Source organism: Phyllopteryx taeniolatus, chromosome 3, assembly GCF_024500385.1.
Source record: "Phyllopteryx taeniolatus isolate TA_2022b chromosome 3, UOR_Ptae_1.2, whole genome shotgun sequence".
NCBI classification, from domain to species: Eukaryota; Metazoa; Chordata; class Actinopteri; order Syngnathiformes; family Syngnathidae; genus Phyllopteryx; species Phyllopteryx taeniolatus.
Genome location: NC_084504.1, coordinates 13,779,063 through 13,923,241, shown reverse-complemented (window position 1 = coordinate 13,923,241; position 144,179 = coordinate 13,779,063). Strand labels below are relative to the sequence as shown.

The following is a 144,179-nucleotide window of genomic DNA, read 5'->3' as shown; positions in this document are numbered from 1 at the left end:
AGTGCTGAGCTGTAGAAATGATGAGAAAAAGGCTTACTCGCTGTCTTTTCAATTTGCATGACGACGCTGCAGCTGCTCGCAAAGGCTTTTGATTTTTCCTTACTAGTAGCCTTGACTTCTATTATTGTGCTTTGGTTTTGATTCCTTCTGTTCATCCTTTGGCCCTTTTAAATCTAAAGTGCTAAATGTATTTTTCCGGGAAATTGTAAATATGGTAATCATAAGTTAATACCACCCAACAATGTCATGATGCACAGTGAAAAGCCAACAACAGAAAACTGAAAATGGGGGCTACCAACAAGGAAAAGTTGAACATTCCTTCTCACAAACTGAAAGCAATGCGTTTATATGTTCCACCGGTAACACCTGATTTATTATTAGGTCATCTCTAAGTTCCACTTTGAAGGACCCTTGGAAATAGCCAAATTGTTTGTAAAATGGCCACTTCAAACTAAAATGGGAGACTTGTTGAATCTTTTCAGGCATGGGTTTTTGGGACTTCTTCGTGGGTGTCTTCATGACAGACGTGCCTACTAAATCTCATGTTTCTAAGTGAAACTGGCTTTAGGATCTTCCTTCTTTTCAACACTCGGGAAGATGCTATCGGGCCAAAACGGAAGCTTCTAACCAAAATGGCTGACTTGCTGTGTTTTCTCGGGCACAGGTTCTTGAGACTTTTTTTTGATACTGAGCAGATATTTAGGATATTTCTTATTTTCCAATTGTTTTAGTCAATAAATGAAACAGAAAGCGAGCTCAAAACTTTATTGCGAATGAGTTGAGGACCACATGTGCACGGACGCAACACACACGAGACAAAAATGAGCTGAACAAAGGTAACCATTCAGTACTCTTTATAAACACACCGTGAAAAAGTCCAATTGAGTGCGAAGCGGGAGGCAACTTTTGGCCGGCAGATGTGAAATCCATACGCACACTTTCACACACATTTGATCGCAACGATGCCCCCGTAAGTGCATATGAGCGGGGCGAGGCATTGTGGGTAGCACTCAGACCAGCAAAGAGAAGCGTTTTGAATGTGTTTGCCAGTGAAATGTAGACCAGCTCCAGACACAAGATTCCACGATAATCAGGTTTTTATGCTCTGGAACCTACAGTAACATCATGAATGACATCTAATGTAATGGACTTATTTTACACTGCATTTAATGTTCCATACAAGCTTCCAGACCTGCCTCGTGTCTCTTGTTACAACTCAGATAGTTGTTAATGTTTATCGTATTTTGTGATTTCACTTGGTTTTCTTCACATTATCATCAAAGAGTAGTTAACAATTAGCGTAAATGGTGCTTTCGCCTGTTTTTGTATTCTCATTGAAAATCAAGTATCGTGTGCTGTAATTTCATCAGTTTTTTTTCCAATATTTTTGTAATCATAAAGTTGTTAACAATTACCGATACCGTTTATTGTTATGTCCCCAATTTTTTGTTTAGTCATCGTACTCAAAATGACGCTCACAATAATAGTTTGTGATTTCAACAGTTTTTCGTATTCTCATGGTGACGTAAATAGCAGTTAACAATTATCGTATATTGTGATTTTGTTAGTATTCAAAAAATCATGAATGATGATCATATATTGTGTTTCCAGCTGGGTTTTTTTCAGTAGCATGTATCATTGTTTTGTCATCGTAACTGAAAAAGTCAGCAATGACCATATCCTGTCATTTTTGCCAGATTTTTGTATTATAATCGGAACTCAATAAGGTGCTAATGATTAACTTATACAGTGTATTGTAATTTTGCATGTTTTTTATTACCAGTACAAATCGTCACGGGGACAATCATAGACAATCAAAGATGTAACAATAGATCATGTAATGAGTAGCCCTTCACAAATTAACAGGACACACAGTGTGTCCAGAGATCACTAAAAGACAGCTAAAAATACAGTACAGTAATTCAATACAACACACACAGACACACGCGCACACACACACTTGTACGTACAAACTTCACAAAGGTAGTCTCTGGGCCTTCACCCACGTTTACAACACAGACGACTTTTCAGTTGATCACATCACAGGCACAAAAATGCACTACATTCAAAAACTGGACTGTCTTGGTTTTTTCTAATGGAATTTAGTGTCAAAAAACGTTTTTTTTTTTCCATCGAATGACTTCATTTTGTTTTGGAGAAAAAAATACGGACTGGGCAGTAAAAGCTTAAAAATACTTTTAGTGTGTTGGATACACTTGCACAATTCAGTACTGAAAAAAGGTGATCACCGGGGCTGTTCCTAATGTTTTGACCCTGTCATGTTGCTAAAAAAATGTCATTTATTGAATGAATGTTTAAAAATTCAAGAAATTCACTGCTCCACGTTTATCTATAAAACACTCGTTGACAATATCTTCACTCTCTGTTCACCACGTATACCACCGCCCGCACTCTCCATTCCAGCAGTTTTATTAACCTCTTTGTTCCCAAAGTCGGATTTTCTTTTCAATTGTGTGCCCCAAACGACGAGAACACTCTGCAAGTCACCTCATTATCATTTAAAAAGTGTGTTTTGTTTTTTGCTCTTCTACCGGCCCCTAAAATGGACCTCCCCTTTGTCATTAGTTTTATTCACAATGTAATATAGCTAAAAAAACATTAATAATAATAATAATAATAACTGTCATTTATTTAAAAGAAAGTCTAAATGAATGAATTTTAATCAATAAATCCATTTATAAAGGCAGGTTTTTTTTCTCTCCATGGAAATTGCAGGTGTACCGAATGACATTAGGTAAAAGCATCACGGAACGTAAAACTGTATCGAGTAAAACTAACACGGATGAAAAATTCTTATTTGAGGTATTGTATTGAACGGTGTATACACAAAGATATGAAGCCGGCGGCGGAGGATCACTCAGGCAGAAAATGGAGAATCCCCCACCCGCCCCACCCCCACTGAAAACAATTATGAAATATTTCACAGTGGCAGCCTCAAGGGAGACATTTTGTACTGCAGCTACTTACAGGTCCCCCTGCACAATTATGCATGTACTCTTACTTGGTGGTATTTATCAATGACGTGTGTTTGTACGTTTTGAAGCTTGACAATGCAGCCAGGTAGAGTAGCGGCGACTTCTTGAGGTGCTTTTCATAATCGTTTCCTGGATCATCAAAGCTTACGCTAGATGAAAGACCTGCTTATACTCATGATGCTCATTACATTACATCAACACGCCCGCATGCTTCATCGAATTGGTTTTGTATCCAGAAGACTTTTAGTTGTATATTTTTTTCAATAATATGCTTCAAATATATACAGAACTGCTTTTTTTATATATATTTCATTGTTAGGTATAGAGAATACAAATATTTTATTACATTTTTATTTTCTGTTAAATATGTATATAGTTGTAATTATTAGTAGTCTTTTTAGAAATGTATTGTTGTTATTTCATTATATGCAATTCTTTTGATATTTTGTTGACTCGTGTGTCCCTGTTAACATGCAGTGCATACACTCACAACTTTCTTTTTCAAAAAGGCAACTAGTAAGTTTACTTCCTGCTAAGAAACAGAAAACATGAGAGGAATCTTTTTCACATTATTTTGCGTATGGCAATAAAAGACATATGTTGCAAAAGCATTCATTTCAGGGTTCGACACCACCTTTGGCTCTGGTAGCACTGGTGCGACCCACTTTTTCAGTTGCACCAGGACATGATTTGGTCACACCCTTTTACCGTGTAACCTGAGATATCTACAGTGGGTATGGAAAGTATTCAGACCCCTTAAAATTTTCAGTCTTTGTTTTACTGCAGCCATTTGCTAAAATTCATCCATCCATTTTCCTCATGGCAACAGTTTGACCAAATCTCAGACTCCTTTCTAATTCATTTATTTCCAATGCAGTTAATGGTGCATCTTCACAAGCTAATGCAAGTGTTGTGAAAGTGTTGGGAACCATCAAAATAGCCTGTACAAAGGATATAAAAGAAAGGGGGAGTAAAAATAAACTGTTATAATAATGTGGTTGCGCACACCTTCCACCATTTAAAGTACCTCCTATTAACACTAAATAAATTTCAACTGTTCAAGTAGGCTTTCCTGACTTTTTTTTTGCATTGTAGCGGAATCCTTAAAGTTTTGTGTGCTAAAACTGATTGCTATTTGGAACTGTTCATAATTCCCTCCAGTTTTTAAGATTGTTTATCTTGGTCTCATTTATTCATATTACAAAAACCCGGCATTTCAACGGGGGTGTGTAGACCTTTTATTTCCACTTCTTATCCATGCATACAGTGAACTTTCTCTGGAGCCTCCTTTGCAGGCCTCTTCTTGTCTTTTTATTTGTATTTTTTAAACCGCTTATCTTATTAATATATATATATATATATATATATATATATATGGTGTTTATGGAAATTTATGGAAGAGGACGAGCCATTCATGAATAAATAACATGTAATCCAGCAGCATCCACGTGTAGGCGGCAATGCGGATTTCAGTATAAAAGAATCCATTGCTATTACCTTGAAATAATTGTTAATGTTTTAATTGGATGCTAAAAATGTTTGTACAAGCATCGCATCCAATAATGTTAGTGCCCAAGCTAACGCTAACACAACATAAGAAGAGATGTCCTGGCTGGTGCGCCAATATTACAGAGCGTTAAAAGCAAGCGTTCCAGTGTTGTCATAGCAACACAAGATTCGTCTGATTACAAGCCAACGTAGCGTCAACAAGATGTCAGATTATTTCATGTTGTCGCTTTGACAAAATTGTTTCTTGAAGTTAAAGTGAGCTAAAAAATGTGTATTGAAAAAACTTATATAAAAATAGATAGAAATGGATTCCTTGTACATCATTTTCTGTTTAAAATAATACCATACTAGTATTATTTAAAATGTCTTTCAGTCTGAAACTAAAACTGAAGCTTTTCAGGAATTATTTATTGTATTTAATAAAAAAAATGTTTGCTTGAATTCAATAAATAAACGTGAAGGATTTTTTTTAAATATTAAAGAAAAAAACAAGCCCTATCTTGTTTGTTAGAACAAAAACAAAACATTGTTTCATGAATTCAAGCATTTAATTTAAATGTTTTAATTAAATGACTAAATTATTAAAACCTGATTCTACAGTCTAACCGGTAGACGACTGGTTAGAGCGTCTGCCTCACAGTTCTGATGACCGGGGTTCAATCCCCGTCCCCGCCTGTGTGGAGTTTGCATGTTCTCCTCGTGCCTGTGTGGGTTTTTTCCGGGCACTCCGGTTTCCTCCCACATCCCAAAAACATGAAGTGGTAGGTTGATTGAAGACTCTAAATTGCCCGTAGGTGTGAATGTGAGTGCGAATGGTCGTTTGTCTATATGTGCCCTGCGATTGGCTGGCGACCGGTTCAGGGTGTACCCCGCCTCCTGCCCGAAGATAGCTGGGATAGGCTCCAGCACGCCTGTGACCCTAGTGAGGAGAAGCGGTGACGAAGATGGATGGACGTCCCAACTTCATTGGAATTGGGATTGTATTTGACGTGATAAAACAGTCGCAAGTATCTATTTTAACAATGCTATATTTAACTTTCAGCTGAAACATGAAGTATTTATTTGGGTTAGTTCCACACACATTGCCTTTTTGTTCATAGGTTTGATATCGATACTGGTTATAAAAAACCTCGAGTCAAATGTTCGTTGTAGTTTATGCTGGGGGCTGCTAAGAAAATGGATGTTCATAGTTTGGACACCCTTTATTTAAACCATGTGAACTTTTTTGACCCAGCCCCCTAAAAGAATCAAAATCGAGAATCATTTGGAACTGGAATCGAAATGAGGAACCAGAATCGGGACCGGAATCGCTCAAATTCAAACGATGCCCATCCCTAGTCACAAGTGGTTAGCTTAGCAGGATACTTTCTTGTTCATGGAGTAAGATGTTTCAAAGCAGGTACTATTTTGCCTCTTGGTTGGAGTTTTCCATTCAAAAAGCAGATTTCTGGATGAACATTATATCCCATTGATCAGCTTGCATGGTTCACGGAGTAAGATGTTTCGAAGGAAAGGATAGGTGCCATTTTGATTCTAGGTCAGACTTTTCCATTCACCCCAAAGTCATAGTAACTGAAACAGAAAACTATTCTGAATTCACAGCAATAAGTGATGATTAGTTAAATTAGCAGGCTACTTCTTGGTTCACGGAGGAAAGGAGCGCAAAGTAGCGTTTCGATTCTTGGGTGGACTTTTGCATTCACGTCAGTCACAGCAAATATCTGTAGCCACACCAATATGTAAATATTGCATGCTACTTCCTGGTTTGTGGAGCTTGACGTTATGACGTTACTAATAAGCGGAAGCTACCATTTTTATTCTGGGTCATATTTTTTCATTAACGCCAGAGTCATCTTAACTCAAACTCCAAAGCTGCTAAAACGTTTTTGGGAAGGTCCACAACCCGGATTGTTTGTGCTGTAAGGGCTGCAAAAGTGCCTTCACGAGTTCATAGGACACAATGAAGCTCGGCAACTAGTCTTCATTTCATTGGAGGTAGCTTCCTGAAGAAATTGGCAGTCAGACAGAAGATCGGAACCACCCAAAAAAAATATCACAAGGAACGTACTGGTTCAAATGGACACAGCCGTCACCGCGCCGCTACTGCAGGACCCCTTCTCCAGGTCCTCCAAGACCAAGTCTTGTTCCGCGATATGGTGCATCCGCCTGCAGCTGCTTTTATCCAGGCTATTTAGCGAGATGGGCTCCAGGGAGGTCTGCACGTTATTAGCCGGTAGCACTGAGTTAGGCTGCAGCCGGTGCGAGTATGTTTTCCTCCGCTGTCCGTCGGCTGCGCAAAGGCTAAACTTGAACACCACTTGAAATCCCCGGCGGAAGTTCTCATTGAAGAATCCGTAGATGATCGGGTTGACGCTGCTGTTGAAGAAGGCCAGCCAGTGGGCAAAGGGGTACACGTAGATGTTGACGATGCGATACTGCTGCTCCGTTAGCCGGGCGTAGTCACTCAGCATCATGAGGGTCCACAGGGGCAGCCAGGACAGGATGAAGAGCAAGGCGACGATCAGGAGCATCTTAATCACCCGTTGCTTCTTCTTGGAGACGCTGTGGCGGTTGTCGTGACCTGGCTTGCCGCCCGTGGGCATGGCGGTTTTAAAGAGCGTGATGCCAATGCGTGCATACATGACGACGATGAGGGACAGCGGAGCCAGGTAGATGTTGGCGAACAACACGGTGGTGTAAATCTTGCGCATGTCTTGGTTGGGCCAGTTCTCCCGGCACCAGTAAAAAGGAGTAGTTTTGTTGTTGTAGCCCAGCAGCACTTGGATGCTTTGCTCCTGTGTCACCTGTAGCATCACACCCGACGGACACATAATGGATATGGCCAGGACCCAGATGATTACGATGATCAGGGTGGCAGTGGAGATGGTCAGCTTTTGCTTGAATGGGTAAACGATGCATCGGAATCTGTCAACAGATGAAAAGAGAGTGAATGAGGGAGGTAGGCAAATCATTAAAAGGATAAGCTTTAGTTTTCTTCCATAATTGAAGGTATGATGTGTGTCTGAGGGACAAGTATTGCATTGTAATAGATATTCCCATACCAGGAGCTGAACACAGACATTCTGAGTGAAAACCAATAATCCCAGCCACCAGACCATACAGGACTCTGGAGATTAGGGTCATGGCATTGAAATTGAAAAGACAGTGTTTGCGTTAGGTGGCTCGTAAAAGGGAACTCGAAATTGAATGTTGGGCATCAAACGTAGGGAACCATCAACCAAAGGTAGCCTTCAGACACGGCAGAAAAGCGCTTCACATCACGGGAAGAAAATTGAAACCCTGATCGTTACATGATATGGGACTTGTTGCGTTTGGGATTAGGACACATCATCCCAAAATTCAAATGTGGCAATTAAAAGTCAGGGTCTTCCATCAATGGCAGCTTTCAAAGATGCAAAAAAAGAACGTTCCTTACCAGGAGACAAACCCTACTGCTAGACCATATGGGAAAGTGACGTGTCACTTTCGGGATTAAATTAAGGATGGTGATCAAAAAGAGAGTCTTCCTTCAAAGGCAGCCTTCAGACATGATGGAACTGCTCGTACCAAGCGGGACAGACGATTCATATTCCAGAGAACCTGGAACAGTTGTTGAGGGCGACGCCAACATGTTAGTCTCAATTGTGTTTTATCCATCCATCCATCCATCCATTTTCTGAGCCGCTTCTCCTCACTAGGGTCGCGGGCGTGCTGGAGCCTATCCCTGCTATCATCGGGCAGGAGGCGGGGTACACCCTGAACTGGTCGCCAGCCAACCGCAGGGAACATATAGACAAACAACCATTCGCACGCACATTCACACTTAGGGGCAATTTAGAGTCTCCAATTAATACATGTTTTTGGGATGTGGGAGGAAACCGGAGTGCCCGGAGAAAATCCATGCAGGCACGGGGAGAACATGCAAACTCCACACAGGCAGGGCCGGGGATTGAACCCGGGTCCTCAGAACTGTGAGGCTGACGCTCTAACCAGTCGCCCAGTGCCGCCAATTGTGTTTTATATGAATTTAATTATTTACACAAAGTATGAAATTGCTTTATAGTATTTACATTGCTTCAATAATATGCTACTTGTGTAGGTATGATATACCTAAATACTAAATAACACCAAATCTAAAATCGCTAAATTGGCACCACTGAAGACAAGTCGTACTTACTGCCAACACACGGGCACCACAAAATAAATAACAGTACCACTCTCAAAATAAAAGCTCTGCCTATTTTATTTTTATTTTTATTTATAAAGACTGCAAGGGCTGGCCAGAGACTGCAGCCAGTCTGGATCTGGCCCGCGGACCATTCTTTGGCCAGGCCTACACCAGACCATATGGAACAACCATATGTCAAGTTTGGAATTAGGGAATCCCAGCCTTAAATTAGGCTGACAGCTGACTGCACGCTCCAGTACACGCGATAAAATGATGACTGCACACAAAGGCAGACAGCATTTTGTAGGCAGGTGAATAATTCAAGTTTGGCTTTTTATTTCATAAATATAAAGAGGCCTCAAATAGACATTGAGTATTTTATTTGAAAGGAACCAAACCAGCATCTTTTTTTTTTTTTTTACACAAATATATTCTCTCTCTGTAACAGTGCATCAATTTCATAAATGGAACACACCATGTTTTACAATACATAGCATACATTAAAAAAAATATATATATAAAAATAAAATGTATAAAATCATGGCATTTCAATTAAAATCAGGGTTCGGGGTTAGATGGCCTGCTTGAGGTAAACGGAGGTCCAAGTTAAACTGTTGGAAATCAAATAAACGTTTGGGATGGTGGCATCCCATCCTTAAATCCAAATGAGTTGATGAACCCATTGTCTTCATTCAAAGGTTGCCCTTAGACACTGCATAAAAGTATTCACAACACGAGTCACACCAGACTCATGGAGGTGAAAACGAGGAATCCTAACCACTAGACCATATGTGCTGCATTTACTAAATATTTGACATTTTTACACCTCACTCCAACTAGCGTTCGTCCCAACCTGACTCAAGACTGCTTGCATCATCCCCATTCCGATAGTCACAAATTGCTTTGAAGAGCTGATCATGGCACAGATCAAAAACTCCATCGACGTAACTCTGGACCCTCACCGGTACGCCTATAGGAAGAACCACTCCACTGAAGTTACCGTTTTATCAGTGGTCCACACAGCCCTCACTCACCTGGAGAGCAAGAACTCCTAACTCCACCTGCTCTTCCTGGATTTCACCTCCACCTTCTACACCATCCTCCCACAGACCAGAAATAAGTACATATATATACATATATAAAATATTCCTTTTTAATGAAAAAAAATATCTCTGAATATATAAATCCGGTCGGTGCTCAAAAGAGTCTTGCGATGCCTCCTCTGTATCTTGAGACAAAACTGGCACAGTCGTTATCAGAATCAGAATCATCTTTACTTGCCAAGTATGTCCAAAACACACGAGGAATTTGTCTCCGGTAGTTGGAGCCGCTCTAGTACGACAACAGACAGTCAATTGACAGAGAATACTTTGGAGACAGAAAGACATTGACAAAAAAAACTGTCACTGAGCAGTAAAGGGTTGCTGGTTATCTGGTAATCCCGGTACAATTATTCATTTTTTTTTTTTGACAATTGTGCAAAAAGATGCACAGTCCTCAGTTCGAATGACTAATATTGCAATAGTCCGGTGCAATGACCATTGTGCAAAGGGCGCTGAGACTTCAAGGAGTGTATGCGGTTTAAAGTGACGAGTAGTGCGATAATCTGGGACAATGTTGATTGTGCAAATGTTGCAGATACTCCTCAATCAGTGTGCAAATGGAGCAGATGCTACTCTGGCATGAGTGGCCAGTATATGCAAATAGTGCAGCATGGCGAGACAACTACAGTGAGTGCACGAGTAATACACAATTGGCCCCACAGAAATGTGACAACGAACTCAAGTCAAAAAATTGCCAGCATGTTGTAATGGAATTGTAGGTTAAGTGTTTAAGAAGTTGATCGCAAGAGGGAAGAAGCTGTTGGAATGTCTACTAGTTCTAGTTTGGATTGATCGGTAGCGATGTTGGCTGGCTTCTACAACCTTTTTTTTCCCTTTATAATTTCAAAATAAATTAATGCAGAACAATGAATTGAACCACTCACTTAACCGCTCAGCTATCCAATTATTACTTTTATTTTTGCATTTTTGTACGTTTAAGATATTGATCAGGGTTAGGTATAAGTTTTGTTCTTATACAGTCGCGTAATATTTGTTTTTTGTTTTTTGAGTTTGACATTGTAGTCAAGAGCAAAGGAGCTTTACGCTCCATCTCACTGTCTTGAATCCAGTGCCGATCAAAGCGCTTGACAGATATGGAAGACGACGGTGACTTCTCTCAAAGCATTACAAACTCTCGTGTGTCCTTTCCAGTGGCACCAGACACCCTCTGGCTGGGTAAAGTGTGGACAGAATGACAAGAGACGCTACTGACCGGCTGTTGTTAATATGTTGGCAGCTCTGTCGGTTCGACATCTTCGAGAGGCCAGTCTGCAACTGACTGCTTCTCCTCCACCGAATGTTTTCACAAAGCAGAATTAACGTCAAACTGTCATCTGGAGTGATGAAGCAATTGGGCTGAAAAGTAGGACAAGTCAAAAACAAGGAAAAATCCCAAAGATGCTGGTTACATTGTAGTGATGCCTTCATTGGCTTAAATATTGATCCTGATGGAATCCAAACTGCTAGACACGGGGTTCCCAAATCTTTCTAAGGACCTTTCTAAGCTGGAGCCTATCCCAGCTATCTCCGGGCGAGAGGCGGGGTACACCCTGGACTGGTTGCCAGCCAATCGCAGGGCACATATAGACAAACAACCATTCGCACTCACATTCACACCTACGGGCAATTTAGAGTCTCCAATTAATGCATGTTTTTGGGATGCGGGAGGAAACCGGACTGCCCGGAGAAAACCCACTCTGGCACAGGGAGAACATGCAAACTCCACACAGGCGGGGCTGGGGTTTGAACCCAGGTCCTCAGAACTGTGAGGCAGATGTGCTAACCAGTCGTCCACTGTGCCACCTATACATATATATATATACATATACATGCATATATTCTCAAAGAAATACAACTTGTTCTGAAAAGAATATGACTTTGATTGTGCCAAGAACACTAGTTAGCGCCTGCGCGAGACTTATAACAATCGTTTGTTATTACGAGTACAAAGTTGGGAGTATTTTAAATTGATGTATGACTTTTAAACCCATTTTTAAGGGCCAAATTGTAAACTAGATTCAAGCCGATGGGCTTCCCCCGTCGCTTAGACACGCCCTCTGAGTATTTAATCCTGTGGCGTCCACCTTCTTCCTCTCTTGCTCTTGGTTTTTGGCTCTCTGCCCTTCCTGGCTAACATCCCCTTAGCTACGGGGCGGCTTTGGCCCACCCCTCCCCCTTCCCCTTTTCTTTGTCGTTTGTTACCACCGTGTGCGCGTGCGCCCACGGACCACGACGGCGGCGTTGTTCGATCAAAGAAGCCGGCCGTGCGGCTTCGATCGTTTTTTCCCAGCCCTGATCTGTTGGCGGAGACCCCAGGAACCAACTCCCGGCATTCGTACCAGTCACACCCGCAGTTGAGAGCAAGAGCGGGGCCCGCAACAAGTTCAAACGGCAGGAAACATTACGAGCGCACCCCGACGGGACAACAACTTTCTTTTTGCATCTCTTTTGTTTTCACTTTTTGCTCATCTTCTCCTTCAACTAAAGCTGTTTCTTTTCCCTCCTGAGATGCTTGGAGACAGCCCATCCCCAGGGCCAACTGATCTACAGTCGCGAGTAGAGCATGACAATCGTTGTCAGAATGTACAAAATTAGTGCCTAATCATTTTGGGGTGAAATACCAGCTTCACACAAGTTGCAACTTTGTAGTAGCTCAACACGCTGTAACCTATTCACGCACATTTTTAGTCCAGTCACACACAATGTCCTATTTTTCTTTACATATGCCTATTTTTTGTAAAATCCCTCTCCATTGTTTCCCTGTAGTTTTCCCTTTTAGATTTAATTAAATTGTCTATAAAATTCCACTTCCTGTTGTGTTTTGTGTGTGTTTGAGTATAACCGGAAAACTGCCGTAGTTGAGAACTCTCATTTCATAAATGTAGCAGCCTTCTCGATAACCAAGATTAATAGAGGTTTTTTGTCACTTTTCCTAAAGTTTACACATATAAAAAGAGACGTGGTGCTAAAACAACAACAACATTGGAATGCTCCTACCCCCTCCTGAAATTATTAAAAGTCAAACTAAGGAAGTTCAAACCGAAAACAGAAGTCTGAAGGAATAAAAGCACCGCGTGTTTCTACAATACCAAATTTGATCTTAAATGCCAAAACTTGATGGATGTGTTCTGGCACCATAAACTCAGCCCTGAGTTGAAGTGTGAATGTGAAACATTTGTTCCTGCAAAGTTACTGCAAATACGGGTGAGTGTTAATGCAGTGGGGAGAATGCGAAAACCACGCTGCATTGACCGCATCGGTCAAAAACGAGACATGCGAACAGCAAGGTAGAACCATGAGGCTCATATGTATTTACTTTTGACTGTTGTCCTTGGTAAGGAGACATTTTTCATCCGAGAGGAGACTGAAGACCATAGCAGCGAAGTAAAGACTGTGGAATAGAACAATGTCGCATCCTAAGCTAAAGCTAAGGGTAAGCCAAGGTTAGCATGTATCGTCAAGTGTTAACAATGACCAATCTGCTCAACAAATGAGCAACCGGTCGGGGTTCATGTCAGCCGTAGCGACTCTATTTTTGCCAGTAGAAAATCATCAATGAAGCAGGTTACGTACGCGGGCTGTCGGGTGACCGTACCTGTCCACGGCGATTGCCACCAGGGTGAAGACGGAGGCCGACACGGAGATGCCTTGCACCGTGCCGCTCATTTTGCACACCAGGCTTCCAAACGGCCACCCTGTGGACAGGAGGGATGACACTGCTCATTCCCCGCCAGCGAGATAAGGTCTCAACAGTTGTACTAAGTTTCAACTAAGTTGAATTGAAAGATTTTAACCCTGACATACGGTTCATTTTCCATGCATGTTTTGGCTTCATTTTGACCCGGGCCAAGAATATCCCCATAATAATGGTCTACGGTGTGTGTCAGAAAAGTTCTAGGATGCTGCGGCGTCAGTAGCAAAGAGGTGAGATTTGTGGCAGGACAACGCATGCATGCTTCAACATGACGAGGCGCCTGTTCGCAACGGTCTGAGCATCTGACACTTCCTGGCCGAGAACGACGTTGCCGATTTTCTCCACTTTCCCAAGCTCAAGGGGGTCGTCAAGGGGACTTGTTTGGAAGATGTGGTCAAGGTGGCTGTGACGGCGGAGCTACGAAGAATCCTTCCAAGAGTGCACAAAGACGTGGCAGAGAAGGCTCGGAAGTGCGTTAAACTCCAGGGGGATTATTTCCAAGGGGAAAACTTGCGGTTTGTAGTTCAGGTTTCAAATACACTATATCTTTTGTGACCCCAGTCCTTAAACAATTCTGACACACCTTGGATATCAAATTATGAACTACAGAACTTTCCCAAATGTATTCATACCCTGCAGAATCCTTATTCAATGTTCCAGAGTGTGTAAATGTTGTGGAAACACAAACAGTTCTCTAGACTGTTTCAAACTCCCCCATAAAAACCATCCCCACTGTCCCATAAAAAAATACACAAAAACATGACTCGGACCCTTTTACTGTTTTGAGGTTACTCTATGACTCCTCCTATACCAACAGGTTCATGTTTCTGTTACACATTTTTTTCTTACCGTTTACTTGTTTTGAAGTTAACATTACGTTCATGCTGAATTTGCTTCCTCATCACTTGGCTGTCTCGCACACACCCGCTCACTCTACTTGCAAAATTGCCTTAAGGGCTATACAAATAAATCTGACTTGATTTGTGTCATGTGTGTGTCGTTGTGGTTGTTGTCTTTCCCCTGTCTCGTACACACCTGCTCCTGAGAGCATCTTCCCCACCTGAGCCTCGTTTACCCTAATTACCCCATGCATTTAACCTCGTGTCTCATTCTTTCTGGTCGCCAGTTCATAGTACCTTGTTGTCACGTTCCAGCATTCCTTGTTTCCATGTCACCGACTCATAATAAGACGAGACCCTGTTCTGATGTTTGACCTTGCCTCTTTGCCTCACGTTTTTGGGATACTGTTGCCTTTTTCGGATTGCCTGCCTGTGTACCGACCTCTACCCGTATATTAAACCGCTCTTTTTGAAACTGTCCATTTGTATTGGAGTCGTGCGTTTTGGATCCTGTCCTTTATTCCGTTCATGACAGACCGAACTGACCATAACATGGACCCAGCAGACTCAGACCCGGTGCGCAAAGCCCTTCAAGCGCAGGGTCAACGCATCTCGAAACAGGATGAGCAGCTTGCTGCCCTCCACCTTCATCTGAAGGGAATGTCAGAGCATCAGGACATTATGATGAGACAGGTGGCCTCACAGTTTGAAGTGTTAATGAATATGCTTCAGAAGAAGGGACCAGCTGGCACAGCACCCGATGCCGCAACTGTACCACCGTTTCCACGTGAACCATTCACCATGGAGCCACCTGGGACCTCTGCTGCTGTCTGCCCACAGCTCTCTCGACCGGAGAGGTTGTCTGGAGATTCTGGGAACATTAAGCCGTTCATCACTCAGTGCGAACTCCACTTTGAGCTGCAGGCAGCTGCCTTCCCCACCGAGCGGGCAAAGATGGCTTTTGTCACTTCCCACTTGACTGGTCGTGCGGAGGCGTGGGCTACTGCTCAATGGAGCCGCAATTCCGCGGCGTGTCATTCTTGGGCTTCTTTCGTAGAGACTATGGAGCAAGTTTTCCAGTATTCCACACCAGATCGTGAGGCAGCTCGCTCCCTTGTCACCTTACAACAAGGCAAGCGCAGGGTTTCAGATTACGCGATTGAGTTTCGCATTCTAGCAGCTGAGAGTCAGTGGAACAACAGGGCACTACTCAATGCATTTTCTCAAGGACTATCTCCCACCGTGAAGGATCATTTGGTCCCACTAGACCTGCTGACCGACTTGGACACTCTCATCCGTCTCGCCGTAAAGATCGACAAAAGGCTTTTGGATCGCGAGCTGGACAGAGATCGGCGGAAGGATGCGTCACCGCGCACTTGGAGGACGAGTCTCGGTGACCAGCCAAACCAAGGTAGATCCCGTGTTGCCAGTCCCACTCCACTGGCTAGTGTCACCACGGATGAACCCATGCAACTGGGCAGGTTCCATCTCTCCCCTGAGGAACGTCAACGCCGGCTGAGGGAAGGGCGGTGCTTGTACTGCGAGCAGTTGGGTCATTCCGTGAGCAACTGTCACGTCAAAGTTGCCGGTGCTGGTAAAAAGGGTACAGGAGCGGTGAGTCTAAATACCATTAAGGAAGACCCAACCCAGGTTGTTCCTAAAGTAACACTATGCTCTCCAGATCAAGAGATTGATACATCTGTATTTATTGACTCTGATCCTGACTTGTCTCAAGTGCCAACCTGTTACCATGACATTAAGTAAGTTTTTTCCAAATCCAAAGCTAAATCCCTTCCACCCCATAGACCTTGTGACTGTGCAGTTGACTTGCTGCCTGGAACCACACCTCCACGGCGGAGGTTGTTCTCTCTTTCAGGGCCAGAACACAAGGCTATGAAGAAGTATGTGGAAGAATCACTGGCAGCCGGGATCATTCGCCCATCTTCATCCCCTGCGGGTTTCAATATCTGATGGACTGGGAGGGCTACGGGCCTGAGGAACGTTTATGGGTGGCATCTGGGTTTATCATGGATGACTCCCTCATTCGGGACTTCCACGTTGCGCATCCTGGGGATCCGGGCCCGGCCGTTAAGGGGGGGGGGGGGGGGGGGTACTGTCGTGGGTGTGTGTTCTGGTTGTTGTCTTCCCCCTATCTCGTACACACCTGCTCCTGAGAGCATCTTCCCCACCTGTGCCTCGTTTACCCTAATTACCCCATGCATTTAACCTCGTGTCTCATTCTTTCTCGTCGCCAGTTCGTTGTACCTTGTTGTCACGTTCCAGCATTCCTTGTTTCCACGTCATCGATTCATAGTAAGACTAGACCCTGTTCTGATTTTTGACCTTGCCCCACGTCTTTTGGATACTGTTGCCTTTTTCGGATTGCCTGCCTGTGTACTGACCTCTGCTCTTCTACTAAACCTCTCATTTTGAAGCTGTCCATTTGTATTGGAGTCGTGCATTTTGGGTTTTGTCCTTTGTTGCGTTCATGACATTTGACTCCAAATTTGATTTTCAGAAGTGATTTCACTCATTTTTCCTTTGCTGTTTTCTCATTACAAAGCTAACCTTCTGTTTATCCTGAATTTGCTTCTCGACTGCTTGCTTGCCTCAAACCCGCCTCAGCACTTGCAATTCAACCAGATAATGTTGTGTTTTAAAAGAAGAAAACAGCAAAGAAAAAGGGGTTAACGCTATCTTCTTGCGAGACACATTGTGCGTCACAACAATAGCCAATGGGTTCAGTCCGCCTTTCCTTTCATCTAGTCCTTTCACAAACCAGAAACCTCTCATTATCAGCCAATTAAAGCATTGTGAGTCGCAATCATCCAAATGAAGCGCGGGACATAAAAGCTGTTATCAGAGAGCCGACTGCTTGTTGTCCGGTCTCGACAACGTCAGATGACAAGGCTCTCATGGTCGTCACCTATCTTCTTTGGAGTTCATGAATGGCATTAATTAGATACGAGTGAGGCGGTGGAAATAATTCCAATTAAAGCTGCAAGGAGAAGAGAACATTTTAATGGAGATTCATCAATATGATTGTTAATAGAAGTCTCGTAACAGAAGTATTGTGGTATTAGGTAGATAGATACTGTAGATAGATAGATGGACAGACATGGAAGACTCATTGCAAACAAAGGCCTTTGTACAAAGTATTAAATAAATACCACTTGGCGTGTTCAATACTTTTTCCCTGTGTCATTTCACATTGTTACACACAACTGAATTTCTGAGCTTATTTGTTCTACTTTCTTTGCATGTATGGATTACTTGGGTTGTTCCCAACATCTGGTGACATTTTCATGTCAATAGCACCTTTGGAAATATATGTAGTGAGAAAAATTGTGATGTGTTGAATACTTATTTCAACCACTGTAACCATGACTTCACTACTTTGTTCTTATAATGTTATGACTATTCTTGCAAGTCGAAAAAAATGTCCCTTCTAATTGATTGTTCTATGAAAATTCTAACTATTTTCCTTGTAACATTACTACTTTATTCTTATAATACGATGAGGTCATTCTCATAATGTTCAGACTTTTTATTTTATGTACTGTACTTTTTTCTCATTACGATTTTATTTAACTAAAATGAAGTCATGACAAAATTAACATGACAATTTCTATTGGTAAAATTATGTATTTTTTGAAATATTACTACTTTGGGTTTGTGAAATTCAAACTTTTTACATGCCATTACATGGCTGACCTTGTAAAACTATGACTTTAGTCATGTAAAATTCTGCGTTTTACCTTTGTTATATCGGTACTTTATTCACTTAAAATGATAAATTTACTCTTGTAAAATTCTGACTGTTTTCCTTATAATGCTGACTTTTTTCCACATAATGTTAGTATTTTGTCGTAAAATTACAACTTTACTCACATTAAATTCTGACCTTTTTTGGAGTTGTGCAAAGTGTTCCAATAGAAGTCGTTTTGGCCCAATATTGTGAATGTTGTCTCATGCAAAATGTGACTTTTTTGTTCTAAAAAAATTTTTTTTTTCTTGAGCAGACAGCCAAGTAGCGCACTCCCATGTTGTCGCCATTGCCTCAACACATGATGAACAACAACAGTCAACAACAAAACAAAGTGAGCAAAGTGAATATTTACCTGTTATTATGTTATCGAGAAGTGTTGTTGGCATGCAGAAAATCCCCACCAGGAGGTCGCTCACAGCGAGATTAAGAATGAACAAGTTGGTGACGGTCCGCATGTTCCGGCTGCGCAGCACTATAAAACACACCACACCGTTGCCCGCCATGCACACCAAGAAGATGAGCAGGTAGGACACGATGAAGATGGCCGCCGTGGATGGCTGGTGTAGGTAAAAGCCCACGTAGGTGACATTATTTCTGGGAGAAAGGACGTCCTCTTCCGAGGTGTTGTAAAGCGTCCTGTTGTCCAGTTGTTGATTCATTTTAAACCTAAAGATCAAAAGCCGGGGGCAGATTAATGACTTGGTTTGTCTGTCTTTTTTGTTATGGAGCCCCAAATTGACAAATTGGCCTCGAGGAAAAACGCAGTAGAAGTATAGTCATCTGTTAAATTGGTAATAAGAATGAAAGAAAATATTAAAGCTGGAAGTCCCTGCCTCTTACATGGCGAATCCTTCTCCGGCCACGTTATTCGTTGTAGGCAAAATAGCTTCACCATTTACCGTCAGCCATGTATCTAGGATACTTGCTTTCAATTGGGGCTCATTTGGAGAAATTCCCTCGTAGCTGTTTGTCAAAGTACAAGACCTGCAATTTGTCCAAAATGGCAGCTTAAAACCAAAATTGCTGACATCCTGTTCAATTTCAGGCATGAGTCCTGGTGACTTTTTTTGTGCATCCTGTTATGATAGACATGTCAACCCAAATTCATATCAATTGGTGCAACTAGTGTCATTGACTGATTTTTTTCCTAACTTTCTAGTGAGTTATAGGCATTCATGTTCAGAGCTTAGTCATCAAACTTTGATGTTATGTTTTGCCTATACGAGATAGTGCAGGCAAAAAAAAGCTTGATAATTTGGCGTCATCCTGTCCAGGAAATTTGTTTCTGAATGGAACTCATTTTGTCAAAATCCCTAGTAAGAATTCACCCACGTACAAAACGGTGGATATCGCCCAAAATAACTGTTTCAAACCAAAAGTAACTTCCTGCTCAATTTTGACCCACCCAATTTCGTGTTTATCGGTGAAACTGGTGTTGGGGGCAAATTTTTCAAACTTTCCAGTGAAGACTGCTTTGGCCAGGGGTGTCAAACCCATTATATCACAAACAATGTCAGGTGCCCTAGCAACCCACTAGAGCACTTCCCTCCCAAAACTCCCAAAGAAATCTTTGTGGTCCACAGAATATCCCAGAAAAAAAGTGGTCGAGCTTCCCGTTATCAGGCACCTGTCTTGTAGAACCATCTCCCTGCTTTCTTCCCTGAGCAAATATAAATCACGCCTCTTCAATAAAGCATGTGGTCAGTGGTGATCCATAGCCTTAATGCTGCTTCTGTATCTTCCTGTCCCCAGAGTCCAATGTGAATTGATTTGGGAGCTTGCATTAATCGGAGTACCATATCTGAGTGTCATATGTTGACGGATTGCTATGTCGTCACTTCTGCGACCTAATGTTTCATGTTGGACGTTGATTGATGTGACCTTCATCTACTATTACCCACTGTAGTTGTTTCCGATTGATCTGCATTTTCCCTCGTTGATTTGTTGGTCGATCTCGGCCACATCGAGGTTCCTAGTTGAACTGTTCCACAGTTATAGTACTGCATGTTCTGATCTTTCTGACACTAACCTCATCCCTCTCCCAGTAATAGGAGGTGTAGCTAAAGACGGCACCTCTCTTTTACTCTCAAAACCAACCGGTCAAGGCGGATGACCACATCACATTGAGTCTAGTGTCTCCTTGAGGCTTCTCCAAAGAGGGAGTTTTTTTGGGAGGTTCAGTTGATCTTTTAATAAGTGGGGAGTGTGGTTTTAGACCTGCTCCATGGATAAATTGCCCTGAGATTACAATTGAGTTGGGTTGAATTGAATACATGGATGGATGGGTGGGTGGGTGGGTGGGTGGGTGGGTGAATGGATAGACTCAGGACAGTAGACTAGACACTCAAGATTGATCAGATATTTTTTTTCAATAGCATTGTTGACTTCTCAGCCGCTGTGGCAGCCGTAGCTCGATGGTCTCTGAATGCTAGCGCTAACATGCGAGGTTGCCTGGCTGGCCACCAACAGTTTGGATTTGGATCAATTTAAAGATTCACTCAGAAATAACCACACTTTTTTTTTCTTTTTTTTTTCCCTCAAGCTAACATGGGATGTTTCCTGGCTGGTCCACCAAAAGTTGAATGATTGTCAAGCTAAAGCAACACTCAGTAATAATCTTCTTTTTCTGCACTAGTGTAATGGCTTTCAAGCCACTGTGATACAAGTAGATTATTTATCTGTGAGCACTAGGGCTTACATAGCTTTCTTGGCTGGTCCGCCAATATTACAAGGGGTGGATGCTAGAGTATCTCTTAATTAAAAGTCAGCGTTCGAGGCTTATTTCATTTTATTTAATTAATGCCCTGGCGTTCAAAAGAAAAAAAAATGAAATCATGTTTTTCTGGCTGCTATACCAATGAGACATTTGTACCTATTGTTTTGTTAAATTGGAACTAACGGGGGGCAGCATGGCCAAGAGGTAGTAATCCTGTCAAAGAGACGCTTTATAGAGGATTTCCATTATACTTTCTTCTGTTCGCTTTTCATTATGTCAGCCTGCATTTGCATCTCTATCAAGACGTATGCACAATTTACCAGTTGAACACCTCCTGGCAGGTTTATTCACCATAACATTCCAGGAAGGTTGATTAAGATGAAAGGCATCATGGAGTGACTTCTTATTGAACACAGTCGTTGTGCTTTTGTGTGTGTGTGTTTCTCTGGAGAGGGGGGGGTCAGTCAAGGACGAATTAAGAAAACGTAGAATGAGTCTTAAACAGCAGCATGTGTTAATCCTCTCTCTCTGACTAGATTTTTGTTATTTTAAAAAAGTTTTTAGATATTTTTTCTTACCAATTCCTTTGAAGTAAACATTTTGTTTTTTATTAGAGATTTTTTTTTAGATTTATTTTAATTGATTCCCCCCCCCCCCTCCCAGATTTTTCTTTGATTCACTTCAATTAAAAAAAAAGAATTGGGTGTTTGTTTAAATTATTTTATGTATAATAATATTTTTGGGAATAACGAAAAATATGTTCTGTAGGTGTGAATGGTTGTTTGTTTATATGTGCTCTGCGATTGGCTGGCGACCAATTTAGGGTGGAGCTAGCCTCATGCTCGAAATCAGATGAGATAGGCGCCAGCATACCCGTGACCCTGGTGAGGATAAGCAGTTAAAAGAATAGATAGATGGATGGATCAATCAAAAAAAAATATTACTTTCATTTTCTTCATTAATTCTGATTGGAGAAATTGTAAAAAAAAAAAAATAAAAAAAAAAAAATAGATTTTTACTATTTGTATTTAAGACTTTTTAGATTTGTGAAGATTTTTTTCCATCCAAATTTTTTGACTTTATTTCTTTTCCTGAAATAATTTTAAAAATAGAATTATTTGAAAATATTTAAAGATTTTATTTAACTATTATGTATTCTGTATAATGATATTATTGCAATAAAATGCAACAAATGGTTGTTTGTTTGTATGTGCCCTGCGATTGGCTGGCAACCAGTTCAGGGTGTACCCCGCCTCCTGCCCGATGACAGCTGGGATAGGCTCCAGCACACCCGCGACCCTAGTGAGGAGAAGCGGCTCACAAAATGGATGGATGGATATATATTTCTTATTTTTTTTACATTTAGATTAGGGATGTCCTTATCCGATCACGTGATCAAAATAATCCAAAGGTACAAAGATCTTTCCAAATCGAACAGTAATAGCTTTGTTTGATATGAAACAATGAATTAAATGAATGAATGAATGAATAAAGATATTAAACTTTTCTGGATTTTTTTTAGTACCGGTAAAATATAAGAGACTGAAAGAGACATGCAGTCATCTGTTGCGGGTTCAAACTGTTGCCATTCTCAACTGTCATATACAAGGATCAAAACAAGAATCACTATTAATATAACTTTACAATATTAGGTCACTGCTAACTATGCATGACTAGCTTAGAAACACAACAATATACGGTCGGCACAGGCCATTTTCTGTGAGACGAATGAATTAATCATGATCCAAGGTTTCGATTGACTAATTCAACGTAGCGAATAAGTTCGAATTTACGCTCTTTTATGTGCTTCCAAGTTAGCATTCTCAATGATTTATTTATAGAAGAGCAGATGTTCTACAGTATTGCGTATGAGATATAACATAAGAGACTGAGTGTTTTCCTCAATTACCTCATTAAAAAAACAAAATACAAAAGATGAATCCTTTGCCCCTCTTGTTCTGTTGCGGGTGACACTGGCCCAGTCTAAAATAAGAAGATATTTTTAAAAATACAATTAAGAATAGTCCTATTTTGTAATGTTCCCCTTTTGATTTTTCTTTATATTTTAAATATTCTTACATATTTAGAATGGGGGTGTTGTGTGGGTGTGAGAGTCACTTTGTGCTAGGGGTTGAACTTAATCGTCGACTGTAGACTGATCGACTTTACTACTCCGCATCGACATTTAAAAGTTTCATCATGATCTCTTAAAAAATATGCAAATTCATCCTTCTATACAATAAAATCACAAGTAGAAACAGAGAAAGGCTTAATTTTTTTAACTTGGCGACACAAGATGAGAGAAAAACATGCGCAGGCTTCCCACTAATTACCACAGCTACATCCACCGTAATAGTTCATTGTACTTTTAGTCATTTGTTTTTATTTGTTGCTGTGCCGGTCCGTCTACTGTGTACTGTTTCTCACAAGGGTGCCTGAAATAAAAAAAAAAATTAAATAATAAAGAAATAATAACTGTGTGTCACATACTGCACATAATAATCAAACATTTGTGTAAAACTATTGAATTTATTTTCATAGTTAATTAAATCGAATGCAATTTTTTTTTCCTGAATTAATTGAATTTATTCAAATATTTCATTTGTTGACCTGTTTTCTTTCATGTCGACAAAAGGTCCAAAAGAAAAAGAAAGCGGACAAGCATCCTCGCGCCTAATCATTTCAGCTGGTCGATTACGTTTGTCCGAAGCATTTTTCAAGGTTTCAATCACGCTGGCCGTATCCCACGGACACATATTCATCTCTTTGTTTATTTTGGGTCGTTTTTACCACCGGCCTCATAGTGCAGTCCCCTTAATCATCAAGATGAGATTGGCAGAATGAAAGGTAAAACTGTTACTGGGCTTCTAGTTTTTCAACAAGATTATAGCAAATTTGTAAAGAAGAAAAAGATGTGTCTGGTTTTGATGTGCAAAGAGGCCCTGAGAGATTGAAAGAAGCTTTATGCACAAACTAACCAATTCAAGACTTCTTTTCGTTCGTAGAACAAAGTTTCGTGACTGCAACCAACCTAATGTACACGGAACTCAGTCTTCACCAAACCTAACATACGTGTATTCGGAAACGTCGAAGACAATTTAGTCAGACCGATCATTTTGTAGCCGTTGAACAGTCTTGGGGGAATGTCTCACCCTGTATTTGTTTTTGTAAACGCTAACACAATTCAGCAACATGTTAAAAACAGAAGCAAGCTAAAGAAATGTTAAATACAATGTCGTCTTTGAACTTTTCATAAACACTGAAGACAACTTCGAGTGGTTAATGAACCTTGCTTACGTGTTTTTGTAAACAATTTAGAATGTTTTATCAAACATGATTGTGCGTGTGTGATGGTGTCCGACTGCAATTTTTCAAGAAATATCCATGATAATACAAATAACCACAGAGGCGGTCTATAAGACTTCGAGCTGTGAGTGAACCCCTGCTCACCATTACTGACTGCGCTTCCCAAGTGTTTGGAGCGATTTCAGACCTTGTCAATAAGACATCGTACAGCTCTTGAGAATCCATTTCGGTCATGTGTAATGTCACTCAAGACAGGCGACACGGTGCGCTTCTGTCCAGAGAATGATGTTGAATTGCTTTTCTGTAGTCTTCCAGCACCATTGTGCGTCAAAGACTTCCCAGTTGTCCATTATACACATTTCACGGCCACTTGTCAATCACCGCTGATAAAAGGCCCTGCAGCATCTTTTCCGCCCAACCGCTCAATTCCCCCCCGACACTCTCCCACCCTCGAGGGGTGCGTCACAACGTGGAGGTTGACGCGTCCCCACTGTAATTACTGCCAGGGTTGTGTGCCAGATCTAATTTGTCCCTCGTTGTGAGCATTTAGACTCCAGCAGCCCCGCAAATGTCCATCAAAGGGATTTGATGAAATCAATGAAAATGTATTTGAACGTCTTGAAATGGTCAAAATAAAAATTTCAAATAATGCCTCAAAAATGGCTGCTTCACAGTGTGTTTGGGCATTTTGGGTTTTCGTTTTATGTGTTTTGTTACCCATTTGAAGGGGAAATGGTGTGATTGACAACATAGAAATACACACTAATAAGAAGGTGTTCAAGTGTTTAGTATATATGATCTCTTTCGACTTGAGTAACATAACAATAAGATACAACTTTCGATAACCACTTCCAGATTTATATATTTTTACAAAAACATAATTTCAACATAGGTCGCTATTGTTTTTTTCTTTTTGTTGTCGCAGTGCATTCTGGGTAGTGACGTCAAATGGGGATGTGCCCCACGCCCGGAGTTTTCAGCAGGAGCAACGATGAACGCTGTTCCGCCATTTCCGTTCCAGCCAGAGTGTGATCAGGAATATGAGGAGACGCAAGGGATGAGGATGAAGATGACAGGTGTGAAGGAACTGGAGTTGGCCATTTTCCGTCGTGTATTGGTAGCTCCTGCTTGCCAATGCCGACTGAGAAAGAGCGTGTCGGTTGTAAAAAGCTCCGTTTCATTTCTGCCGCTGCCCATTTTTCGTTTTGCCCGATGTTCTAAATGTATTCAGTAATAACTGAGAGTAAAGTTATACGTATAGCTATTTGACTATTTTTCACTGGTGCCGATGGTGTGTTTACAACAGCTGCTGCGGCTAAAGTGAGCTAATCAAGGTACGCGGTCAGCGCCTCCCGTCTTTCGCGCCTTTTTTGCTCGGCTTTGAATTGTCACATGCGACGGTTTAGGCTCCTTGTGAGGAAAGATAGTCGGCACCGCATTGGATTTAAGCCGGCGTTTCTACCCGGACGCACCGCTGAGCTCTCCCGTGTGCCGGGGGCGATCAAAGGCTCCGAACAACCGCGGCTCTTTCGGCAGCTCAACTCTTCCGGCCGCATCCTCCCACCGTTTTCTCAACTTGATCTTTTTGGGAAAGCTATGAATGCTTACGTCCTTTTTTGCATTCCGTCCTGATTGGAAATTGCATCCCAAAGCGGTGCAATATGGCATTTTTAACTCTTTTCGCTGACGAAAAGCTGTTCGCAATTGGCTAGCGTAGCGCCGCAGAGAGCAGCAACGTGACAATTGTACAACAGCCATGCTCATCATTCCCAGAATTCTTTGCGCACGCTAAACATGGCGGCGACAGTGTATCAAATTATGGTCGAAACAAAATCGTTTTTTAAAATTTATAGGAATAATTTATGAATATAAACTGCTGTATTTCAGTAGTAGAGGTCAGTAGTTGTAAATTTAAATGTATTTGTCATTTCAACCAAAGTTTTGTTTTCATGCATATGTTCTTGAGACTTTTTTGTGGGTCTTTTCATAATGGAAATTTCGACCAAATTTCACACTTCTATGTAGAATCTGCTTTGAGTGAAAAAACCTCAAAGGAATTGTTATAAAAGCACAGGCGCACTAAACTTACAGATGCTCATAATGCATGAAAATAAACAACTCACTCGGCGCCTGATAGGTAATCCTGTTCCCCGTGCTTTCTTTTCTATAGTATATGACAGTTGTGTACCCACACAGGGACTCAAATCGATCATAACTTCACTGAATACAGTACAGCCACCTTGTCTTTTTTTTATTGCATAACAGTCTAACCCCGAGTGCGCGTTTATTCCGAGCCAAGCCAAAAAAAAAAACATCTTCTCTTCTAGCTGTAGCTTCTCATTACATCCCATTCGATTACATTCCTCATTCTTTTAAAGCAAGTTTGACGCGTCACTCCCTTTCCGTCGCCTCGCTGTGTTATTACTACTCCTAATTGTTTAGCGGGGCAACCTCAAAACGACAATGACAGATAATTGCATGTCACGTAAAACAATATCTCCTACAGTTCTGGACACTTCGGAAAAAACAAAAGGGTGACAAAGGGTGTTGGGGTACGTTCATGAGTGGACCTTCAGGGCTGGACCAGGCACAATGAGCCCACTGTGTGCACAAATGAAGCTGATGAGAGGGACGCACGCACCCAATGGTGGGCAGTTTCCACAAATCAAAAATGGAAAAACATACACATTAATAATTGTTTAAAAAAAACAAACAAAAAAAAAAAAACTTGAACATTTGCATTTTAAAAGATAAGATTACAGTACGGTGACATAAATTGAATGCGGGGTGACTTCCACAATGCAAAAATGGTCAAATTAAATAACTAATGCAATAAAAATGCTTTAAATTACAAGTAATTAAATTGAACCCATAGGAAAACATTAAAAAAATAAACGATATACTATACAATACTACACTATACAATACTGTACTATACTATACTATACTATACTATAGTATAAGAGATGCACAATTAATGGTTGGTGACGTCCAAAATTTAAAACATTGTAAATATAAATAATAATAAAATATAATATAACAACGCAAATACAAAATAAAACATGAATTCAAATTTAAAAAAAATTAAAAAATGGAATAAATATAAGTCTAAATATCAGAGATGTTCAGTTAATGTTGGTTGACTTCCACTATGTATATGTATGTGTATATATAAATATATACATATATGTATATATATATATATATATATATATATATATATATACACACACAAGTATATATACATATATAAAAGTATGTAAAATACAAAAAAAAAAAAATTTTTAAAAAATCAATCAATAAAAATTGTGAAAAAAATGAGACAAACATGATGCTGAGTGACATCCACGATGAAAAATTGTAAAAATAGATAAATAATCATCATCATTATCATAATGTAGATACAAATACAATAAAAATAAATGAATAACACACACACACACACCTAAAATCGCAAATAAACACATTCAAATTTTAATGAAAGATGTAAATATATAGGAGACATACTGACTCCCAGAATGCAGAAAAAGTTAAATTATCCATCCATCCATTTTCTGAACCGCTTCTCCTCACTAGGGTCGCGGGCGTGCTGGAGCCTATCCCAGCTGTCATCGGGCAGGAGGCGGGGTACACCCTGAACTGGTTGCCAGCCAATCGCAGGGCACATACAAACAAACAACCATTCGCACTCACAGTCACACCTACGGGCAATTGAGAGTCTCCAATTAATGCATGTTGTTGGGTTGTGGGAGGAAACCGGAGTGCCCGGAGAAAATCCACGCAGGCACGGGGAGAACATGCAAACTCCACACAGGCGGGGCCGGGGATCGAACCCGGGTCCTCAGAACTGTGAGGCTGACGTGCTAACCAGTCACCCACCGTGCCGCCTAAAGTTAAATTAACTAAAATAAAAATAAATACATTTCAAAATATATGTATAGGTAATAAAATAAAAGCATTTTGTATATGCTCGCACAGGCATGAGAATGGATGTGAATCATAGAGATGTCAATAGGAGCACATTGCTGGGTTAGTAATGGTAAATAAACTAAAAATATATCAGGTCACGAGCATGACAAGTTGCCTCCTCAGTTACTACAAAGTGCAAAAATGACCCATCTCACCTTTTATTTTTGGAGCTTTAAAACTGCACGTGTCCAACACACCTCTGTCTGTTTCTCTTTACCTGAAGAAAAGAAAAAAGGCCAACTGTATGATTCCGGCTCGATGTGCGGGTGTCATGGAGGCCGCAGATGCGCTCAGCCCGCCTCTCTGAGCGCGAGTGGCGGGCTGGCAGTGGCGCGTGGACCCTTTCTGAGGCCGTGACGTAGGCAGCCTATCAGGGAGAGGATGGGGGTGGGCTAAGCAGACTAACAGGGAGAAGAGTGATAGCCTCTTCCAACTGAGAGAATGTGCACACCCATAGTGATCATGCAGGTCACAGCTGGTGTGAGCATGTTTCATGTATGCACTATAAGCATGCATGACACATATGAGAAAATCCGGTGTGTTCTAGAAAAAAAGAAGAAAAGGGAAATTCGCTGAGAGATGGAGGACTTCCAAGCTGGGTGAATTTTACGCACGGAACTCCTTAAGCTGTATGGTTGCACGACAGTGTGTCACTTTTGTTTTAATGCACTCGGTTGCTCCCAGAAATGCAAATGATAGGATCCATTACTGTCACGTGGCTGGTAATGGATGAGGGTTTCCTTCAAGAAGCACAGTAGAAGCAAAAAGTATGTGAACCCTTTGGAATTTCTTCAATTCCGGCATAAATTAGTCATCAAATGTGGTCTGATCTTCATCAAGATCAAAGGGTAAACAGTCTGCTTGAACTGTTATCACGTAAACAATTATATGTTTTCATATTTTAGTGAAAAGAAGATGTAAACATTCACAGGACAGGGAGGAACAAGTGAGTGAGCCCTTGGATTTAGTAACTGGTTGACCCTCCTTTGGCAGCAATAACCTCAGCCAAACGTTTCCTGTAGTTGCATGTTAGACGTGCAGGATGAATTTTGGATCATTCCTCTTCACAAATGTGTTGCAGTTCAGCAAGATTCCTGGGATGTCTGATGTGAATAGCTCTCTTCAGGTCATGCCACAGCAGGACTTTGTATCCACCTTATTCCTGGGTGGGCTCATTAACTGTAGAAACGATTATAGGCGCGACTTCCTGTGAGACACCGGAAGTGGCAGTGAGTCATTTGTTACTCGCTGTTTTGGTTCCCAGCAGCTGTTTATTTTGACGTAAATGTTTTCCTTTTCGTAACGATTATCGGCCCCCGTAGCATTTAAAAATGTCCTCGCGCAGCTCAGGAGCTGAACGTGGCTGAAAACCCTCCATTCTCAACACCACTTGTCCTCGTTAGGGTCGCGGGGCTCTGGAGCCTCTCTCAGCTTACTTCGGGCGAAAGGCAGACTACACCCTGAACTGGTCGCCAGTCAGTCGCAGGGCACGTATAGACACAGACAAACATTTGCTCACATTCACACCGTCACTGAGTGGGAACTGAACCCACGCTGCCCGCACCAAAATCAGGCGAGTGTACCACGGCACCATCGGTGACTGGCTGAAAAAAAAAAAAAGCCCATGGAGGAACACCCATGTTCTACTTTGCCGTTGGGTTACGAGTGCAATGGAGGAGAGACGCCAGACGCTCAATAGGATTGAGATCAATGTCACTGAATCAGGTATGAGTTCATGTTTAGGGAGGACACAACATTACAGCATTCAGTCAGGCAACAACATGGAGTTTTACCTTTTTCTGACCAGTTCGTATGGACTGCTGGTGAGTATTAATATAAAAAAATGCCATAATTTCAGCATAGCTATAAGTTGTTCAATGATTCAGTATTTTAATCGTAATCTGCATTTAATATACATCACGATATATGTAGAACCAACGTTGTTTTTGGTTTTTTACTCTTCTCCCTACTCCCTTTGCGCATGTCACCTGCTGAATGTCGATATCTTGATGTTCTTTTCCTTTCTTCATCTATCCATTTTCCGTACCACTTTTCCCTCACTGGGGTCACGGGTGTGCTCGCGCCTATCTTATCTGACTCTACGCGAGAGGCGGGGTACACCCTGAACTGGTTGCCAGCCAATCGCAAACTGGAAAACCGGACTTCAGAACTGTAAGGCAGATGTGTTAACCAGCCAACCACCATGCCGATATTTCCCTTTCTTTTAATCACATTTTTATTATTGTAAATGGCTGTTATGTGTTCTTATGTTGAAAAAAAATCAATCAATAATATTGTAGCTTTGATGTACCAGCTTTTCCCTTGCTTTCTGGAGCACAAACTAGGTGATGTGGTTACCACCAGTGGGAAGTCGTGGGTTGATGGACGAATAATGGGGCGGGGTGGGTGTAAGAAAAGTGTTAGAATGGTAAGGAATTCTTGAATGCATCACGGCGATGTGATGATGATGTAGTTTATTGCTCCCCTCAGATGAGCAAGATGAGATGGATCAGGCCGGGTGAAGGACGATCCAAAGCAGCGACGTCATCCTGTGACAGTGGTCAGAGAGTGATTTAGACTCCTGTCTGTCTACGGGGATTCCATCCACAGAATTGAAAACACTTGTAGCCTGCCTACAACCATTTGCCCCAGCTCCACAATCAGTACCAGTTGTGGACCAAATTGTTCTGACTCTGATAAAGTCAAGACAAAATCTTCTTCTTTTCCTTTCGGCTTGTCCCTTTAGGGGTCGCCACAGCACGGCGTAAGCCTATCTCCTGCATCCTCCTCTCGAACACCAACTGCCCTCATGTCTTCCCTCACGACATCCATCAACCTTCTCTTTGGTCTTCCTCTATCTCTCTTGCCTGGCAGCTCCATCATCATCATCCTTTTACCAATATACTCACTATTTCTCCTCTGGACGTGTCCAAACCATCGAAGTCTGCTCGCTCTAACTTTGTCTCCAAAACATCGAACCTTGGCTGTCCCTCTGATGAGCTCATTTCAAATTTTATCCAACCTGGTCACTCCCAGAGCGAACCTCAACATCTTCATTTCCGCCACCTCCAGCTCTGCTTCCTGTTGTCTCTTCAGCGCCACTGTCTCTAATCCGAACATCATGGCTGGCCTCACCACTGTTTTATAAACTTTGACCTTCAGCCAAGCAGAGACTCTTCTGTCACATAACACACCTGACACCTTCCTCCACCCGTTCCAACCTGCCTGGACCCGTTTCTTCACTTCCTGACCACACTCACCATTGCTCTGGACGGTTGACCCCAAGTATTTAAAGTCCGCCACCCTTGCTATCTCTTCTAATGTAGTCTTACTCTGCCCACCACCCCTCTCATTCATGCACATATATTCTGTCTTGCTTCTTGTTAATCTTCAGTCCTCTCCTTTCCAGTGCATGCCTCCACCTTTCTAACTGTTCCTCCACCTGCTCCCTGCTTTCACTGCAGATCACAAGTCATCTGCGAACATCATGGTCCATGGAGATTCCAGTCTAACCTCATCTGTCAGCCCATCCATCACCACTGCGAACAGGAAGGGGCTCAGGGCTGATCCCTGATGCAGTCCCACCACCACCTTAAACTCCTCTGTCACACCTACAGCACACCTCACTGCTGTTCTGCTGCCCTCGTACATGTCCTGTATTATTCTAACATACTTCTCTGCCACTCCAGACTTCCGCATGCAGTACCACAGTTCCTCTCTGGGTACTCTTTCTCCAGAAGAAGAAAATATGTGTACTGGAGTGCCCTAGTCAAAGTCTTGACCTCAACCTGATTGACATGCTGTGGCATGACCTCAAAAGAGCTTTCCACACCAAACATTCATTAAATCTTGCTGAACTGCAACAGTTTTGTAAAATTTTGTCTGACCTGCAATTACAGGAAACGTTTGTTTTTTTCTGCCAAAGGAGGGTCAACGAGGTATTAGATCCAAGGGTTCACCCACGTTTTCCTCCCTGTCCTGTGAATGTCCAGCCATCCATCCATCCATTTTCTGTACCGCTTTGTCCTCACAAGGGTCGCATGGGTGCTGGAGCCTATCCCAGCTAACTGAGGGCAGGAGGCGGGGTACACCTTGAACTGGTTGCCAGCCAATCGCAGGGCACATATAAACAAACAACCATGCACACTCACATTCACACCTATGGGCAAGTTAGAGTCTTCAATCAAACTACGTCCTGTGAATGTTTCCATGTTATTTTCAATAAAAATACGAAAACACAAAATTGTTTGCATGGTATTTAAGTAGACTTTGTTTATCCTTTGATTTAGATGAAGATCAGACCACATTTTATTATATATTATTATAAATTATTCAGGAATTTAAGAAATTCCGAAGGGTTCACCTACAGTACTTTTTGCTTCACCGTATAGTCATTCATTGCATTTGCAATAAGTCAATGGTGGAAATTGTACAAATGAGTTTAAGGGCCACAACAAATTGTAAAAATTAAGCCTTAATATTTAGAGTTTTTGTGAGAAAACTAATATTTCTATTCTCCTCTCATCATTTAATGAAAACATTGCTCTAACATTTCAAAAGCACAAACAGGCAATTGAGACATTCATTCATCCATCCATTCATTTGTCATTTTTGGGCTAAAAAAAACCACCCAGTGTGTATGCAGTGTGTCCCAACTACATGAACTGAAGTTATTCTTGGCTGAGTTTAGATGTCGTGGACATTTTGTGGCAGTGTCTTTCTAAAAAAAAATATGGAAAAAAATCATTTTCAAATCCACAATATAAGGATGAAAGGCAATATAGCGGTGGTTCACTGTACCTTCCCCAAGGGATCATGTGTTGCCTATAAATGGGAGAAGGCTTCTGAAAAGCTCCTGTTGGGCTGGATTAATGTCAATGTTTCTTAAATTGACTGCAAATTAAATTAGATGGTGTGCATTCTTTGTTGTGGAGATGAAGTTCGTGAACAGCGTGAAAAGGGGCGCACAAGACAAATGACTCCTGCTCTGACTTCACGCTGGCTTTTGGCTTCATTAGTGAACTCGATTAATGGTTGTCTCGCCCTCCACGTCTTTTAATCTGTGTTCTTGTTCGCCCGTGTTCGCTTTTTCCTCTAGAAAGCTGATCACTGCTTTGTCTTACCCCAGATTCTGCTTTGTGGCCTTCATTTTGCCCTTAAAAATTTTGAATCATGAATTGTTAATCTATTTCTTTAAAAAAAAAATTTGAGCTCTTCTCCGATAGCCAATCATCTTCTAGCCACTACCTGGCTTCTTCTTTGCAAACCTTTTAGGTCCTTTGGTGTCAACCAATCTGCTCCAGGCCTGCAGTCCTTTTCTATAACAGCCAATCGCATACTTGCCTGCCATCTTTCTTTTTCTGTGACAGCCAATCACTTTTTTCCTGCCCTTCTCCTTCTGTCAGCCAATGAGCTACTTTGCCAACCTTTCAGATCCTTTTGCTGTGAACAAGCAGTTCCTTCCCTCCTACTGTGACACCCAATTAGCGCCTTTGCTGACCAATCACCTCTTTGCCTGCCGTCCGATTTCAGCGACAGTCAATACCCTTCTTTCCTGTAATCGTCCTTTGATCAGCCAATCGGCTTCATGACTGCACAGCTCCTTGCCACCTTATAAATGGCATAGCTAATCAGCTCTTAACCTGCTCTTCCCCTGCTAACCAATCAGCTCCTCTCCAATCCTGGTCTTTCTGCAAAAGCCAGTCACCTTCTTCACCAACCTTTTGTGTTGACCAATCAGCTCCTTGCTTTCCTACTTTGTTGTAGAAGGACAGGTAAGGATGTGGCTGACACAGAAGGAGAATGACAGCAATTAAGGTGATTGGCTTTCACAGAAGTTGGAGCTGGGCCAGTATGAAGGTGATTGGCTGAGAGAGGAGGAGAAAGGCAGGAGAGGAACTGATTGGTTGACACAAAAAACTTGGGTAACTGGCTAACGGAGAAGAAGGAGGGCAAGAAGGCAGTTAAGGAGTCGATTGGCTGTCACACAAAGATGAAGGCAGGCAAGGTTCTGATTGGTTGTCCAGCTCGAGAACAGGTGTGACTACTTTCAACTAGGCTTCACAAATGTACACACCCTCTCATAAGTGGGATGTGGCTATATTCAGAATTAACCAATCATATTCAAACTCATGTTAAATGAGAGTCATGTGTTGGAAATTCCTCTTTTCGTAGAATAATTAAGGAAGCAATCTTGTCTTTATTGTTTTTTTGTTTTGTTTTTTAATGCAAAGACCTATTTACATGATATAAACAAAAAAGAGACAGAGGGCGAAAGAAGTGGAAGGGGTGAGAGAGAGGGTGGGAGACAGCCGGCTGTCCTCATGCTCTTCGCAAGTCCCCACGCTCTCTTTGAAGCTGAAACCCAAAAATTCCGATTATAAAGAAGGTCCTTCAGTCAGATTCAGTTAATTTCCATGATGAGAAGATTCACACACATCCCAGCCAACTGCGTCCTTATCAGGAGATGACAGACAAAACAATAGCTGGCTGTTCCTGGATAAGTGTAACCCACTTATGGCACCATCAAAGAACACATTAGAAAAGAATGCATTCAACCTTATAAATGTAAATATAAGTAATCTTTTCAACTCAGAATACAACCTCTACCATTTAAAGTGGCTCTGATTAACCCTTTTAAAACCACAGAGACCACCGGTGACACTGCGGCGCATGTGTATTTCAAATTACTGTAACTCCTCGCTAAAAGGTGCTAAAAGGGTAGCACCATAATAATAGATATAGTTATTAAAACGCCAGTGTTTTTTTTTTTTGTCTATTGAATGTTTAAAATTGCGAGGAGTTAGGGTAATTTGACATACGCCGCAGTGTCACCGGTGATCCGCGGTTTTAAAAGGGTTAACCCCAAATAAAGTTCAGCTGGTCTAGTAAGGGCGGCACGGTGGGCGACTGGTTAGAGCGTCAGCCTCACAGTTCTGAGGACCCAGGTTCCATCCCCGGCCCCGCCTGTGTGGAGTTTGCATGTGCCTGCGTGGGTTGTCTCTGGGCACTCCGGTTTCCTCCCACATCCCAAAAACATGCATTAATTGGAGACTCTAAATTGCCCGTAGGTGTGACTGTGAGTGCGAATGGTTGTTTGTTTTTATGTGCCCTGCGATTGGCTGACGCTCTAACCAGTCGCCTACCGTGCCACCGTCCCAAGTCATAGTGGGGGGAAAAAAATGAAGTCAAGTCGCCACTCAATTTCAAGCAAGTCGAGTCAAAGTCATTACTTGGTTTAAGCAAGTCGTAAATCAAGTCATATAATCTTGCTCCAGTCGCAACATATATTGGAGTGGTAATAAAATGTCTTCACAATTTTATTTCCCCATAAATCCATCCATCCATTTTCTTTCTTTCTTTTACAATGTTTTTTTAAAAAATTATTAAAATGCAGATTTCCAACTCTATACAAGATGACTTGTCAAGTCATGTATTTCAAATCAAATCAAGTTAAATCTCTTGGCTACCAAATCTAAAGTCAAGTCTTTCTTAAGTATTTGGCAAGCAAGGCGCAAGTCATAAAACTGGCAACTCGAGTCAAGTCATTTGACTCAATTCACCGCCCCCACACCCTATCTTTGCTATATCCACACTACTATATCCACGAAATACAATAATTGCACTGAAATATTATTTTATTATTTTAAGGAAACACGTCACAGCCCAAATTACAGCATCGGATTTAGTTTCAAGCATAGACTGCAAGCCCTGTTCGGGACCCTTTTTCAGTCAAGCTGTGAAAAGTCATTTTCAAGACTGAAAAAGAAATAAAAATATATCACAAGTTGTCAGTGTCTCACAGGAGTGACGGGCTTTAATAAGCATTGAAAAAGATTTTTCTTCCAGCTGGGGAGAAAAGTGTACAAAGTAGTTTAAAGGGTTTTGTGACAAGAGGAGCTATCATTTCAGGAAAAGAAATATCAGCGAATAGGCAAGTTCTCAAATGCCAAACAACCAATATGCAGGTGTTAACTGTCCTCAGCCTTATAGTTGCGTCTTTGCGTCATTGGCCCTGGGCAACGCCAGACCTCTGCGCGCCACTGTGTGTCCGTAAATAAAAGCAGCCCAAAAAGTCGAGTGCACAGCTCATTAGGACGCTTTGGTGCAGTCTAAACCCTCGCTCACTTTAATCAGCGGCACATACTTGTGGGCTCATCGTCATGGGGATGTAACCTTCTTGTTTCTGGTGTTGTCGACAAAATCTCATTAAAAGATCCACCATAGCGGGTTTAAGGCGGCTAAACTTCTCACATTGTTGTAAAAGGGCCAATTTGGAGGCGTCACTTTAGCAAAAAGCTAGTTGCCTTGTATTCTTCTTTTGTTATTATTTTTGTTGTTGACTGAGCCATATTGTACAAACCATATGGCAAATTGGCATAAGAGCCCAAGCCCAGTCACAAACAGCCAAAAACAGCCATCTAAATTTTAGATTTTTAAAAAAACTGAAAAAGTAGAACTCATTTGGAAAATTGAATTAGTTCAATCAATCAAACTTTATTTGTGTAACACTTTTCATACATAAAATGCAACTCAAAGAATGAATTAAAATCAACCCCTCCCATCACTTGTCCACAAGGACGCAGACACAAACATACATGCAGGTTAAGAATTATCTTGGGAATATGAATCACCTAAAACACACTCATACAAGCAGCGTTTGACATAGTTAATGTTCATGTTTTTTTCTCACGAGCCACTGTGGGTTACTAGCCACTCCGCCCTAGCCACAACTTCTATACTTTGCATAATTACGTTTTTTTTTTTTTTAAAGCGGTCCAGAAAATGGATGGATGTTTAATATGATTAAAGCTAGATTTAAAAACTAGTCATATTTTATAGCTATTGAAAAGTTGCATATGCAGCCACTGGGCATTTGCAAACAGCTCAAAAGTAAATGCTGAAGCAAAGTTTAAAAAGTGGAAAAAATACACTTAATCCAGACATGCATCAGGTTATTTGACTTCATAGACGGGACTAAACTAGATTTTAGGTAACAATGTAGCTGCTTTCAAAATATGCAATGAAACAAATTACAACTAGATACTAGCCCTTTTCCAGAGTATGTAGTAGAACAAGAGCGCTGCAACAAGAACCCATGTGTCAAAGATGACCAACAGGGAATCTTAACTAAGGCTGACACGAGACCCCATGGGACTCTTGCGAGGAAGCGAGACTGTTTTACAAGATGGAAGTCTCACAACTCGTCCGTATGACATTTAATTGGCCTGGCTCAGCTTACTGGGGACTCTCCACATGAGCTATTAGCCAGACGTGAGGTGCAGGCTGATTGGGTTCCTTATTGTACGAGGAGAAAGTGTTTAGCTTTTCTGTTGCTGGACTCGGACTTGTTTTTACAGTTGCAAAATAACATCTGCCGCAGCTCTTAAGTGTCCATCTTTGTCATTGACTCAGGTTAATTATTGAAATGATAATTTTGTGCCAACGAGCCAGGTTTCAATGCTAAATTTCAATGACTTGCAGAGAGAATGCATTTTCCAATGAGAATTTTAATATTCCTGTGCCAGTGGTTAAATGGAAGGGGGATAAAAAAAAACGCTGCGAGTTTTTATTTGACTTACATGCAGTTTCGACGAACAGCATGCACTGATTTGACTGGCTTTTGGCTGGTGGACTTCTTCAGGAACACATCCACATCATTTAACAGTTGGGCTTCCTCTGGATACTTCGGCAAATGCACCATTTTTTTAAAGTGGGACTGACTTTCATATCAAAATGATTAAACTCAAAAGCTCAGAAAGCGACTGAGAGAGTAGTGAGGCAGTCAGTCAATAAGTTAGTGAGTTAGTTAGTTCGCCAACCACAGCTCATATGCGACCGAGATCTTGTTTTTAACTACTTGTAACTTGCTTTTATCAAATGGTTGTTATAACAAAAGTGTTCTAACAATCCCAGCTATTGTGCTTAATGACTGACCTCCATCTTGATAAATGACGTGACCTTTACGTTGATGTGCACATGTCACACGGCTGTTCTGATTAAATGTAGTGTACATGTATACACCTGATCGGAATAGATCACGTCACATCATGTAAACAGTTGACCAGCGATCTTCAATCAGAATGAATTCAAGTGGAATGACAATAAAGTCAGTCAGTTTTAACTTGCATGACAAATAACTATACTAAAATGTTACCTAAAACATAACCTGTACACTTTAGTTAAGTACTATAGTATACCAACATTCAAAGATAAAAAGATAAAAGCCTCCTGGATTGGATTCGGTTTAAATTCTGAAAGGTCCACTAATAGAAAATATGTCCACCTTGTTATTGATAACATCATTTTGAACAGTACTTGAACTGAAGTGACATATCTATGGGGTTTTGCTCCACTCTTGTGCAAGTCCACATGTGCTCCCTGCAGGCAGCCGTCAGCGACTTTGTGGCACGGTGCAATAAAGACATTGGACCTGCAACGCGGAACCCCGCTGGGGACAGACCACAAGAGGATGAGTGTCACCCTCACAGAGGAAGAAAAAGCATGTGCCCGTCTCTATGGAAACATCACATCTTTGTTGCCTCACTATCTGTGTCCGTGAGCATGTGTGTGTGTGTGTGTGTGTGCCGTTGTGTGTGTTGCCTTTTCGGGGGGAAATCCTAAGGCTTCTGTGACAATAATTCAGAAGCTGAGTTAAGAGGTATCAGCCTTCAGGTCTGTGCACTCTATTTAGGGAGGCGATGAATCACCCAGTTGTTTATATGCGCCCTGCCATTGGCTGGCGACCAGTTCAGGGTGTACCCCGCCTCTCGCTAGAAGATAGCTGGGATTGGCTCCAGCACGCCCACGACCCTAGTGAGGACAAGCGGTACAGAAAATGGATGGATGGATGAATCACCCATAAAAATTCCATGGTGACACATGCGGTTGTTATTTAAGTGCAATATAAAGAAAGTTGAGTTGAGTTCTGTGACCACGCTTGGATCTCAAAACACTCCTATCTCAAATCATCTTTTCCCATTGAAATGAATGGAAATGCAACTAATGCGTTCCAGCCCCCCAAAAAAAGACCCCAAATTATTTTTTTTCCTAGATTTTTTCAATGAGAATATGACTATTGCACAACCAACTTCCTTACATCTCAAAGAGCCTCTGCCAGGCAAGTCAACACCATGTCCTCGTAGTGAGAGATAGGGGATCCACCAAGGATCTGCTAAAGGGGCTCTGGCTATAGACAGGTTTCAGTGCCCTAAAAATGATTCTAAAAATTCTACTGCTTTGTGGGGCACAGGATTTTAAACCAAAGGGTAAGGGTAGAATAACCCCTGACAAAAAAGAAATAATAATAACTGTGCAATGTGAGCAGGCACTTCAGATGAGCCCAAACAGACCTGGTACTCAGCAGCTCACTGCACTCACCTGTAGTCTTCACTCGCCTTGGAGCCACTTCCCTGCCATTGAAAGTAGCTTTGGGTTGGCGACGTGTGTGTGGCTGGAATCTGTGCACACCCAGCACCACCCTAAACAAATCTGCATAGGCTTTATCCAGTCTTCTTTGCTTTGCTTGCTTTGCTTTGCTGCAATTGCACAGTTTCAGAGGTCTTCAGTCTCCTGCTCACACGGTCCTTCGACTGTGGATGGATCAACCAAGATTTCAGTGGCCTGCTAGATGTTTTTTTGGGACTCCGTTTGTTTACTAGGGTCGCAGAGGCTGGCAAAGTTAAATTGAGGCAGGAGTCAGGACTTTTCTAGGCCCGTCCTTAGATTGAGGCTGGTGGCACAGACCCTGAATAGGCCCGCCTGGTCATGTATGCAAGAACGAAGGAGTGTGTAGTCCAGAGTTCACACGCCAATGACCATAACATCTGCATTGCTTATTCTTGCTCTGTGGGGTCTTGGCAGTTGGCAAACCATCTTAATGGCGCAATTCTGCCACCAACTGATATTGTCCTTCCACTGGAAAGAAACCAATGTGATTTGATGGTGGCTGCATGTTGTACAGCAAAGTGTGTTCTCATAATAGTAAAGCACAAAGACGGTGATCCACTCAAATCAATGCTCAATGACACTAAGCATAACATTTATTAGTACTCTTAAAAATAGAGTTTTACAAGCTATGCTATAAATTAAAACATTTTAGGGGGCGGGGGGAATGACTGGAGACACTGCATAGCCGGCGTGTCAAATCAAGTCAAAGTTATTTTTATAGCCCTTAATCACAAACCTCACTCCTAATGAGCTTTTTTTCGTATAAAGTTGCATGAAATCAACAACTGAAAAGGAGGAGCTGTTGGAAGTAGGCTGCTTTTGGGTTAGCATTGCTACTGTATAAATATTTACGGTTATTTTTATTAAGACAAATTATTTTGCAAAAATAATTAGTTTTACCTGAAACAAGAACATGTTTGTATTTCAGTAAAATATTCCCCCCATCCTCTCATCCACTCATACCTGACGGAAGACCTCAAGTTTAGTCACACGCCATTTGTGCTCAAGCTTCCGACATGCTTGTTTTAGTTCTCTGGTTTCATCTGTGAAGCACGGAGTACATTTCTTAGGACGTGTTTTAAGTCTTAATGATGCTACTTTTGTCAAGAGCGTTACACAGCGCTACAATAAAATCCTTTGTGAGATTATCAGTAGGAGCCACATAAGAAGGAAGTGAGGCAATTGCTGAGGGTAATAGATCAGCGAGTGCAATAGTAGCTGAAATAATATTACGGCTGCTGTAGCTTTGGTTGTGGTCAGAATGACAACGGGCCAAGCCTTACAATTTTATGAAGTAATGGTTGGACATAGCAGTGGTATAGTGTACTACTATTACATTTGAGGTCGCAATGCCCTGGGTTGAAACCAAATCTAAGGTATTACCATTATTATGGGTAGGTTCATGTATTAGTTGCACAAAACCAAAAGTATCCATTATTGTCTCAAACACTGCACTAAGAGGTTCCGACGGGGAATTCTTATGAATATTGAAGTCACCCATGATTAATATATTGTCTGCGTGGGTCACCAAGTCAGTAATAAATTCTGAGAATTCATCTAAAAAGTCAGAGTGAGGGGGGTTAAAGTAACTGCAAGATAGAATGGCAATGGTGATGTAGATCGCATAACAAGAGCCTCGAATGCTTTAAACTCGATGTTTGGGCTAGTGCTAACGTTGAAAACAGATTAAGAGGACACGGAAGGTTTGGGGGAGACGCATCATTAAATGGTAAAAAACGTATTTGGTTTTAACCAAGTCTTGCAAAGACCCAACATATTAAAATGATGGTCTCTGATAAGATCATTGACTAGCAAAGCTTTTGAGGAAAGTGGGCATGACTTTCCTCGCTGCGCACACATACACAACGTACACACACATACACCTTAATTCATTCATTTTCCATACCACTTAACCTCACTCGGGTCGCGGGCAGGCTGGAGCGTATCCTAACTATCTTCGGGTGAGAGGAGGGGTACACCCTGAACTGGTCGCCAGCCAATTGCAGGGCACATATAAACAAACAACCATTCGCACTCACATGCACACCGACAGGCAATTTAGAGTTCAATGAACCTACCATGCATGTTTTTTGCGATGTGGGAGAAACCGGAGTACCCAGAAAAAAATGACACAGTCACAGGGAGAACATGCAAACTCCACACAGGCCGGGCCAGATTTGAACCCGGGTCCTCAGAACTGTGAGGTAGATGTGCTAAGCAGTCATCCTACGTGCCGCCCACATATACACAACACGGACAATTATTTTTCTGTAAAAAGATGGATATTTTGTCTCGACTTGTCGTCAGTAGAATGAATGGGAGAAGATTGCAAAAACTCTTCACAAAGTACTACCTCGGTAGAAAGCATAACAGGCTGCAATGCATTACTGGGTAGTGGATCAGAATGTGTAGTATGTCACTCTAATCTACACGTAGGACTATGTGTGTTGTTCGAGTCCAGCATAGCATTAGTTTGCCTTAACCTTACAAACTCCACACCCCTTCTAAGAGGCTCGCTGTCATGGGAAGCTGAAACAGTAATCCAATGTTTCTAGAAAGAGTGATGGCGCCCAGTGCTGTACCTGAACAAAAATGAACAAAGGTTCCTGGACTAGTTCATATTACGTTATTTCAATTCCATTCAAGAGTGCCAGGTTTTGTTAGGACGTTACAAGACAAAACTCAGCTGAAAACGCTATATATGTGTATGTGCCGTCATATGTCGGGGATAAACGCTGTATTTGGCTACAGCCGCTATTCATGGCAGGCACCTTGCAGCTGTGTGATAACGCGAGGTGCCTTCAGGGACACTGCATAAATCGGAGCGAATATGTACTTTGGTGGGGGTTTTTTTGTAATACAGTAAATAATTGTCAAAATTGATTACTAGGAAAATTATTATTTGTATCAAAATGCTTTAGTTAAAACTCTGTACGATCACACCGTCATAATATGAAATGTATATTATTTTGTAAAATAAGAATAGATCTTATAGAAATATTTTGTTAATACAGTCAGCCAGAGCTGCAAGGAGTGCAAAGTTATCAATGTCCTTTCACCATTGTCCCTGTCATACTGTATTGGGTGTTTTTGTTTGCACCTTAAGGACAAAAGTCCTGTTTTTGTTTTAATTCATCCATCCATCCATTTTCCTCCGCTTATCCGAGGTCCGGTCGCGGGGGCAGTAGCTTTAGCAGGGAGGCCCAGCCTTCCCTTTCTCCAGACACTTCATCTAAAACTTCCGAGGGGATCCTGAGGCGTTCCCAGGCCAGCCGAGAGACGTAGTCTCTCCAGCGTGTCCTGGGTCATTCCCGGGGACTCCTCCCGGTGGGACGTGCCCGGAACACCTCACCGGGGAGGCGTCCAGGACTCATCCTAATCAGATAGCCCGAGCCACCTCATCTGGCTCCTCTCAATGCGGAGGAACAGCGGCTCTACTCTGAGATCCTCCCGGATGACCGAGCTTCTCACCCTATATCTAAGGGAGAGCCCTGGACACCCTGCGGAGGAAACTCATTTCGGCCGCTTGTATCCTGGATCTTGTTCTTTCGGTCACGACCCACAGCTCGTGACCATAGGTGAGGGTAGGAACATAGATCGACCGCTAAATTGAGAACTTTGCCTTTCGGCTTGGCTCCTTCTTCACCACAAAGGACCGATACAAAGTCCGCATCACTGCACACGCTGCACCAATCCGCCTGTCGATCTCCTGCTCCATTCTTCCCTCACGGGTGAAACAAGACCCCAAGATACTTGAAACTCCTGCACTTAGGGCAGGATCTCATCCCCGACCTGGAGAGGGCACGCCACCCTTTTCCGACTGAGGACCATGGTTTCAGATTTGGAGGTGCTGATTCTCATCCCAGCCGCTTCACACTCGGCTGCGAACTGCTCCAATGAGAGTTGGAGGTCACGGCTTGATGAAGCCAACAGACCCACATCATCTCCAAAAAGCAGAGATGCAATACCGAGGCCACCAAACCGAACCCCCTCTACGCCTCGGCTGCGCCTAGAAATTCTGTCCATAAAAGTTATGAACAGAATCTGTGACAAAGGGCAGCCTTGGCGGAGTCCAACCCTCACCAATCTCTGACTCCGGTCGTACAGGGACCAAACAGCCCATATCAGGGTGTTCGGCACTCCATACTCCCGAAGCACCTCCCACAAGACTCCCGGTGGAATTGAGGAGGTCTTCGAAGTATTCTCCCCACCGGCTCACAATGTCCCGAGTCAAGGTCAGCAGTGCCCCATCCTCACTGTACACAGTGTTGATGGTGTACTGCTTCCCCTTCCTGAGACGCCGGATGGTGGACCAGAATTTCCCCGAAGCCGTCCGGAAGTCTTTCCCCATGGCCTCACCGAACTCCTCCCATGTCCGAGTTTTTACCTCAGCTACCACCAAAGCTGCATTCCGCTTGGCCAGCCGGTACACATCAGCTGCCTCAGAAGTCCCACAGGCCAAAAAGGCCCGATAGGACTCCTTCTTCAGCTTGACGGCATCCCTTGACGGACACCAACGGGTTCGGGGATTGCCGACACGACAGGCACCGACCAGCTTACGGCCACAGCTGCGGTCAGCCACCTCGGCAATGGAAGCGCGGAATATGCTCCATTCGGACTCAATGTCCCCCGCCTCCCCCCGGGACATATGTGAAGTTCTGCCAAAGTTCATTTGTTTATTTTCACCTCCCCTCTCAAAAAGATATAACATAAATCAGTTGAGATGTACAGATTCTAGGTCACATAAATGGTGTAAAATGTTTTAAAATGATTTATCTTGTTCAAAATTCTTTTGCAATAACAACACAAAAACCTGGCACACACATTCATTATAGTTTTGATAGCCACTGCTGCCTTGTTCCTGCTTTTGTAACCTGCCTGGTGAACCAGTATTGTATTGTGCTGTTTAGCAAGTGGAAACAATACAATATAAAAACATTTCTTGGAGCTGAATTTGCCTTCATTGCTTTTATTTTACAAAGATTTTATTTTATAAAGATTTTATTTATTATGTTTTAGATGGAAGTGATATTGTTCAGCAATATCTGAATTTGCACATTCATATTTTATTTAGTTTTATTTTATTTGACGTTCATGCTCTGATTTAAAAGTTACTCAGTCGTTTTTTCACTGAGTGCTTTCTTACTCTTAATTATTTGGAGGGCTATTTTTTACTTCTACTTGAGTCATATTATTCTAAAGTAACGGTACTCTTAAGGAGTACAATATGCACCTAGTCTACCGACTTCTGCTGACGTCTCGCGTGACATTAGCGACGGCGCTCCACTTTTTAATGCGTCTTACTCACAAAAAAAGCAACAAAGATCATGAGCCCACATATGCACAGTTAATCCTTGGATGTTTCTTTGAAGTGTTTTTACACTAGTAAAAGCTATTTGGAGTCGACTTTGCTGACAAGAGCAGAATCAAAATGCACAGCAGGCGTTTGTATTTTTTTTTGAAAAAGTGTCAGATGCTGATTGGCTCAGACGTGACGACGGCGTTAAGGCCGATACTTTGTGACATGTCAGCCTCTCCTTCATCTGACGGCTGTTTGCCTGCCGGGGTGGGGGGTGGTGGGGAGGGGTTGCGGTGAGACAGCGCCTTCATCAGCATCGCAAATTTTTGTGCTACTACCTGCTCAAAATGCACCCGAGAAAAAGCCCAGCGCCTCCACTGACACACTTCATTCAACTCATGTTTTGCTATGCTAAGCTACCTATTTTAAGGTTAAAATACATCTCGCATGACCACACAAAATTGTATTTTGCTAAAAGAACTTAAAATATAGACTTATTGTGTTCAACTTGCAAAATATAACCACAGCATTTCAGCAGTATGTACAGCATGAGTGAAAAAGATTACTGTGTGAGATTGTTTCAATAGTGTATGTGGGCAAAGAAATTCCGTCGTATACGTGCGAGTATTTCAGTCGTGTGTGTGAGAGTGTTTCAGTAGTGTGTGCGTGTAAAAAAGATTTCAGTTGTGTGAATAGTGTTTCAGGAGGGCGTATGAGAGTATTTCAGCAGTATGTGAGAGCATTCCAGTAGTGAATGCGAGCACATTTCAGTAGCGTGTGTGAGCGAAAAAATGTCAGTAGTGAGGACAAGAAGAGCGTTTCAGTTGTGTGGGACCATTTAGTAGAAATTCTTTTAGTGAACGGAAAAAAATGAGTAGTGTGAGTAGTGAGAACATTTCAGCAGTGTGTTAGCGTAGCGATTTTCAACTGGTGGGTCGGGACCCGAAAGCGGGTCAAGGACAGCGTTGTACCTTAACGAGTTCAGTCAATGAAACGCACTCATTCTGGTGTCTGTGAATTTATTTTCATTGTCTGTCAACAGTTTATTTTCATTGAAGCGTGCCAGATTTTGTTAGAGACTTCCTGGACAAAGCCCATCTGAACACAGTATATACGATGTCGGGGAATAAATGCCGTATTTGGCGACCGATTCAGTGCGCCCACTATTCATCGTTTAAATGCGCGAGGTGTGTTCAGGGACACACCCTAAATGGGAGAGAATGTGTTTTTTGTTCGGAAAATGATTTGTATCAGAATGCTTTAGTTAAAACACTGCACCATCACTCTGTGGTAACATGGAATTTATTTGGTTTTGTAATATAAGAATAGATAAGATAGAATATGTTGTTAATATAGTCAGAGGTGCTAGAATGCAAAGTTATCAAAGTCATTTCACCATTGTTCCCGTCATACTGTGTTGCGTGTTTTTGTTTGCACATTAAGAAGAAAAGTCCTGTTTTTCCTCATGTTTTTGAGATTGTAGGGTGAAACCTGCAGCTGGCTACTAGTGTTACTAGTTCGCGTAGAAAATGAACTTCCCCAACTCTGGTCATGGACCCATTTTGGGTGGCTCACAGACAGCTAGTCAAAAAAATGGATTCCTATTCTGATTTTTCCCATTCAGTCCAGAGGTGTACTAAGTTCCCACCCGGAACAGAGTAGGAAAGTGACAAGAAATGTTACTTCCTTGCTCTCGAGCCACTGCAGCTCAGCCTTTGGCTGGCGGACATGAGAGTATTTCAGTACTGTGAGAGTTGTTTCGGGATGCCACTAATAGCAATGCTGCATAACAATTACCTGAGCGCAAACCATTCCGTAGACGCCCTTTACGTCGACTCTCCCGTCACATTTTTCCCATGTGATTTGAAAATGGTAAAAATAGCGAGCAAGTCCATCTTATTTCTTCTAGCTAAAAACGTGCAGTCTCTTGATGTTCAAGTGCACTCGCAAGCTCACCACCTGAGAATAAACTTCGCCTGCCAATCTACAAGGGGAGCTGGCTTTATTTTCAGAGCTTTGTAAAAAAAAAAAAAAGAATAGACTAGATTGGATAGCTGCAGTTCTCCACGGGAGAATGCAGGGATTTGGCTGTGATGTTCATCATAAAAGCACAAAACGCCACCGACTATTCTTGCTGCTGTCGAAATTCACATCTGACACTTTCCTCCACCTATTGCAACCTGTTTGGATCCGTTTCTTCACCTCCTTCCAAACTCACCATTGCTCTCTACTGTTGTATTTATTATTTAAAGTCCTTCTCCCTTTACCCTCAAATTCGGCCCTCAAAAAATCTACCACACCCAAAAACACAAATGTCACAAAAAGTGAATACACAAGTCCAATATGTACTTTCTGCCATCTAATAGAAGAACATTTATTTGTTCTGTCTGTCACTACATGTCACTGACATAGATATAGATGAACAAAGATTTTTAAAGATATTTGTTGTAAATAAATTAAAATGCAACATTTTTGATAACTTTCCGCAGCACACCTAAAGAGTTCTCACGGCACGCTGGTTGGGAATCACTGTTCTGACATTCATTCATTCATTCATCTTCCGTTCCGCTTCTCCTCACTTGGGTCGCAGGCGTGCTGGAGCCTATCCCAGCTATCTTCGGGCGAGAGGCGGGGTGCACCCTGAACTGGTCACCAGCCAATCGCAGGGCGCATATAAACATACAACCATTGGCGCACACCTTCATACCTAAGGCCAATTAAGAGTCCTCAATCAACCTAGCATGCATGTTTTTGGGATGTGGGAGGAAACCGGAGTGCCCGGGGAAAACCCACGCAGGCACGGGGAGAACATGCAGACTCCACAGAGGCGGGGCCGGGGATTGAACCCCGGTCCTCAGAACTGTGAGGCAGACGCTCTAACCAGTCATCCACCGTGCTGCCCTGTTCTAGCATAACATACTAAAATCCTGTTTAAGCCAGGATAAACCATATATAGTAAGTGTCTGAACATTACTGCCAAATCTCGTACGGATCCGTGTCACATTTACATAACGTAAATAACGTCTGATCCGGACAAAATAAGACCTTTTATGTTTTGTTCCAATACGTTTTACCCTCACAACCACAAAAGCACTAAAAACAGGAGGATAATTGGTGAATCGGATGATGAAATACGTGGCAAGAGTAAAGACACGTTTTTATGACACAGTATTTAAAATGCTGCGTTCAATGTAGCGTAATGACTCTTCAACTCTCCTCGGAAATGCTCCAAATGGGCTCGTTTTAAAAAGAGCTTTAAAGTTGTGCACGTGATGTCAGCGCGTGGCTGCCTCCCTCGGCCCAAATGGAACAGACGCCACACAGCCACGCCTTGCAATTCTGCTCCCATTAAGCATTTGGGAGCACATATATAAAAAAAAATCTATTCCACCCTAATGTTAGCGGTATCAGTATTGGTCGGATTTGAAGGCTTTTGCTTGTGTTGCTGATTAGACGTGCTCCTCGTTTGGACACGTGTCTTCAAATCGTCTCCTTTTCTCTGTAACCAAGATGATGTCCTGGAGTTTTGCAGCCGCATTAGCGCCTTAAGCATGTAGCAAACACAATAAGTGAAAGGGAAGGATGTTGTCCTCCTGTAATGTTGTTGTTCATCAAATTGACAATTGTTAAAGTTTCAAACTCGGGAGGGGAATCTAGAATGACCTTAACCATGCAGTGGGTAAAGCCAAGTGCATTACAGTGCTAACATCTTTTTGTTCAAACATGTCTAATTCCATTGTCGACACTGCCAATTGATGATGATGCCAGAGGAAGTCGCATCCATTTTGCCAGGTCATCGTTGAAGGTATTGAGTAAGTTGACAGTGGAGGAGGTGTGGTTTCATGTAGTGTAGCGGCCACACCCACAGCATTCGAGAGCAGAGAGAATGGCTTGATTTATTTATTTTTTATATATACTTGGCAATTTTTGGAATCATTCAAATTTGGCAGGATTGTTAGCAATGCTCTTGGCTGTGGTGTGTCAAATTTAGAAGACATTTATTCTCACTTAACAGGGACTTTGAATGTTCTCTGTTCACTTCTTAATCAGTCAATGAATCAACGAGACCGGGGGTGTCAAACTCAAATTCACGGTGGGTCAAAATTGAAAATTGGGACAACGTCGTGGACCAAACTCAATATTGAATGAAAAATCACTGCGATGTCTATGTTTCCCGCCTCTCAAGAAATGCGGCACGAAAGTTTATCATATGACAACAAACTTACATTTTGCTTAAACACTGAATCTGGAATAAACAAACTTTAATATTATAAACACGCGAAATCAAATTTGCGATAAAAGACATCAGTGGTATTTATTTGTTGTTTTGTATTTAAATAGATAACATGAATTCTTCTCTCTCCATCTTCTATTTAACTATCTCCAACTACCTTTCTTTTTGATGTAAATCTTTTTTCAAAGGCCAACAACAAAACAACCCAAAAAAATAAGAATGTCCTTCAATAAAAATCCAAACTTCAAACTATTAACAGTCTACGCCTTGGAGTTGATAAAGGGCATTAAAAAAACACATGAATTCAATTATGTTATATTCTTTGTTACAGACAAAAAGGTCTGTCTTTTACTTTAGTGAACAGACAATCTGCCTCCCACCTGTCTTGGAAGTTAACCGTTTTCCATCTTTCGTTTGGCCATTTTTGGGAAAGGGAAGTGTAAATTTGCTTGAGGAGACTGGTAGCATAGTTGCTAACGACTACAACAGAAAGGGAAGGACCGCTCGCCGGGCTAGACTGATGGGCCGACACACTAGCAAAGCATTCTGGGATTTGTAATATTAGTGAGTGATGCATGTGCGATATACTGGTGGGCCAACTCTAATACACATTTGATATGGTCTTTCGGGCCAAATATAATTACATCGTGGGCCAACTTTGGCCCCTGGGCCTGAGTTTGACATATATGAACTAGACCAATAGTTTTGTCCTGATAGCCTCGAAACTTAAAACACTTTCTTGTGTCTCGAGCCTGAAGATTTTTGAACAAGCCTCACACTTCAAATAAATTGGCCTTCTGCATTTCACTTTGACGGCATTTACACATCAAAAGAGCTCGCCACCTGCCAGGAATCTGTGATTAAAAAAAAGAAAAATCACCTCGGCCTCAGCATCAGGTATAGGTCATTACAGGTGGCCACCCCTTTCGTGCTTATTAGAATCCCAAATGCAAAAGGTTACAACAGAATATCCATCCATCCATCCATTTTCTGAGCCGCTTCTCCTCACTAGGGTCGCGGGCGTGCCGGAGCCTATCCCAGCTGTCATCGGGCAGGAGGCGGGGTACACCCTGAACTGGTTGCCAGCCAATCGCAGGGCACATACAAACAAACAACCATTCGCACTCACAGTCACACCTAGGGGCAATTTAGAGACGTCAGTTAACCTACCATGCATGTTTTTGGGATGTGGGAGGAAACCGGAGTGCCCGAAGAAAACCCACGCAGGCACGGGGAGAACATGTGAACTCCACACGGGCGGGGACGGGGATTGAACCCCGGTCCGCAGAACTGTGAGGCAGACGCTCCAACCAGTCCTCCACCGTGCCGCCTACAACAGAATATACCTTTATTTAATCTCACTATGGAGGATTTCTTTGTTATAACAGAAATATGGAATATTAAGGAGATCAATCCATAAATATCCATATTTACAACACGAGGCATGTGAGCAGCACGGTGTGTGGCAACTGGATATGAATAATAAGCAATGCAATGTAAATGCGGATGCAAATGACAAGCGGAACATAAATAAATTCAAACAATATAAGTAGAAGTGAATGTGAACAACAGAAACCATAGTCAGTGCCATTGTATGTAGCAAAAAAAAAAAAAAGAAAACGACATAAATATGACATGACATGATATGACATGAATAATATATAGTATATTCAAACTATTGAAAATTAGTATACTGATGTGAATGATAACGGAAGCAGGAATAGTCTGCAATATTGCATTGACCCCAAAAATCCAAATGAGTAGTAATATAAACCCAAAGTAAAGACCACCATATTATACTATTTAGTCAGTGGGATTACCTATACAGTATATACCTAAAAAAAATTACACATGAATTATATACTGTACATACATATATGTGCACAGAGTTTGGAAGCCAAGCTTAACCTGGATCCGATCCAGATCAGATTTGGCAGTAATGTCAATTTTCATTAACTGTGCGTCTCTGTCAGTCACACTGGTTTGAGCAAGATTTGTTATGTATGTGTATGCAGGAGTTTGCAGAATCAGAAGCAGAATCCTCTTTATTAGCCAAGTATCTCAAAAACACACAAGGAATTTGTCCCGGTAGTTGGAGTCGTTCTAGGACGACAATAGATAGCCATTTTGACAAAATGATTTTATTTTTTTTAAGGCATAAAAACATAAAAATACACAACGGAGAGTCACTTAGAAATAAAAGGGGTCAGGAGCTGAACTTAATTCACATTTGACCCAACTCACACAAATGCTTCAAATGTATAGTATAAAAGATAATCATGTTTTTCTTGGTATAGCTTCTGTTTGCTTTTTCTATTTAATAAAAGAAAAAAACAAATACAATAAATTGATATGTTTTTCTTCAAACACGTGGGATTGCCTTTTTACATAATAATTTTCTTTTTAAATTTGGCTTGTTTTGTGGGTGTGCGGTGATGTCACATGATGACGTCAACAATCAAGCTGCTGCACTGTGATTACTGTAAATACAAGTCTCTCAGCCCTGTGAGCAGCTATAGAAACAGCTCTAATGAGATTTCTCATATGCAGCACTAGTGCGCTATAGCACTTCGACATTTTTGTCGTTCCAGCCAATCGCAGGGCACATATAAACAAACAACCATTCGCACTCACATTCACACCTACGGGCAATTTAGAGTCTTCAATTAACCTACCATGCATGTTTTTTGGGATGTGGGTGGAAACCGGAGTGACCATATATATATATATATATATATATATATATATATATATACATGCTTTAAGCACATCTAACACATTGACTGCCATTGACGGCTTTGGAAGTCAAATGGCCATGTTAACTGGGAAGGCTGGTAGTGAACGAGTTAAACTTATTAAAAAACTATTTTTAAACAAATTGTAAACAGAATTTAACACGCACAGAAGTATTGCAAGTACTGTAAAAATGTGAAGAAAATACTGTACGTATTGTAGTATCTGTGTGTTGGATATGTGTCTTTTAAGCGCTGGGACCTAGTGGGGTGGCAAGTGACGTCGGCAAGTCTGCGTGTGAGTGTCCGAGAATGAGCTGTGGCCGACAGCAGCTTCTGCTTGAGTGAGCTCTGAGTGTTTTACTGCTCAATAAACAGCTGAAAAGTGCATCGGCTACTGTGACTCTCCTTTCCCACATGCGACAGCATTACAATAAGTAGACAGTATTCACTCCTCACTATCATGGAGATAGGGACCGAGCCCTGTCGTCAACAGCAAAAACAGGAGTAATTAATCACCCTAAAAAGGGTTATTGGCAATAAATGTAACCCGTTGGCAGCAAAGCACTATTTTTTGTTTGTCTAAATGAAGTTCCACAACTCACTTCAAGATATTTCCTTGGCACCAAAATGCCACTAGATGGTACAAAAACATCAAATAATGGAGGATACGTTCCCCCAAAAGTCTGCAAATAGGTGAATCCGCGAATATGCGGGTAAACACTGTACTGTAAAAACAGATTAAAAAAAACAAAAACGATCACTGCAATATAGCGGGGGGGCACTGCACTCACACTTTGAAAACAGAATACACGACATCATTAAAAAAAAATTCAATAAGCTCAGTGAATACAAAAAAAAAAATCTTTAAGTGCAAAAAAAAAAAGTACAAACTGTTCATATGCAGCACTGGTTGTGTGCGTGTGTATGCACGTGTGCGTGACAACTCTTGTCAGTCCTCTAGTGGCATCATTTCCAGCATCCAGGTCACAGTTTTGGCATGAAATCTCTGCTTTGACAGCATGTGAATTTGTTTACGCTCCTTGGTTAATAAGGCGGAATGCTCACGATTGCGCAGCCGGATGAGCTGAGGTCAGGTTGATGCCAACCGATCATCTTGTTATCTACCTTACTGGCAGGTTTTAGGTGGAATTGATTAGATTAGGAATGGACATTCACGTCATTTATTGTTTAAGGTCACTAGTAGTTATTGCTACTTTTATTTATTATAATTAACAATTAAATAATTCACAAGAATACAAATTGAAATTATAAAAAAAAGCTCGGAAAAACATTATTTTATGCTTAAAATATAAATGTAATTTTTCAGGAATAAAACTGTAATATTAGTTGAAACAAGAGAAAAAAATGCAAGAAAGAAAGTTGCATCTTTCTAAGAGAACAAAGTTGTAATATCGCCAGAAAATGTTTTAACTTTTATATCTAATAAATAACTTTTACTTGAATAAACATAAAAACATGAAAATAAATAATAATTTTAAAGGACTAAACTTGTAATGAGAGGGAAAAAAAGTTCAAAAGATATGAGATTTTTTTTTTTTTTTACCTGAATAAAACGTGTTGTTTTGGTGTAAAAAAAAAAAAAACAACAACAAAAAAAACATATACATATAAGAAAGTTTTGTAATATTATGAGGAAAATGTTTTAAAGGTAGAACAGAAAAAAATCTTAATTTTACCTGAATAAAACGTTTTATATTTCTATGAAAAAATAAATAATAATTTTAAGGGACTAAAGTTGTAATATTACAAGAAAAAAGTCTTACAGGGTGAAATTATGAGTGAAATAAATCACTATTTTAAGAGAGTAATGTATTATGAGAAAAGAATTGTCATGTTTAAGGGATAAGGTTTATGATAAAAATCTTTATTGAGGGGCTAAAAATGACTAAAGTTTGTACATTACAAGGTCATGTTACAGGGGCGAAAATGTGCTAATTTATGAGAAAACATTCTCACAATATTCTGATGTTAAACATAATTTTAAGGGACTAATGTTATCGGAAAAAAATGCAATAAAACGCACAAAAGTGTATTAAGAGAAAAAGGGCTGAAACTCTACAAGATCAAATTTGTTATATAACAGCAGTAGTCACAATATTACAAGTTGTGATTTCATTAGACAAAATATGTTGTACTATGACAACCAAATCGTAATTATGCAAGGATTTAAATAGTAATTTTACGGGGGGGTGAATCACTTTTTCAAGGGTATAAAGTCATAATATTACAAGAAACAAGTTGGACTTGTTTATAGTCTTAATATATGAGAATAAACTTGGAATTTTACACCAAAATATAAATCATCAATTTTAGGTAGCCAGCTTTTTTTTTTTTTAATAATCCAATGTTTGAGTTAATTTTCTCTTAAAAAGATACATGTAATATGTTCATCTGTACAGCAAGTAATAAGATACCGAAAAGGTGATTGAAATTTTGGCCTCGCTCCCCTGCAATATGATACAATGACCACTAGAGGGGGCTGTGCGTTCATTCTTAAGGGAGGACCAAACTGCTGATTCTGTTCATGGCTACTTTTCGTTCCAAAGCACGTGTATAATTCAATCACAAGGCAACACCACATGTCCGTTTAATACATTTTTATTTTCAATATACATTTCATTTGAAAAATAGAATGTCTAAAGTACGTACTCTCAAAAGTCACCCAAAAGGTTAATCAACAGTCAAACAAGAAAAAAAAGCTTATGTTTTTATGCCCGTTCATAACTCATAAATGTATTGATTATTATTATATTTGTTTTGGCAAAAAAAAAACAACAACAAAAAACGTGGATTATAAATATCATATCGTTACTTTGGCTGATGGGCTAACATGCTAACATGCTGTTAAATAGGCCATTCTGCTCTTCGGTGCAATTGGAAACCCTTCGCAACATCCACAATGTGACAGCCTTTATATTCTAAATGGTGTGAATACATATCTTGAAGTGGGACAAACAAACAAACCGCTTCTGTAAATGACCAGTCATAAACACACTTGATAATTGCAGATTACCAGTCACTTCGTCAACTCTGTTTAACAGTGTCGCCTAAATTACAGGATACAAGACACACTGAGGCTACTCAATAGAATTTACTAGTTTTTAAGGAGATTTTTGACTAAAACCTATCGAATCATTTCCATCCTAGGGATGTCAAATCTGTTGCTAGAGTGTCACCGAGATTACAGGACATAGGATACTTTTCTTTCTGCTGATCAAAGCTACTTAGAATAAATTATAGTGCTTTTTAATGTTTTTTTGTTTTATTTTTTTAAAACGAAAAATTCACTTTAGAATAGTTTACCGTCACCCTTGAGATGTCAAATCTGTTGCTACAGTGCCACCCGGATGACAGGACACAGTACAATTTCTTTAGAGAGGCTTGAGACAGTGAAAACACAAGAAAGAGTTATTATTTTTAGATGTGATATTCGGGGTGTTTAAGATTTGAAAAAAACCTTTTTGAATAGTTCAGGGTCACCCTTTAGATGACAAATCCGTTGCTAGAATGACGCCTGGATTACAGGACACTAGGCAGTTTCTTTACAGGGGCTCGAGAGAAATATTTAATGTTTTAAGAGGTGCTATCTGAGGAGTTTACTGAAAAATGTTTTGCTTTCGAATCATTTAGGATCACACAGGGCAGTTTCTTTACAGGGGCTACAGAAAAATACAGTATGTATCATTTTTAGATGTGGTATTTGCAACAGTTTATGACTTCAAGTTATCTTTTAGAATCGTTTAGTGTCCCCATGGAGGTGACAAATAGGTTGAAACGTTTGGATTACAGGTCACATGAAAGTTTCTTTTACTGGGACTATAGCCAGTGTTCCATATTTATTAGATTTAGAGATTATATTTGGGGAATTTCAGGAGTAAAATTTCACTTCCAGCAAGTTGTCAACTATAGTTTAGTTAAAAACGAGGTTTTTATTACGCGTATTGAGCACTCCCCGAACATACCCAAAACTCAAGACACTGTCCAATTTGAGATGCCAATTTTTTGCGCTAGAAAGCCGCCTGGATTACAAGACACAGGACACTTGTCTTTCTGGGGACCAAAGCTACTTGAAATAAATTTCAGTGATCAACAGATATATATATTTTAATTAAGGTAATTTTGGAGTCACCTACCAGTCGTAATGTTAACACATTTACTGCCATTGACGGCTTTAGAAGTCAAATATCCATGTTAACTGGGAAGGCTGGCAGTGAATGAGTTAAGCTAAATAGCGCAATGTCATAAAGATTTTTTATTTTCCAGAACTAGAATAGGGGATTTTGTGTGTGTGTGCGTGTGTTTAAGATAACTTGTTTTAAAAAAAGAAAATGAAAAGGCTAATATTTATGAGTTATAAATGTCAGTTTTGATTAGTCATGAATGTCACAGATTTTTATTATATTATGAATACTAGTCTGAATGGACCTTATAAGCCACTTGAAAGGTAACGTATCGCAAACACGATATCGCTTATAGCTGAGGAAAACCCGACGTACGCAAAAGTTACCAACACACAAAAACAGAATCATTAAAAAATGAAATAAAATAAACTCTGATTTAATTAATAAAAATAAATCAAAATCTGTGTCTTGTCCATTAACCGTTAATAACTATTTAATCACATAAGCACCCCTTTTCCGTCTATGATACAGCAAATCCCCAGCTCAATCGACACGTGTTCGTTTGAAACAAGAGGTAGACTATTAAAATGTACTTTTCCTGCTACAGGAAAATGTTATCATAATATATAAGAGATTTGTATTTATATATTTGTACATATAAAAGTATAGATGGATGATAGATATAAAACGAAGCAGGGAGGGAACTCCATGCGCGGTAAGACAGAGCTGCAGTTGCATAGAAGAAGTAGTAGAGTTAGCTTGCTTGTTCTGATTTGTAGTAGAAGAAGAAGATGGTGGGGGTGGGGGGGTCTCGGCCCTGGATGCCCCCCCCCCCTCCGGGTGGAGTCTTGGCAGGCCTAGAGAGACGTCTCGGATCCTCGGCTCCGCCAGTAGAAAGGGTTGCCGTCGTCCGGGTCCATGTCTATTCTAATTTGAGGCACCGGCTTCAGCGGACTCATCTCGCGGCTGAAACACATCAACACGGTAGCTGTTAACACATTGGCCTGAAAAAGAAGCACAGAGTAGGGCTAGGCAATATGGCTTTAAAATAAAATCCCAGATCACGAGCAATACTAAACTAGCATTAGCACTGTAAATCTGACGTTGAGTTGCTTGCTTGTGATGAATGTCGTTTCAGTTTTTCAGAGTGAGAGTTTTTTGGCATTGTTATATTGTGCACTCCTTTTCGAGAGACAATGAGTAAATGTTTAAATCAATAAATAGCCTATCCCTTAGCTCAGACTGAGTAGGAGAAAGCTCGACAGCAGTGTGTCGTACAAAAGCCTGAAAAAGAAGCACAGAGTGACAAAGCGTGACAGCAGTCCGGTAAAAGGTTACACGGTGGCATTGATCCAAAGATGACACAAGAGACACTTTGTCATGTTACTGAATGAGAAACAGTCTCTAAACTTGTGACTATATCCTGAGTTTGAAAGCCTGTGAGGAGGTCATTTGAGCACAAGGCAATTTGTCTTTAGTGGGATGGGATTAGGGTTTGGCAGGGTTGTAATGTCATCGCAGTGTTACATCATCACGCTCTGTCCGATATTACAGACAACATGCGCCAACCTTCCGGATGCTCTTCATGAACAGTAATACATGAAAAGTTGTTTTTTTTTTTTTTTTTTTTGCTGAGTAAGCAGTTGTGTACACAAATTGGTTAAAAAGACTTCTTGTGAGATGTGTTGACACTACGGACGTCCCATGAGCGCAGCTGCCTTTTACGCTGTAATTCTGGTTTGGTCATACAGAAAGGGTTTTAGAGCCACACGGGTGTGGATTAGTGCTTAAATATAGGAAAATCAAAAAAACGTACTAATGAAATGTGCTGCACTTACTGTAAGTTACACAAAATTGCACCTAAATAAATATTTGAAAACAAACATTTCCAAAAGATTAGATGAAAATGTATTGTACTTAAAAGTTAAAGACAACTGAACTGTACTGGCCTGCAGTTCTTAAGATGTTTTCCTGGGTTCCTTTGTGTCGTCACCGTCATCTTGGGGTCATTTTGTAGGCTGGCTGTTCACCACTGTTCCATGTTTTCGCCATTTGTGGATAATGGCTCTCACAGTGGTTCAGTGGAGTGTTAAACTTTAGGAATGGCTTTTTAACCCTTTCCAGACTAATAGATGTCAATTACTTTATTTCTCATCTGTTCTTAAATTTCTTTGGATGGTGGCATTTTGTTGCAGCTCTCTGACATCTTTTGGCCGACTTCATTTTGTCAGAGAGGTTCCATTTAAGTGGTTTCCTGATTGAAAAGGTCTGGAGGTAACTCAGCTTTCCAAAAAATGTGATTATCCACAGTTAATTCATGATTTAACAGAGGGGGGAAGTTCTTTTTCACAGAGGGCCTCAAGTTTGAATAGTTTTTTTCCCCTTAATAAATAAAATCTAAGACTAAGAATTTGAGAAGAGGGCAAATACTTTTTCACGGCACTGTACATGACTAGATGTTTATGTGAGTGTGTCACACCTGGACAAGCAGTTGGCCTGGTAGTAGCGAAGCTGCTCAGCACGAGGTGTGTTGCTCGAGGAACGAAGCTGATTTCTCTGCTGTGGGGGAGACACATGAACAGAAATAAATTCTGATTTACATACTTTATTCGCAACATTTACTGTTTGTGCTACATCTATTGTGTTAACCATTCATTATTAGAAACCTACATTAGAGCAATTACAACCACAACAATAGTACTGTGTGTAAAAAAAAATAGACTTCTCTGACAGTGTCAATTAAAAAAAGTGCTAAATAAATATTACAAAATATTAAATATATTGTACGTTAAAATGTCAAAATACAGTATATCAATTATAAACAAAAAAATGAAATATTATTAATAAATACAGCTTTAAATAGGTGTACGAATAGTATCAAATACATATGAAATATTAAATATCAATGTGAACAGAATAAAGGATATTATTTCATCTAAATATTTTATCAAATAAAACGAATTGATATATATTCCGAATAAAATACATACCCCAATTCAAATGAAGTTAAGATGTTGTGTAAAACGTAAATAAAAACAGAATACAATGATTTGCAAAATCTTTTCAACCTATCTATCAATCTATCTATCTATCTACAGTATATATATATATATATCATTTTATTACCCCCTCCCACATGCTTATTTAAACTTATTAAAACACTCTTTTTAAACAAATTGTAAACAGAATTTAACACGCACACAAGAATTGCAAGTACTGGATAAAATGTGAAAAATACATTTTGGGAAAGTGTTGCAGGCAACAATTTCAAAATGAGTCAATATTTGAAAAAAAAAACAATAAGGTGGATCAGTTTTAAAATGAAATGTCTTTGTACTGTATTCAATTGAGTATAGGTTGAAAAGGATTTGCACATCATTGTATGCTGTTTTTATTTATGTTTTACACAACGTCCCAACTTCATTGGAATTGGGGTTTGTTCAATATATATTTATAAACAAGCTAAATATGATTTAATTAAGCATTTTCAATATTAAACATTAATAGTGTTAAACATGGTTAAATATTAAATACTGAAATGTCGAAAAATAATTTAAAAAAATAGTTTAAACAAATAACGACGTCACACGGATCGGTCCGATACCGAAAAAAACTGGACCGATAACAAAGAGCCGTCACATTCAGTGGCACGCTGGTCAACACCGGGTGCTGTTGCATTGGCTTGTGACAGTAATGGATATTTTGACCAAAATTCTTTGCCTATAATGCCAAAAATTGTCAATATCCAAAGTAATTTTCCATATATCGCCAGCACTTTCTCAAATTGCGATCCTCCAATGACTTTGAGCTAGTAACTACGACACCTGCGAGCGTTTACTGTCCTCGGAGAGCAGCTCTCAGCAAGACCCAGCGGCCTACAAAGCAGCGGACTCCCATAGCAGCATAACCCGACAGAGGAGCAAGCAGAGGCGGCTTTATCGGCCGCGGAAAAGCAGTTGTAGGGGCTGACCTATGGTGCCAAAAACAGTCAATTTCCAAAGTAAAATATCATATGATCGCCAGCACTTGCTGAAATTACGATCATCGAGTGACTTGGAGTTCATAACTACGACGCTCGTGACCATTTATGTCCTTTGGAGCGCAGCTCTTGGCAAGACCCAGCGAGCCACAAAGCAGCAGACTCGCCTAGCCGACAGAGGAGCAAGCAGAGGCAGCTTTATCAGACACGGAATCGCGGTTGTCAGAGCGGACTAACAACTACCCAATACACAGAGCTGCTCCTATTCATCTTCCTCTCCAGTATTCGGTGAATAGACAATATCTACAAATGGAACTATTATCAAAACATATTTTGCTCGGCAGCACCATTAACATGATTGATCGCCCGTTCTTATCATGTTTAAAATAAAATAAAAACATGAAGATTTGAACCTGTGTATTATTCAAGTTTGAGAAAAAAAAATAAAGAAGTTCCTTGAGTTATCAATACTATAGTATTGATTGTACAATAAGAAAGTACATTTATACACCGCATCTCATCTTAATCACATTGTGTATAGTGACAATAGAACATATGTTGTATACATATGTTATAAGATAATAAATAATGATATTATACTAGTAGAATACTATTTAAATTTGTATTATATTTTATATGAATAAAATGGCATTCTATTATACGACCAGGTTGATGTAAAACAATTATATACAATATACATATGTAGGGGGTCCCCACTACAGCCTTCTATTAGTTTGGGGGTCCTTGGCCTGGAAATTGTTTAAGACCCCTGATATAAGGCAGTTTAAAAAATGATATCGGTTATCGGTATTGGTATCGGTTTGGAGAAGTACTAAGTTATCGGTTATCAATATTGGCTGCAAAAAAACAATTATCTAAATTATTTCTTTAACGAAAACAGAAAACCTGATATTATTAACGAAAACATTGCAAAATATTAGACATACTGTCCTCCCAATATACATGAATAATTCCAAAAATATTTTGAAAAAAATAATCAGAATTTTTTTAATTGATTAGAAAATTATATTAACATTGAAACTAAAAAGTTTGCATGTCTGCCTCGCGACTCAAAAAGGAAACCTTTGCATAATTTTAGGAAATTGTCATTCAAATATAATGAGAATGTTATATAAAATCTATTATTATTATTATTATTTCACTTTTCGCATTGAAAATTAACAGAAATACATGTAATGTAATGTAATCAAAAGTACACATCACATCAAAGGACCACTGTAAACAAACAAAAATGTGTTAGTTTATTCATGAGAAAACGGATCCACATGCAGATATTAGAGCCATTGAAGTGACAAAAAGACAAGGTTAGAAAAAAATTAAACAGCTGTTAGCGTCAAACAGAGCAAAATGCAAAAGGCCGACATCATGCGGTGCCATACAAACAAAGAGGAGGAGGAGGAGGAAGAAGAAGAAGAAGAAGAAGAAGAAGAAGATGAGGGAGGCGATTTGCATGCGACGCCGCCCGATCATTTACTCACTGTCTGTGGCCTGACCACCTAAGAAGGGTTCCTGCTCCATCATGTCCATGGGAATTTTAATGCTGGGAACATTCTCATTGTAAGGATAGTCAGACTGTTGGAGAGACCACACACACACACACACACAAAGTCCTCAACACTTGATCTTCACCCACAAAACTTGACACCCGAGTCATTGGGACTTTGTAACATGCATGTGTCCTTTGTGATTATAGCATGGCCCAGAGTTTCCACCAAGAAGGTTCCTAAACCTATTCTGATCAGTGTAGAACCAAATTCAATGAATGTTCCAAAAGGGGACCATAAACAACCAACATCAAAAGAATCAAAACAATAAATGCTAAGTGGTGTTAGCATATTGTATGGTGAAAGCAAAAAAAGCTTTGAAAAATTGAAAAACTTTGTGGTCAGTAGCACCACCCGGAATTAAAAAAAATAATATTAAATCAAATCAGCTCCCATAGCCAGTTTCATTGAGCAACATGTACTTTGGTAGACATGTCTATCATGAGTAGACCCACAAAAAAGTCTCATTAAACCAGGCCGGAAAAGACACAGGAAGTCAGACATTTTGGTTTGAAGCAGCCATTTCAGGTGCATTTTGCCTGTTTCCAGGGGTCCTTCAAAGATCAGCTTGTCTTAGATATTTGGTCTGAATGTTACTAAATTTGGACCATTTACAGTATACTAAACAGATAGGATAGATACTTTAGGATAGATACTTTAAATTGCGAACATTTTGAGTTTGAGCAATTGTGTGTGGGCGGAGCTTGCCAACGAGTTTCAGTGACTTGCCATGAAATGCAACACTGTTTGAAATCTCAGCCCCCAAACACAGTTTCACTTAGTAATATGAAATTTGGTAGACATGTCTATCATGAGCGCCACGGTGAACGACTGGTTAGCACATCTGCCTCACAGTTCTTAGGACCGAGGTTCAAATCCCGGCCCCGTCTGTGTGGAGTTTGCATGTTCTCCCCGTGCCTGCGTGGCTTTTCTCCAGGTACTCCGGTATGGTAGGTTGATTGAAGACTCTAAATTGATTGAAGACTCTAAATTACCCGTGGATGTGAATGTGAGTGTGAATGGTTGTTTGATTATGTGTGCCCTGCGATTGGCTGGCGACCAGTTCAGGGTGTACCCCCCCCCCCTCGCCCGAAGATACCTAGGATAGGCACCAGCACGCCCGCGACCCTAGTGAGGATAAGCGGTACAGAAAATGGATGAATGAATGTCTATCATGAGTAGAACAATAAATAAGTCTCAAGAATCCAGACCTGAAAAGACCCCGGAAGTCTGTTATTTTGGTTTGAAGTGGCCATTTTGGGGTCATTCGAGGAATTTCCAGTGACCTAGAGATTTTCGCCATTTGAAGGACGTTTGTGCACTTACGTCATCGGCATCGCTGTCTTGGCTGCTGCACTTCTTCTTCTCATCCTCTTTCTTCTTCTTGTCTTTCTCGGGGATGACGTCGTCCAAGAAGCTGAGGTCGTGCTGCGAGAACATGTAATCCATGGCCTTCCTCACGGCCACCAACGCCAGGATCTAAAAAGAGGGTAATAGCATAATCAGCTGTGTCAAAAGTACTCACTCTGCACTTAAGTAGAAGTAAAAAAAAAAGAATGGTAAAAGTGATAAACATTTGTAAAGTATTGATTCAACTCCTGTACTCAGGTAAAATTAAAAAGTAGAGACTCTGGAATGTACTTACAGAAAGTGCAAAGTAAAAAGGATTTTTTTTTACTGTCAATTATTTAATTATTTATATAATAATAATTTGATATTATTTAATTATTCAATTATTTAACGCCTGTTTTGATAACTTGTTTAGTATGTATGATCATTCTTATATTGTTTTACCCTTTCATTGTTTCAAAATTCCCCCATGACCCTAACAAAGACCAACAAGCATGTTTCTGTAGAAACCTGTGCAAATGTGGTGGGACAGTTCTGTGAAGTGTTTCAAATTCCCCAGTGAACACCATCTCCACTCTCCCATAAAAATACCTACATGACTTGGGCTCTTTTATTGTTTTGAGATTCCTCCATAACCCTTCAAAAACCAACAGGTGCATGTTTCTGTGGGAAGCTGTGAAAATGTGGTGAGGACGCAGACAGTTTCAAGGGCGTCCTTGAACACTGTTATCACTTTCCCTTTGAAAATACACACATTTATGGGCATGTACCATTTTGCAGTTGCAAGATTCCCACAATCATCACCATTTTCTTAGATTTAACACACTCTGGTGAATCTAAAATCCATTTCAGTATACATGTGTCTTACCATGACGGGGAAGATGATGGCTGCCACGGTGGACTTGAGGATCCAGAGCAGGGCCAGGCAGAGCGCCTGGATGAAGGTGAACAGGTGGACCTTCCTGAGGGGCACGTGTCGCAGATAAATCAGGTCGGGCTGGTGCTTGGCCGGCATCAGCAGCAGCTTTAGACGGTCCATGAACTATACGCAGAAATATGATTGTTGAGCCAGGATATTAAATGGGGGATTAGCGGAAGAAGAGTCTACCTGAACTCCTTTGAGAGAGGCCACTCCCATGTACAGGAAGACTCCATACAGCACCGGCATAGGGATGAACTAATGGGAAAAAAGTCTCAACATTTCACATATTTTTGTACAGGTTTAGTATGATGTGAAATATTATGCTATACTGTCTTAAGTTACTGTATGTTGAGCTAGATATGCTATGCTAGCTGTGATGTCATGTAATGTTACTGTGTTAAGCTGTTTTGTTATTTTATGTAACACTGTTAATTCTATGACAGGTTGTGCTATGCTAGCTATGCTACAGTATGTTATGCTCTGCTATTGTCATGTTGGGCTCTGCTATTGTTATGCTATGCAATGCTGTTATGCAATGCTAAGACATGTTATGCTTTGCAAGATATGCTATGCTATTGCTTTCTTGACCATAAACAATATAGTAACTTGCTTAAAATAAAAAAAATAAAAAAATAAAAATAAAGAATCCATTCAATTAAAATTATATTTTGCTAAAATCTTTTATTCAACTCTTGAATTGGACAACATTTGATTGTACGAATGTGCCTAGTGTGGCTTGTGGCAGGGAAATGCTATTCATTACATCAAATATGTATATAATTATATATTACTATTAAAAACTACATTGTAGATATTGATTAAATAAACCTCGAAAGTGTGACTATTTATTTACCTTTAAAATGGGAGCCATGAACACCGACAGTCCAGTAAGCATGAACACACTTATGCCAGTGACCCTCTGCTCCCTGCAATAATACATACAGTAAATACTGTACATAAGATAACATACAATGACGACTGACTTCAACTTGCACCATCTTTATACACGCTCATTTAAGCCCCTGCGGGATGTTTTGTTTGTGTTTTTGTTCGTTCAGCTCACAGCTGTCACAGCATACGTGATGACAAAGCAGAGGCAAAAAAGTCCAAATGAATGAAAAACATTGACAGCATCACTTCAATGCTCACATCTATTATATTATGCAGCACAGATGAATGCCAATGAGTGGAGATCCTAAGCACTGATGCTAGCGCTAACACTTGTGTGTTGGCTGGTCCAGCGAGCTGTTATTTTGAAGTTAGAACATTTTCTGTACTGTCACTTTAAGTTGCATCGGCAGCTCACCTGACTCCTAAGAACTTGGGCTGCTCCCCAGGCGCCGACGTTTCCGTTTCCATCTTCAAGCTGTCGATGTGAGCGATGGAGATGACGGTGGCCGCCACGTACCACGGCAGGCCCATGAAGGAGCACACCACCAACAGCACGGCCACCCAGAACAGATCCAGATGGTAGCCCGCACCTTTCTGGTCACAGAGAGCCACCAAAACAATAACAATGTTGGCTATATAAAGTTATTGCCATTAATAGGCTATGCTTTTATGCTATGTCATGTTATCCTATGTTGCTTCGATACGTTGTGCTGTGTTGTGCTATGCTAGCTATGCTGCAATGTAAATATTATATGTATTACGTTATGTCGTTCTGTGTTATGCCAGCTAGGCTATGGTACAGTACATAGTGCTATGTTATTGTTATGCGACGCTACAGGGACTCCAAGTGGTGCTCGGCGTTAGGCCTTTTTGCTTTGGTTGAGGAAAGTGCTCTTTTGCCAGGAGCCTACAGGGGGTGTGGGGGGGGGGTCATGTCAGAAAGCATTCAAAAGGTTTTGTACTAATGAAATCTCTTCAAACGCTTAGATGTGGTGTTTAATTTACCCAGTGGCCCCCTTGGAATTAGTAAGCGTGTGTGGTTTTCCTTTTTCACACCACTTGATTTAATATGTGTGACTGTAGGTACATGTGCTGCTGTGGAAGGCTTAATCGGTAAATATATACCCCCACGCTGATGGAATGCCCTCTTATTGGACGCGCCGCGCTCTGGTGCGACACTGATCTCAATTATTTGTGATGGGTTCTCTTTTTTGGGCTTGAGCAGCTGCCCCCGAAAATGTCTGTGCACGTGCCTGTGACGCTATGTTATACTAATGTATTAGTTTCTATATAAATTCTAAAACATGGTGCAGCGTGTAAATACTGGACCACCGCTATTCATTGGGGGATAATGACAGAGCCTGACTGAGAATAGCAAAAATCCGCCAATAATTGACGCACTCCTAAAAGTGATTAGAATCGCCTATATTAATAATTTAAACCACAAATATACCACAACTCTATGATCCCAAAACACTTGGAAGAGGCTCATAGAATTTCAAATGGTTACAAAGACACTGTAGACATTATTTTGCCGCTGGAAAAAAAAGGGTGGATAGATTCCAAATAATACAGATTTAGAAAAATATTTTCCATCACTATATCCTACCATATGCCTTATGCATAATGCAATATAATATACAATATTTTATTATAAATCAATATACATAATATACAGTATACTCTTAGTAAAATTATGTCATTGTATTTTTGCAATACATTAAATATATATATATATTTTTTCCTAATTATTATCAATCATTTTCTTCCCTGATTCTACTGCTCTGTTGCAAAGTGTGCGCGGACATTTTGAACAACCGCTGAGTTTTTTTTTTTTAAATTATAACAGAGGTTAGATTCAATTTTATTTGAATGTAAAAAGTCATGGCACTACTTGAATTGCGAGAGAAAATTTGAAGTGTTCCCTCACTGGCATGAAACATGTCTCATTGGCATGAGAGGAATGACAAACACATTAAGCAGGCATGCGAAGGTCATCGTGGAGAATGTGAGCTATGCCTCTCTCACCTTGAGCTTGTGCTCCTTCCTGTTGACGATCACCGCAGTGATCTGCTGGTCCATGAAGATCAGGATGGTGACCAGCAGGGCGGGCAGGGCCGACGCCAGGTACACCCACCAGGGGTTGCCCCCAAAGGGCGGCACAAACCAGCCTCGGAGAGGGCTTGTCGGCTAAGGGAGGAGGGAGACTTTAGAATGTTTGTAGAAATCGAAACTGTACGCATGAAAGCGTCTTCATGCGTCTGAACAGGTTCATGTCACCGTGTTGCGAAAATCAACAGCGTTACGTTACGTTAAATACGATACTTTGACACGGTTATGAGATTTACAAAGAACTAAACGATGTATTGTACTGACCTTGGACATAAGAAAAATTCTAAATCAATAATGTTACTGTACATTCCGGTACCTTACAGTACAGTACTTTGTGATACACTAGTCACTAGGGGTGTCCTGATCCGATCTTTGAGATCGGAAATCGGTCCAATGTCAGCAAAAAAAAAAAAAAAAAAAACAGTACTGGATCGGATTGGACTGAATCTAAAATCTCATATTTTAAAACTCTTATACTAGCAGTCTATTCCATACACCACTCCAGCACTTCTATCCAACACCGCCCGGACGGGTCAAAGTTGCTTGCTTAAAGTCGTTTATTGACACGTCGTCGTTTATTGAAATTCAGTGTAAAACTGAAGTCACATAACAAAGGAAGTACACGTAATGTTCCAAAAAAATAATTTTTTCTTCCTTCGTTTTTGTTCACACAATGAATGACAAACACCATTGACGAGCTAACGAAAATTAGCATGGAACTCGCGGCGCTTATATCACTCAAAATAATGACTACTCGTACACAAACACTGTATAAACACATACAAACAGGCAATATAACAATAAGCATATATTCTTTGAACTCAAAAACAAATTGCAATAACAATATTCGATTGTTACTTCTTCTACTTTCTTTGTTACTGCAAGTGTGTATCACATTGCCCCTCAGAGGCCAAGACGTGCACACCAAGAACAGCGATTGTCAATAAAACTAAACCCCAGTTGCGTCAAGAAGTTCAAAAGTGTATTGCTGCACATGTGGGGAAAGCAAATGATGTTCCCACCATATACTGACAGTAATCCATCCATCCATTTTCTTTACCGCTTATCCTCACGAGGGTTGCGGGTTGCTGGAGCCTGTCCCAGCCATCTTCGGGCGGGAGGCGGGGTACACCCTGAACCGGTCGCCGGCCAATCGTAGGGCACATATTAACAAACAACCATTCGCACTCACATTCACACCTACGGGCAATTTAGAGTCTTCAATCAACCTACCACGCATGTTTTTGGGATGTAGGAGGAAACCAGAGTACCCAGAGAAACCCCACGCAGGCACGGGGAGAACAGGCAAACTTTACATAGGCGGAGCCGGGATTTCAACCCCGGTCCACAGAACTGTGAAGCAGATGTGCTAACCAGTCGTGCAGATGTGCTAACCAGTCGTGCACCGTGCCACCTCATTTGCACAATATAATCTTATTCCAAGTGTTGCACTGAGGTGACTGGTCATTTATTTTAATGTAGGCATTGAAACTGGGAACCGAAATTTTTAAATTTTAACGATTCCGGGAGAACCGGTTCCAATCGCTTCTCGATTTCAAACCCTAGTTATATTACGTTATGCATTACATTACGATATTGTACAACGTCTTACTATACATCACATTATGTTATGTTATATTACATTTTCTTGTGTTACATTAAATTATGTTACATTTCATTGTTGCATTATGTTTCATTATGTTGCATTATAGTACAGTACTGTACAGTGTGGCACCTAACGGCCGGTTGCTGTATGGTACATTACATTATCTTGCAGTGCCTTACATTAGGCTACAATACATTACTAGCACTACCGGTAATAGTACTCCTACAGTACCTTACGGTTACGGTACCGTACGGCAGAGAACCTTATGGTATGCACCTACTGTTACAATACAGTACGGTTTGTTGCATTAAAATATGTTGCATTATATGCTACGTTACGTTACGTTGCAGTATGTTGCATTACAAAATTTTAACTTACACCTCACTGTGCTACAGGAATGGTGAAAGCGCTCTAAAGTCTTAAGGAAAAAGCACTTTATGAGAATCCACTACTGTCCACTCACCTTGAATTCAGTTGGCACTATGAGTTTGGGCGTGTCCACACCGACCATTGCGTCCACACCGCAGAAGATAAGGATAGTCAGGATAATGGCAAAGTCACTGATGAGTTTCCTCACCTGGTGGTGAAGAAAACACACGGTGAAGACCCTGAAGTGTGTCTTTGAGACCTCATGGCAGACTCACGGTGGTGGGGAAGAAGGGGCTGGTCTTGAACGTCTTCAGGCCCATGGAGCAGATGTATGTTCCGAAGAAGAGGATGCAGGACATGAGCGCGATGTCGGGCACGACGTCGCAAGCCTTGCCCACCAGCTCACCGTTGTACTTCAAGCATTCTGTCCGGCTGAGCGACGACCACGTGGCGTTCATGGGCTGGACACAGTTAAACATTTATTAGTCCGTGATCTGTGTGCCATATTTACATTAGATTTATCATATATAATGGTCTGTGCATTTCAAATATACCAGATTTATTGTGCTTCATATGTAATGGTCTGTGCCCCTCAAGTGTACCATCCATCCATCCATCCATTTTCTGAGCCGCTTCTCCTCACTAGGGTCGCGGGCGTGCTGGAGCCTATCCCAGCTGTCATCGGGCAGGAGGCGGGGTACACCCTGAACTGGTTGCCAGCCAATCGCAGGGCACATCGAAACAAACAACCATTCGCACTCACAGTCATGCCTACGGGCAATTTAGAGTCTCCAATTAATGCATGTTTTTGGGATGTGGGAGGAAACCGGAGTGCCCGGAGAAAACCCACGCAGGCACGGGGAGAACATGCAAACTCCACACAGGCGGGGACGGGGATTGAACCCCGCACCTCAGAACTGTGAGGCTGACGCTCTAACCAGTCGGCCACCGTGCCGCCTCAAGTGTACCACATTTACATAATTTTTTAGGGGTCTGTACACCTCTGATGCACCAAATTTACATAGTTTTTAGAGGTCTGTACCCCTCTGATGTACCATATTTACATCATATTTAATGGTCTGTGGACTTCTAACATAACGTAAATTTTCTGTGCACCTCTGATGTCCATAACAAACACCATATTCAAGCATAAGAGTGTCCATAGTGCACTTGCCACCAGGAAACCCTCGGTCGCCTATGTGGCCGTGTCATCAGACTTGCGGCTGCATATCTTGGACACTCGAGTGAAGAGAGGGGCAGAGCTGTCAACTGATCACCACCTGGTCGTGTGCTGGGTCCGATGACAGGGGAAGATGGCGGTCTGACCTGTGGGTATTGTGAGGGTATACTGGGAACGTCTGGCAGAATCCCGTGTCAGAAAGAGTTTCATCTCCCACCTCCGACACAACTTTGCTCATGTTCCGGAGGCGGGGGACCGTGTTCCGCGCCTCCATTGCTCAGACGGCCAACCGGAGCTGTGGCCGTAAGGTGCCTGTCGTGGCGCCAACCCCCAAACTGTTGGTGGACACCAGCAGTGAGGGATGCCATAAAGCTGAAGAAGGAGTCCTATTGGGCATTTTTTACCTGTGGGACTCCTGAGGCAGCTGGTGGCTACCGGCTGGCCAAGCGGAATGCAGCTTTGGTGGTCGCTGAGGCAAAAACTCAGGCGTGGGAGGAGTTTCGTGAAGCCATGGAGAACGACTTCCGGATGGCTTTGAGGAAATTCTGGTCCACCATCCAGCGAAGCAGTGGACCATCAACACTGTTTATAGTGGGGATGGGTCGTTGCTGACCTCGTCTCAGGACGTTGTGAGTCGGTGGGGAGAAACTTCAAAGACCTACTTAATTCCATCGACACAACTTCCCATGAGGAAGCAGAGTCTGGGATCTCTGAGACAGGCTCTCCTATCTCTAGGGTTGAGGTCACCGAGGTGGTTAAAAAGCTCCTCAGTGGCAAGGCCCCCGGAGGTGGATGAGAATCGCCCGGAGTTTCTAAAGGCTCTAGATGTTGTGGGGCTGTCCTGGTTTACACGCCTCTGCAACATCACGTGGACATCGGGAACAGTGCCTCTGGATTGGCAGACTGGGGTGGTGGTCCCCCTTTTTAAGAAGGGGGACCGGAGGGTGTGTTCCAACAATAGGGAGATCACACTCCTCAGCATCCCTAGGAAGGTCTATTCAGGGATGCTGGACAGGAGGGTCCGTCGGGAAGTCGAATCTCAGATTCAGGAGGAGCAGTGTGGTTTTCGTCCTGGCCATGGAACAGTGGATCAGCTCTTCACCCTCGGCAGGGTCCTCGAGGCTGCATAGGAGTCCAATCTGAGCTCATGGTCCCCAGTTGGAAAGCGGTGGTGTACGGGTACGAGATCCTGCCCCAAGTGGAGGAGTTCAAGTATCTCAGGGTCTTGTTAACGAGTGACGGAAGAAGGGAACAGGAGATCAGATCGGTGCAGTGTCTGCAGTGATGCAGACTTTGTATCGGTCCGTTGTGGTGAAGAAGGCACTAAGCCGAAAGGCGAAGCTCTTAATTTACAAGTCGATCTACGTTCCTACCCTCACCTTTGGTCACGAGCTGTGGTTCATGACCAAAAGAACAAGATCATGGCTACAAATGAGTTTCCTCTGCAGGGTGTCTGGGCTCTCCCTTAGAGACAGGGTGAGAAGCTCGGTCATTTGTGAGGGGCTCAGAGTAGAGCCGCTGCTCCTCTGCCAGTTGAGGTTGCCCAGGCATCTGATTAGGAAGCCTCCAGGACGCCTCCTTGGTGTGGTGTTCAGGGCATGTCCCGCTGGGAGGAGACCCCAGGGTTGACCCAGGACACGCTGGAGAGACTGTCTCCCGGCTGGCCTGGGAACGCCTCGGGATCCCCCCGGAAGAGCTGGATGAAGTGGCTGGGGAGACGGAAGTCTGGGCTTCCCTGCTAAAGCTACTGCCCCAGCAACCCGACCTGGGATCAGCGGAAGAAAATGGATGGATGGCCACCTCTGATATACCACATTTATTCATCCATTCATTCGTCTTCCGTACCGCTTATCCTCACAAGGGTCGCGGGCGTGCTGGAGCCTATCCCTGCTATCTTCGGGCGAGAGGCGGGTACACCCTGAACTGGTTGCCGGCCAATCGCAGGGCACATATAAACAAACAACCATACGCACTCACATTCACACATATGGGCAATTTAGAGTCTTCAATCAACCTACCATGCATGTTTTGGGGAATGTGGGAGGAAACCGGAGTACCCGGAGAAAACCCACGCAGGCACGGGGAGAACATGCAAACTCCACACAGGCGAGGCCAGATTTTAACCCGGGTACTCAGAACTGTGAGGCAGACGTGCTAACCAGTTGTCCACCGTGCCGCCTGTACCACATTTACATTATAGTTAATGATCTGTGTACCTCAAGTGTAGCACATTTACATCGTATTTAATGGTCCATTCATCTATAATGTATTGCATCATATTTAATAATCTGTGCATCTCAACTGTACCACATTTACATCGTACTTAATGGTCTGTGTACCTCTAATGGTTGGGCACCTGGACAGAAAAGCTTACCAGATCCGTGTTGTTCCAGAACCAGATGGAGGTGCCCTCTAAGGGGTCGCCGGTGAAATCTGAGTTGTTTTCTGCGACAATAAAACAAACAAAAAAAAACTCTTCTGTTGATCTGCTATTACAGACTCGGTTGGACAAGAACTACCGCTCGCACACTCGCTAACCGAGGACAGTGGGCGCCATGCAGAGGCAGTCGTACTGCGTGACGTGCTCCATGCGAAAGTCGGAGTTGATGGGGTAGTGGTGTGCCAGCTTGATCATCTTCTTGAAGGCGTCGTAGATGAAGATGAAGCTAATGAGGGCCGAGAAGCCTTCCTCGGTGAAGCGTGTGAAGTACTTGACCAGGTAGCTGGCATCGGTGGCCACCAGCACCAGACACAGGAATGCTGACCACAGGCCGATCCAGAGGCGGAACTCCAGGTAGTTGAATTCGTTGTCCCTGGTTTTTAGTGGCACAGGAATAAAGTTGTATTTTCCAAACAAAAAGTAATGTTACGGGAACTGAGCCATATTTGAGGAAAAAGAAGTCGTAATGTTACGACATTAAAGTTGCATTATTAGGAAAAATTAATTGCAATGTTACTAGAATGAAGTTGTAAAGATACGAGAATAAAGACTTTTATGAGAAAAATAGTTATAAGAATAGTTGTATTACTGAGGGAAATGTTGCTATGTTGCGAGAGATTAAAGACGTATAATGAGAAAACAAGAATACTAAGAGAATAAAGTTGTAGTAAGAAAATAAATGTGTACTTTATTACAGGAAGTGGTATTAGTAAGAGAAAAAGGTCACAACGTTGCATTATTGTACAAAAATAAAGTCGGACTCCTGTTTTGTGAGGAAAAAAGTCGTAGTGTTATGGGAATAAAGTTGTATTCTTATGAGAATTTATACTGTTACAACAAGTCATGCTGCCAAGAAAATAAAGTCGTACTATTGTGAGAAAAAGTCGTAAAGGTACAAGAATAAAGCAATTTATTCACAATAAAGTTGGAATATTGCGAAAATAAAGTTGCATTATAACAACAACTGGTGAGCACATCTGCCTCACAGTTCTGAGGACCCGTGTTAAAATCCGACCTCGCCTGTGTGGAGTTTGCATGTTCTCCCCGTGCCTGCGCTGGTTTCTGCCGGGTACTCCGGTTTCCTCCCACATCCAGAAAACAAGCATGGTAAGTTAATTGAAGACTCTAAATTGCGTGAAGGTGTGAATGTGAGTGCGAATGGTTGTTTGTTTCTATGTGCCCTGCGATTGGCTGGCGACCGGTTCAGGATGTAGCCCGCCTCTCGCCCGAAGATAGCTGGGATAGCCTCCAGCACGCGACCCTAATGAGGATAAGCAGTGTAGAAAATTGATGGATGGATGAAAAATTAGTTGGAATGTTACAAAAATTAAGATGTAAAGATATGAGAAAAAAGACGTATTTTATGAGAATTTTTTTTTATGAGAATAGTCATATTACTGAGAGAGAAACATTGCTATATTGCGAGATTAAAGACGTATTATTATGAGAAAAAGTTGTATATTACAAGAACACTAAGATAATAAAGTTGAACTTTACATAAAAAAAAGTAAATTTACAAGAATAAAGTCATATTGTAAGAGACAAAAATCTCTAATGTTACGAGAATAAAGTCATATTTAAAATATCTGTCATGTTACAAGTATTTTCTGAAAAAAAATTCATAATGCTATGAGAATAAAGTCGTATTTTTAGGAGAATAAAATTCTGATTACAAGAATATAGTTATGTTATGATGTGAAAAAAGGCTTAATGTCGCGTTATTGTATGAGAATAAAGTCAGAATACTGTATTGTGAGCAAAAAAGTCAGTTTTATGAGAATACAGTTGTATTATTATGAGAATTCAATAAAGCCATGCTGCCATGAAAATAATGTCATGTTATTATGAGAAAAGTCATAATTTTACAAGAATAAAGTCATTTAACCACAATAAAGTTGTAACGCTATGAGAGTAGCTGTATTTTACAAGAAAAAATATGTTGCGCTACAAGAATAAAGTTGTGTATATATATGAGGAAAATAGTCGTAATGTTCCAAGAATGAAGTCGTTTTTCAAGAGAAGGAAGTTGTATGAAAAGAAATTCTATGTCATGTCAATAATGTCATATTGTATTATTACCAGAATGTCTTCTAAGAAAAAAAAATTCAGTTGTGATTTTTTTGTTTTCTATTCTTTTTTAATTTAATTTATAATAATTTTATTTTATAATTTTAATTCAAATATTTTTGGTTTTATTTGAGTGGACAATGTATAAAATAAAAATCTGAGAAAACCTCTCGTAACATGGGAACTTTTTCTAATTTCACAGTCATATCTTTCTCTACATTTGAGGGGGTTGTACAGTAACACTGACTTGCTGAAGTTGAAAAGGAGGCGTTCAAAGACGAGGACAGGTCCGGTGCTGCTGAGGATGGTGAGCGGCTGGCCGGCCAGCAGGCAGAAGACACCGCCCGTGATGGCCGTTCCCAGGAAGCTCTCCAGAACACCCTGAAAACAGCACCGCCATCACAAGTAAAAAGTAAGAAGTAACCAAGTACAAATACTTCCCTACTGCACTTAAGTTAACTTTTCAGATATCTGTACTTTACTGCAGTATTAAATTTCTGACGACTTATTACTTTTATACATCTGAAAACAGATATGTGTACTTTCCACTCCTTACTTAGAAAAAATACGCTCGTTACTACTTTCAAACTCCACGTATCAATAACTAGTAGTAATAGTAAGTAAATAAAGAGTAATAATAACAAAAGAGAGGTATTTTTTCAGTGGCTATTTTTAACTAATTTCGCATTTCTTTGTTAGCCAGTAAACATGAGAAAAGCTAAGGAAGCATATTGTGTTCATGGCATAAAAGTCTAGGCCAACGCTAGCTAACTTTGTTCTTTATTAGTCCTTCCATGAATTGTGAAAACCTGTGGGTAAGTGATGTTCCCTCCAAAAAGGTTTATAATGTTTCATAGATGCCACAAGATAGCAGCAAAGCCCTATGCAAAGCGCCTAAACTCACCTCAACATAGTTCCTTGGCACCAAGATGCCGCCAAAATAATACTTTTTTTACTGTATTATGCACAAAAACAATGAGTTTTCCAGTGAATAAGGGAGGATGGGTTCCCAAAAAATCTGCAACTAGGTGAATCTGCAAGTCACAAATGACGAATAAGTGGGGCGGGCGCACACTGCAGTCTGTACTTTTTTACATTTACTCAAGTACAGGAGAAGTCATTTGTTAGACAATTGTCTGTACCTTTACGAAATACAAGTAGCAGGTGTGTCAAACTCATTTTTGTCATGAGCCACATTGTTGATACAGTTTCCCTCAGAGTAATGACTGTGAAACCATATTAATGTTTAATCGCCTCATCATCGTATTCACCATTCAGTGGAGCCTAGTCAATAGAGGGCGCTAGGGCGCCACCCCACCGCTCCTTTGAAAGGACCGAAGTGAAATAATGAAAATAAAATATTAAAATGAAAATATGACAAATTATACGTAAAGGATACATATTTTTAGATAAGTATGATAAATGGTAAACAGTTAATGATGAATAAAAATGATTTGTTTATTTTTGGTTGTCTCATTTAATGAGGCAACTTCTGTTTGAGGGGGCATTGATGTTTTCCCATTGATTCTCCCTTGAAATACAAAAAGCTATTTTCGAGGTAGGGTGTTGGATTGCAGTGATAACACCACTATCATGTCGTAATTATAGAAACCATCAGGCCTTGTGCGGACAAATTTAAAATCTGATTGGCTAATATAGTTGAAGTTACATGGGCCAGCCCTTCTGGTTCTGAAGGCTCTGGGGCACATACAGTAGAGCCTGAAATCTGATTGGACAAAAAAAAAAATCTATCATCCACATCTCTCCAAAAACTGTACAAAATGAATAAAATAGACTGTTGGAAAGAAATTAATATAATTTCATGGAACAAATATTAGAAATAAGGTTGTTTGCCGGTCATACCTGCATGTTCTCCGTGGCGTCGCCCAGAAGCCCGCCAAAGGTGATGGCGTTGGTGACGGTGCCCAGGTAGATGAAAAGGATGGCAGACAGGGCCTGTATGTGGAAGGCGTCGGTGATGTCGCTGAGAAAGAAAGGCGCTTTTCTTTTGATGTCCAGCAGTAGGCCGCCACAAAACCTGAGAGACACAAAATATATCCATGATGATTTTAGTAAACTGAATTTTTAGAGCCTGTTGTGATGTCACACCTTCCTGTCTTCTGCAGCTCCTCACCCACGGCGTGCCCGCCTTCTCCGTGACCGCCGTCGTGAGGCATGTCGCCATTCATCTGAGGGTCACCACCCGCATACATGTTTTTCCTGAAATTCACACTTTGAGTCAAAGTTGGGAAATAGCTATCAATCCTAGTTGTGCTGGGGAATTACCAGAAAGAAAACCGCCTAATCGTATGGAAGTAATGTTGTACAACCCCAATTCCAATGAAGTTGGGACATTGTGTTAAACATAAATAAAAACAGAATACAATGATTTGCAAATCATGTTCAACCTATATTTAATTGAATACACAACAAAGATATTTAATGTTCAAACTGATAAACAATATAAAATAATAAATATATAAATAATCGTTAGCTTAGAATTTTATGGCTGCAACACGTTCCAAAAAAGCTGGGACAGGGTCATGTTTACCACTGTGTTGCATCATCATTTCTTTTAACAACGTTCAATAAACGTTTGGGAACTGAGGACACTAATTGTTGAAGCTTTGTAGGTGGAATTCTTTCCCATTCTTGCTTGATGTACAGCTTCAGCTGTTCAACAGTCCGGGGTCTCTGTTGTCGTATTTTACGCTTCACAATGCGCCACACATTTTCAATGGGAAACAGGTCTGGACTGCAGGCAGGCCAGTCTAGTACCTGCACTCTTTTACTACGAAGCCACGCTGTTGTAACACGTGCAGAATGTGGTTTGGCATTGTCTTGCTGAAATAAGCAGGGGTGTCCATGAAAAAGACGTTGCTTGGATGGCAGCATATGTTTCTCCAAAACCTGTATGTACCTTTCAGCATGAATGGTGCCTTCACAGATGTGTAAGTTACCCATGCCATTGGCACTAACACAGCCCCATACCATCACAGATGCAGGCTTTTCAACTTTGCGTCCATAACAGTCTGGATGGTTCTTTTCCTCTTTGGCCCGGAGGACACGACGTCCACAATTTCCAAAAACAATTTGAAATGTGGACTCGTCGGACCACAGAACACTTTTCCACTTTGCATCAGTCCATCTTAGATGGGCTCGGGCCCAGAGAAGCCGGCGGCGTTTCTGGGTGTTGTTGATGAATGGCTTTTGCTTTGCATAGTAGAGTTTCAAGTTGCACTTACGCATGTAGCACCGAACTGTATTTACTGACATTGGTTTTCTGAAGTGTTCCTGAGCCCATGTGGTGATATCTTTTACACATTGATGTCGGTTTTTGATGCAGTGCCGCCTGAGGGATCGAAGGTGTTGGTTTTCAGCCTTGCTGCTTACATGCAGTGATTTCTCCAGATTCTCTGAACCTTTTGATGATATTATGGACCGTAGATGATGAAATCCCTAAATTCCTTGCAATTATACGTTGAGGAACATTGTCCTTAAACTGTTCGACTATTTTCTCACGCACTTGTTCACAAAGAGGTGAACCTCACCCCATCTTTGTTTTTCTACCCAATCGTGGCACCCACCTGTTCCCAATTAGCCTGTTCACCTGTGGGATGTTCCAAACAGGTGTTTGATGAGCATTCCTCAACTTTCTTAGTCTTTTTTGACACCTGTCCCAGCTTTTTTGGAACGTGTTGCAGCCATAAAATTCAAAGTTAATGATTATTTGCTAAAATCAATAAAGTTTATCAGTTTGAACATTAAATATCTTGCCTTTGTAGTGTATTCAATTAAATATAGGTTGAACATGATTTGCAAATCATTGTATTCTGTTTTTATTTATGCTTAACACAATGTCCCAACTTCATTGGAATTGGGGTTGTATTATTACAGGGGTTAACGGCAATGTTATTAGAAAAAAGTATGTGTGTTAATAATAAAGGTGTTAAATAAAAAAGATGACAAATTCAAAGAAAAAAATATTTTATTATGTGGAAAAAATATTTGTTACGTAAGTCAGAATTTTATACAAAAACGTGTTGTAAAGTTGTATTATCAAGAGAGGAAAAAGTCAGAACACAAGTCTCTTAATCCTTGTATTCTCTCCTTAGTGTGTGCGTACTTCCTGTTCCTGCCAATTTTCCAATTATTTTCCAATGAGGCCGTGATTTTTTAGCTCTCCGAATTCCACCTAGCGACAATCGCATGCATTTAAAAGGACCTTTTGTCGGAGGACGGCAGTGTTTTAGGTGGTTCTATCCGGATAGCAGGATCCCACTCGCCAGGAGGCAGCACGATCACCTCGTCCAAGAACTCGTCGATGCCGGCCAGCAGGTCCTGCCTGTCCTTGGCCTTGTACGCAATGTCGTGGAACACCTGAAGAAGACAATATCATGAATGCCATCAATTAGTAACACAAGCCTCTTATTATCATTATTATCATTATAAGTAGTAGTAGTAGTTGTAGTAGTAGTAGTTGCAGTAGTAATAATCTTACGTCATCATACGCAATGGTGGTGGTTCAGATGGGTTATTTTTTATTTGACTTTTTCATTTATTGTTCTGTTTTATTCTTATTTACTTTTTATAGTTACTTTAAGTATTATCATTTTATTTAATTGTATTTATATATATATTTAATATAATTAGTTTTTTTATTCATTTGTCTTTATATTTATTTGCTTTATATTTTCAAGTCAATATTCATTTGTATTTTTTTTATTTAGCTAATTTATTATTTTTTCCATTTCTGTCTTATTTCATTTGACTTTTTTTTTACTTCATATTTCCTTACATTTTTAAAAGTGTTTTATGCTACATTTTGTACATTTTACTTTTGATATTTCCTTACTTTGATTATGTTTATTGGCTCTATTTACTTTATATTTCTATTGTTTTTTTACTTTATTTAATAATTTTACTTTAAAATTATGTCCATCCATCCATCCATTTTCTGAGCCGCTTGTCCTCACTAGGGTCGCGGGCGCGCTGGAGCCTATCCCACCTATCATCGGGCAGAAGGCGGGGTACACCCTGGACTGGTTGCTAACCAATCGCAAGGCACATACAAACAAACAACCATTCACACTCACATTCACACCTACGGGCAATTTAGAGTCTTCAATTAACTTACCATACATGTTTTTGTGATGTGGGAGGAAACCGGAGTGCCCGGAGAAAACCCACGCAGGCACGGGGAGAACATTCAAACTCCACACAAGCGGGGACGGGGATTGAACCCCGGTCCTCAGAACTGTGAGGCTGACGCTCTAACCAGTCGCCCACCGTGCCGCCTTTAAAATTATGTAATTTGTTTCATAAAATTTTTGCTTAGTTTGTTTTACTTATTTGTATTTAGTTGATTTAGTATTTCTTTGGCACAGTGAACAACTGGTTAGCACATAGGTTCCAGCACGCCCGTGGCCCTAGTGAGAATAAGCGGTACGGGAAAAAGATGGATGGATAGTATTTCTTCATTTTAATTGTATTTTCTTATTTTTTAATATTTTTTTGCCATATAATAAATCTCACCTCGTCGCACACAATTGTGGTGGATTCGGTTGTTGGTTTTTTTTGGTTTTACTTTCTTTTAATTTTTATTTATTTGGTATTTATTATTATGTATTGCTTTAGTTTGTTAATAATAATTACTTGTTGTTGGTTTAGTTATTTTATTTGTGTTTGTATTTCTTTGCTGAAATTGTTTTTTCACTTGTTTTTCTTTACCTTTATTTATTTTTTCTAACCCTTTAATTATGATATTCAGCAATAAAATTAATCTCACCAAATGCACTTCATTGTTATATTTCTGCTTATTTTATTTGGTATTGCTTTATTTTAAGTGTTTTGTTTTACCTTATTTTAAGTGTTTTGTTTTTGCTTATTTTACTTTTTTCAGTTTTTTATTTATTTTTTACAGTAAAAACATCTCACCTTGTCACACAAAATGGTGGTGCGTTGGGTGAGTTATTTATCTTATTTTGAAAATTGTACTATAGTTTTCATGGAGTTAACTTTATATTTCTATCCATCCATCCATTTCCCCTATCTATTTAATTATTTGTTCTTTAAATTTTTAATTGATTGTTTTTTGCAATAATTCTCACCTCGTCTGACATGAGCGTAGCGATGGCTCGTCCAATCTCATGATACGACTTGGCTTTACCTTTGGGCCCGAGCAGGACAAATAAAAATCTGCAGGCATAAATAATACAAATGAATACATCTTGTATTTGCATGAATTTTTTTTTTCATTTTATTTATTATTTATATATTAGTCCTGTTCGGCTGTTCGGTCAAGCAGAAAGGAAGATTTGTATCCCTTTTATGCCGGAACAGTTTTACTTTGTCACAGCAGACTTTTAAAGCTGCCACTGTGGTTTGTTTGTATTCTGATATACAATTATTGAGAATTATCATTAATTAATCATTCAGTCGAACAGAACAAAGTTTTTTAAGGAAAATGGTGGACGGGACACCTCCCACACCAAGGGAGCCAGTGTGGTCCACCGAGGTACAAAACCGGCCACCCGGAGGAGGCCGCAGGGACCCAACGGTTTGAATTCCTGATTTTGTGGGTTTTATGAGCTGGAAGCCCAAATTATGTAAAAATAAACAAATAAATACTTGAAATTGTTTAAATTGTGGGCCCTGAATCTATAATCTGTTAAAATTTAACATTTTGAATGGAATTATGGAAATACATGAACTTTTCCATGATGTTCAAATATATTCGTTCGTACACTATGTGTGTGCTCAAGTGTCTGTTGTCAGCTACTGATAATAAAATAATGTTTGCCGCTGCGTTTATGGTGAATAAAACAGCTAACATTCCGGTGTGTCTGTTTTATTTGGGGACACACACAACAACTCTGAGCGAGGCACTGAGGTAGTAAACAACCCCACTGCAGTCGAACAAGCTCCTTATCTTGCTAGTTCATTGGCTTGCGAGCGAGCGAACATAGTAAACAGTTAACTTTCCTATAAGTGTCTTTTTTGTGTGGATCTATGCACGGCGCATGGAGCAATGCTGTGGAGTATTGAACGAAGCCAAAACCTGTCGGCCGCCGGTCCACAAGCCCACTAGCGCCTAATAAAGTATTATCCTAGGTGCTGGTAGCAGGCTACTTCGCAATGGAGCTGTCTAACTTGCCGTCGGCTCGCTGCGTGAGCCGCAGGTGGGTCACCACAACAGAGACTCTGGCCCACATAACACAAAGCACCTCAGGGAAGATGCATGTTTCGGGTTGTAGGCATAGCTTGAAGGCTAACTGCACGATGTAGCTGTGATAGAAATGGCTAAGCTATGATTACTAAGTAACTCGCAATTCCGGCAAATAGGCATAGACGCCGCTCCTTAGTTATATAGTGGGGAAGGGCTGACTCATGCTGTTCCCTGGTGATATCAGCATGACCCCATTTTAGCCAGGCCCAAAAAAAATAAAGAAAATTTTGAGATTGAAAAAGAGTTCTGTGCAATATCTCAGCAATTCAATACTCAATTGTTATCTTTTCTTAAACTAATAGAATGTATTTAGAAACAAAACCCGATTATGAAGTTTGTGGGTCTTTAAAAAGGCTGATACTTTTTGATAATTTTTTTTTAGAAAATACTCATTAGGTTGTGTACCTAAGTGAATCTAAAGTTGTTTAGTATGTTTTTCCTGATCAACAATGCACCTTGTTGGAACGGGAACTTCGGTCAGGGCGCCGAGCATCACGGCCTGCTGCAGACGCACAAAGGCCACAAAGGGCGCATCCAGGAAGTCGACCTCGCCCACCAGCACGTTGGAGGCCTCAGCATCTCTGGGCAACTTCTTCATGAATTTGTTCCTCAGCTACATAGAAAATAAAACAAAAAGAAAACAGGAGGAGTGTAAAAAAAAGACTACATCAAGTCTCTTTTTCAGTTGAAATAGCAAATAACAGGAGAGTACGTCAGGTGTCAGACATCTGCCGAGTCAGCATTTTAAAAATATTTAAATCACTAAAGTGTCCCTAAGATGCCATTTTGACAGTCGACTCACGCTCATGCTTTATTTATAATGGCCAGGTTGATTTTCAGCTCCAAATTCTCGTCTGTGTGTTTGCCATATAAACATCCATCCATTTTCTGAGCCGCTTCTCCTCACTAGGGTCGCGGGCGTGCTGGAGCCTATCCCAGCTGTCATCGGGCAGGAGGCGGGGTACACCCTGAACTGGTTGCCAGCCAATCGCAGGGCACATACAAACAAACAACCATTCGCACTCACATTCACACCTACGGGCAATTTAGAGTTTCCAATTAATGCATGTTTTTGCAATGTGGGAGGAAACCGGAGTGCCCGGAGAAAACCCACACAGGCACGGGGAGAACATGCAAACTCCACAAAGGCGGGACCGGGGATTGAACCCGGGTCCTAAGAACTGGGAGGCTGACGCTCTAACCAGTCGGCCACCATGCCGCCGCCATATAAACATGTTGGGCTCTATTTTTGGAGACTGCGCAACATGTGCCAGAGCGCAAATGGTGGCATGTCTTGATTTTTGTGCAAGGCTCGTTGGCATTTTTGCCAATTTGGCAGACAGGTTTGTGCCAAAATGGGCATACCGAAGAGATGAGGGTGTGTCCTTTGACATCCACCCGGAGCATGTAACAATTTGGTGACACAAAGTTGGTCAGCCTAGGTCTAACTTTTGGCGCAAGGTAGACTGTCTAACTCCATTTTGGGTATTTTTGAGGTGCAGGCATACACATGTGCGAGCTCCGCGGACATATGTGTGGTGGATCAGTGTGTGGTATTTAATTCATAAATATGTGAAAAGTGGACGTTGAACCCTCTAAATCATTGTATAAAGCAATTCATTGATCCCCTTATTATTATTATCATCATCATTATTATATTTTTTAAATCATCCCACTGGCCAGCACGCAGCTATGGTAGGGGCACATGAACGATGGGTGGTGATAGATACATAAGGTCTGTGGACATATTTAAATCGCCCTTGCAGAAACAGGCCAAGCGCAGCGCTGGATTTGCGCTAGTGGGTGGATGGACGAAAATGGAGCACGTATTTTTTTATATTTGAAGACCAGGCCAGAGATTTCCATTTAATCAAATATAATTTAATTCAGTTTAATCCAATTACATTTTACTTTATTTCATATGTATCTAATTTACTTTGATTTAATACAATTAAATTTGATTTGATTTGATTTACCGGCCATGAATTATTATTATTATTATTATTATTATTATTATTAATTCAATATACTCTATTACTATTTTTACTTAATTTAATCACATAAAAGTATTTAATATAATTTAATTTTATTTAATGTATTCTATTTAATCTAAGTGCATTTTATTTTATCCACTTTAGCTAATTTTCTTTCTTATGTAAAATGTTGATATTATATTTAATCCACTTTTATTTTATTTTATCGAATTCAATGAAATTGTTATGTTATGTTGTTCAGCTTAATCAAATGTATTTTATTTTATTTTAGGGAATCAAATTTGTATTTGTTTAATACAATAAATCTAAATGTTATTGTTTAATTTAATCGACTGTAATTGATTTTGTTTTATTTTCCCCTGTGATTGACTGTCCTGAATTGGATAATCAGTAGAAAATGATTAAATAAATTTTGCTCTGTGAGTTGCCACACCTGACCTAAAACAGGATAAACAGTAGAAAACAATTTAATGTTATTGTATTGTATGTTATTGTATTCAAAACTGAACATTGTGAAAATAATTTTTCAACAATTTGCTAGTAAATTTTTACCCTGAATGAAAAGTAAAAAAACACTAAAATGTATGATTATTTCTTGTAGGCGGCACGGTGGCCGACTGGTTAGAGCGTCAGCCTCACAGTTCTGAGGACCCGGGTTCAATCCCGGGCCCCGCCTGTGTGGAGTTTGCATGTTCTCCCCGTGCCTGCGTGGGTTTTCTCCGGGCACTCCGGTTTCCTCCCACATCCCAAAAACATGCATGAATTGGAGACTCTAAATTGCCCGTAGGCATGACTGTGAGTGCGAATGGTTGTTTGTTCCTGTGTTCCCTGCGATTGGCTGGCAACCAGTTCAGGGTGTACCCCGCCTCCTGCCCGATGACAGCTGGGATAGGCTCCAGCACGCCCGCGACCCTAGTGAGGAGAAGCGGCTCAGAAAATAGATGGATGGATATTTCTTGTATTCCAGCCTCTGTGGGTATCTTACTTGGCCTGCTGCAACCTGCTATGGTGCTTTGGTTTATTTTTATTTGGTAGTACTAGCTTTCCATTGCGATTTACAGCAATACCGTGTAAAGATATCGCATCAAGATTTTATTTTGCAATAAACCTCATGAGATCATAAATAATGGTTTATGGTGACCCTTTTTCATCTAGTGTGAATAGCAATAAATTAAAGCAGTAGCCTGTTAACTAATAAATGGTCATACCAACATGAAAAGAAGTCTTTGCTCTTGTGTGTGCTCTAGTTATTTCATTTTATTCACCCCAATGATGATTAATACCTTCATAAACAAGTAATGTTAAAAAGTGACCAAGGTCCAGAAAGAGGTTGATTGTGCCAATGTACTACTCCACTGAACGCTATTCGGATTGAAACAATGTTATCAGTACTGTGATGTCACAATAACTATAACATAATTAGCTTATCTTCAAAACTTGGCTTTGTTTTGCGTCTGAAGGACAAATACAATATATATTTATTTATCAAGATAAACTTACACCAAGGCCAAACAATCCCAATACAGACCATAGAAACTGAAACTAGAAACGTCTGAATTTTATTCACAATAATTGATAGAATGTTGGCATTTTATTTATCCTCATCCGACACACTTAACACTGTCTTTCTATACTTTCTATGTTAACATAGCAACTGTTTGCATGTTAGCATTTGATCAATTTGAAATACTACCCAACACCAGGCTATAATGTAAAATACTTCTATCTTCCAGCCGTCTGCCCTAGCACCTTTTGTACTCAGTTTGCTATCTTACGATGTTAGCATACCAACTTTTACTGTGTTAGCATTTTATCAGTCCACTGTAAACTAACATTCAAGCTCACCTGGTCTTTCTCCGGCTTGTCAGAGATGTCGTTCAGGCTGCTGGAGGTCAGATTTCGGTGGGTGGTGGTGGGACTATCTGTTCATAACACACAGGGACTGTGAGGAGTCCACCGGACAGAAATTCCGCCAGGGAGAAGGAGGAGGGAGAGGCATAACAGCCCCCCAAAAACAAAAAACAAACAATACCCCCAAAAAAAAAATATATATATTTTTTTTTTTTTAAACTAACACCACAGAAGAACACAGAAACCACCACTGAGACTTCATGCAGACCTGACAACTTACTTATGATCAAGGACTGTTGTTCTGTGTTCTAGCAAGATCTGTATTGATTTTCAGTAATATCCAACATGGGAGAGCCTGTGAAACTAACATCAAAGGTATGATTTTGAAACACATCCAATATCTTTAGACCTTCACAGTACATTGACCTTGCAAGATTCCTAATCTGTTGTACTCAAGCAATCATCTGCTATGTGCTTTCCTTCATATTTAGGATAATTTAGCAGTTAGCTTAGCATTGCTAATAGCCAAAATAAACATGTGCTGTGATATCCGATCCAGTCGGTGCTCTTCAGTGGAGCGACAGCTGATTGACACGATGCTGACTTTTCAGCTGGCCTTCGCACCCTGTCATAGCACTCATCATCTGTGTTATCAGAGCATTGTGGGTAATAACGCCTTTGTCAGTGTGATGCAGCCTCGGGGGGGAATTCCTCACGGACGCTAAGCGGTGATTGTTGAGCTGCTAGGATGCACCATGGAAGGGTTATTAACACATTCTAACTAGCAATGCATGTTAAAATACAGTATATAATGTTCAACTATATTATCATAATATATTGATATTTGATAATATAATATTATTGATGTTTCATAATGTGCTCAACACATTGGACACAACATTAGGTACACCAAATGACATTTAACACAAAAGGTTTTGCAGACCTCCGCCGAGGCCAAACAGGTCTGTCAAAATCCAGACTAAGTGACTGACTGACTAACTAACTAACTAACTAACAAAAAACAAGCAATTAACCCAATTAACCAACACTTAACGACCAACCAACAAAATAACTGCCAAAATTCAACTGTATAATATTTAGCAAACTCACAGCAACGACAATGGGGAGCGGTAACAAACTAATACATTGATAAATAACCAATTGACAAACTAACCAAACAATAACAACTACCACATTAACAAACTAATAACAAATACGTAAATAACAAATACCAAGAACTAACTAAAAAATAAGCAATTATTCAGCCCATAACAACCAAACAACTAACAGTCAAAAATCCACTGTATAACTAACTAGCTAGCAAACTCACAACAATAGGTAACAAACAAACAAATTAATAAATAACCAATTATCAAAGTAACAACAAATAATGACTAACATGCTAACGAACTGAGAACAAGTAAGTAAATAACAAATATCAGCAACAGATTAACTATTAAATAGCCACCGGTTAACTTGATAAGTTACTAACAAATACGGACAACTAACTAACAAATGTAGAACTAACTAATACATAGCTACCACTTAACTAACTAACTAATACATAATCACTGGTTTACTAGACAACAAATACAGTCAACTAACTAACTGACCAGTTAATATACATACATTATAATAATATACAAAAATACATATATATAACCATTTAAAAAAATTATCCAACCACCCACTAACATACTGTACAACCCACACATTGCCAACAAATAGCGAGCAATCATCTAACTAACTGATGAGCTAACAATCCAACTTTAATGAAAACATGGCCTGACGGTTTTACACTTGATGGAGGTTATATTAGTCATGTTGAGTTTTGATGATGTGTCCAATGAGTCCAAATCAGCATTCAAACTCTATTAAGCCCACATGATATAATAACTTGTAGTGTACAGTATGTAGATGATGAAGACAACTAATGTCTTGCATTTAAACCGGAGCTCCACACACTCGGTGATCCGGTTTGTGTTTGTTGTGTTAGTGAGGTGGACTTACTGAGCCAATCCATGCTGGTGCTCCTTTGACTCTGCAAGTCCTCCATTGAGATGCCGCTCGACAGGCACGTCACAGAGGTCTCCAGAGGACTACGGGCTTCGTTTAGTATGTGTGTTTGTTTTAGTAGCAGGTTAGCGGTCCCAATAGAGATGAGGGACGGGGGAAGAAAGAGAGAAGGAAGGGAGAGGCCACACACCCAGAAAATGAAAGTAAGCCCACCCAGCCAAAAGCAGGTAACAAGTTAGCCAAATCAACACAATTAGATCCTACGGTGGAACCTCCAAAGTCGCAGTTTACATTATAATTGAGGGTTTTGTTTTGTTTTGTTTGTTTTTGTCTTCATTATAATAACAAGTGAATAGCTAACTAACTAATCAACAAATAACCACGAGTTAAGAACAAACAAATTAACCAACACTGTCCAACTAACTAACGAACAATGACTACAGACTCTAATCTTTTCTTTTTAATATTTCCTTTGGGACAATAAAATTATATAGCCATCTAACTAACAGCCACCCATCAACTACTAAGATAATGAAGTGACTCGGTAATAGCAACTATCCAGTTACTTACCTAAGTAATAAAAAATAAAGTTAATCACTAACAGGCAACAACAAACAAATGTATACGAATAAAGGATAATATATATCTAATGTAAAATTGAATTATTATTATTATTATTGTAAACAAAATCTTGTTTTTATTTCCTTTTGAGGCAAAAATTTAAACTGGTTGAGAGGTTCCACTGTACTTCATTATTTCAGCACACACATCCAAGTCTTTGGAAAAAAAAAAAGCACTTTTATCCTTGAAGAAGGTCAACAGTGAGATGTCGTCATAACGGTGGCTGGATAAGAGGCCAGAGCTCTTCCTTGGACATGGAGTCGTAAATGATTGTGATAAAATGTGCTTGTGGCTCATAAATAACTTTCCAAAGACTTGATGGTTGCCCACAGATTCAACAACACGCTAATTCAGATTGGCTAAGTTCATTGTTCACAGGCACTGTCACTTTTCACCTGCCTAAGATCCAACAGAATTCATAATATTAAAAGAATAACCAGTAGATTTACTAGAAGAACTCAGAATTTTCTATGGGACTTAAGTTGTGATATTGTGAAAAAACTCTAACATTTTTACGCAGATGAACTGTGTTACTGCAAGAAAAAAAAGTATGAATTTGTGAGAATAAATTCATAATATTAAGTGGAAAATGTTGTAGTTTTTACAAGAATGAAATCATAATTATCCACGAATAAAGTAATACGGAGGAAAAAAAATCATAATTTTCGGAAGATAAAATAATAACGTATATAAAAATAATATTTTAAAAAGTTGCAATTTTACCAGATCAAAGTTGTAATATTGCGCGAAAAAAGTATAATTTTGTTTTGTAATGCATTCATAATACCATTAGGAAAAATTTGTAATTTTAAAAGAATGAAGTCATAACTACAGTATAAGCGAATAAATTTGTAATAGTACAAGAAAAACATCGACATTTTACGAAGATAAAATATTATTTAAGTAAAAAAGTCACAATTTCTAATTCTAATTTCAGAATTTTATAGAAATAAAAACATTTTATGATTCTGTGAAAAAGAAAACATAGAATATTACAATAATCAAGTTGCAATATTATGAGTATGAAGTCATAATTTCACAAGAATAAAGTTGTAATACTAAGGAAAAAAAGTTTTTAAAAAAATTTGAGAATGAAGAGGTAATATTAGGAGAAAAGAGCATAATTTTATCGGAGTAATGTTGCTGATTACAAAAAAAATTTTGAATTTACAGGCGTGAGGCAGTAATATGTTTTGAAGTTTTAAATCATATAAGGAATTAGTAATTTTTTTACAAGCATAAAAATTTGGGGGGGAAAGGGATTAAATATAAGGAAAAGAGTCATAGCTGTACACGTTTATGAGGGAAAAAAACTATTAATCATAAAAATGCTCACATTTGAGGTATGAATTTAATATATTTATTATTAAAGTAGTTGTAGTTTGCAATGCATCTGGCTCAGAGCTTTATATTTGGTGTCTTTTATGTGGCTAATGTAACCAAATGATTTGGAAAAACTGGTATGATACAATGCAGTTGCACTGTCCCATTTCAAACCACAAGGCCAACATTAAACCTTTTCGGAGGTGTAGTTGAATAGAGAGTAGAAAATAGAGGTGGAAAAAGTGACAGCTCATCCTGCCTACTAAACTAGAAGATTCTACAGTTGTTTACTAATGAACACAGTAAAAGCTACTCAGTATAAACAGTTAGAAACAGACACACAGTGGTACCTCGACTTAGGAGTTTTTGAGATATGAGCCATTGCTCGGCCGATTTTTAATTTTTTTTATCTCGAGTTGTAGGCAAATATTTGACCTATAAGCACTAGATGTTGGCAGTGAACTTCACAACAAGCAGTAGTATGGCAGATAGTGAACAATTATTTTTAAAAAAAGAGGCTTCAAGCTATTTATTGCCACTCCCAGTAGAAGTTGACTGTAAAAGCGTAACTTAACAGAAAGAGGATTGTGTATTCAAAACAACCATTTAGCTTGTCTTAGGAAAATTTGTTTAGTTGAATGCTACCAAATAATGCAAAATGCCCTAAAGGGACTAACAAAACTAACATTGATGTCGCAGTAAATATGAAAATTTAAACAAATTCAATTTCAATCCAAACGGTACCAACAAATTCACACGACTGCAGCCCTCCTTATAATTCATTGCTTTAAAAAAAAAAAAAGCAAATAAGCAGAGATCGGGTAAAAAGAAAATGCAGATTAAAGGGGGATCAGGTTTAAAAAAATGTGAACAAGGGGAATAGGTTTTTCCTCTGTGAAAAACAACTAATAATTTTGCAGCTTCCTCAGCGGTTATGACCATCTTCTTTGTGTATATACGTATGCGTGTATTACACTGCACCCTGGTAGACAAGGCCTGCACACCAGAAGGAGTGACCCAATGCCCATTGCAATAAAGAATGAAATCATGATGCACAAACTTTTAAATTCTTTAAATTCCATGTAATTTTATAAAATACAATACTGTAGACCGCTATTTTTCCAATTAAAAAACATGTGACAAAAACCTTTGTTGACGTTTTTTGGGGAGGCTGGAACGGATTAATGACATTTCAACTAATTTCAATGGTGAAAGATGATTTGAGTGTTTTTTAGTTACGAGCTTGGTGGCAGAACAAATTAAATTTGTAATCTGTATTTGAGTCGTAAGTCAAGGTGCCACTGTACAAGATGCACTAAACTGTTATAGGTGTTCATCTTTGGGATAAACAAAAAAACTGTTAAAAGCTAGTTTTTAATTTAGTATAAAAAGCTTTTTTTAATTGTAACTACTAGTACTAAGCAGCGCTTTTGGGGCCTTGTTAGTCATTGCACACTATCTATATATATTGTAAATCAGGTGATCCTGAGTGGCTTTTAAAGAATGTCAAGAGGACCCCGGTGGAGACTGCAACAGACTGGCAAGAATGAGTATTACCGTTCTCCTGGTTGGAAAAGAGCCTACTTGCGCTGGAGACAGTCTTGCCGATGTCGGCCAGCGAACGCAGGTTGGACTTCTTGGTCTGGTGGCGATGTTTGCGCAGCAGCGTGTACATCACCTTGTCCTTGAATTCAGGCTTCAGCTGACCGTTCTCGATCTGGTTGTCTGTTATCAGCTCTGAAATAGGAGTGTCAATTTATGATTAGAAAATAAAGAAAAGAAAAACTGTAATTTTTCCAGAAAGAAAACTATGGTTTTAAGGGAAGAACCACCATAAAAAATATATTTTTTAGTTTTCATTTTATAGTAATAAAGTCATAATTCATAATGTCGGAATGTAATCCATCCTATACATCCATTTTCTGAGCCGCTTCTCCTCACTAGGGTCGCGGGTGTGCTGGAGCCTATCCCAGCTGTCATCGGGCAGGAGGCAGGGTACACCCTCAATTGGTTGCCAGCCAATCGCAGGGCACATACAAACAAACAACCATTCGCACTCACATTCACACCTACGGGCAATTTAGAGTTTCAATTAACCTAGAATGTATGTTTTTGGGATGTGGGAGGAAACCGTAGTGCCCGGAGAAAACCCACGCAGGCACGGCGAGAACATGCAAACTCCACACAGGCGGGGCCGGGAATTGAAACCCGGTCCTCAGAACTGTGAGCCAGATGCTCTAACCAGTCGGTCACCGTGCCGCCCAGAGTGTAATATATATTAATCTTCATGACAGCATTCAGACACAGAGTAGGTTGTAATAAAGTATTAGGTCACTGCCATTTACTGTATTCACAGCAAACATAAACAGCATACAGTATAACCACAGCAAATATAAACAGCATATAACCACACAAAGTGTGAATTGCAATTAGTGTGAGGCTCTTGTGTATAAACGTGACATGACACATCAATCCAGAGATGTATCCTATTTTGAAACAACAACGCTGACAGATAAGAGAGGAGCCTCAGGGGAAGGGGGTCACAGGCTACTGTGGTTAATGGCCTCAAAGCAAGAGGCCCATGCAGTGCACTCAATTACTTCACATTAATCACTTCTAGTGGTAACTCTTCCTGCTCGCTTGCTCCCTCATGCAAGTTTGGTTTGTGGCGTGAGAGGACGTCATCTTCTCTTCAAACTGAAACATTATTGCCGGGCTTACGATTTGAGGGAGACCTTCGCTGGCCTCTTAAAACAAAAAGAAAGTGTGCAGCAAATGTTTAAACGCTGCACGCACAGGTTAGTTGTGGACAAACTCAAAAGCTTGACACACACACAAACACACACACACACACGTTTGTGGAGTCACCTTATTTAGCGTTACATTACATTAAGTTACAAAACTCCATTGCAATACGAAATGTTGCGTTTTGTTGTGTAACGTTACATTGCATTATTGCAACTCTGCGAAGAGGTGGGCAAGACCCGATTTTGGTAATTTCGTGTAGCGGTGTACCCCCAGCGCCTTTAAAATGGGACATCTGCGTTGGTGTGGGCGTCACCGCAGCCGACTTCAGTCCTGTCCAATCGAAGCGGGATCTTTCATCCGCCAGGCAGATGTCAAAGGAGACACCCTCGTTGTGTCGGTACGCCCATTTTGGTGCAGACTGGTCTGCCAAATTGGCAAGCACACCAGCGAGCCTTGCACTTGCATGAAAATCAAGATACGCTCCCGCGCTTGTTGCGCAGTCTACGAAAATAGAGGTTTTTTTTCTTGTGTTACGTTACGTTTAGTTACCTTACATTACCTTCAGTTATGTTACATTAGTTGCATTTATTATTACGTTTAGTTACAGTACATTGCACTTGGTTATGTAGCATTTAGTTACATTGCACTTAGTTATGTGACATTTATTCACAATACGTTTAGTTACGTTATTTTTAGTCACTTTATGTTGGGCACATTATATTTACAGTAGTTATGCTAAGTTACATTACATTACATTATGTTATTTTACTGTACATTACTATACTTTTGCTGGGGTACTGTACATTAAATGACCGTATTAAGTGAAATTCCAGTACATTACAGTCCATTATGTTAAGTTGTTTTACGTTTAATTACGTTACGCTTAGTTACATTACACTAAGTTATGTTGCGTTGAGTTACATTACGCTAAACTGTGTTCGACTTAGGTATATTACATTTAGTTACGTTACACTTAGTTACATAGTGCTTGGTTACATTACAATTACTCTTTTTTCATTATTTCGATATTCATTATTTATTTATTGCATCTTTTTTCATATGATTGTTTGTTGTGTGTGAAAGCCTGCCTAATGTTGTGACCAGCACGCATCAGCTACTCACCGACCACCTGAGGCAGAGTGGACGCCTCCATGTCCAGCATGATGGTTCCTTTCTCGATGCAGGTGCGCAGCTCAAACAGGCTATGCAGGGACAAGGTGGCCACGTGAGGTTTGCTCCAGCGCTCACCGCCTTTTTCTACCTTCTCCTCAAACTTGATCCACCTGGAGACATCGCAGACACAAAAGGCCTTATAATCATAATTGTTTATGATTACCTTTGTTGATATGTGAAAAGTTGGCAGAAAACAGTCCATAGGGTACTCCCCTGTGCTTAGCAAGTCTTCCCTCGTGTAAATAAATCGCAGTGTCGCCAAAGACGAACGAAAATGACAAAAACAAAGACAATGTTTTGTTCATTTGTTTTCTGAAATGTAAATTTGTTTCGTGTTTTGTTAATTTCTTTTCTGAACTGTGAAAGTGTTTCAGTTTTTGTTCATTTGTTTTCTGAAATGTAAATTTGTTTCGTGTTTTATCTGAAATGTAAAAGTGTCTCACAATTTGTTATGTTTTGCACGTCCCAGCCACTGTACATTACATTACTTTTGGTAACTGGAGAATAAGTTATCCATCCATTCATTTTCTGAGCCGCTTCTCCTCACTAGGGTCGCGGGCGCGCTGGAGTCTATCCCAGCTATCATCGGGCAGGAGGCGGGGTACACCCTGAACTGGTTGCCAGCCAATCCCAGGGCACATACAAACAAACAACCATTCACACTCACATTCACACCTACGGGCAATTTACAGTTGTCAATTAACCTACCATGCATGTTTTTGGGATGTGGGAGGAAACCGGAGTGCCCGGAGAAAACCCACACAGGCAAGTTATGTTACGTTACAATACATGACTGTTACATTGTTACCTTTAGTTACGATACATTTAGCAACTTTACATTTAGTTATGTGGTGGCACGGTGGGCGACTGGTTAGAGCATCTGCCTTACAGTTCTGAGGTCTGGGGTTCAATCCCCAGCCCCGCCTGTGTGGAGTTTGCATGTTCTCCCTGTGCCTGCGTGGGTTTTCTCAGGGCACTCCAGTTTCCTCCCACATCCCAAAAACATGCATGGTAGGTTAATTGACGACTCTACATTGCCCGTAGGTGTGAATGGTTGTTTGTTTATATGTTCCCTGCGATTGGCTGGCAACCAGTTCAGGGTGTACCTTGCCTCCTGCCCAATGATAGCTGGGATAGGCTCCAGCACTCCCGCGACCCTTGTGAGGATAAGCGGCTTAGAAAATGGATGGATTTAGTTATGTTACATTTAGTTACGTCATATTTAGTTACATTACGTTTAGTTACGTTACCTTTAGTTATGTTACACTTACTGTAGTTACATTGCCCTTAGTTACATTGCATTTAGTTATCTTCCGTTTTTTTTTATATACATACCACTAAGTTACGCTATGTTTAGTTATATTCATGCTGACAGTCACAACAACAACGTTAAGTTACATTAAATTTAGTTATCCTGCTTTAATTCCTGTTACTTTACATTGCACTGCATTGTATTATGTTGCATTATGTTACGCTATGTTAAGCTGCATTACATTATGTTATGTTACTGTACATTAAGTTATGTTGCATTACATTACATGACTGTTAAGTTACATTCTTTTACGTTACATTCAAATACATAAAACTGTGTTACGTTAGTCAAGTTACACTTAGGGCGGCACGGTGGACGACTGGTTAGAGCGTCAGCCTCACAGTTCTGAGGACCTGGGTTCAATCCCTGGCCCCGCCTGTGTGGAGTTTGCATGTTCTCCCCGTGCCTGCGTGGGTTTTCTCCGGGCACTCTGGTTTCCTCCCATATCCCAAAAACATGCATGAATTGGAGACTCTAAATTGCCCCTAGGTGTGCATGTGAGTGCGAATGTTTGTTTGTTTGTATGTGCCCTGCAATTGGCTGGCAACCAGTTCAGGGTGTACCCTGCCTATCTATCGTGGTTGGTTCTGGAACGTACCCCCCACAACATGTTTTTATTTTCAGTGTAATAGTAATTACTTTGCTTTTGAATGTGGGAAAAAAAACACCAGCAAATGGTTTCTATGAACCACCAAGTTTTTTTTCCTAAGGGAATTGAACAAGCCCCACATTGGCCGTGAGTTACAAGTTGCATGCCATCCAGCAATTTCACACATCTTTTATGCGTCGATTGAGGAGCTCACTTGATCCCCCTGCATCTATTTACGTAATAAGAAAAATGACAATTCCCACTATCCAATGAAATATTGTTCAACGAGAGGGGGGGAAAAAAATTAAAATGTTAACAAAATTTGAAAAATGAACTTGAATAACTGATAAAAATATAAAAAATATAACTTTCAATTTTTCCTATACAGTCCATTTTCACTTTTTTAATGATGGCCACAGTTTGACCCTGGAACAGATAATTTCTATGATGAATATTAATCACTTGTTATCAAAGTTAAGTTTAGTGAAGCTACTAAAAGTTCTTATTATTGACAAAATGAGAAAATTGTTGTTAAAGTTTTGCGGTTTTTTAGTGTTTTACGCTTTTTGGCTCAATTAAACAATATTGAAATTTTTACAGAAAAGTGTACACTCAAAAAAATTACAATCAATAGTCATCAGTAGTTATTAAAGTTAACTTAAGTGAAGTTAGTAAAGTTTTTACAGTTTAGAAAATAAGAAAATTGTCATAATGTTAATCTTTTTTATTGTTTTATGCTTTTTGGTTGAACTTAAAAATGTCAACTATATTGTAATTGTATGGGTAAAAAACATTTATGGCCACAGGTTGACCATGAAACACGAATTAGGTTCAAAGGATTTGGTCTCGCATGCTCATTTTCACCTGGGACCACGCTAAAAGGCCCCCCCAACGCCAATACCCGCCCTTACCTGGCCGTCTCCTTCCACTCCATCTCCTGGCCGTCCACTGACAGCAGCTCGTCCAGCTCGGTGAAGAGCTGAGGGGGCGGCGGCCCGTCATCGTCCTCCCCGAGGATGAAGCGGATCCTCTCGGCGGCCGGCGAGACTGCGGAGACGGGGAAGATACTCCGTGTCAAAGGGCGGCAAGGGGACTCCAGCTCGGCCTCGTGGGGAGGCGGCGGAGGAGGCGGCAGTGGAGGTATGATCTCGATGGCCACCTCCTCGCTTTTCTCCTCCGTGTCCTCCTCTTTCTCCTCCTGGTTGTTATTGTTGTTGGACATCTTTTATTAATAAAAGCCCCCCTGCTTATCCTGACGTTTGATTCTTCAGGTGCGAGTCACAAGCAGCGCCCTCATGAGAGACCCTGGAAGTGACAGAGCCGCTCAGCTGCTTTGTGAAACAGGTAGGAGGAGGAGGGGGGAGTATTTGTGGCTATACCGCGTCAGTGCCAGCGTACCCACCCTCGCCGTTCACCATTGGCTTGGCCAGCTGCCCCGGGAGCCCCTCAATGACAATTAGGAAAGGCTTCGCAAACTGGCCCATTCTTCAAGCCCAGCTTTGGCTTTCTCTCCTCCTCCCGGTTAGTTCTCGTTTGAATATTTAGCAAATGGAAGAGGAGAAAACTCAACGGGGTCGTATGTAAATAATGGTTTTCATTAACTTAATGGTGGCCAGTAAACACTCACATGAGATCCGCAATGAAGTCCTACACAAAAGTCAAGTAGCAGTCAAAATGCAAGGCAAAACATAAATGGTTGCAACTTCAGACCACTTTTTACTTCACCAGGGAGACTTTACTGTCATTATTATGATGAGGATGAAGATTATTATTATTATTATTATTAATAATACATAAAACAATATACTAATATAAGTAATTTATTATTATTAATATTATTATTATTATCCATCCAGTCTCCGAACCAGTTATCCTGACTAAGGTCATGGGTGGGGCTGGCACCTATCCCAGGTGACTTTGGGTGAGAGGCGGGGCAAACCCTGAACTGGTCACCAGCCAATCGCAGGGGACACATAGACAAACAACCATTCAGATTCACTTTAGACAATTTAGAGTCTGCAATTAATCTACCAAGCATGTTTTTGGAATGTGGGAGGAAACCGGCGTACCTGGACAAAACCTACACAGGCATAGGGAGAATATGCAAACACAGGAAGATTAGAACCCAGACTTGAACCCACGACCTCTGAACCATGAGACGGATGTGCTAATCAGTTGGCAAACTGATTTTTACACAATGTATTACTTTATTTGTTGTTATTATTTTTACAATTATTTTAATCAATTGTATTCTTGTTATATCATTTTATAATCTCTTAAATTATTGTTGTCATTTTATTTATAGGCGGCACGGTTGGCGACTGGTTAGAACGTCAGCCTCACAGTTCTGAGGACCGGGGTTCAATCCCCGGCCTTGCCTGTGTGGAGTTTGCATGTTCTCCCCGTGCCTGCGTGGGTTTTCTCCGGGCACTCCGGTTTCCTCCCACATCCCAAAAACATGCATTAATTGGAGACTCTAAATTGCCCGTAGGTGTGAATGTGAGTGCGAATGATTGTTTGTTTGTATGTGCCCTGCGATTGGCTGGCAACCAGTTCAGGGTTTACCCCGACTCCTGCCCGATGATAGCTGGGATAGGCTCCAGCACGCCCGCGATCCTAGTGAGGAGAAGCGGCTCAAAAAATGGATGGATGGATTTTATTTATATGTAAATTAAATTTATACTACTGCATTTTTTTTCTCGATGCCAAGCAAGAACCCTATTGATGTTCAACCATATTGGCCAGAAGATGTAGCTGAGGTAAAAGACTAGTCTACTTGCCCTACTTCCCTGACCGATCGTCACACTTTGGGGGATTGTCGCTCTGTGCCCAAGCGAGAACCCTATTTATTTTTAATCAGATCCACTATAACATAGGCATATGCAGTGGGTACGGGAAGTGGGTACAGAAAGTTTTCAGACTCCCTTAAATATTTTACTCTTTGTTATATTGCAGCCATTTGTTAAAATAATTTAAGTTCATTTTTTCCTTCAATAATGTACACACAGCATCCCATATTGACAGAAAAAAAAACTTAATTGTTGAAATCTTTGCTGATTTATTAAAAAAGAAAAACTGAGGTATCACAAAACCATAAGTATTCAGACCCTTTGCTGTGACACTCATCAAGTTAACTCGGGTCCTGTCCATTTCTTCTGATCATCCTTGAGATGGTTCTACACAGTTATTGGATTCCAGCTGTGTTTGATTATACTGATTGGACTTGATTAGGAAAGCCACACCCCTGTCTATATAAGAGCTTACAGCTCACAGTGCATGTCAGAGCAAATGAGAATCATGAGGTCAAAGGAACTGCCTGAAGAGCTCAGAGACAGAATTGTGGCAAGGCACAGATCTGGGCAAGGTTACCAAAAAAATCTGCTGCACTTAAGGTTCCTAAGAGCACAGTAGCCTCCATAATCCTGAAATGGAAGACGTTGGTGACGATCAGAACCCTTCCTAGAGCTGGCCGTCCAGCCAAACTGAGCAATCGGGGGAGAAGAGCCTTGGTGAGAGAGGTAAAGAAGAACCCAAAGATCACTGTGGCTGAGCTCCACAGATGCAGTCGGAAGATGGGAGAAAGTTCTAGAAAGTCAACCATCACTGCAACCCTCCACCAGTCGGGGCTTTATGGCAGAGTGGCCCAACGGAAGCCTCTCCTCAGTGCAAGACACATGAAAGCCCGCATGGAGTTTGCTAAAAAAAAAAAAAAAAAACACCTGACGGACTCCAAGATGCTGAGAAATAAGATTGTCTGGTCTGATGAGACCAAGATAGAAATTGTTGGCCTTAATTCTAAGCGCTATGTGTGGAGGAAACCAAGCATTGCTCATCACCTGTCCAATACAGTCCCAACAGTAAAGCATGGTGGTGGCAGCATCGTGGTGTGGGTGTGTTTTTCAGCTGCAGGGACAGGGAGACTGCAGTTGCAATCGAAGGAAAGATGAATGCGGCCAAGTACAGGGATATCCTGGACGAAAACCTTCTCCAGAGTGCTCAGAACCTCAGACTGGGCCGAAGGTTCACCTTAAAAAAAGGCAATGATCCTAAGCACACAGCTAAAATACTGAAGGAGTGGCTTCAGAACAATTCAGTGACTGTTCTTGAATGGCCCAGCCAGAGCCCAGACTTAAACCCAATTGAGCATTCTCTGGAAAGACCTGAAAATGGCTGCCCACCAATGTTCACCATCCAACCTGACAGAACTGGAGACAATCTGGCAGATGAGCTCCAAATCCAGGTGTGAAAAACTGCATCATTCCTAAAAAAGACTCATGGCTGTATTAGCTCAAAAGGGTGCTTCTACTAAATACTGAGCAAAGGGTCTGAAAACTTATGGCTGTGTGATATTTCAGTTTTTCTTTTTTAATAAATATGCAAAACTTCAATAATTTGTTTTTGTTGTTGTTGTTGTTTTGCCAATATGGGGTGTTATATGTACATTAATGTAGAACAAAATTAACTTAAATTATTTTAGCAAATGGCTGCAATATAAAAAAGAGTTAAGGGGCTCTGAATACTTTCCGTACCCACTGTAGGTAGCTTGGAAACAACATGTACTTTAAAGGTCTGACTTGAGCCAATAGAGTTCTCCTTTGAAAATGGAGCAGTAGTCTCCAAAACTCGGTTCAGTATACATTTTCAATTCAAGAGTGGCGCCGCATGACGGTCAGAAGGCAGATCCAATAGGAAAGGGGCTGGCGGAGTGATTTCAGAGTTCTTACAACAATAAACTAACTAGCAGGAAATGCCTCATTGTTACATCCTGGTTGGCAGCTACACAAGCAAATATGGGCAAGCTTGCACCAGTGTAAGGACGACCTTGTGTGCTGCAAACACCAAGAAAACCAAGTGCAGTGTGAATGCTGGCTCACGTCAGACTTAAAACAAATTGACCTTGCTCTTATGCCTTCTCTCTGTGACGAGCACACACTCACAGCTGACAACGAGGCACTCTAAAGCAGCCACACTAGGTCAAAGCCCAGGTCCACACATTGGCAGTCAAATGGGACTTTAAGAAAGAAAAATGGACCTCGCACTTCTGCCTTTCTCTGTGTGACATAGACGCACTCACGGCTGACAATGAGGCGGACTGAAGCGGCCACGCCAGCAGATTATCTGAAGTAAAGATGCATTTTCAGAGTGTAGGTTAGCTAGCTAACTGTACGTCACAATTGTGCCGGATAACCGCTAATGCAAATAAAGATTCTCATATAGTGGGAGAGGGACGACTCTTGCCAGACTCCAAAGTGCCGTTTTAGCTGCAAGCTGGTCACTTTTCATTGAAATGGTGAACGAAGCTTGACTCTTATTTGCCTGGGAATAATAATAATGTAATGCAGAAATGTAATGTAATCTAATGTGTAATGTAAATGTAATGTAAAGTGACCAAATTATATCTTCTCATTATAGACCCCTGTGTACGTCATAGGGTCACTTGCATGTACTTGAACCCCTATCCTTCTGGATCTGCGATGTGGGCCTCTGGGGATGCTTGCCCTGTTTCCCCCTCCTCCTCTTGGGTCTGGTTGTGTCTGTGTTGCCCTCTTGGGGGATCCCGGGGCTGCTCTCCTTCCCTGGGTGTCGGGGAGGTGCCTGCTGGCCCCACCCCGGGCCTGTGTCCTCCTCTTCCCTCTCCCCGGGGCGCTCCGCCATGGTCGTTGCCACTCTCTCCCTTGGGCTGTGCGGGGTTCCCCGCTGACTTGGGGCTTATGGTAGGGTGTCGGCTGGACGGGCCCGCCTTCTTTGTCCTGTTCTGGTTGCTGGGTGATGGTCAGTTTGGGGTTGGGGCTAATTAGCTTTTCTCTGTGGTCTTCCAGCCGGTCGGGCCGGGCCAGACCCGCAAGAGTCTGGCCTCTTACTTCACACACTCTGCACATTTTTACTACTCACACTGTACATACTTCGCACATTCACCTCCCATTCAGGGTCTTCTGGGGACTGGCGCGAGGCATGATGGGGCAGGCGCCGGGCCCGGTACTGGCAAATCTGTGCTGGTTTCCGGTCTGGTCAACTGCCCCCCCCTTTCTCTGCCCTGCCGGTCCGCCAGTTTTAATGCATCATACACCCATTTGTGAGAGGAGGGCAGTGTCGGGGTCGGGAGGATACCAGATGTTCCGGCAATCCGGCCTGGTCTTTGGCCCGCCATGCCTTTCCCTCGCGAATTTGTAATGCACCACTTAGATTCGCACATCCTTTGGGGAGCTGGTTGGTGTGAGTGGGGGCGATGGCTACGGGTTATCATTGCCCTGTGACCGTCTCGCGTCACTCCCACCAGTCTCGCCAATTTTAATGCACGACACCCCACCACACATGATCAGGGCACAGGGACTGGTTGCCTGTCAGGGACCTAGTAACCATAGTAATAGGGTGGGTATTCACATTTGGAGGGGGGCGGTGGTCCAGTGCCCGTGCCCCTCCCTTTGGGACTGGTTCGGGTGCTTTGGTTGGGCTGGAGATCACCCTGGGCCCTGGTGAGTGGGTGGCGTCCCCCTCGTTGGGTCCCCCACTGGACGGGCTCGCTGGCTTGGCATCCCTTGAAGGTGAAGGGGGCCGGGTCCACCCTTCCTCAATGGGTCCCACATTTCCTCAATGTGCCGGCTCAGCAAATCCATACACCAGTTGACTAACATGCATGTGATATGGTGTTCATTCACTAATAAGTTTGATAGACGCTATAGGCTTTATTTGCTTGTTCTGGGACCACTAATAACAACATAGGTTATACTAACACATCAACTCACAGGTTCTTACAGGTGTTTAGACACTAAAAAGAATCCCACCCCAAACACTCATCAGTAGCACTGCCTTGCTCATTTCACACATCCTGTCAAGTCCTTCCCTTTTCTGTTCTCTCTCATCTTGTTCTCTTGGTTAATTATTGCATGTCCTCACCGCGTGTCCCCCTCCATCCACAAATAACACGATTTGACTGTGGTAACGTCATTCGTGCTCGCATATCGAGACTGTCTAACTATTGTTCTGCTGTGGTCCTCACTCCTAGTCCCCTTGTCCACTCTATACCTCTGTCTGTACCCCAAAATCATTTTCTGTCCGGCTGCATTTTCAATCAACGTCAGAATAATTAAAAGATTTAAAAATAGGCAGAGGAAGTATTTCAAACTCCCCTGTTCCAGCACAAAAGGCAGACAGATCCACCATTCTGCAAGGCCATGCAGATGAACAGGAAAGGTTAAAAAAAAAAAAGGCCATGCCCAAAAAATTTGAAAAAGTTGAAAAACAGATTAACGCTATATCACCTCAATTGAGTTCTACAATGTTCTGAGTCTTTGCTCGTGGTTTCAGCAGTTACCAGGGTATTTAAGTCTCACGAGATACAAAAGCAATATGATATCTATCGAGTAATAATACACAAATTGAGGTGAGAATTGAGATGGGGTAGACCACTGTCAATGTATCTTGCAACCTGATTTTTTATTTCAGATAGCAAGGCTACATCGGGTCAGATTCAAAATTCATAGGGAGCCCTCATATGCGTCCATGCGAAAATGAGGCAGAAAACAGCTCAGGATGCTAAGAGGCACAGTGTTACTATCCCACTCCAGCACTTGCTAAGAGCAAGCTTGAGGGCGAGGGAGGAGATGAGGAGGGTGAGATCCAGGACAGGGTGAAAGCAAAGAGGGGTGAGAGCACAAGCACCGAGAGGCGGAGGGGATAGAAATGAAAATCCCATTGCTCAAACGCAATTTCAAAGACGTGTGTGCGCTCTCGCAGAGAGCCACTGAGCGTGCACAAAGAGCACTTTGTCCCGGGCAGTGGAGCATCATGGGATACGAGATTCGGGGAGAATGGCCCCGCCGATACGGAGCTTTAGCCAAAAGCCCCCGTTCACTCTTGACATGCATCCGACACAAATGGCTGCCCCAATCTTTGCAGACAGTTTGGCAAAACTACTACGTGCAATTGGATTGCGTTTACACTGTGCCCTCAGATCATTATCACCTCATTCTTGACAAACACGTGGGAAATGTTACTAGGCTGCAACGATTAATCGAATACCTTGAATAATTTGATTACAAGGAAAGGTTGAGGCAAAATTTCTTCCTCGTTGTTACTAGGGCTGCAACGATTAAATTACAAGAATATAATTTTAATAGAATGAAAAAAGGGATGCAATTTTAAAAGGTTAACATTGTAACATTATGAGTAAAAAATGTGCTGTTGTATGAGAATAAATTCCTATCACTAGAAAAGGTTGAAATTTCAAAAGGAACAAATTGGCATTTTACCACAATAAACTCATATTATGCAATACTGGGAGAAACTCACCACAAACATCACTCACCAGGCCAGGCCCCGCCTTTTAAAGTCATACACACTCAAAGTCACAGATATTACAGTCAAACGTGGGGGACCCTAAGTGGACAAAAATAATATCTGCACCTACCTCCACTTCTTATTGTGATTAAGAACGCTATTTTTTTAATCTGATTACCGGATTCATCAATCGGATAATTGGTAAAATATTCATTGATTTATTCATTCATTCATTCATTCATTTTCCACACAGTTTATCCTCACTAGGGTCGCAGGCGTGCTGGAGCCTATCCCAGCAGAATCTGGGCGAGAGGCGGGGTACACCCTGAACGATTCTAAAAATATTAAATAGCTGCAGCCCTAGTTGTTACCATCATAGTCCTGTGTTCACTATGCAGGCAACTCACTGAGCACCAAATGTCTGTTCCATGTCTCTGCAGTTTAGCAAAACCACAATGCAATCGAATTGCATTTACACTGTGCACTCAGATTATTATCACCTTGTTCAAAACAAGCACGTGGGAAATTGTACCACCACAAAGTCCCGTGTTCAGTATGCGGGGCAGTGAGCAGAACGGTTTGAATACAGAGGGACACCCCAAGGGAGACTCACTGAGAGCTAAGGCCACAGGGTTCTACTTCTTCTTGCAAATACTGCTTAGTGACTGTTTCAAAATGGAGGCTCAAAATGTGTGTACTATTACGGGAATCAAATCATAAAATTACAGGAAAGAAGTCGTAGTTTTACGAGAATGAAGTTGTAGTAGTCTAAGAAAAAAGTTGTCATTTCACAAGAATAGTTGTAATATTTTGACGAAAAAAAAATCAATTTTTACGAGAATATTGTTTTAAGATGACAAAAACAGTTTTAATTTTATTTATTTTTAAATAACTTAATTTTACAAGAAAAAAAAATAATTAATTCATAGTAAAAAGTCTTACTTTTATGTGAATAAAGTCATAGAATTACTAGAAAAATAATTTCAGGAGGATTAAATTGTAATGTCAAAAGAAAAGATTGTCATTCAAGGAGAATTTCACAAGTTGGAATTTTACAAGGTTTTTTTTTCTTTTTACCACAAAAAAACCCACAATATTACAAGGAAAAAGTTCTACTTTGATGGGAATTAAGTCATATTATGAAAAAAAAACACTCGAATCTAAAATTTAAAAAAAAAATAATAATTTATTTTTTGGAACGTGTTGCAGCCATAAAATTCTAAGTTTATGATTATTTGCTAAAAACAATCAAGTTTGAACGTTAAATACCTTGTCTTTGTAGTGTTTTCAATTAAATATAGGTTGAACATGATTTGCAAATCATTGTATTCAGTTTTTATTTCTGTTTAACACAACGTCCCAACTTCATTGGAATTGGGGTTGTAATATTATAAGAAAAGATTTTTATTTTAATATAATTTTAATATTATGGAAAAAAAAGGGATGTAACTTTGAGAGAATAAAGTTGAAATATTAGATATATTTTAATGGATAGAATACAAAACAATTTAGAAATGATACAAGAAAAAAAATTCTAATATGAGAGAAGAAAGTTGTTCTTTTACCTGAGTAAACCTGTAGTATTCGATTTTTTTTTTTTAAATCAATAAATACAAGGGGCGGCACGGTGGGCGACTGGTTAGAGCGTCAGCCTCATAGTTCTGAGGACGCGGGTTCAATCCCCGGCCCCGCCTGTGTGGAGTTTGCATGTTCTCCCCGTGCCTGCGTGGGTTTTCTCTGGGCACTCCGGTTTCCTCCCACATCCCAAAAACATGCATGAATTGCAGACTCTGAATTGCCCGTAGGTGTGAATGTGAGTGCGAATGGTTGTTTGTTTGTATGTGCCCTGCGATTGGCTGGCAACCAGTTCAGGGTGTACCCCGCCTCCTGCCCGATGACAGCTGGGATAGGCTCCAGCACGCCCGCGACCCTAGTGAGGAGAAGCGGCTCAGAAAATGGAGGGATGGAATAAATATGAGGGAAAAAAATATTTTCAGGAATAATATTACGAGAAAGAAAAAGTTGTTACATTTCAAGAAAAAACTTGGACTTTAGTTTCAAGAAAAAAATAGTAATAATACAGGCAAAAGGTTGTGTTTTAGTAACATTACATTTTATTTTCTTTGATAGAGAAAATAGTTGTTTTTACAGGAAGCAGAAACAATAAGTCAAAGGAGCCTGAATGTAAGTTTGATCACTATCCAAAGGACCTATGCTTTCTTCCTTTCCTTCTTGTGACAGAATTGAAACTCATATTATATATATATATATAATAATATATAATGATAATTCCCGTAAGTAAATTGTTTGCGGGTAAAAGAGTTTTAGCTTGGACGGTCAAATGCCAACCAAGATGAAGCATGCCGACATTTCTCCTGATCTCATCAACATTGAAAGCCGTATCCAACCAACAATTAATTTACGTTCTGCAAAAAATTATCACTTTTATTTCAAATCAAACAAAGACAGACTGCCGAGGGACGGTTAAGAATGCAGACCGTTTTCCCAAAATTCGCCTTCGTGGATGATGCTCCCCTTGAGCAAAACACTTAAGCCACAACTAAAACATCACTCCTTACAAGTACAAATTTTTATTTTAATTAATTTAAATTTGATTTTAATTAATCCGTCAGAGAGAAACTAAATTATTTTCTTCATTATTTTAATATTTAAACATCTATACATCTATCCATTCATTCAAGAAGGAAATTGCAATGTTACGACAATCAAGTCATCATTTAAAAAGAACAAATTCATAATATTTCAAAACTAGCATTGTATATTTACGAGAGTACATTTGTAATATCACAATCAATGTTATTCTTATGGGAATAAAGATGTAATATTACAGAAAATAGTCCCAAATAAGACCATAATATGACAAATAGTCATAATTTTACCTGAATCAATATCCAATATTAAGAGGAATTTTGAGAGAAAGAAATATTTTACAGGAATAAAGTTACATTATTTAAATGATTTAATTAATTAAATTATTAGAAAACAATTTGTAATTTTACAAGAATAAAGTTGGAATATCAGGAAAATATCACGTGGAAAGAAATTGTTGGGGAAACAATTACTTTTTCGCAAATAAAATCACACTTTGAGAAAAAAAGTAATTAGTTTACAAGAATACATGGGAAAAAATATTTTATGATAACTCATTTTATCAGGGGATAAATGTAAATTGTAATAGCCATAACCTTAGGGGAATAAAGATGTAATGTTATTCACATATAGTTGCAATTTTCCCGAAATATGCAATAGAAGGGGAAATCTTTCAAAAATGTTCTTATTTTATAAGAGTAAAGTTGGAATATTTTGAAATATATTTTAATTGTAATTGTTTTAATGGAAAAGAGTTGCTTAAAAATAATGATATACTATATATATATATATATCCATCCATCCATTTTCCGTACCGCTTATTCTCACGAGGGTCGTGGGCATGCTGGAGCCTATCCCAGCTATCTTCGGGCGAGAGGCGGGGTACGCCCTGAAATGGTCGCCAGTCAATCGCAGGGCACGTGGATATTTTTTTAAAGATTTATAATACAGAATATAGTTGTGATACTATAAGAAAAAAAGTTATATTTTTTCAAGAGTAAAGCAATATGAGTTGAAAAGTTGCAACATTACAAAAATAACGTCAAGAAAAAACTTTGAAAATATTTAGCCATACAATTAAGGGGAAATAAGTTCTCATTTCACAAAAATAGAGATGCAATACCTACCGATTTATCTCTCTATGTGTCTGTATGTACGCTTTCAATAAGACTGATCAATGATATGAGTTGAAACAACACGTGACCCATACAACTGGTTGGCAATGCAGCCTGATGTTTGTTGACTGTTAACAACACGTGGTGACTTTCCTCGCACTCCGTCCCTCACGCTGTTGGCGTCAAAACAAAAAGTAACGTCTTTGCCACCACCATATTGTTCTTCGAAAGATGAATGAACGCGCATCATAATAATTCCAAGAAAATCATTTCAATATTGAGACAAAAGGGATGTATTGTTATTGTAATGAATAAGAATAGAGTAAAATAGTTGAAATTTTGTTAGAATAAATGTATAATGGGATTTTTTTAAATCAATAAATTGAGCAAACATTTTATGGGAATCAATCCAGAATATTGTAAGAAAGAAGCTGTGGTTTTACAGGAATAATGTAAAAACTGGAGCAAAAATATTTTATTAGAATTAATTATTAATTTTAATAGGGTAAAGTCATAATATTATATTATTATATTATATAATCGTGGACAGCACGGCCAGTTTATATGGACATCGTGTTCACGCTCATTAAAACCACAAAGAAGAAATTAATATTAGGGGAACATTTGTCATTTTACAAAAATAATGTAACTTTAATGAGAAAAACCAAATTATATTCCGAAAAAAAGTAATTTTATGCAAAATAATGTAGCAGTATTATAAGAAGAAGTTTTATAGTCACGGGAATTAAATAGTCATTTTACAAAATTAATGAATAAGAATTAAGTTGAAATATGATGAGAAAATAATTGTAATATTATGAGAACAGGGATTTAACATTGAGAATAATGTTCTAATATTACAAGAAAAAACATGGAATAAAGAAAAATGTGTAATTTTATGAGAGAATGGCGGCATTTTACCAGAATAAACTCATTTTATGACATTTATTTTTTTTCATTAGAATAAAGTCAAACTTTTATGAGACAGAAAAGTTTTTGTTTAGTGTGACTGGAAACATAATGTTAAGCTAAATAAAGTTGTATTTTTATATAAATAAACTAGGAACATTACGAGAAGAAAAGTTGTAATTCTATGAAAATAAAGTCAAAATATTATTAAAAAAATAATTGTTCTAGCATTGCAATATTACAAAGAAAAAGTTATACATTTATTACAATAAAGTCATAATTTTTTTAGAATAAAGTTACATTGCTTTAATATGAGATACAGTATTTTTAATGAATAGAGAACAATGAAATAGTTGAAATTTCCATCCATCCATCCATTTTGTGAGCCGCTTCTCCTCACTAGGGTCGCGGGCGTGCTGGAGCCTATCCCAGCTGTCATCGGGCAACCTGAACTGGTTGACAGCCAATCGCAGGGCACATACAAACAAAAAAACATTTGCACTTACATTCACACCTAGGGGCAATTTAGAGACTTCAATTAACCTACCATGCATGTTTTTGGGATGTTGGAGGAAACAGGAGTGACCGGAGAAAACCCACGCAGGCATGGGGAGAACATGCAAACTCCACACAGGCGGGGCCGGGGATTGAACCCCGGTCCTCAGAACTGTGAGGCTGACGCTCTAACCAGTCGTTCACCGTGCCGCATAGGCTAACATATAGTTAAAAAAAAGAAAAAAAAATAAACTTTTATTTTAACAGTAAAGTTGTTAGATAATTTTATGTTTTTCTTTTTCTGTGAGCGATTACGAAAAAGCCTGATGAACACACCACTGATAAAAATGCGAAAAATGACTAGAAGCCCTTTTTTTTCCCCTCATCAGCCTCGCTGGAAGCAAATCAGTCCCAAATAAATCAACACAACAAAGTCAACGTCAGCAAGCAGATGGGTTGCCTGTAATCTATTCTGTGATTGGATTTCTGTCCTGAAGAAAATCCCCAAACATACACACACACACACACACACACACACAAACATACATGCACACACACCCATATTAACACGCACACACCCACACAAACACATGCGCATACACACACACACACACCACATTAAGAGATGTACACATTGTCAAATCCAGTTGTTGTCACACCACATTGTGCGATCAGACACCAATCACTACAAATGGCTTTGAATAAGTCCGCTAGTGACAATACAATCACAAAACCAGATAAAAATGTCATTCTGAAAATTGGCCTGTTATTATTTCAATGTAAGCATTTTAGCTTGCCGTCATCCTGGAATTAAGTTGGCCAATTAGTTTCGTTTCTTTTTATTCTATACTTTTGATATCTACAAAGGAGGGGATTTTAAAATAATCAGGGAGTAAATTAGCTCAGTCGGCATGTATTCTTCCACGGTGTTGTGCCTTGGGACGCCCTGAACAATATCGCCTGACCAATCAGAACGACGCAAACAACAGGCCACGCTCAGAGGTCTGACAGGTTTCTTGTTGGTTGAATTCAATTTTTAGGATGGTTTTAAGTTTTTGTCTCGTTCAAATGGTAATTATGGTTAAACGATTGTGATTATTTCCACTGTGTAAGGTGACGGTTATCATGAATGACTCGTGATGACATCGCGTTGATGACATCAGAATCAGAATCATCTTTATTTGCCGAGTATGTCCAAAAAACACACAAGGAATTTGTCTCCGGTAATTGGAGCCGCTCTAGTGCGATAACAGACAGTCACTAGACAGAGAACACTTTGGAGACATAAAGACATTGAGAAAAACAGTCACTGAGCAATAAAGGGTTGCTAGTTATCTGGTCATGCCGGTACATTTATTTTTTATATTTTTTTTTTTTGTCGCATTACACGAATAACGGAGCGTTTTGGACCGTTTATTATTTTTAGTCGTTGTCTTTATTTCTATTGCGCAAGATGGCATTTATCATTAATAACTGGCAATGAACGACTGCGTAGCAATATTTGTCTGACACGTTTACAGTAAATTGTGATGTGACCGAGGCTGCCATGAAGTTTTTTGACTGTGAATTATTCCTTGGTGTTCTATTTATTTCTCTTGTCCGGCCGGGGCTGCAATTATCATGAATAATTGGCAAGGAACAATTGCACTACAGTAATTCTAAGACAATGCTGCTGTTACTACTACTGCCACTTTTTGTCATTCTGTTTCTTTCTGTGCAAGACGGACAGTAGATTATTTCTGGCAACCTACATCTTTCTAATGTGTAAGGTTGTAGGTATTGAGAATAACTGCAGAAATTGTAGGACATACCTACTACTACTGCAATGACTTTTTGACCTTTTCATTCTGTTTATTTGTAATGTGCAAGGTATTGATTATCATGTATTATAGGACACATACATTGCACATGTAGGTGTACAATACAAAATGTGAGCTGGATTTCCACTTTTAACATGACCCAACATAACCTTCCCTTCCTCCTCTCCATCAGAATCTCTTCCAAGCATCCCAGCTGCGCTCGAGGGCCTAACGGCGGACGCTCCGGCCAACCAAGCCACGACAGCCCAACACGTGCAGCTGTAAACACAACATGCACGCAGGGAAGAGTCGGAGGGCCAAGGGCGAGATAACCCTCCCCCCCGGGGGGTTTCGAGCGACCATTGGTGCAAGCACGCTGACGACTCATCAGTCAGCGGGACACAAAAAGTGGACTCAGCAACTTGGGCTGGAGACTGACGCGAGGCTCGATGGGCTTTGACACGGGCGGGAACTCACTGAGGGGTTTGAGGATGCTATTGCCGGCCTCGTCGTTGTTCTCATTGTCGGACCGGTCGGACGCATTTTCCGCCGTACGCTCCTTCCTGTCCTTGTGGCCGGGCTTTTGGCGACGGTGGCGCCGCCGACGCCGGTAGCTCTTGGGCACCCGCACGCCGATGTAAACGGTGTGGTGACCTGAAGGCAGAGAGGAAAAACAAGGTTAAACACGTAACTTCGCGTAGGAGATTGTGAAATGTCAAGGAAATTGACATTTGAAACGTTGCAAATCGACTTGGAAAAGTGGACAAAAATGTCACTCACAAATATAACCTTGTCGTGAGTTCACATTCTCACATGGCTCATAAGTGATCAAAGTGGGTCAACTTATAGTGATTTATAGAAGGTTTTTATTTTTATTTGGGATAAAGTTGTAAAATTACGTGGGAAAAAAGGAGCAATATTGAGTGGAATAAGTTTTTATTCTTACAATAATAAACTTGTCACATCAGGAGAATAAAGTTGTAATTTTGTGAGAGTAAAATAGTTATGGTACGAGAAAAACGTAGTATCAAGGGGAAGTTGTAATTTTATAAGAATAGTTTTATTATCATGGAATAAAAGTTGTGATTTTGTGGGGATTGCATTCTAATTTATACCTTTTATTTTTCTTACGGAAAAAGTTGTGATTTTACGAGAATTGGATTATAATTTTAGAAGAATAAATATCAAATATTTTGAGGAAAGGTTTGTAATATTGGCGGCACGGTGGACGACTGGTTAGAGTGTCAGCCTCACAGTTCTGAGGACCCGGGTTCAATCCCCGGCCCCGCCTGTGTGGAGTTTGCATGTTCTCCCCGTGCCTGCGTGGGTTTTCTCCGGGCACTCCGGTTTCCTCCCACATCCCAAAAACATGCATGAATTGGAGACTCTAAATTGCCCGTAGGCATGACTGTGAGTGCGAATGGTTGTTTGTTCCTATGTGCCCTGCGATTGGCTGGCAACCAGTTCAGGGTGTACCCCGCCTCCTGCCCGATGACAGCTGGGATAGGCTCCAGCACGCCCGCGACCCTAGTGAGGAGAAGCGGCTCAGAAAATGGATGGATGGATGGGTTTGTAATATTAGGAGATTTAGAATTTATGAGAATAAATTTGTATTACAAGGAAATGGTTGTCATTTTACGTGTATATACATACTGTGTTATGAAATAGATTTACAATAATACAAGAAATTAGACAATTTTACAAGAATAAAGAAGTACATTTTACAAGAATAAAGTTTTAGTATTAATCGTAATTTTACGAAGATTACCTTGTAATTTCATAAGAATACATCTGTGATATTATAAGGAAAATGTTTGTAATATTAGTACTTTTACATTTTATTTTACAAGGGTAAAATTATAATTTTACAAGAATAACGTTTTAGTAACGGAAAACATTTTTTGCAATTTTTGGATATGTATTATAATTACAAAATTGGCTCAAAGTTACAAGAATAAAGTCATTTCACAAGAATGAAGTTTTAATATTACAGAAAAAGTTGGAATTTTACAATTATTTTGTCATTTTAAAAGAATACATTTGTAATACTATGAAGAAAAGTTTTTATTTTATTTTATGACATTAAATTGGTAATATTACAAGAACATTGACACAATTTTATGAGGATAGAGATGTCAATTTACAAAAATATGTTTAATATTACAGGGGGGAAAAAAGTTGTGATATTTTTTAGAATTATATTGTAATTTGACAAGAATATATATTTGTAATAATGAGGAAAATGTAATATTAGGGGGAATTTTTTTATTTATGATAATGAAATGTTGCAATATTAAGTGGAAAAAAGTTGTAACATTATGAAAAAAGTTTATTTTTAGAAGAATACATTTGTAATATTACAAGAATAAATGTATAATATTATGAGAAAAGTGATATTAAGTAGAACAATTCTTAATTTTACAAGAATAAATGTGTAATTTTACAAGAAAAACATTGTAATAATATGTGGAAAAAATTGTCATTTTATAAAAATAAAGTCGTTACATTAGGAAAAAGTATCATTTTTATGGGAATAAAGTTGTAATATTACAAGAAAAGCATTCATAATACTCATTTTACAATAAATTTATATTGCACAAAATTGTGTTATATTATGAGAAAAAGGTTTTGTTATACGAGTATATATTAGTAATATTCCAAGAAAACAAGTAGAATAATTTTACAAGAATAAAGTTGTAATATTACAAGGGAAAAAAGTCCTACTTTTATCAGAATAAAGCAGTAATATTTTTATTTTTAAAAAATTGTAAATTTAGGAAAATACATTTCTTATTACAAAAAGATCTTCAGGATTTTATAAGAAAAACAAGGTGGTAATATTACGGGAAGAAAATTCTAATTTTCTGAGAGTGTACAAGAAAATAATCCTAATTCTGTAATATTACGAGAAAAAGTTGTCAATACTAAATGTAAAAAGATTTAAGATAATAAAGTTGGAATTTTACAGAAATAAAGTCCCAATATAATAAGAGCGCAGTTCTTTTTAGTGAATGAAGTCCTACTAGCACAGAAAAATAAGTATAGCTATAGTTAATTGTTTCACACAAATGCCAAAAATGGAAATGGAGTAAAACATGGTCCAAAAATAACTTCGACCGGCCCTTGAGCGGAGTTGAGTGAGGAATATTCTCACGTGGCTCCCCACTGATGCGAGGGAGACGAGTGTGGGCTCATCGAGGTTACAGTGCACTGTGAGTGCAAATATTTGGACTGAAAAAGAAGTAGCACGTAATAGTGAAGCTGGGCTAAATAGTGGCTTGGCGCGCCGGCACCGAAGCGGTCGCGGTCGTGGACAGCACGGCCAGTTTTTATGGACGTCGCGTTCATGCTCATTAAAGCACAAAGAACAAAACTGTTTGCTCATAGCACGCCACTTAAGTGGATTTTAATGCCAACGTGCCAGCCCATAATATTTACTACAAATGGAACAGACATGTCGACACCATTCATTCTTGGCATATACATTTTGTACAGAGAACAACCCCAGTCCTGGCTAACCCTAACCCACTTGAGTGCATTTTAATGCCAACCTGACAACCCATAATATTTACTACAAATGGAACAGACAGGAATTCATTTATACTTGGCGCTGTTTGACGGTATACTGTATATTTTGTACTGCGAGCAACCCTAACAAACCCTTGCCACATTTTAAGCATGGCGACCCTGACAGTCACATAAAACCTATCCAATCCCCAACCCTACAATAAACCGCTAACCTAAACCTAACTTGAGCATGGCTCCAAACCCTAACTCCTAACCCTACCCTAACCACAATCAAAAACACAAGCATAACTCCTAACCCTAGCACCTAACCAGTGATTAAATAGAATTCAATAAAAATGTAACAATCTAATATTTTTTTAAATATATGTATTTTTCTATGAGCGGGATAAATATTATATAGTGAAAAATGACAAGTGTTTTTTCGTTCATCTGTGTTGTCTGGTTTGTGACGTGTTTCCGGTCTGGGACGCACTAATCTTTAGCCATGGACTCTCGTTAAAAGCTCCTCTTCAATACAAGAGATAGGAGCATTTGGGGACTGCTATTCCAGCACCCCGCGCTGAATGGGCTCTATGCACGCGGGACTTCCACGTTCGGTGTTCACTGGCATGTGAAGTTCTGGTCGGGAGGCAAACAGACGCATAGTGACAACAATGGCAGAGTCAAGCTCGTCAAAGTTCACTCGCTGTCTGCTGGAATTACTGACAAAAAAGTGCCATGAACAACCCAACTCTGTGACAACATCTGAGTGCATCGAATAGGAGCGATGGTGGCAGAGTCATTTCAGAGTGGAAATATTAAGAGATTTTGATGCAGTTGTACAGAGAAAACAGCATGAAGGAGAAAATAGAGGATTTGGTCATTCGTGCTGTGTCCTAGTGTCCCCAGTTCTGGGACACAAGACAGTTGATTTAGAGTGAGGTAAAAAAGAAACTGCCTTATTTTAGCTGCTCTTCTCCTCCCGCTTCCTCCTTTTCAGAAGTAAAATCTTCAGTTGAAACAGTGATAAATACTGTGGCCTCCTGTACATCCAAACTAGCGGGAAAAGGCACCAGGCTGTTTCCCGTTCATTTGCTTCACAACCCTGACATCAACCTCTAACTTAGCCCTAACCCTAACTGAAGACCAAATTTGAAGATTTTCATCAGCCAACGATAAAAACCTACAGTACATCTAATTGACTTGTAACATGGCCAAGTCAACTGGAAATGACCAAAACAAAAGTCGATTGAGCTACAACCCTTCAGAATATAAACGAATAAACAAAAGGCTCTACATGAGATCTCTTTCAAATGTGGCCTTTTGGAGCCACGTGCTCCACCAGGAAGTGTCGGACTCCCACCCCCTCCAAAAAAAAACAAAAAAACAATGGTGGTTTCTTTGCAAACAATGACATTCATTATTCACTCCCAGAACAATGCATTGTGTTTCAGAGCTCTTCGCCTAAACACGACAACATCCATCCATCATCCATCCATTTTCTCTGTCGCTTATCCTCATTAGGGTGCCAGGTGATCTGGAGCCTCTCCCAGCCGAAGAGGCGGGGCACGCCCTGGACTCGTCGCCAGCCAATCACAGGGCACATATAGACTAGCAACCATTCATACTCAACTTCATACCTAAGGACAATTTAGAGTCATTCATGAAGAACACATTTCCAGTTTTCTAGTACGCTTTTCATAACTTTTATTTTTTTGCTTTCTAGCAGAAGCCTGAAGGTTTTGTGGTAATACTGACTGACTTTTAGCTCAAAAGGAAGTGCATTCCATATTTTGGGGTAATGGGCAGTAAGAGTCGATTAGTTTTTAATCTCATGTGAGGACTATGTGGCCCTTGAGCACAAAAGCTTGCCCACCCCATGTAAAGCTGGAATGTTTCTGAGGTTTCAAGGCTATATTTCAGCGTCGTCTAATAAAAGTGCTTGGTAGTCAGGGCCCAAAGGAGAAAAAGCCAGCATGGCCCGCACGCTGCTGACCGTGAGGCTTTGGGTTCAACAAGGATGGCACCTCGTTCTTGTTTATGGGACAACAGCAGATCAATGGAAGTCCCACCTGCATACTGTACACCCCCTCCTTTCTAAACAACGTTGATTACTGTATGACACACCCAAAAATACACTGCTGACTTAGCACAACTCCAAACTGGCAAATCTGCATAGAACTATTGTCATGTCGCTTTATCTTAATTTCCATTGACTTGATAGAACGCTGAGCCAGAGCCAGTGCTGACCAGGTTTTTGTGAACAAAGGAATTTCATTTGGATCTGATTGGTGTCATGTGATTGAGTCCAACTGTGATGCTTGACAAGAAGAAAGAGCCTGAGTGAAGAAATAGACTCGGCTATGTTAGCTTCTTGCTAAGTCGATGCAAAGTTGTTGTTGTTTTTTTTTTATTCCTAGGTTTCTATTTCCTGTTTTTATCTTCCTTCTTGTTGACTTGACAGATCTTTCAGCCAGTAATCACCACCTTTTTGCGAACAAAGGATTTTGATTTGGATCTAACTGGTGTTGCACAATTGAGTCCATCTGTAAACATTTGACAAGACGAAAGCGCAATTAGTGGCTTTGTTACCTTGTCGCTTTAATCACCATAAAGTTTTTATTTTGGTAGGTTTCTCTTAAAGGTACAGGTAACCCAAGGTGCGGTGCATTTTCAGAACATTTTGTTCAGATAGATAACTTTTTTCTCTCTCTAATGTATCTTTATTTTACTTGTCATCAAAAACTGCCTTTTGTAGTGTACTGAATAATATAACTTATTTCACGTTAACTGTTATTTTAGCACAACCCTTTCAAATGGTAAACTGCCAATTTTTCCTTGACTAACTGTACACATAACAATACGGAAGTATAAAACATGTATACCAAATTAAAACATACGAAAGTGTAAACAAAAAACACTTCTTGTATAACAGTTGGATTAAGCGTGGGGTGCAGCGCTTGATCCAAATGTTACACTTGTATAGTCTATAAATGTTGGGAATTAAAACGTCGCTGAAATGTGTATGTTGGTCGAGCGTTTTCATTAAGCAAGATTTGATTTGGATCTGACTGGTGTTTTGTAATAGAGTCCATCCATTTGTGATGTTTGACAATAAGAAAGAGCCCTGAGTGAAGACATAGACTAGCCGAGATTAGCTTGTCGCGCTTTTCATTTGTGATTAAGGTCAAGCAAGACCAAATATGATTGAGCTCCATGGGAAAATTTTCTTTTGAAATTCAACGCGGCTATTTGCACAGATTGATGAGCAATAAAAGCCACCGCGAAGGAGGCAAAGGAGTAAGTCAGGGCGTCGGAAAGTAAGATTTGCACCATGCCACAGAAGCTTTGTGCGACTACTTCCTCTTCTTTCTCTCATTTGGAGAGCTGAATGAAGCCCAAGCGCTGGCCCTGGCAGGGAGGTTTGTTTAATGCACTGGATTTCTGAGCGAAGGCAACGGTGAGCGCCCGTCGCCCGCGGCAACCGGCAGCGGGACCAGGCCCTGGGCCATCGGGAACGATACTGGCAAAAAGCCACCGAACACAGAGTGCATGGTAATTATGCAGGCAACACTGTAAATATTGTGCTTGTTTAATAGACAATGGGAAAAAAATCATTACATTTTCTTTGATGGATGTTGTTGTTTTCAATTATAACGTTCAGATTCATAAAATGTTATTTAGCCTTGAGGGGCAAATAAAGTTTAAGAACGACCTGACAAATGTTTTAAAAGTATAAAACATACAAGTGGACAAAGTGTAATTTTCTTATTGTCTCTTTAACATCAGTTTAACCATTTTTAAATCTTAATCTCTGAATATGCTTTGAATATTTGTCACTTTATTGTAAAAACATTTTTTTTTTTTAAACACAGACCTTCATCTTCTTTATTTTATTACATTTTTATTTTATTTGTATTTTATTTGGCATTTTATGGTTTTATTAGATTTTATTATGAACTTCATATGTACCTGTTAGAATGCAAGAATATTCATGCATTTAATTGTATTTATTTTTATTCATCTCCTTTAAAATGATTTAAATGTGCATTTGAAAATATATGAAAGGTGTCATTTTACATCTTTTACCATACATATTTTGTATTTATTATTAATTCATTCATTCATTTTCCATACCGCTTATCCTCACTAGGCTCGTGGGTGTGCTGGAGCCTATCCCAGCAGACTCTGGGCGAGAGGCGGGGTACACACTGGAGTGGTTGCAGGCCAATCACAGGGCACATATAAACAAATATATAAACATGTAAACCACACGGGTGAGGCCGGATTTAAACCCGGGTCCTCAGAACTGTGAGGCAGATTTGCTAACCAGTCGCACACCATCCCGCTTTATAGATTATTATTATTATTATTATCATTGAGGTAGTAGTAGTAGTAATAGTAGTAGTAGTAGCAGTTCTAATTTAAATATTTAATATTTTATTAATTTGTTTTCACTTACTTTATACATTTAAATAATTATTGTATTTTTCATTAATTATTTATTTATTTTTAAAACTTTTTTTTGCTTATAACATTTTCTTTTGCAGTTTTTTACATCTCCCTTAAGACAATCTGCATGTCCTTTTAACTGTTTTGTATTGCTCTCTTGGCATGTTTCACTGCCAACTTACACTTTATCATACTGCACTTTGAAATGCAATTTTTAAAATAATTTCATTCTTCTCGTTTAACGTGATTGTCATATTTTTAGCTGAATTTTATTGCTGTGGTAGCACAACTCTGTGTTTTTTCACCCTTTACTGTAAAGCACCTTTTATAGCAATTAGCTGAACTTGAACTGTATCTTCTTCACAGCTACAAGACATGCTCTCATTATCCCCATTGGGCATATTTTATAAAAGAACATCAAATTTTAAGTTTAAATTCCAAGCAAAGGTCAGAGCTGCGCTGTTTATCTTTAACTTCCAGATTCTGTGACACATCGCTCCAATATTCCGTGGGTGGAAATTCCAGTTAATCAAGGGTCTGATGAGATAAAATAGGCCTCTGAAGCTGCTCTGCCAAGGTTCATCACGTCAGAAATGTCACGCTGCCTCTTTTTTTTCCCTTGTATCAGTCAAACTTTAGATCTACTCTGAGCTCAGTGGAGATCATTTTTCCAGCAGAGGATCCTCACACATTCACAGGAAGCGTGAGTGGGTTCAAGCTAAGGTGACAGCTGACAAAACTAGTGAGAATCCAGCATGGAACGTGTGGTGAGAGCCATCTGCGCGACTATACGTGTCAACTCTTTTTTAACTTAATTTTCTTGGTTATTTTCCATACAAGCAAAACTAAAGTATACTGTATGTGCGTTGTCTTAACACTAAACTCTTAATGCTAATTGCATATTTTGTAGCTCATGTGAGGCTTCAAAATGGACATGCTAGTCTCCCTGAAGATGGTCAGATTTGTCTCAAATCTTAATAGTGATGAAAAACGTGTTTCGTTTTTTTTAAATGCAAAAAAGTCATAAAAATCCAATATGGGCCATGCTCTCCCGTTTGTGCCTGTTTTTGTTTTTTTTAAACGCGCCTCGTTTGCGTGCCCTCAAGGTGCGCTGATTCTCCCACAATGACTTCTGTCACACCCCCATGAATACCCGGCTCGTTTGCACGTAACAGCTTGAGACGCGTGATTCATTGAAGTCTGAGGGAGGGTACAGTACCCGGAACGTAGAGTTTTCCTGAGACATGCCACTGAAATTCACTTGAAAACATCCATTAATTTTCCGTACCGCTTATCCTCACTAGGGTCGCGGACGTGCTGGAGCCTATCCCAGCTGACTCTGGGTGAGAGGCCGGGTACACCCTGAACTGGTCGCCAGCCAATTGCAGGGCACATATAAACAAACAACCATTCTCACTCACATTCACGCCTACGGCCAATTTAGCGTCTTCAATTAATCTACCATGCATGTTTTTGGGATCTGGGAGGAAACCGGAGCACCGGGAGGAAACCCACACAGGCACGGGGAGAACATGCAAACTCCACACAGGCGAGGCCGAATTTGAAGCCGTGTCCTCAGAAATGAGAGGCGGATGTGCTAACCAGTCGGTCACCGTCCCGCCTCTGAAAAACATGTCACACTCCAAATGTGAAATCAACCTCCATAGGGAATACAGAAGCTAATCATCGCCGCATTGCTGATGACGTGCCTACCCCTCCATTCATAAGCAATCCCGTGCTCATAACTAAATGCATCGGTGCCTGTGATATTAGTGTGTCAGTAAACGAGCGGGAGGAGCTCATGTGGTTAACCGGTTGAGTGCATCAGTAGGAGTGCGCACCACAGGCTCACCTCAACGCATGGCACTCACCGCCCTCCCAGGACAACGGGAGGATGTCGCAAATAATTACTGTACTGTATATTTAATAAAATATATTCCAATCACAAACACAAAACATAATAAAATTGTGAACATCCCTTGAAATGGCGATTGACAATCCTTTGACGTACTTGTGCTGCTGTTTGGTATTTGTGTGGCCATCCTGTTGTCATACAGATTTACGTATCTATTAAACAACTTTTAAGTGAATGTTGGTTGTAAAAAACAGAGAAAGAAGAGGAAAAAGGAAAAAAACTGTGACGGTGGCAGTTTGAATACGTAGGATAGCTTTCCGGGAGTCTCGTTCACGTAGTATGGCGTATATTGTAACTGCCCCCAAACTTCAAGTGCAATATGATGTTTCACCTTCACGGGGTGCTCTACTTACTACAGCATCCAGAGTACAGAGAAAGAAAGGTACTTATAAATAGCCAGAAGATTGCGCGCACATCCAGATTTGACAGAGAACGCCCACATTCCAGGGTTGCTCCACCCAGAGTGCATAGCTGGCACGAGGATGCCTAAAGTGAATGGCATACTTAAGTTGAGAGGAGAATCTGTGCAGCCAGAGAAGCTCCCCACCTTTTCTGACTTAAGCACATGTGAGAATATGCCCCTATGTGTGGCCGCACATATCGCACTCACCAGTTGCTGCCACTGTATACAGTGGATGAGTTCCATAATTTGTACCGTGACTGCGTTTGTGAGCCAATATTTTGGCAAACTGAAGCAGTTTTTCTTATTGAAATGAATGGAAATTAAGAATTATTCCGTGCACTTTTTCTATTTTATGTTATAATAGGTGTTAGAAAGTCGAACGTAAGATATAGCTCCTTTTTGGCCAAGTCTAGTGAGTTTATATTTTTGTGCAGATACAGATAAAGGTGTCGATCAATTGATTATTTTTATAGTTTCACCACAAGTTCAAAGTTATTTTCATAAAGATGACATTTTGATTTCAGTGGCTGTATTGGATACCACTAAATATTCCAGGTGTACCTAATGAAGTGGCATGCTAGTGTATTTAAATGGAAAAAGATGTGCCATCTGTTAGTCCTACAGCTTAGCTTAGTTTAGTTTAATCATTGGAGAGTATTTTTTTGAGTCACTGATGGTGTAGTGGTACACTTGCCTGACTTTGGTGCGAAGTGATAGTGTGAATGTGAGTGCGAATGCTTGTCCTTGTCTATATGTGCCCTCCGACTGACTGGCGACCAGTTCAGGGTGTAGTCCGTCTTTCGCCTGAAGTCAGCTGGGATAGGCTCCAGTGCCCCGTGACCCATAACCAGGACAAGTGGTGTTGTAAATGGATGGATGGAGTATTGTTTTGGATAGATAGATAGATAGATAGATAGATAGATAGATAGATAGATAGATAGATAGATAGATAGATAGATAGATAGATAGATAGATAGATAGATAGATAGATAGATAGATAGATAGATAGATAGATAGATAGATAGATAGATAGATAGATAGATAGATAGATAGATAGATAGATAGATAGATAGATAGATAGATAGATAGATAGATAGATAGATAGATAGATAGATAGATAGATAGATAGATAGATAGATAGATAGATAGATAGATAGATAGATAGATAGATAGATAGATAGATAGATAGATAGATAGATAGATAGATAGATAGATAGATAGATAGATAGATAGATAGATAGATAGATAGATAGATAGATAGATAGATAGATAGATAGATAGATAGATAGATAGATAGATAGATAGATAGATAGATAGATAGATAGATAGATAGATAGATAGATAGATAGATAGATAGATAGATAGATAGATAGATAGATAGATAGATAGATAGATAGATAGATAGATAGATAGATAGATAGATAGATAGATAGATAGATAGATAGATAGATAGATAGATAGATAGATAGATAGATAGATAGATAGATAGATAGATAGATAGATAGATAGATAGATAGATAGATAGATAGATAGATAGATAGATAGATAGATAGATAGATAGATAGATAGATAGATAGATAGATAGATAGATAGATAGATAGATAGATAGATAGATAGATAGATAGATAGATAGATAGATAGATAGATAGATAGATAGATAGATAGATAGATAGATAGATAGATAGATAGATAGATAGATAGATAGATAGATAGATAGATAGATAGATAGATAGATAGATAGATAGATAGATAGATAGATAGATAGATAGATAGATAGATAGATAGATAGATAGATAGATAGATAGATAGATAGATAGATAGATAGATAGATAGATAGATAGATAGATAGATAGATAGATAGATAGATAGATAGATAGATAGATAGATAGATAGATAGATAGATAGATAGATAGATAGATAGATAGATAGATAGATAGATAGATAGATAGATAGATAGATAGATAGATGACCGGATTTCAAATCCTGGCCCCGCCTGTGTGGAGTTTGCATGTTCTCCCCGTGCCTGCGTGGGTTTTCCCCGGGCAATCTGGTTTTCTCCCACATCCCAAAAACATGCGTGGTAGGTTGATTGAAGACTCTAAATTGCCCATAGGTGTGAATGTGTGCGTGAATGGTTGTTTGCTTGTATGTGCCCTGTGATTGGGTGCCGACCAGTTCAGGGTGTACCCCACCTCTCGCCCGAAGATAGCTGGGATAGACTCCACCACGCCCGTGACCCTTGTGAGGATAAAGCGGTACAGAAAATGGATGGATATATATATAGATATATATATATATATATATATATATACAGATGCATCTCAATAAATTGGAATGTCCTGGAAAGTTTTATTTATTTCAGTAGCTCAGTTCAAAAAATGAAACTCAATAATAAAACAATACCTTTTGTCTATTTTTTTTTTTTTGTAAATCTGAAAGGCCACCGTACAAACAAAGATTAAAGAGATCAAATATGAAGGTATAGGATGCTTGGAAGGTCACTGTGCACTTATATTTTTATGTTTTTCAATATAGAACACATTAGGGTATAGTGGATATAAAAAGTCTACACACCCTTGTTCAAATGCCAGGTTTTGTGCTATAAAAAAATGAGACCAAGATCAATCACTTCAAAACTTTTTCCACCATGAATGTGACCTATAACCTCTACAATTCAATTAAAAAAAAATATATATATATATATATATATATATATATATATATATATATATATATATATATACGTGAGGGGAAGTAAAAATAAACGACATACCATTTGGTCGCACAAGTGTGGATGTGGCTGTGTTTACAATAATACTAATCACATCAAAATTGTGTTCAATGGGAGTCAGCACACCCCACAATTTAAAATTAAGATGTTCTAGTAGTCTTTTCCTGACATTGTTTTGCTTTTGAGCAGAAGCCTTAAGGTTTGGTGTCAACTCAGCATGTTATTTTGAATTGTTCATAATTCCCTCCACCTTGATTAAGGTGGTTCTAGCTAAAGAAAAAATATAGAGCCCAAGCACACAGTGACTTTCCAGATACCAACCCAAGATTCTTTTCAATCATTGTTTGTAAGATGTCCATTGGTGTTTTGAAATATAAGATATTGATTGATATTATAAGTATTGTAGAGAGTGTGTTTCGCAATGTTTTGTGGATTAGCGAGGTAAACACATGGCAGCCCACATTTTAAACAAGGAGGGCGGGTGAATAAAAGGGGTGTTGAACGTACCTTCCACTTCCTCCTGGTCGCAGATGTGCTTGACGAGGGACGCACCGCGGTCCAGCACGGCCTCGTCCTCCATCCTGTAGTAGTAAAAGAGGAAGAAAGACTGCTCACACCTCTCCTCCAGCGACAGCGTGGAGCCATAGCGTCTGGGCTCGTTCACAAGCAGCAGGTTGGGACTGGGACTTTGGGTCAGTCGGGTGCTGCTGGTGGCGCTCATGTCGCCCACCCCCACCCACCAACGCCCCCAAGTCAGGGGGCCTAAAAAACCCAAAGGTGAAGAATGTGTGCCGCCCTAGTACGAGCCGGTGCGCCACGGGTTGTGTAGTGGAGTTAATCTGGTGGGTGGGAGGTGAAGGCAAGGACAGGAAGTATCTGCTAATTGGGTTAGCTCACACCTTAATGTAAACAAACAGCGGACACTTCAACTCATCACAATAACTGTACTACATTATTACAGTGAACCCCCGGGATAGTATTTGAATGTATTTATGTGTTTTTACGGGGAAAAGTTACAATATTATTTGCCGGGCAATAGAGACAAACAACCATTCCCACTCACATTCTCACCTATGGACAATTTTGAGTCTTAAATGAACCTAACATGTATGTTTTTGGAATACAACATACTGTACATTCAGCGCACTAGTAGAACGACTGGCACACACTAGTAGAACCTACCACTATGCAATTTAACCTTACTAGTAAACTACTTTGCTGCACTAGTAACACTATTAGGCATATGTCATGCACTAGTAGCACCAAAATGCCCACTAGTAGTTTTGCTTCACTCGTAACATGCGTAAACGTCACACAGTAGTGGAAGAAAACCTTACTCATAAGACACAGTCATTCTCCTTGTGCGCCCGATACGTTCCGCTAGAGCGCTGAATTGTCTTACTCATGAAAACAAAGGGCATACTAGTACATGGAACTTACAGACCCTGTGAAGTGATTTCAGGGATTTGCCTCTAAATACATTAGACATGTTTGAAGATAACTGCGGAAAACGTGCAAGACTGAGAACTGTGTAGTACTGAATACTGGAGATGTAGGGGACATTGAACTTTATTTTCACCATTTCAGTTTCACTGATTTTTCTGGGTCATGGCTAAAACGGCACCCAGTCGTCCAGTATGAGTCGCCCTGCCTCCCTTATATGAGAACGTGAGCGCATTTGCTCGCATAAGCATTTATTACGTGCAATTTCAAATTGCTTCGTTATAAATATTAATAGGCCCATTCGTGCCACTTCAGCCTGCAGTGAGCTACCTTGCTATGCTTACACCTCAAAAATTAATCTTCCCTGGATGCCATAATTTACAGAATAGCTCGGTGTTGTTATTTAAATTCCCATACGAGAAGGTAACGCCGTAGACGAGTCCGCCGCCCGTCTGCTAGCCGAGAGGAGCCAGCTGGTGGATACCACTTCTTGTCACGCCGTGAAAAGCCCCATAATGACCCAGCGGGATATATTCCAGCTACCGCAAGCTTTAAGCAGATGTATTTTCGAGGCTCCAACATGTAGGGATGTGTAGGCATAGGAAAGATGCTCGATGAAGTGGCATCCATTTTTCAGCAGGGATTAGTTTCACACATTCAGCTTACATCTCCGCAGCATTTGAAAGCAGAGAGAACAGTTAGATTTTTCACTTTGAAGCTTCCTTTTGTGTCCTTTTGTTTTTTTTAACCATGCAAATTTGGCAGGGTTGTTAACAGCACTCTTCTCTGATGTGTCAAATTCAGAAATGTATCTTCACTTTACATAGACTTTAAGTTGGATAGCAAGGATATCGACAAGATGCTAGAAACGGCTTTTGATACGACACAAAAATGACTTTTCTTTCACGCACACTATCTCTCAAATGGAGATTTTCAAGATTAAATAGGCAAGACTTGTCCAATCATGCAATTCAAGTCTAAGTCAAGTTGAGTCTCACACAGTTTTAGCCAAGCAAGTCTCAAGTCCTAAAATTGTCCACTTAAGTCCGACTGCAGTCAAGTCATGTGACCCCCACTTCTGGTAAAAAAATTAAATTAAATAAAATAAAAAATCATCAAAACAGAGCAGTCGCTAACTAGTAAAACACACACACATACTATAAAGCGTCTCCATATGGTTGGTAATGCCCACATTCCTCCTCCTCTTCCTCTTCCTCTTCCTCGCCCCTCCTCCAAAGCACAAACAAGTGGGGCATCACATGTCTGTCTACTCATCCGCCCTTACTGGATTACGCCGGCTTTGCTTAAATGACAACGGAGCCGTAATACCCACGACGACAAGCACGCCACTTGGTTAATTAATGGCGAAATGAAAAAAAGGGTGTGAGTCAGCGGGATTAATGCTCATCAATGCCCATTCTTCGACGTTTAACACACATCAGTAGAGGCCCACAGGAAATTAATAAAAATAAATGATTGTGCCGGACCAGGACTGTGGGTCTTCATGTTTGACTTGTTTTAAATATCCTTTGTAGATATTCAACTGGATATTTACCATGAGTAAAACATGAAGACTTACTTATAAATCAATAATTCTCAAGATGGATGTCCTGTAGGTCTTAATGTGGATGTTACATGCAGTATGTTCTTAAGGCAGATGTCTTAACATGGTTGTTGCATGTGTCCCCATGGTGGATATCCATCCATCCATTTTCTGAGCCGCTTCTCCTCACTAGGGTCGCGGGCATGCTGGAGACCATCCCAGCCACCATTGGGCAGGAGCCGGGGCACACCCTGAACTGGTTGCCAGCCAATCGCAGAACAAACAACCATTCACACCTACGGGCAATTTATAGTCTCCAATTAATGCATGTTTTTGGGATGTGGGAGGAAACCGGAGTGCCAGGAGAAAAGCCACGCAGGCACGGGGAGAACATGCAAACTCCACACAGGCGGGACCAGGGATTGAACCCCGGTCCTCAGAACTGTGAGGCTGACGCTCTAACCAGTCGTCCACCGTGCCGCGGTGGATATCCTATGGGTCTTAAAGTAGTTGTCTTAAGACTATTGCGAAAAGTCACTGATGGTGTAGTGGTAAACTCGCCTGACTTTGGTGCAGGCAGTGTGGTTTCAGTTCCCACTCAGTGACGGTGTGAATGTGAGTGCGAATGGTTGTCCGTGTCTATATGTGCCCTGCGACTGATTCGCGACCAGTTCAGGCTGTCGTCCGCCTTTCGCCCGAAGTCAGCTGGGATAGGCTCCAGCGTCCCGCGACCCTAACCAGGATGAGCGGTGTTGAAAATGGATGGATGGATATTGCGAAAAAATTACAGTTGGCGGGAATGGCGGCTCTTCACTGCACACCAAACGATTGAGCACTGCACATCTACCGACACGCTGCAACAGAAAAACTAGAAGCTCCACATACAGTATACTGTACTGTATTATTTTTTTATTGACTTACAAAAACCAGTCAGAATTGTCAAGGAAAAAGTGGTTGGGCAGAATGAAGAGAAAACAGAGAATAATAAAGGAGAGTGTGGATGTTTTGAGAGGCTGTTAGCAACGATCGATTGCCTCATTCACTGACTGCACTCATTCATTTTGGCAACAGAGACTCTCCACGCTTTGCTTTCTAGCCACAGGTACATACCGTACATACATAAGATGCCTGGTCTCGGCATAATGGATGTCCCATAAATCTACTTATAGTGGACATCAGCTCCTAATCTACATATAGTGGATGTGTTGGTTTCACCCTCACTGAACATTCCAGCTCTCGTGGCATCGCTCTACTCCTAATCTACACATTGTGGATTTCCCAAGTGTAGTCATAGTGGCCAGCCCAGGTTGTTGTTACCATCATTGCCATCTGTTGATCAAATTGGGGTACAAAAACATCAACCTGTGCTCAAACTGAACTCATTGAGTCCACACAGGCAATAAAACATTAGATGTTCTATTATAATGCATTTTTACATAATTCTCTACTGGAAGCGGATTAGGCTAGTTTCAATGTTAATATGCTACTGAAACAATAAGGTGGATGGGCCTCTTTTTCCCCCAATTCCACTATAATCTTTTCATTACATAGAGGTACAATCGCTTTACATGACCTCAACAAACATAAAAAAACTTTGCTGTGGGCCAATTGAAAGCTCTGATATGATGTGACGTACCGTCACATGAATCTGACATCCCTTTAGGAAAAAATCATATTGCTATGTGAATAATGTCCTTGAATATTTGCAAGAACAAAATGTGTATTTTTGCAAGAATCTAGATAGGCTCCAGCACGCCCGCGACCCTTGTGAGGATAAGCGGTACATAAAATGGATGGATGGATATAGTCCTATTTTTTAAGAACAGCCATAATATTCCCAAAATAAAGTTGGATATTTTGAAATACACTTTTGTATTTTAACAACTTTCTTACCTTGTTAAACCTTGAATTTAATATAATGAAATGAACCCTTCATCTTAAATCTGTTTATTAAAAATATGACTATTTCCATAAATGTATGACTTTTCACACCGACAGAGTACATCTTGTTCTTGTATAGATTACGGTTTCTTGGGAGAGGAAAAAGCAACTTTATTCTCACAACACTACAACTTTTTTCTTTAAGAAATATGAAATTGTTATCATAACATGATTTATTTAAAAAAAATGGACAACCTTTTCATCCTTATGTCATCTAGGGGTACACATGGTACTTATGTTTATTAGTGTTATGAGTATTAGTATTATGAGAGTCCACGTAGAAAAAACTGACTTATGAGTGCCCCAATTTTTTTTTTTATTATTATGAGCATTTTTAGTGGCACGTTGGCCGACTGGTTAGAGCGTCAGCCTCACAGTTCTGAGGACCCGGGTTCAATCCCCGGCCCCGCCTGTGTGGAGTTTGCATGTTTTCCCCGTGCCTGCGTGGGTTTTCTCCGGGCACTCCGGTTTCCTCCCACATCCCAAAAACATGCATTAATTGGAGACTCTAAATTATCCGTAGGCATGACTGTGAGTGCGAATGGTTGTTTGTTTGTATGTGCCCTGCGATTGGCTGGCAACCAGTTCAGGGTGTACCCCGCCTCCTGCCCGATGACAGCTGGGATAGGCTCCAGCACGCCCGCGACCCTAGTGAGGAGAAGCGGCTCAGAAAATGGATGGATGGATGGATGAGCATTTTTGTGCTTTGTGTTTCCAGCCGTCAAAGTTACGAGCAAGCTTGAGTTAAGTGAAAAAAAAGACACCCTCGTATGTGGGCAAGGGCAGCCGCAGTCGCCGAACACACAAACACACAAATACAAAATAAGAACATTCGCAAGGAGCTGCTGTAGGCCACAACTCACGCCTGGAAGCTCACACCGAGACTAACCAACTACAGCTCCTGACATCACTCACTTGGCCCTTAAAGGCACACGTCCAACACACAAATACAAGAGTACATACAGTAATTACACTTGATTAACACAAGGTTATTTCTTTAAATTCTCTGGAACGGATAAATGGGTTTCCAATTCATTTAGAAAGGAGAAATTGATTTGAGGTACAAGTAAATTGAGTTATGAGCTTGGTCACAGAACGAATTATAATTGTAAGTCAAGGTACTACTATATATGACGGATATAAGCAGATCATGTTCGTTTTGCTTTCGATACGCTATTAAAACAATAACGGTGGATGGGATCTTTTTTCCCCCAAGATTCCGCTGTAATCTCTTTACGTGATCACATACAATCTCATTATGTCCTCTACAAGCTCTGTGGCATGATGTCAAAAAAAAAAAACGGGGGAAAATACAATAAATCAACCAGAGGTTTATCCATCCATCCAGCCATCCATTTTCCATCCCGCAAGGGTCACAGGCGTGCTGGCACTTATCTTAGCTGACTCTTGGCAAAAGTCGAGGTATACCCTGAACTGGTCGCCAGCCAGTCGCAGTGCACATTATAGACAAACAATCATTCACACACACATGCAAATCTATGGCCAATTTAGAGTGGTCAATTAACCTACCATGCATGTTTTGGGAATGTGGGAGGCAACTGGAGTACCCGGAGAAAACCCACGCAGGCACAGGTAGTACATACAAACTCCACATAGGCGAGGCCGGAATTGGACCCCGGTCCTCAGAACTGTGAGGCAGACGTGCTAACCAGTCGTCCACTGTTCCACAACCAGAGGTTTAATAATGTCAAAAATGATCCGATGGAAATGACGTGCTGTTTTAAAATTGCAGACTTGAGTGAGCAGCTGCACAGGAAATAACTCTTGTGAAATACATTCCAGCGGAATAATATAAGTGTTTACAGATTTTCCGTGGCTCTACGCTATAAAGGGGTGTATTGACGATCAATAAGCCAGACCGGGGGTGTTACTTTGCACTCTGGGCTCGCTATCTGTCACCTTTCCGAGATAGTCTATCTATTAGGCCTCTCAGGGCTCATGTAAAGTCATTTAGTCTGCATGGTGTGTCCTCTGTAGCCAAGCGAGCCTTGGAAACATCAACAGGCCCTTGGGGCGTCTTACACTATGCGATGTCTGCAAGACATTGTGTAAGAATATGAGTCGCTTGTATCCTGCACACCACTCCATATGTGTGCGTATGTACATAATGTGTGTGTGCGTGTGTGTGTGTGTTTACATGAAGTTCACCAGAAGGATTGCTGGTGTGTTGTGGTTGTCTTGATGATAACCCACAGATATTTGAAGCACGGTAGCTGAATTTACCACATCAGGTGGATCACCTCTCCACTCAGACCTGATGCGAGCAGACTGTAACGTGCACCTTTATCCGAATCTGCTGGTCTAAGATTTCGCCTTCGAAGTTGTGCCAAATGTCAGAGTTTGACCTGTGTCAATGACTCATAATAATCTATCCATCCGCTTATCCTAACTAGGGTCGCGGGCATGCTAGAGCCTATCCCAGCCATCTTCGGGCGAGAGGCGGGGTACACCCTGAACTGGTTGCCAGCCAAACGCGGTGCACATATAAAAACAAACATTCACACTCACATTCACACCTACGGGCAATTTAGAGTCTTCAATTAACCTACCATGCATGTTTTTGGGATGTGGGAGGAAACCAGAGTACCCGGAGAAAACCAATGCAGGCACGGGGATAATATGCAAACTCCACACAGGCGAGGGCAGATTTGAACCCAGGTTCCCAGAACTGTGAGGCGGATGTGCCAACCAGTCGGCTACCATGCCGCCCCTCATAATAATTACTAAATTGAAAAAAATAGTGGATAGTTTTGTTGTTTTTACATTTTAACAGTGGTTTTATGATGCCGACAGTTTGACTCTGCAAATATTTTTTTTCCATTTACATTATTTCCTATGGGAAATAGTGGTTAACTGTTTTGTTTTTATAAAGAACCACAGTGGTGAACTTATTTTTATACATGTACGGCTGTTATGCTACATAGTGGTGTGTTACGTTGCGATGTGTTACTTTGTGGAGTGTTATGTTGTGTAGCGCTGTACTACGTTACAATATGCAGTTTTACATTGAGTTGGTTTATCTAACTCTACATTGCATTACGTAACATGACATTATTCTGTGTCACGTTGCTTTATGTTGCATTACGTTACATTGTTAAGTTACGTTATGTAGAGTTGCTTTACTTTTTATGTTATGTTGCGTTGTTATGTTACATTACGTTACGTTATTTTGATTTACAGTACATTAAGTCATTTTACATTATGTCGAGTAATGTTTGCTGTGTTACATTACGTTGAGTTATGTGATGCTATTGTCACTTAATGTTGTGATGGGTCACGTAGTATTATTTATCGCATTCCCTAACGTTGGACTATGTCACGTTCCAGTGCACTCCGTTGCGCTGTGCTATAATATGCTGCGCTACGTTATAATACGCAGCTTTACATTGAGTTGCGCTAGTGCTATAATATGCTGCGCTACGATATGTTACGTTGTGTTCTGTTGTGTTACATTATGTTGCATTACGTTACGTCGAGTCATGCTATTTTGAGTTACACTACGCTACTGCGTTATGTTGAATTACATTATGCTATGTTATGCTACGTCACGTCACTGATGGTGTAGTGGTACACTCGCCTGACTTTGGTGCGGGTTCAGTTCCCACTCAGTGACGGTGTGAATGTGAGTGTGAACGGTTGTCCGTGTCTATATGTGCCCTGCGACTGACTGGCGACCAGTTCAGGGTGTAGTCCGCCTTTCGCCCGTAGTCAGCTGGGATAGGCTCCAGCGCCCCGCGACCCTAACAAGGATAAACGGTGTTGAAAATGGAAATGCTATGTCACATTATGTAACGTTACACGATGTAACATTATGTAATGTTACACTACGTAGTGTCACGTCACGTATTGTTACGTTATGTTGCCTTACACTGCATTACGTTACATTTCAGCGTGCTAGATTGCGCTGTGCTACCTTGTGCACAACTGCCTTACAATACAACCCTTTACACTGAGTTGCAATAATGTTACAATACGTTGCATTACCTTACATTATGTTGTGTTATTATGCATTACGTTGTATTGTGTTATGTTATGTCGCATTATGTTATGTTGCATTACGTCGCGTTATGCTGCATTATTTTGTATTTCGTTGCTTTACAATGTTACTTGGACTGCGTTACTTTTCCAAGCAGTACGTCGTTACTTGTTAGAAAATTTATAGTAGAGCAAAGCAAAGAACATTTATTTATATAAAATATAGTCGAGTGTGAAGCGGCTGGGCTGAGAATCAGCACCTCCAAATCTGAGACCATGGTCCTCAGTCGGAAAAGGGTAGTGTGTCCTCTCCAGGTCGGGGATAAGATCCTGCCCCAAGTGAGGGAAGAATGGAACGGGAGATCAACAGGCGGATCGGTGCAGCGTCTGCAGTGATGCGGACTTTGTATCGGTCCGTTGTGGTAAAGAAGGAGCTAATCCGAAAGGCGAAGCTCTCGATTTACCGGTCGATCTCAGAGTAGAGTCGCTACTCCTCAACATCGAGAGGAGCTAGATGAGGTGGCTGGGGCATCTGATTTGGATGCCTCCCGGACGACGGAGGAGACCCCGGGGATGACCCAGGACATGCTGGTGATTGTCTTTTCTCTGGCCTGGGAACGCCTCGGGATCCCCCCCAGAAGAGGTGGATGAAGTGGCTGGGGAGAGGTAAGTCTGGGCGTCCCTGCTATAGCTACTGCCCCCGCGACCCGACCTCGGATAAGCGGTAGAAAATGGATGGATGGATGGATGAAAATATATTATAATATAGGCGGCACGGTGGACTACTGGTTAGAGCATCTGCCTCACAGTTCTGAGGACCGGGGTTCAAATCCCGGCCCCGCCTGTGTGGAGTTTGCATGTTCTCCCCGTGCCTGCGTGGCTTTTCTCCGGGCACTCCAGTTTCCTCCCACATCCCAAAAACATGCATGCTAGGTTGATTGAAGACTCTCAATTGCCCTTTGGTGTGAATCTGAGTGCGAATGGTTGTTTGTTTATTTGTGCCCTGCGATTGGCTAGCAACCAGTTCAGGGCGTACCCCGCCTCCTGCCCGAAGATAGCTGGGATAGGCTCCAGCACGCCCGCGACCCTTGTGAGCATAAGCGGCTCACAAAATGGATGGATGGATATTATAATATAAAAACTGCTTATTAACATTTAAAACAAAGAGAAAAATAAATATATAATTAAAACAGCTGAGTGTAAGAAATATCATTTAAAAGTGGAAATGCTCTAAAAAGGATTAGAAAAAAGAGGAGTTTTTAACCTGGATTTAATAACATTCACACTTGGGGCTGACTTGGCATCTGTTGGCAACTTACTCCATTTGTGTGCAGCATAACAGCTAAATGCTGCTTCACCATGTTTGCTTTGGACTCTGTGCTGCACTATCTGACCTGAGTCTGTAGATCTCAGAGCCTCACTGGGTTTATATTCCATTAGCATTTCTTTCATGTATTCAGGGCCTAAACCATTTAGTGATTTATAGACCAGTAGTAGAACATCTATTCTAAAGCTGACTGGGAGCCAGTGTAGAGACTTTAGAATTGGAGTAATATGTTCTGACCTCTTTGTTCTAGTCAGAACCTGAGCTGCAGCATTCTGAATGAGCTGCAACCGTTTAATGCTCTTTTGGGGGAGTCCAGTCAGAAGACCATTACAATACTCAAGTCTACTACTAAAAGCATGGATGAGCTTCTCCTGGTCTGCTTGGCACATGCAAGCCTTCACTCTGGATATGTTCTTCAGCTGGTAGAAGGCAGTTTTAGTAATAGATTTGATATGACTGTTGAAAGTCAGATCGGAATCTATCTCTACACCAAGGTTCTGGACTTGGTCTTTGTTTTTTAAAGACAGTAACTCCAGTTATTTACTAAAAGCAATCCTCTTTTATTTATTGCCAAAAACAATTATCTCGGTTTTGCTGTGGTTTAATTGAAGAAAGTTTTCGCTCATCCAGTTGTTTTTCTGTTTTAGATGGTGACACAACACCTCAGTTGAACTGTAGCCATCTGGAGACACTGCTAGATATAAGTGTGTATCATCTGCATAGCTATGATAGGCAACATTACGGTTCTGAAGGGTTTGACACAAGGGTAGCATAAGCAGGCTGACCAGGAGGGGTCCAAGAAATGACCCTTGAGGGACCCCCATAGGTCATTGCCATTCGGTGAGATTGAACACTAGACTGTTTTGTTGTTTTTACATGTTGCTATTTTTAACACTTATTTGAGTAGTCATTAATACTTTGTGCTTTATCGTTTTTCCTCGTTAGTATTAACATTACTATTACTTCCTACAAGGAACAAAAACCTGCGTGCCTGTGATTGTTTCAAGCACAAATTTACCCTGGCAAAGCAATTACACGGCTGCAATTTGTATTGATGTTAATCTTTAACGCGCTTGGTTACACTTCAAATGACCTCCATGGGACCTGCTCACCTTACAATACAGTTTCAATCATTCAACATTTCTCCCCATCCCGGAGCATTCATCCCTCATTTACTGCATGTGATGGTCCGCACTGATTGCACCACAATGTTCCCAAGATTCTCAGGGCTCACTTACTTCTTGCTCATTTCGTCAGCCGGTGAGTGACAGACGTCCTTTCAATGGTCAATGTGCTGAACGGTGCCCGGGCTGTTGTTAGACACAGCGACACACACACACACACAAAAACACACACACCGTAGGTGTTACAGCTTCCTCTTAGGCACACGAGTGATCTGAGGTGAACATTGTGCACTATGGCATAAACATTGGGTACACTTGCATTATCTGATGAGACCCTAATAATGCTCACTTTGTACTAGTTTGCAATGAGGGCTGTTCTTACCGTAACCATTTGGCTTCCTTATTAAGCTACGTGAGAGGGGGTAAAATATTAGAAACAGCTCTAGGTAAGATGTCAATATTTTCATAATAAAAATGACAGATAAAAACTATTTTTTCTCTTCTTTTTATTCTATCAGATTTTTTTATTACTTTTGAATTTAAAAAACAATTTCAAAGGGGTTTCTAGTAGCAGAAATATAAAGAAAAATCATTTATAAATATTTTTAAATGTACAAAAATGATAAGATAAAAAAAATCATTTTTTTCTTCTCTTCTTTATTCTTAATTTATCATTTTTCAGTTCACAAAAAAAATCAATGAAAAAAAAGAATGATTCTACTAGCTGCACTTCGTCACAAAAATACAGACAAAAACAAATAATTTTAAGCCAAAAACTGTATATTTGTTCTCTTTCTTTAGTTAATTAGATTTTGTAATTATTTTTTAATTTGCAAAACAAATTTAAAAAGTGATTCTACTAGCAAAATACAAAAAAAAAAAAAATGTAATATTTTAAATGCACAAAAATCTTAAGATAAAAATTGAATTTGTTTCTTCATTTCTTTATCCTTAATTTATTCATGTGTTTTTAATGTGATAAAATGTGCTTTTTAATGTGCAAAAAAACCTAGGGAAAAAAATATAATTCTAGGAGCTGCAGTTGGTAACAAAAATACAGAAATAAAATATACAAATAATATTAAGCTAACTGTGTTTGTTCTCTTTTATTTTATTAAATGTTGTAATTACTTTTGAATTAGCAAAAATATATATATATATATTGTAGCAACAAAAATACAGACAAATATATTTTTGGACGACAATGTTCTTATAAAAACTATTTTTGTTGTTTTATATTTTTTAATAAAATGTTGTTGTTGTTTTTGCATTTGGAAAAACAAAATCTAAGATAAAAGGAATGATTCTAGCAACTGCACTGGGTCAGACTGACCCATGAAACAAACTCACATAACACTAACATGTTAACTCACTTAACATTAACATGTACACAACCATTAAAAGCATATTTTAAAAGTGTCTAAAAATGAGATGAGTGAATGATAACACGACCACTCAATTGTGCGTCAATGACTTACAGCAGGGAGTTGATCTTTGCCTCCTTCTCTCCCCGTGAGCATGTGTGTGTCTCTCCGTCTCAGTCCCACCGTGGCCGTGCAGGTGAGCAAGTGATCTTCGGAAAGGAGCACCGCTCCAGTTTGTAAGTGACGGTCGGTCGGCTGCCGGTCCAGGCCACTCCTCCTCTTCCTACTCCTACTCCTCCTGCAGGAGGGGACAACGATGAATAGGAGGAGGTACACACATGCACATGCACATCATCATCATGTGCTCCAGTAGCCCCCTAACACAAAGCGATGTACAGACCTCGTTAATAATAAAATAAAACTGCAATTGACTGGGAACCAGTCCATGGTGTAGCCCATCTTTTGGCCATGCTTGTTTTAGGAACGTGGGAGGAAACTGGAATACCCCGATAAAAGCCAAGCAGGTACAGGGAGAACATACTTACTCCACACAGGTAGGCCAGGGCCCGGATTTGAACCCACAACCTTTGAACTGTGAGGTAGATGTGCTAACCAGTAACTCTAATGACTATTGAGTACAAGTGCTTCAAAAAATGGGAACTACAATACAATTAACGACGGTACTAAAATTTGTATATTTTTATTGTCAATTTTGATACATTTATTCAATATTAATACAGTATTAAAGCATTCCTTCGTGTGTTTCAAGTCTTCTAAATCCCAGTCTCTGAGAAAGGCACCAAGTTTCAATTTACACCGCCATCTGCTGGTGTACTGGTGTGGGAGACTACAGCATATTTTTTGCACATTCTAGTTTAGAGATGTCGCAAGCATCCATCCATCCATCCATTTTCTGAGCCGCTTCTCCTCACTAGGGTCGCGGGCATGCTGGAGCCTATCCCAGCTATCATCGGGCAGGAGGCGGGGTACACCCTGAACTGGTTGCCAGCCAATCGCAGGGCACACATAAACAAACAACCATTCGCACTCACATTCACACCTACGGGCAATTGAGAGTCTTCAATCAACCTAGCATGCATGTTTTTGGGATGTGGGAGGAAACCGGAGTGCCCGGAGACAACCCACGCAGGCACGGGGAGAACATGCAAACTCCACACAGGCGGGGCCGGGGATTGAACCCTGGTCCTCAGAACTGTAAGGCAGACGCTCTAACCAGTCGTCCACCGTGCCGCACATGTCGCAAGCATACTTTTAAAATTGTTTTTAAATAAATCAACTGTTCATCGAATTAAATTGTGTCAATTGGTTATGCACATGGGCAGCACGTTAACCTAGTGGTTGGCACATATCTGCCTCACAGTTTTGAGGTTCTAAACTCAAATCTCTAACACGGCATCTCCTCCCAGATTCCATTATTAAAAACGTTAAAATAAATGTCGATAGGTGCGAATGTGAGTGAGAATTGTTGTCTATAAGTGCCCTATGATTGGCCGGCGACAAGTTCAGGGTGTACCCCGTTTCTCTCTCACCCAAAGTCAGCTGGGATAGGCTTTCGCCTACCCGTGACACAGTATATAAACTTCTATATAAAAACGTTAACCTTTGAAAAATATACATACATACATACATAGAAACAACATAACATAGAAAAAGCATCTTGAGAACCACTTATCCTCACTCTTCAGTCAACCTCCCATGCATGTTTTAGGAATGTGGGGGGAAACCAGAGTACCCAGAGAAAATCCACACAGAAATGTAGAGAACTGTGGCGCTGGATTTGAACCCATGACCTCTGAACTGTATGGTGGATGGGCTAACTATTGGCCCACCTTACAAAAAGTAATGACTAGAATTTGTCAAGGATAGTTGTTTTAATCGAAGATGGCTGTTCCTTTTCAGGCGTGGGTCCTTGAGACTTTTTCGTGCGTCCTTTTATGATCAACGTCTTCCACATTTTGTGTCAGTTCGTGAAACTGGTGTCAGGGGCTACATTTTTCTGACTGGGGGGGGGTCGTGTTGGGGAGCCCTAAAATACATACATACTTGCATACTACGCACATTTAAGCAGTGCGATATTGACATAGGTGGCGGCACGCTAGACGACTGGTTAGAGCGTCTGCTTCACAGTTCTGAGGACCGGGGTTCAAATCCCGGCCCCGCCTGTGTGGAGTTTGCACCGGGCACTCCAGTTTCCTCTCACATCCCAAAAACATGCATGGTAGGTTGATTGAAGACTCTAAATTGCCCGTAGGTGTGAATCTGAGTGCGAATGGTTGTTTGTTTGTATGTGCCCTGCGATTGGCTGGCAACCAGTTCAGGGTGTACCCCGCCTCCTTCCTGATGATAGCTGGGATAGGCTCCAGCACTCCCGCGACCCCTGTGAGGATAAGCGGTTCAGAAAATGGATGGATATTGACATAGACATGTTATTATTATATACAATGGTGCCTTTAGATACGAGTTTAATTTGTTCCGTGACCATACTCGTCACTCCAAATTTGTATCTCAAATCACCTTTACCATTGAAATGAATGGAAAAGCCGTCAATCCGTCCCAGACCCCCCACCCCCAAAAACATTTTTTTTAATCAGAAACATAGCACTTTATAATACTGTATACAGTAATGTTCAGTAATGACATAATTACATAGAAGTTTTTAATTTTTTTTTTTTTTTTAAGTTAAAGTTTTTGCAGAACCGCTTTAGCCACATTTTTTGCTTCAATGCAGTGGACATTGTGCTGCTCCTTCTGCTATGTGTGTGTCTTGGCCACCTTGGGCCAGAATAATACAGACATACAGATATACATGGAGACAGTCACAGCTCCTCATTAAGATGCAGTAATAGTAGTCGTTTTTGGGCAGTGGATAAAGAATGTATGCCTTCGATTAGATTATGTCTACAGGTGTTGCTCCACCATTTGTGTTCAGTTGCTTAAAGGGTTATCACACCATGACACCAATGAGATTCATTTGCCTGTCAATTACGTTTTGTATTTTTTGTTTGCATTAAGCTAAACAGACTTGTTATCTGAAGCTAAAGCTATGTGTTTGTTTTTAATACACAGCATGTAATTCTCTCTATCTGCCAAACTGTTGCTTGGTGTGAAGTGAGTACTGCCATCATACAGCGCTCGGATTTCAAATTTCTGCCAATTGGCCAAACGACGGTTCATACCTTGAAAAACTTGAAAGAGCTGTATATTTATACACCAAAATGCTCAACCAAACCACATCATTTTGTTTAACTAAAATCCACTATCTTAATGCAAAAATATAATGCGAGATGCCATAGACGGGCTAACAGAAATTAGCAGATATGCTACGGTAATAATAAACCTTCAAACAACTGCTACCTTAACACACACAGAGCAGCAACACGTACACACAGAAGGCGTGCAGCTCTAGATTCAGATTTTTCTATATATTGTTGAAAAAATATGATTGTTTAGAAATCTTCAATATAGTGGGGTTATGAACAATCAACGGTGATTTAGCGGGGGTTTACTGTACTACATTTGTGAATTTTTTAATGGATTTTGTCATACAGTGAAGAAGACAATAGCTTTCAATACTCTCCACATGAACCAGGCAAAATGCTTCTGATCACTTCTCATTTTCCACCGCAACAAATGTGATGTTTTGATTAACAACACATAATATTGTACATTATAACATCAGGATGACTTACACGAGACAAATTAGTGTTGCCGGGGATCGTCCCACATGCATAAGTGTGTAACGCAAAACAGATGCAGCGTCCATACAGGACATTTCAGGAGAGCAAAGGAAAGCGGACAATAACATTCAGGGTTGAGCTGCACTCAAAGTTCACCGTGGCGGCTTTATTTTCAATACCTCTTCAAAGATTTTCAATATCGGCGACACGGTGTCTCCTTAGAGGGAGGGCTTTGAGGGGAATGTGCGTCAACTCGACAGCGCTTTGTTGTTGGGAAAGTCTATTTACGTAACATTTGGATTCCGGCTGTCTCTGCCGGCTTTTACTACGCTCCAGAGAAATTGTTCCAGGAAACAGCATTCCATTTCCCCTAAAATTGCTCGTACTAAGATACAATGACACCAAAAAACTGGGTATGTAGTGCCTCCTAGAAAGTTTTAAAACTTCAGCCCCCTATGCTGTTTCACTTAGCAACGTGAAACTTGGTAGACATGAGTAGACCCGCAAAAAGTACGAAGAACTGATGCCCAAAAATACACAGGAATGCCACCATCTTGGTGTGAAGTGGCCCTTTTAGTAGTGCCCTTCATAGTTCTAAAAAAACACGCATGATACTGTAGGTTAACTGAAGAATCTACAGTAAATTACCCGTTGGTGTGACTGTGAATGTGAACGTTTGTTTGTTTATATGTGCCCTGCGACTGGCTGGCGATCAGTTCAGGGTGTACTCCGAAGTCAGGTTTATAGTTATCTAAGATATTTTATTTATTTTATCTACATTACAATGCCAATGGTCAATGTTCTTTACAGCTGAAATTTAATTGTTCTTAAAAAGGATGCACTTCAATTATTTTGCCCTGTAATATCATTATATCAGTGGCATGGGGAAAAAAACAAAACATCAACGATACTGTCGTTCATCATGATAGCTTTTGGGGAAATATATCATCCTAAAAAAATTAGCTCTCATGGCAGGGTGAAACATAGTATATTGAGAGAGAGCAAGAGTAATGGATAACACAAAAATACTGTACAAATAAAAATCTATATTATAGCGGGACCGTGGAGGATTACTGTGTCTGTACTCTGTGATGATAAATTGCAGGTACTCATTGTTCCAGGGCTGGGACTCATTGTTTCCAAACATGTACATCCAGGGACTCAAGTAGTCTCAAGTGTAAAATGATCCGTGTGTGTGTGTGTGTGTGTTTTCTGCCCCAACGACTGGAACACTACAACAAATACTAAAACTTACCTCATTCATCTTAATATCATTATTTTTAAAAAAAATGAGAGGGATACTAATTGCTGTACCTGTTTTTATGTTTTGATTTGATTCACCATCTGCTAAGAGGAAATTTAATGTATTATGTAACTACTGTTGGGGAGTAACTAATCATATGGAACGGGATTACCTAATTTAATAATTAAATGCATGCAATTGTAATCCATTACGTTACTGGCAGAAAATATGCAATTAAATTGCAGTTGCTTTTAGAAAATTCCCATTACAATTTTACATTTACATTTTAAAAAAATACCCGCAAAAACACAAGATATTTTTCATATCACTTCCTCCTCTAAAGCAGAAGCTTGTGATTGGCTCTTTCTGGTCATGTCCCATTTTGCCGTAATATCAAACATGACATATTTTCTCATGTTCTGCCAGACAAAACCAGTCAGAAGACCACTTGGTTGGTACATCAAAATCCATCCAAAGGAGGGGCCAAAGGGGGGTCCAAGCACAGTATTAGGGGGGCACTCCCCACCCCCCCAGAACCGCCACTGCTTAAACTAATGCAAATGGGATGCACTTAATAGAACGGCAACCAACAAACTGCACAGTTAATCCCTCTCATTCACATTTTCACACCACACACACACTTATATATTTAGGCGACAGATTGGTACCAAAAACTTTGTAAATTTTTTATCTGATAATTATAAACGTTTAACCCAATATGTATTTCAATATTTATCATCACAGTAACAGTGTTAGATACATTTGTAGCTAGAAACGCTGTGCAAGTGAAGTGTATCCAAATCGCGTATTAGTAACAAAGCACTTACTCCATTTGAAACTCACAGCACCGCAGCACCAGTTGCTCACAGGAAGTCCCATCGATTTGGTTCAGGACTCGGACCAGGCAGTGACACACCTTCACTGAATGTACAATCTCTGCAGGCGTCATTTGACGACGCGCGAAATTAGCATCGGATTAGCAAAAAGGAATGTAGATGTTTTGTCATCCGCGGAGGTGGACTGAGGCGTGACTGATTTTGGAGTGACATCGGCGGGCTTGCTGTGGACTGTGCATGGTCGCCACCATTATGCGGGTCCGAAGCTAACCGCGACCTAGCTAGATAGCCGCTGGTCACATGAATTGAGTTTGATCGGAGACTCGCTTCTTCTTACGGGGATGGCCGACAGGGATTTACCCACGGCGGGGCTTCCCTCGCGGTCCCCCTCCTCCTATGGGGACCGCGGTTCTTCGGATGCGAACGGACACCGCCACCGCGACGACAGCCCGGACGAGACCCTCTCGCCCACCTCGGTGATTTACTTCAAGGAGGCGTTGAGCTCAGTCAACGTGAGGTTCGGGAAGGCTGGCGGCTCCTCCACGTCCCCCACTCCGTCGCCGCACAAGTATGACTTCCACATCGAGAGGGTCGACTCGAAGCGGAAAAGTGAGTGCTTTGTATACTTGTTACCATTTTCTAACAGCACACTTCAATGCAAGTTAGCCTCACTTTTTCATTTGTTAATGTCGGTCTCGAGACTGTGAGTGACTGACATATGCTAGTTTGCTTGCGAGTGTCTGGTCAATTTGCTTTTTAATTTAAAAACAAAAAAAGATACTGACTTTTACTTGTGTTTATATGTCAGACAAAAAGATAAGATGAGCGAATGTCACAGCTAATACGGCTAGAGGCTAACGTCAACAAGTTTGGTGGATCACGTGACCCTGTCCCGTGTTGGACTTCCTTTTTGTCAGACTGGAGTTACCCCCGCCCGCCGCCCGCCGCCCGCCCCCCTCCCCTTTCTCCTCAATAAATGCACATGACTTACTCTTGGTCATCATGTTTTTAAATCAAATTATTCTGATAGCTTCTACACACAAAAATGTTAGTTGTTTAAATAAGAAAATTAGCACTCATTATTTTACTGAATAAAAACACACATCAATAACAATGGATTGAAAAGAATTACAAATCAAAACTGTGAATAATGATGTCATGCTTTACTTTCTTGTGGAGCTCCTTCCGGTGTGTGTGCCTTGGCCACCAGAGGGGAATATAATACTAACATAATAGATACTAAAAGACGGTCAAAACTGCTCAGTAAGCTGGAGTAATATTAGTCATTTCCGTAGAGGATGAACAATATATGCCTGTGAGTATTGCAATGTTGTCCGTTGTTTACATGTGTTGCTGCACTATTAGTATTAAAATTTCCGTTGCTTCAAAGGTTATACGGTACACAACATTGATGCTAGTTTTGTTTGCCTGTCTGTGGCGTTTTGCACTGTTTTAGCATGAAGATGGCTGACTTGTAAGAAAGTTATGTGGTTTGTTTAGAGCGTGTTATTTTATTAAAATAAATGAAAAAATACACAAAGTGTAATTCTTTTTTGTGTGTTTAGTTTGACAGTAAACTTCAACTGCAAGTGGCAATGAACATCTTGAAGCATGCACTTGACCACTTTTTGAAGACGTGTTCATTATCTGGCAAACCGCTCCTTGTTGGGTTTGCTGCCACCATAAAGTGCTTGTAACTAAAATTTTTGCTCGTAACTAAAGACAAAAAATCGGACAAGCGATGGCTCGTATCTCGAAACTCATAAATCGGGTGAATCATAATTATATCGTCACCTTCCTAAAATAACAAAAATGTTGTTGTTTTTTTGCCCAAATCTTCTCATTAATACTGGCCACCTGCTAAACTCACCTACATCCTCAGTTGAACAGCTCATGCAATTCTACCCCTCAAATGAAATTATTTATAACTATAATATAATATTCAGTATTTGGTTCAGTTTTATGGGGGAAAAATGACTTGGGCCATTATTTGAGGAAAGTGATGATAAAACTGCTCGGTGATGAAGCGAAAACTTTATTTCAAATTTCTGAAGTGGCCCACAGCCATGTATTCCAATAGATTAGCCCCGCCCCTACACTGAGCGGCATCAGAATGAAATCTCCACATTCAGAACCAAAACGGGAGCAATCTCATCTAAAATGACATTCATACGAAGCAGGAAGTGGA

The 144,179-nt window shown here is 40.4% G+C and overlaps 3 protein-coding genes across 11 annotated transcripts in view; 1 reads left to right on the top strand and 2 right to left on the bottom strand.

Moving 5' to 3' along the window:
• Nucleotides 1–5,186: 5,186 nt before the first annotated feature.
• Nucleotides 5,187–18,737, bottom strand: npffr2a (neuropeptide FF receptor 2a). The gene is made up of 3 exons (XM_061769292.1): nucleotides 18,431–18,737; nucleotides 13,372–13,471; nucleotides 5,187–7,430 (listed from the first exon to the last, which is right to left on the bottom strand). The coding sequence occupies exons 1-3, from the start codon at nucleotides 18,735–18,737 to the stop codon at nucleotides 6,578–6,580; spliced, it is 1,260 nt and encodes a 419-aa protein (XP_061625276.1). The 3' UTR covers nucleotides 5,187–6,577.
• Nucleotides 18,738–54,388: 35,651 nt separating this feature from the next.
• slc4a4a (solute carrier family 4 member 4a) lies at nucleotides 54,389–136,503 on the bottom strand. Of its 5 annotated transcripts, XM_061767061.1 has the most exons (28): nucleotides 136,329–136,500; nucleotides 134,965–135,036; nucleotides 123,984–124,057; nucleotides 110,946–111,122; nucleotides 96,175–96,310; nucleotides 93,312–93,472; nucleotides 90,999–91,178; nucleotides 87,492–87,587; nucleotides 85,476–85,552; nucleotides 82,092–82,249; nucleotides 80,519–80,606; nucleotides 78,634–78,788; nucleotides 76,518–76,628; nucleotides 76,272–76,446; nucleotides 74,656–74,789; nucleotides 72,440–72,714; nucleotides 72,276–72,346; nucleotides 68,997–69,182; nucleotides 68,816–68,929; nucleotides 66,663–66,824; nucleotides 65,050–65,228; nucleotides 64,597–64,669; nucleotides 63,930–63,998; nucleotides 63,690–63,863; nucleotides 62,798–62,950; nucleotides 61,406–61,499; nucleotides 58,407–58,486; nucleotides 54,389–56,893 (listed from the first exon to the last, which is right to left on the bottom strand). In XM_061767061.1, the coding sequence occupies exons 2-27, from the start codon at nucleotides 134,973–134,975 to the stop codon at nucleotides 58,443–58,445; spliced, it is 3,327 nt and encodes a 1,108-aa protein (XP_061623045.1). In that variant the 5' UTR covers nucleotides 134,976–135,036; nucleotides 136,329–136,500; the 3' UTR covers nucleotides 54,389–56,893; nucleotides 58,407–58,442. The 5 variants fall into 5 exon arrangements, with proteins under 5 accessions (XP_061623045.1, XP_061623044.1, XP_061623046.1 ...); XM_061767060.1 differs by lacking the exon at nucleotides 61,406–61,499 and having other exon boundaries at nucleotides 136,329–136,503; XM_061767062.1 differs by lacking the exon at nucleotides 87,492–87,587 and having other exon boundaries at nucleotides 136,329–136,499.
• A 5,585-nt stretch (nucleotides 136,504–142,088) lies between these two features.
• The window catches only part of rufy3 (RUN and FYVE domain containing 3), a 24,495-nt gene continuing 22,404 nt past the window's right edge, over nucleotides 142,089–144,179 (top strand). For 3 of the 5 annotated variants that reach the window (XM_061767070.1, XM_061767069.1, XM_061767068.1), the window contains exon 1: nucleotides 142,089–142,600. In XM_061767070.1, the coding sequence (XP_061623054.1) occupies nucleotides 142,333–142,600 (268 nt within the window). In that variant the 5' untranslated portion in view covers nucleotides 142,089–142,332. The remainder of the gene's footprint in view (nucleotides 142,601–144,179) is intronic. The other 2 variants (XR_009787661.1, XM_061767071.1) reach the window with 2 other exon arrangements.

Bases quoted from the DNA above. Each gene is read 5' to 3' on its own strand.
- slc4a4a (XM_061767060.1), bottom strand. The intron at 82,250-85,475 runs GTGAGCTTGAAT...TTTTCTATGTAG, and splicing joins ACAAGCCGGAGAAAGACCAG to CTGAGGAACAAATTCATGAA. The intron at 63,999-64,596 runs GTAAATAAATAG...TTTTCCCATTAG, and splicing joins TCATGGCTCCCATTTTAAAG to TTCATCCCTATGCCGGTGCT.
- npffr2a (XM_061769292.1), bottom strand. From the start codon at position 18,737: ATGAATCAACAACTGGACAACAGGACGCTTTACAACACCTCGGAAGAG. The intron at 13,472-18,430 runs GTAAATATTCAC...TCCTGTCCACAG, and splicing joins TCTCGATAACATAATAACAG to GGTGGCCGTTTGGAAGCCTG. The intron at 7,431-13,371 runs GTACGGTCACCC...ATCTGTTGACAG, and splicing joins GTGGCAATCGCCGTGGACAG to ATTCCGATGCATCGTTTACC.